Genomic DNA, 141,035 nt, shown 5'->3' on the forward strand with positions numbered 1-141,035 from the left:
ATGGGCGCTCCAGCCCCAGAGCACCCCAGGAGCCAGAGCCTCTAATTAAACCCTGCAAGTGCCCCACACTCCATGCTGCAGAGGAAGACGACCCCCTGCCAGGCTGGACTGAGGAAAATTCCTTCCTCCCCCCTAACTGTGGAGATCCGTGAGAGCCTGAGCGTGCGGGGCAGACCCACCCGCCAGAGCCCTGGGAAGGGGCGCCCTGCGGTAACACCAAGCCCTCCCATCCCAGAGATATTGCAGCTAGGACACCCCTGGGGCAGTTGCACCACCTGCCCTTGGGTTGGGTTTGTGGAGGCCTTGGAGCCCAGCAGACTCCATGCTACGGGTTTCCAATTCAGTGGGGGAGCCACCCCACACGCACCAGCGCCTGCCACTAGTTGCCAGTGGGGCGGGCTGGAGCCCAAGGAAGGGGCATCCATGGGCCAGATGAGAGCCCACTCAGGTCACTGCTGGGGGGCTGCAGCCAGGGGAGGGGCCCTATCCGGGAGGTCTGCTTCCACTGTTTCTCCTCGTCACTCCTGGCACGAGAGCATCCCCACGGCCCCGCTCGTTCCACAGCCAGCTGCCTTCTGTGACGCGAAAGAGGCAAACTTCCTTTGCACCGAGCGCTCTGTCCTGGGACACAACCGCTGGCGTGACCCACCCCGGGGGGGACCCTCTCCCTTCTGCGCGCTAAGCCCGGCCCACGGCACAGTGCTCCAGTGCCAGGGATGACTCTGCAGCCAGCCCAGGCTGTCTCCTTCCCTGTGAACCGCTCAGTGGGGCTGGCTGGCAAAAAAAGGCCTTTTTCCTGGAAGAGTGTGATGAGAAATCCTTTTCCTCTAAATCCCCCACCAAGCATTGATTTTCCTGGAAACCCTGAAAAATGTCAGCCAAACCCTGAACTGCTTCTGCTCAGACAGTCCGCCCTGGCTCCCTCAGGCTTCCCTTCCCCTCCCCAGGTTGAGGGGTTTGTTAATTACACCTCTCTTGATGCCCCACGCTTTCCCCTGCTGGAGGAGAGCTGCATTGCATGAGCCAACTCCCTGGCCCTGGTGCATCATGGGAGATGTAGTACAGATCCTAGGGTTAGGGCTGGCAGAGACCTCAGGAGGCCCCCTAGTCCAGCCCCCTGCCCAGCGCAGGCCCAACCCCAAGAAAAGCACCCCAGCCAGTTGGGGAGAGTGGCAAGGAGCAGGGCAAAGGGTTGCAGACCCAGCCCTCTGTCACACCCACTCCTCATTAGGGGAACAAATTAGAGGGGGCTGGAGATAACCTGGCCCTAATTGGAGAAGCAGAGACAGCTGCTACCTAATTAGCCTGGGGCTCCATAAAAGCCTCAGGGGAAGGGAGCCGCAGGGAAGTGGGAAGCAAGGGGGAGGGAGAGCAGTACAGTGGTGTGCCCATGCTGCCAGCCACTTCAGGGCTGCTTGTGCGGGTGGTGGAAACAGGCCTGTGCATTATCTGAGCTGAGGGTTACTCCGAGTGACTTTGTGGGCCTGGCAGAGGCAGGCGGCTGCTTCCTGGGAGCTTAGACCATGTCAGAGACCAAGGACATGATGCAACCAAACTTCCTCTCCTAAGCATCAGATCCCAAGATGTCAGGCGGGTTGGTTTTTTGGAGGGGAGGGGAGGGGGAACAGTGAGGCAGGGGAGAAAAGGCTCAATCTCCCGTGCAAAGCAGACTTCTCACAAAACTGTTCTAGCTAAACCCCACAACTGTCTGTTGAAAAACACAAACTTTCTGAGGACAGCCAGATGGACCCCACAGGTGCACACCTGCGCTGTGGTGGGCAGCGCTCACTTGGCTGCTCAACAGTGTTGTGTTTGTGAAGCGTGTGGGTGGGCAGCCTTCAAATCCAGCTAGAGTTCTGGAGGAGGGGAGGCTGCAGAGAGCAGGGCTGTTTGCTGGAGCAAGGGGATGACCAAAGCAGGATAAGATGAACGAATGTAAACTAACAAATGGGCCAGGCCCACGGGGCAGGTAGAACGGAGGTTCCCAGGCTTGTAATACGAGAGCCAAGGGACGGCCGGTGAGTCGGACAGGCAGAACACCCCGCGGGGCGAGGCCCCTCTATTCTTCCTCCCTGTTGTGGAACTTGTGGCCACAGAAAGTCAGAGGACAAAAACTTTTTGCTAAATTCCAAAAGAGACTGGGCGTGTCTGGCCGATGAAGAGCCGGAGTGTTTGTCAAAAGTAATGAAACATGCACACGGGTCGGGATCTTAAACCTCCTTCCGTGCGGCTTACGTCCCCCTCTGACAGTAGAGATGCTGGGGGGGGGGGGGCATGCCTCTTCTGGGGGGTCTTACACGTCTGTGTGAAGCAGCGGGTGCTGAGGAGCTCATGGGCTGGGTGAGCCTTCAGGCTGACTCAGCCTGGCAAAGCCCATGTTCTAGCAGTGCTAGAGTTACTATCCTGATCAGTCTGGGCTAACACATCCTGCCTCCCACGAGTCCACTGACTGTTTCAGCTCCAGGGGCTTTTCTCCTTCCTTTTCAGCCCCAAGCAGCGGCGTAGGGCTGCTAACCAGCTGCCGCCTTCCACTCCAAGGGGGCTGCAGTTCAGAGGTGGGCAAGGTGCTCTCTGGACAGGCGACTGGCCTATGGGACCCTTTGAAAGGCAAAGGGGCTGCTGATACACACTGAATGGGGATCGGAGCTGACTACAACCCCCCAAGCCTTGCGGAGGGTTGTGGATGTGATGGAGCAGTGTCGTAGAATCAGCCTTTGCAAGCTAGCTCCTCTTCCTCCGTACCAGCCAGAGCACCGGAGTCTCCGCCGTGCGGGTTTCCCCGTGGACACGGCCTGGATCCCAATGTTGGCAGGGGAGATCCAGTGCTCTGGATTGACCTCTCCTTGAGACACAGACCAAGACACAAGCCCTGTTAAGGGCTGGGAGCATTCACACCTGGCTAGGTGCTAGACACTCAGCAAAGCCCGCTATCTCTTGGGCCTGGGGCAAGCGAGGCAGGTGTGTACTTGTGAGCAGAAGGCCGACCCCACTGCAGCGTTCCTCTGTTCCTCCCTCGGCTGCTCGAATCGGACCTTGTTTGAGAGAGCCGGGTCTGCGCTGCTGCCTTCCCGGTGGCTGCCAGGGCAATTTCATAGCAAAGAGACCGTTGTTTGTGCCTGGGGCTTCCAACCGGAGCTTTCCCAGCTAGTATCACCCCTCGTCAATTGCAAAACTTGTCTTAAGTCAGGGGGCCAAGTGTCTCCCAGAGAGAGGCCTGCGGAGGGAGGGGGCATTTCATTTAGCAATTCAAGTTTTGGCATGGGGCGGGTCATGCTACCATGAGTCACCTCTCGGGCACACGGCTGATGTGGAAGTCGCATGGCCAGTGCCAAAGGGGATTGCAAGTGCGTTGCATGCTCTGGTCAGTTGCATGCTCTGGTCAGTTGCATGCTCTGGTGTAGGACTGCAGTCAGGAAACTGCCCCAGCTCCTGGCCTGTCTAAGGAATCCAGCAGTGCGTCCTTCCCAAGCTCCCACTCCCCTTCCAGCGCCTGGCCGCAGCGAGATTCCTCTTTGCCTCCCACCCCATGGCTCTAGTTCTGGGGGGCAGGTCTCCCCAGAGCAGCGGCACTCCACACCCGTGGGGTGGCTCCCGCTGGGGCGGGCGTGTGGAAAAGCCCCCTTCTGCCCGCCTGCCCTGGGATCGCTTCCCGGTGACAAGAAGTAAAGTTGACGAGTCCGTCCAGAGACAGCAAAGTGGTCGCCGCGCTGCTCCACATAATTAATAAATAAAGCACTGGGGGAGTTTTCGCCATGGCGGCTGCTATGACAGGGCTGTCTACGGTGCACTTAAGCATTAAATGACCAATTTCTGTCAGACTAACTTCCTGAGCCTCCCTCTCTCTCACTCACAGAGCCGGCTTCCTCGCTCCCTGCACTTGGAGTTTTTCAGCAACTGATGGCTCCTGGTTCATTTCTGTGGAATTAATTGGTCCCTGAATGAATTCTGTTGACAGGGCAATTTATCATGTGTTTGGGTTGACAGTGTCGGAGAGTGGCGGGGGGAGTGGGATGAGGGAGATGGACAGGGTGGGGGTGGACAGGAAGATGAGGAGGAGGAGGAGGAATGGAAGAAAGAGGAGGTGGCGAAAGGGGGAGGTTGTTTTGGGGGGGAAATAAAATTCTATTTATCTCCTGCTCCCTCCTCCAGCCCGGACTTGGGCTGTGACTGCAATGCGGAGGGGGGAGAGGGGGTTGCCTTCTGATGGCTCCTCGCCGCAAGTGACACCATTGGCCGGACAAATAACAAAAGACAAAGTAAGTGTCCTGGTGGCTCCAGGCTTAGCCCCAGACTTCAACGCCCGCCTAATGGAGTAGGATGGGAGGGCAGTTCAGATTAACCCTTCGAACGCCATCCCCACGGCGGCATCCCTCCAACACGGCACACCCGGCCCGTCCACACTGCAGGCGAACGTCAGAATACGCGACGGGACTTCAGCTGCGTCAGTTGCGTCGCTGAAGCCGAAGTAGCTTCGCTCTGCGTTTGGCGCTGTCCACGCAGCAGGGAGTGGAAGGGAGAGCGCTCTGTCCTTGCTCCTGGTGGAGGGAGGGTTGCAGGAGTCGGAGGAAGACGTCCCCCAGCTCGACATTATTTCGAAACAACGGCTTGCAGTGTAGACGCGCCCTCGGTTCTTTGGAAATAAGCATGCAGAGTAGCTGTAGCCCCCGAGCCACCCGAATGGCACGGTTAGCCTGGCCGGGACTGACACAGCTAGCCAAGGGATTTGGGTGCCTCTCGTTTTAATGGGCGTGGGCCTTTGACTAGCTCAACCCCGGGTCACCCAGGTTTTGGACAATATGGGAATTGTCCCTGTAATTGACATGGGGGAGCCCCTTTCTGTAGCTCAGGGACAGATGTACAGCTGGGTCCCAGTCTGGTCTGTGCTGTGCAGGTCTGGCGAGGTGACCACACGCGCCTCTTCGGGCTTTCCTTAGCAAGCGGGGAGACATGGGCGCAGGGTGCAAAGAAAAACTACGCAGCCAGAAAGCAGCAGGATCTGGCAGTCCCGCCGTGGGCAACGGTAACAGGCTGTCTCACAGGCCACTGATAAAACTTTGGCGGGCTGCCCCTCAGTGGTGCAGTACCTACGAGGGGAGCGGAAATGGGATAGCAGAGGGCTCTTCGGTCTGGCAGACCAAGGTATGGCAGGGTCTGGCTGCCGACCTAGACAAGGTCAAGCTGGAAATAGGCCCGAGTCCTGAGCAGGGAAGACTACGCATTGGAGAGTCCCCATCACGAGACTGGCTGTGGTTCAACTAGAACATCTCAGAGGAACCTCTCCGGGCCAGGCTGGGTAATTAATGCTGGGAAATCCCCAGGCGTGTTAGACTGGAGGGTCACTGTGGCTCCTTTTGGCCTTAAGATCAATGACCTTGAAGAGTTTCAGCGAGACTCCAGTCTCCGGTGCTCCCCTTCTAGGGGGTGTGACTCCACTCCCTACAGATCCCTGATTTGCATGGGGGTAGGGAAGGAGAATCGGCTTTGGGAGAGAGGCCTGGGCCCAGGGTAGGCAGCCAGCCAGGAGACCATTGGGTGTAAAAGGTCAGTTTCACTGAAGTCATTGGAAATGTAGCCATTTAAGCCACGTGAGGATTTGGCCCATCGGGTCACAAATGCTGTTTTTTGCGAGAGACATCAGAAGAGTCCCTGCAAGAAATCAACGGCGCTGGGCAGGCCCAGCTGGAGTGTTGCGTCCAGTTCTACGCCCCCGCTACAGAAAGGACGTGGCGCATTGGAGAGGGTCCAGCGGAGGACGACTGAAATGATCAGGGGACCAGGGCACATGACCTGTGAGGAGAGGCTGAGGGATTGGGGCTTGTTTAGCCTGCAGACGAGAAGAGTGAGGGGGGATTGGAGAGCAGCCTGCAACTATCCGCAGGGAGGGTCCAAAGAGGCTGGAGAGAGGCTGGTCTCAGTGGGGGCGGATGCAGAACCAGGAGCAATGGGCTCAAGTTGCAGAGGGGGAGGTCTAGGTGGGATAGTAGGACAAACTGTCTCTAGGAGGGTGGGGAAGTGCTGGGATGGGTCACCAGGGGAGGTGGTGGAATCTCCACCCTAGAAATTGGATAGCGGGGGGTTCTCAGTCTAGCAGACAATGTATAACAAGATCCAAGGTCTGGCTGCTGCCCCTTTGCCCGGCTAGGCTCCCCCCAGGACGTGGCCGTCCCCTGAGATTCTACTAACCTTCCTAACAAACACGTGCTGCGTGGTTAGGGCTGCACCCCCAGCTCAGACCCAGCAGAGCCCCATGCGTCGGGAGGCACAAGTCTCTCAGCTGTGCCCACTGAAACCAGGGGGAGCTGGGCCTGGATTCCTGGCTGCCATCCTCAGTGCAAACCAGCCGGGTGGCCTTCGCCTCGGTGCCGCGGTCTCCATCTGCAATGTCGGGGCAGCCACGTTCTCTCTCACCACAGTGCTTGTGCAAGCCTGGAAGAGCCCCGTGTAAATGGCACATCCGGCCACTCGTGACAGCCGGGTGTGAGCATGGGGCACCAGCCCTGGCATGTTCCTCCGTCTCAGAGCTGTCTCCTTCGCTGGTGCCATCACAGCCGTACTACCAGGGCCCTTTCTCAGCCCTTAGCAGTCGGAATCACATGGGGGTGGGGGCAGGAGCATGGGTCCAGCAGGAGGATGTTTGGGAAAGTTCGGAGCGGGTGGAAGTTTCCACTGCCCTCTGGCCTGGTCCAAAGCCCCACAGAAAGATTTCCAAGGCCTTCAAAAAGAGGATACAAATGATCTCCAGCTTGATTGCATCCTGTTCTGGGTGGCCGGGCAAGCCAGCACAAGGAGCCATATCTCTCCTGGGCCGTATCAGCGCCAGGGCTACACCCATCCAGCACCGTGGGTGATGTTTGACTCCTTAGGGGTAGCCGGTTCTACATCGGCCAGAACATCCCCCTCACCCATTTACTTTTGGCTGAAGCAGAAGCTGAGAAATCCCAGCCCTGCGTGCAAGCTGCCTCCTCCCCCCAGACACCCTGCATCTCCCTTTCCTCCAAACCGGGAGGACACACCCGATACCAGTCCCGGGGGCTCGACCCCAGTCCTACCGGCATTGGCTTTCCTATATCAGCCAAGCGAAACACGTAGCAAATAGGAAAGCATGAACAACCAACAGGCAAGCCATCCCCAGAGCGGAAAACCAGAGAGACCCTGGATGATTATGGAGACCACAGCGGCGCCTGCAGAGCTAAGTGTCCGCCTTGCTGCCAGGAACCCTTCTAAGGCTGTCATAAGAACGACCAGACGGGGTCAGACTAACCGGCCATCCAACCTGGTGCACTGTCCGCCCACAGTGGCCAGTGCCAGGTGCCCCAGAGGGAGTGAACGCAACAGGGAATCCTCTCCTGTCATCTCCTGTCATCCATTTCCAGACAAACAGAGGCCAGGGACCCCATTCCTACCCATCCTGGCTAACAGCCATTGATGGTCCTAACCTCCATGAATCTGTCTAGCTCTTTTTTTGAACCCCGTTAAAAGTCCTAGCCTTCACCACATCCTATGGCAAGGAGTTCCACAGGTTGACTGTGTGTTGAGTGAAGAAAAACTTCCTTTTGTTTGTCCCTATCCCCATCCCCTGCCCTGTAGGGCAGAAGTGTCTCAGGCCAGGAGAGCTGCCTTTCAGAAAGGGAGTCAAACCAGAAAAGCTGCTCTCAAGTGATAAAAGGGCATAGGACTTCCCTGGGGCTGTCTCGCCACGGGCTCAGGGCTCTTGGTTGGGGCTTTTCCACACAGTGAAAAGTTGTTAGCAATGCTCCAGTGTGGCTGAGGCCAGGTCCTAGGTGAGGCCTCACGATGGTCTGCACTGAGGGTCCCTGGCCCCAACAGTTGACAAGCAGAGTGACGGCCAAGGAGGGGGAAGGGGATACCTCTTGCGCAAAAGCACATGCCAGTGTAGACACGCTCTTGTGGAAGACTTTTTGCACAAGAACTCTTCCGCAAACCAGTTTTTGCACAAGAAGCTGCCAGTGTAGACGTAGCCCAAGAGAAGCACCAGACATCACTAGATTCTCCATCAGAGCTGGCAACACTGCTATGGGGGAAGGGGGCCAACTGCAGCTGCATGGGGGTGACACCGTGATCAAGGCTTCCCTGCTCCTGCTGCTGCTGGGGGGGTTCCCCACACCCGCAGGCCCTGAACTCTGTGGAGTGCTCATGAGGGCAGAAGAGGAGGCAGGGCCAAGAGTAAGGAGGAGGTGGGGCCAAGAATGAGGAGGCGGGTCCGAGAGTGGAGAGGAGGTGGGGCCAAGAATGGGGAGGCGGGTCCGAGAGTGGAGAGGAGGTGGGGCCAAGAATGGGGAGGAGGTGGGGCCTTGGCTGCCCATTTTGCTGTCATGGGGTGTGAGTTGCACATGGACCATAGCTGAGTCTGTCTGCCGTGCCAGGCAAACCCAAGCTCTGCCCAGCCTCACCGTGCTGGTTTGGATGCCCTGAAATCCCCTGGACACGGGCGACAGCTTCAATGGACAGAGTGTGAGGTCCCCGTGACTCAGAGCTGCACGAGGAGCGACCTCCGCCCCATGGCTCTGCCTTCCTTGGCGTGTGTGGAACAGACTCTGGCTGCTCGCTGCCCAACCTCAACTTCTTGTCGTCTTATCGTCCTCTTGTGTCCCCCTCACATCCCCTCCTCCTCTTCCATCTTATGGGACCTTGGCAGGACCTCCACCAGGTGCTCTGAGGAGTGTGGGGCAGGGCTTTGGGGGTGTCCCCTCCCACCCGGGCTCTGCTGTGGCTCATTCCCCAGAACCCTGATGGCTGAATCCGGCAGATCAAACTGCCGGGCACAGCCTTCCCTGCCGTCGCTGCATCGAACCGTGCCGAGGTGCTGCGGCTTTAAGTCATTCCCTGAGACTGATGCTGAGGGGGGCCCCATGCCTCTCCCAGGGCCGGGAGGAAAGGGACCAGCAGTGGGTTGTATTGAAACTGAAAAAGGCAACCCCCCCCTTCTTCCCAAGCCCCGGGTGCCAATAGGGAATCCTGGCTCCATGAAGAGCCTCTCTCAGCGCAGGCCTGAACTGCAGGAGTGACAGGTGCCTTCTGATATGCCTAAATGAGACGGGCCAATCGGAAGAGCCTGCTTGGCTTTTGTTGTCATCTGGCTTGGCTCGCCAAAGATGCATTTGATTGACAGATGCATCAAGGTTCACACTTTATTGGTTTTTGCAAAAGAGCCAGATATGCCAATTTAGACAGGGGAGTGACACAAAACTTTCCATCTAAATGGACTAATTTTACCATGGGGAATTCCCAGGCAGCATGGGCCAAGGCAGGCGCCGTCCTGTTTTATTTTTTAACAAGGACTGAATGACAAATATAAACGACAGTTCGAGGCTGACGGAACATCAGCGTTTGACACTTCACAGGGGAGCGGGCGAAACAAACAATAGGCAGCGAAATTGAATTAGAATCAGCTGAGAGTCAGGGGGGCTGGCGAGATGGGCTGATCCTTCCCCGTCATTTACATCAGGGCAAAGTGAGTGCAACGGGGGCGTAATGTTGCTTCGTTAGCCATTTTCACCCATTTGCACTGGGGTCTGTGGCCGCACAAGGGCGCATGGCAGCAGAGACCCACACCGGAGCGCGGCTGATCCCCCTCTCCTGGCTGGGACTGCAAAGTTCATTCAGATCCTATTGAGCCACATTATTGACAGAATCGTCGCCAATCAAGATGGGAAAGAACAACAGAGTGGTTTAATTTATCTCCTTGCCAACGCTGGTTTGTTCCTCACAGGGCATTGTCTAGGGATCTGTGCAGTCTCGTTTAATTCTGCCTTTTGCTAACTTTTGGGTGCGAGGGTTTGCAGCCTACTCTGCATTTCATGTTTTGTTATGGACCTTCATATACAGCACATGATGGGGATCGTTTATTCATTTCTGTAAATGGGATGGTCCTGCGCCTAGGTCATCAGCTGAGGCCTCTCAAGTTAACTGTAGCTCAGGTGGGACTGTTTGGGAAAAGATTGTTTGACTTGACACGAAATAACCATTTTCATGTTTTTTTCCTTACCAAAATAATAATAACCCTCTCTCTAAAAGGTGCCGTTTCTGGCAGAACAAACATTTTGTTTTGCATGAAGTCCAATGTTTTGCGTTCGATATTTGTCACTGCTTTCATGTGGTGTTGTGAGCTGAAAAGTCAGGCAATTAAATACATATTTTGACTTTCTCAGAATCCCCCCGCCCCTTCCTCTCTTCCCCCACCTGAAATTATTTGCCCAATGCAATCTGAATTCGGGAACAGTTTGGTCAAGCCCAAGCTGCATTCTTTAGTGAAAAGAAAACTCCTGTCCCACCGTTGTGTCTGCAGGGGAGGACGCTGGAGGGGCTGGCCGAGGATAGAAAATGAGAAATACAGGGGTGCAGAGTTGTGGAGGCCGGGGACGGACAATGGGAGCCGACCAAAGACTGGGTGAGGGAAGGGGGGGGGGGGTCGCAGAGGGCCTGCAGGATAGTGAGTAGAATGGGGGGTGGAGTGGGGCAAACTGGCAAATCCCTCCTCCCAGGAGTAAGGCGGCAGTAAGTGCAATGCCCTCTCCACAGCCAGGGAGGAGGCTGCATCCTGAAGTGAGAAACACACCATGGGGGGGGGGGGGGCTTCTCCTACTCACTCAAACATGAGCTGGCGGCAGGGGAACAAAGGTGGTTTTGTTTGTTTAAAATGCCCCCCCCCATCTCATGATTTTCCAGCTAGTCTTATTAATGCATATGCCTGGCGATGCTGCTTCTGCCCGCCCCCCCTGCCTTCCCCATGTTCCAGTCCCGGGAAGCTCGAAGGGCCAGGGAGCTAACTGATAGACCGGCTACCACCAGCTCCTGTACTGCCCCAGCTCCTGGGTCTGACGCCATGTCAGGGCTCAGGATATTATCCTGAGCATCATGAGATTTGGGGCCCTTCCGGAAGCACCAGTCCCTGTGAGCGGAGAGAGCGGCTAAGCTTTCATTAAAGCCAGAAACGTGTGGAGAAAAGCTTGGAAATGTGCCCCACGTGCTCCCAAAGCCTCCGAAACCAGCCGGCAAATAACTTTCGGCTTCCTCTTTAATATGTAGGTTTATAAAAAAAAACCTCATGATTTTACCCCAATCTTGTGAACTGTTGCGCCAGCTCATGATTTGCAATGGGCCAGACTCGTGAATTTTAAATGATTGGGGTTGGCAATCCTGAGTTTGGCAAACTTCCCATGATGCATAGGGGATCTGACGCTGTACCCCGTATTTTTATGGAAATCTATTTTTGGCTATGAATGTGCACAACTTGAATAAGCGTTATGCAAAGTGGGCCATGCAACTTACCATTGGAGAGCTTGTAGTCCCCTGGATGTGTTTATTCCATTTGTGTGCATGAATCATTCCTGTATTTGACGTTAGAAACATAAAGTATTAACCTGTTTTATTGATCTAGATGTGCTAGTGAAAACCATTAGTGGTATCTAAGGAACTTAATGGCCCGACGCTTGAGACAATGATCTATGAATGGTTTTGCTTTTCCTGTAAGGCTGGACTAGGGTTGGTCCATGCCATGTGGTGTTGGAATCCATCTCGAATTTTGCACTTTTCAACAGGGGGTGGGGAATTGAACAAAGGCTTTCACCCTGGGGAAATTCTACATAAGGAATAGGAAGCAAATAATTATTGTCTTTAGCTGGCTTCCCAGATGGCTCCCCACCCCCAAGGACACATGAAAACACCTGGAAACAAAAGAACACTAATGATGGGGGGAGATGAGTTGCTGGACCCATGTCAGCAAGAACAGCTCTGGCCGGAGAAGGACTTTGCCTAAAATAAGAACTAGGATGAGAAATGATGATTTGTAACAACCTTTCTTCAAGTGCCGTCTACACAGCAGGGCTTAACACGAAATAAGTGATGCAAATTGAGTTGTATCAATTGTGTAGCTTATTTCAAAATAGCTTATTTTGAAACTGGGAGCATCTACCCAGCACTTATTTCAAAATAGAGCACTCTTCCCCTGACTACCCTAACTCCTCATACTGGAGGGTTACAGGAGTCTGAGTAAGAAGTCTTCCAGCTTGACAGTATTTCAACATTATTTTGAAATAACTTCCTGCTGTGTAGACACGGACTAAGTTATTTTGGAATAGCGTTGCTGTGTAGACTGAGTGTATGAGGCTTTGCTGGCAGGTTTTGTTTTATTTTAGCTCAGTAACTTACTTTGACCTGTCTGTCATCACTTGCAACCACATAACTCTTACTTTTTATCCATAATCCAATTGCTTTTGTTTATTATTAAACCCAGTGTAAATAATTGTTCCCAGGGAGGGTGGGGACAACAGCTGTGCATAATCCTCTTTTATTGATAAAGGGGGCAAACCTACGCGCTTTGCTCCGTGTAAAACCTTTTTGCAGTGTAAGACGGGGTTCTGGTCCGATTGGGCTGTGCACCTGGGTGCTGAGTCAAGTCCTCGTGCATGAGCCTTCCCAGAGCTGGGCTGCTCTCAGGGTTGCTCTGCTGGGGGCGGTGACCCCAACTCTGTGCCTTTGCTGGGGGACTCCAGAGGCTCTGGCTCAGCGGGACTGGGGGTGCAGTAGCCCAGGGGACAGGTAGATCAATGGTGTGATCAGCCCACCAAGTGACATTCTCATGGGGATCTCTGTGACCCACCCCACCCCAGGAGAGTAGGGGCAGCTCCACTCTGCTCAGCCGTAGGAGGTTAATTGGCCAGACACTGCCATGCCAATGCAGACGCGTTTTTGTTCCTTACAAATCCATGCCGTTTATTGCCCATGTCTCCATTCATAGAAGAAACAAACTCATGGAGTCCCAGGGCGGGCAGAGCCCTCAGGAGGCATCGAGTCCGGCCCCCTGCCCATGGCAGGACCAACCCCAACTCAATCAGCCCAGCCAGGGCTTTGTCAAGCCGGGACTTCAACACCTCCAGGGATGGAGATTCCACCCCCTCCCTAGGGACCCCAGCCCAGCGCTTCCCCACCCGCCTAGGGAAAGAGTTTTTCCTAATATCTCACCTACAGCTCCCCCGCTGTAACTTGAGACCATTGCTCCTTGTTCTGCCACCTGCTACCACTGAGAACAGCTTCTTTGCACATCCCCCTCCCCTCGCAGGGAGTTGAAGGCTGCTATTAAATCCCCCCTCACTCTTCTCTTCTGCAGGCTAAACAAGCCCAAATCCCTCAGCCTCTCCTCGGAGGTCGTGTGCTCCAGCCCCCGCTGGACCCAATTTGTCCCCATCCTTCCTGTAGCAAAGGGCCCAGAACTGGACGCAATACTCCAGATGTGGCCTCACCAGAGCCGAACAGAGGGGGCTAATCACTTCCCCAGATCTGTTGGTGACGCTCCTCCTAATGCCATTATCCTCTAGCTTTCCACGTGTCTCCTCCCCCAACGTTCCCTCAGTATGTTACTCAGGACAGAAGGACCAATGTGCGGACATGGGAGCTGTTACTTAACAGGGTCACTCTGCTCCCCTGTAGAAGATGGGAACCACACTGGCATTTCTTCCATCCTCCCCCGTCCCCAGGCATTTTCAGAACAGATTGCCCGCAGGACAGAATTCATTAGGGAACTCAGTCTCCTCGGGTGCATGTCATCGGGGCAGACTGGCTGGGGCCGTACGGGCTCTGGAGATCTGTTCCCTGCTGTTCTTTTCATAGGGCCCTCATCATGTCAGAATGGTCCCAATGCCTCACTTCCTTGGCCAAGGAGCTAGGAAAGGAGTTCTTTGTCTTGGCCACTGTTGCCCCATCCCTTACGTAGGCCCCCTCCGTGTTGAGGCTGGAATCGGATGCCCTCAGCCGTACTGCGTAGTACCTTGCCCTTGAGCATGGTCGTGGGCTGCTGTGGGATCAGTAGGGGGACACAGCGAGTGGGGGAGGTGGCAGAATCTTATATTTCTTTGTTCCAGGCTGGAGCAGCTCCCCAGACTGTCTGCCTTTCTCACAGCCAGGCTGCAGCGCAACCAGGAACTCCAGGGCTGGAGGCAGGAATCAGAATGAAATTCTCTGGCCTGTGCCGTGAAGGGATCAGGCACTAAACGAACCGACTGGCCTTAAAAATCGATGCGTCTCTCATTAAAAGAGAATGAAACCTGAAAGTCCATTTTCCTTTCCACCGGTGGCCCTGGTGGTTGAGTCTTAGTTAGACGCTCCGCTCTGACAGTGAATGTACATCGGTCAATTTCCTTTGTGTGTGGTCAGGTTCACTTCCCAGTGCTCACACATTAGCTCACTGCTAACGGGGCGCAGGGGAACCAGGGCAATGCGTGGCGTGCAGGTGCTGAGTCATTGCACTAGACTGGGAACCCTGTATCTAGATGATGGAAACTACGTCAAGCCAAGGGGGTCTGTTGTACCCCCAGCACCCCACACTTGCTTATGTCTGGGCGGATTCCCAGCACCTGCCGCTGTGCGGAGAAAGGTGGTTTAATTTTATGGAGGATTTTTGATATTTCCAAATCTGGTCTCATTCCGCTGTGGAACAAACCCCCAACATTTCAAAAGTCGTGGAAGGGGCTGGAGGCACCGGTGTCTCTGGCTCTGAGGCAGGCTACTGTGCAACTTCGTCAATGGCAACAAATCAGCATTCTCCGAAAGGGGGAAAAAAACCGTTCTGGAGCAAACAAAATGTCAGTGGAACCCGCGCCTGCGGCCTGCATCACAAACTCCCACGCCAAAAGCATTTCCCCAATGCGTTTCTGCCCAGGGTTCCAGGACCCGGGCTGCTTCCCACGAGACTTGTGGGTACAAAACCATTTTGGCCAAATTGCAAGCACTTTGCTAGGATTTCCCTGGGCCTTTGCGCAGTCAAATTCCCTTGGACTTCCTGTTGAGTGGATGTCTGAGGAACCAGCTCAGGCCTGGCCCGTTGATGGGGCTCCTTACTATAATGGACAGCTGTTTCTTAGGCAGACCCTGGTGCTTGGGTTATTAGTGGTTTAGCATGAAGTCTGGCCTTGCAATGGACCAGGGTGGATTCAGAGCAGAGAGGAAAGCGTGAGAAAGCAGGGATTCCACTCATGGAAATAAAAATGTCGGTCTGTTAGCAGAGCAGAGTGTGTGTGTGTGTTAGGGGATTGGGGGGGGGGACTGACTCTGACAGCTGTCAATCATTCTCCCTTTTGGGGAGGCTTTGCTGATCACGTCCACTCAGCTCACTCACCGTGGTTGAGAATTGGCACTAACTCTGGAAGGTAAAATACACCCGGAAGACACAGTGAGCCAGTGGTGCTAATCCCTAAATGAGACGACAAGGAGGCGGGAGAGGATGACGTGGGACCAGTGCCCTAAGACACTGTGATGCGGTGGCTAACCCAGGCGCATCTGGCCTGTATGGGAGACGACAAAGTGGGAGTCCATGGAGAGAGCTCAGAGGAGGAGGGCGTTTTGCTGCCACTTCCCAGGGACGACGGAAGCTGGGCTAATAGACTCACAGAGGCGGGACGCATTGCTGACCTGTGTGTGTGTGTGTGGCACCTTCTCTGAAGCAGCGTGATGGTTAGTAGTGGGGATGTTTACAGGGTGCTTGGTGCATGGAGTGGGACGATAGGGCATCTGCTGGAGAGAGAGCGAGAGAAACAAGCCAGGAGCCACGGGGGTGACATACAAAAAAAATTGTTTTTATTTCTCATGTGCGCACACACACACACAAAAGGGAGGAGGGCAGGGAGGAAAGGAGGAAGAAGAAAAGATTCAAACAGAATTGCAGCAATGAGGGAAAGCCAAGAATGGCTGCAACAGCCTAGAACAGGTTTGACCCTACTCCTGACGATGTGCCCTCCTCTCCCTCCCTGTGCCCGCCACGGGCTCTGGTCCTGGTTCGATTGTGCGGCCAGTTCTCAAATGGCGGTTTGGTCCCTTTTTCCTGCCTTTCAAATCTTTGTCGCCTTCCCAGACCTGCGCGAGGAGCACGCTGCTGTAGCGTGGGTGGGTCTTACCGAAGCCTCATCCGCACAGTCCAAGCAGGACGGGTCTGGCTCTTGTTTCTTTCCCTTGGCGGCGGCGCATCCTTCGGGCACAAAACAGCCATTTTTTCCAACAGTTCAGTACAACAAGACTCCTTGAGGGGGAAATGGACCCAGAGCACCACGCACGAGGAGAGATAGGTGCGGGGTGGGTGGGGTTGTTTTCACTGATGTTTAATATCCTCACATTCATGTTGTGACTGGTTCTGAGGCTGGGCTCTGTAACACTCAGCACTGTGGATGGGCCAGAAAGCATGCACGCCGAGATAAAAAAAACCCTCACATTTACAGGTCAGGGGTCGCTTTAATGGGATTGTCCCTCCCCCATTGCCCCACATCCCAACGAGGCCACTAAACAGGTCAGTTAATGAGAGGACTCAGGAACTTCTGAGAACAGGCCTCAAGTATCGCCTGGCTCCACATGCCGAGTGTCTGGTCTCTTTCAGCAAAGCGCGTCCCTTGCGAGAGCCTGTGGGGTTCTTTTCCCCGAAAGAGAAAAAATTGGGCGGTGCCACCTTTCTGCTTGGCCCGTTGGAGAAAGTAAACCTGGCAACGGAGTGCAGGGTCACTGGAAAAGCCAGGGGAGTGAGGCAGAAGAGTAAAGAAGGGAATTACAATAAAGGGGAGTGAGGGCAGGAAAGGAGCAGAGATGCAGTGGAAACCATAGGGAATGTGATTGATACTTTACGCTTCTGCAGAACGTCCTAGCCAGGGGCCTCAAAGCACTCGGCCAATGTTAACAAATTCTGCCTCATCCCACCTCTGTAAAACAGGGAAGTAATATCGTGCCCTCGACAGGTGGGGAGCGAGGTGCAGGGAGAAGAGGTGATTTGACAGCATTTGCCAAGAGTCGAGTCGAAAACTCCGGCGTCCTAGCTCCATCATCTGCTCTGACCACTGGAAACGCCAGTCCTCTCTCTGGCAGTGACGGTGGGTTGGAAATGAAGGAGCAGCAGAGGAAGAAATAAAAGGTGGTGGGGAGGGAAATAAAGGGAGAAATGAAAGGCAGGAGAAGAAAATAAAGGGAGCAAGGGAAGGAAAAAGCAGACGTGAAACACAGCGACAGATTGAGCTGGATTTTGCATAGTGATTTTTTTTCCTTCCAAACTTTGTTTTTTTTTTTTTTTTTTTTTTGTTATATATTTTTTTTAAGAAAAATGAAAAAAATCCACCTAAAATAAACCAACTCCCAGGCTCCTGGGGAAGGAGCCTTCCACACTGTGGCTGTTCCCTCAGGTTCTGGGTTTGTGCTGTGCTTTATTGAACAGATAGTTTTGTTTTCAGTGAGCACAACAAGACTTGCACAGTACAGACAGCGCGTTCCTTATGTACAGGATGAGACGAGGCTGTTTTAATCACTACCATGATGAAGATGGAGATGAGCTTATATACAAGAGGAATTGCCTTCACATTACACACATTATCTTCCTACAAAGCAGCAATTGTTTTTGCAAATAACATAATATTAAATAATTGGTAGAATTTTTGTGTTTCCTGCATAGTCCAATCTAATGGAATCTATATGAATATTGATGGTTTTCGTCTGCATAATATCACCACATAAATCCCCGTGTCAGCTACTAGACTTTAGCTATAATACTGCTTTACAATGCATCCACCGACTGTAACTCAAAACAACCAACACAAGAAACTCTTTGGCAAATGTAATTCAGTACATTCGCATGGGGTTTTACGCGGGAGGTGGTGGAAGAGGAGAAGACTGCCTGGTCCTTTGCATATGACTCCGTCCTTCTGTTTTCCTGATCAACCCACTTGCTGTTCTTCTAATCTCTCCAGGCGAGCTCAGTGGAGGTGGGAAATTCTTATGCATCGGTAGTTAAACACTTAGGAATTTGCTCCTCTCAGCGTCACATCAAACCAGCCAAATCCTGCCTGCTCAGCCTCTCCCAGCTCTCTGCAAAACGCCATCGTAAGAGGGGTCGTTTCTCAGCAGCTAGCTGCTTTGGAACAGGGTTCCTGAATGGCAGATTGCCCAATGGGAGAGGTATTGGTCTCACGTGTTCCAGCCCCTGGGGTTATTTTAGTTGTCAGGGTTGGGATCAGAGACCTCTGGCCTTGACCGCATACTGGGTGAAGCTGGATTTCGGACAAGAGAGCAGAGGCATTATTGAGAGAACCAAATGTGGACTTCACTGCTTATGGCCCCGTCTTCATCTAGTAAGTGGGGACAAACCGAGGGGATGGTGGGGGGGGGGGGGCAGGCCTTTTAAAATGATTAATCGGTGTCTCCGCTTTTCATTTGAGAGAGCCTGAGGCAATAGGCAAAATTCTGGACCCAGTCCCATTGACATAAATCTGGATACATTCCATTGACTCCCATGAGTCCATCATGACTCCACTGATTTCATGGGCTCAGAGGAATGAGTCTGGAGCAACTCCATTGACTTAGCAGGGGCTGGAATAGCGGCTGACGTCACTGCAGTTGCTCAAGACTGACTTGCACCTGAGGAAGTGGTTTAGACCCATGGAAGCTTATGGGCAAATTGATCGGTTAGTCGCTAAGGCGCCACAGGACTCCCCGTTGTTTTAACAGACACCGACGAACAGGGCTCCCCCTCTGAGACATGCCAAGATTTGCCAGAACAGGTTTGAGGCCCTTATCGTCTGTGTAAACGGAAAGACGTAGCCGTCTGGGCCACCCCACGGCAGGAGACGCATCCGCGTGGCCTGCCGGAGCAGCGCAAGTGCTGACAGCAGCTCTGGGCGAGTGGGGTCTCTGGTGCCGCGACGGCCAGTTGCTGCCGATGGACGTTTCACACATTCAGGCTAAGCCTGGAAGCGGAAAGCTGAGTCCGGACGCACATGTCGGTCAGAGGCTGGGAGCCAGGGGCTACAGCCAAACGCTGGCTGCAGAAATTGCTCCATGGCTCACATTTCCCCCCTCGGTGAGTTGACTCTCCTGCCTTTGTTCATGGACAGTGGCCCCCTCGTCTTACCCCAACCCTCTCTAGACAACAACGAGCATCTGCCTCTTGCTGCCCCGGAGTCTCACGCTAGCTGCCTTCCTGGTTTCTTTGACTGCCTTTTGGGGAGCGCCAGTCCAAAGAACGGGAGCCTCTGAAGCTGCCAGCAATGCAGGAGTACTGAGCACTTCCACCGACACTCAGCCTTTTGCAAGCCAGTGCTTGGCAATGCCATGGGAGCCAAAGAGGGCAGAGAACCACTACAGGGTCATTGCAAGAGCATTCAGGATTCGGGGGGTGAATATTAGGGTGTGTAACATGGGGTTGGGTTCAAGGGTAGGGCGAAGGAGATAGATGTTAGGGTGCAGACACAGCTAACTAAGTGTAAGAATTGGGGGGGTAGGGCATAGATAGCACGGATGTAGGTTTGGGGGGTTGGGAATTCAGAGTAGAGCACGTAACAGGGCTGTGGGACTGGTGTAGGGCACAGATATTAAGGTGGGTCAGAAGCAGGTGTGGGTGAAGGGAGCTGGTACAAGGTTTGGCGCAGGGGATCTAAGGAGTAGGGAACCAAGGAACAATCCAACTAGTTCTGAATTTGTCCGTCTCAGCTGTGTTGGCTGAAGGGCGATGGACCTGCATGAAACCCCACATGTTCCTTTCAAACAGAGCCCGAGACGGGGCTTGTTTTCTTTGTTTGCTGACAGCCGACATGGAAAAAGGAGACTTTCCACGAGGTGCAGTTTCTTGGCTGGTTGGTTTGGTCATTTTTAAAAATTTGTATTTGTTGCCAGCTGTGACTTGTCTACACTGCTCCCCAGAGAATGGGATTGGGATTAGGAAAAGAGGAGGTAATGAACAGAGCAGGCCTCCGATCCTCTCCACCGTCCCATTCTAGTGCAAAACAGAAAGGAAACGAAACCCAAGAGTGAAAGGGGAGCGTCAGACATCAGAGGAACTTGTCTGCCATTCGGGCGTGGGGATTTGGGTTTATTTTTGTAGGGTTTTTTTTTTATTTCGGTTTTTTTTTGTTGATTTTTTTTTTTTTTTTTTAGAAAATTGGGGATTTGTTCATTTTTTTCCCTTTTTACAGACCTTCATGACAAAGCATAAAAACACAGTTATATTTATATATCTATTTATATATTTCTTCATTTCCTCAGTCGGTTGGGTGATGTGGCTCCATCCTCCTGTCTGAGCTGATTGTGTGTCACAGAAGTTGTGGTTGTGAGTGTTTCAACCCAACGCTGGCCTGCTGGGTCACAACAGGCCGGGGGCGGCCTTCAAACGGCGCCTGAAGGGAGCCGAGGCATGGGGAGAAGAGGGCGGATGCAGCACAGAGAGCGACCCGGGGGTTGGGGGGGGGGTGGAGAGTGTCACGCTGGGCCCTTCCGTGGCAAATGAGTTGGGGGCTGACACCCCCATGCTAGGCAGACCATTCCCTCGGGCCTCTGAGACAAGCTTGTCGATCAGCACGCTGAAGCATCCACCATGGAAGAAAGTTTCTCAAAGGGAACAATTGGTTGCGGGTGGCTCCTCCGCTGCCACTCCCTGGAGAGCAGGGTCCTGTATGAACAAGGGCTGCAGGCTGCATTGCTTGGACTCCCCTCAGGCTTCCCACGCGGGGGGCTTTGCGTGGCCGCGCGGTGCCGGGGATGGTCGGCAGGACGACAGCAGCCGGGGAGTCGCCACAGGCCCGTCCCATTGTCCACGGAAGCAGCCGGGCTGGGCGAGGGGAGGCGTATTTCTCAGTCCGGTCGGCCCGGCGCGTTCGGCGGGGAAGGAGGAGGAGAGCCGGGCGTGGAGGGGGGCGGAGACGTTCTCTTCACCCTTCCCGGGGCTGGAGAAAGTTGATCAGACAGGTACAATATGGAGGCCTAAGCTGTCGCCCTGCAGTTTCATGTGGTTTCCATGGTAACTAGTGGCGGTCATAGGCAGCGGCAGCAGTGGGAGGTGCAGCGCCTCGGGATGTGGCACTATAATAATAAGGGGAACCTGAAAGTTAACACAGGAGAAGAATGGACTGGTTGAAAGGACAAACAGGAACAAAAATAAATAAATGAAAAAGAAGACGAGAAGGAGGCAAAAGGAAAGAACAGGAGGAGCAGGGCTAAAGCAAGGGGCATGCGGGCCACCCCACCGCCCCACCGCCGCCGCGCCGCCACACATTGTGCGCTGGGAAACCCTCTTTCCAGTAGACCTGCGGCTGCTGAGCGAGGGGCCAGGCCGCTGCCACCAGCGAGCAGAGGAAGCCGCAACCAACGGGATAAGATGGCGTCCTCTGCGCAGGTTGAACTGCGTGCGCCTCGCGTGCACGCCTGTTCCTGCTGGGCCCGAGCGAGCCCCCAGCCCCGGACTCTTTGGGCGGCACTGGGGGAATCGGGGAGGGGAGATCGGAGTGTATCACCCGGGAGCACCCTGTCCTGGAGCTGCAGAACGCATCGGTGGGAGGCCTTGGCCCACGTGACTGGAGCCATCTCCAAACGCAGCTGGGGGAGAAGCGAAGCAATCGCCCTTTGTTTCATCCCTTGGGATCGTGGCCACACTGGGGAGGGGAGCCCCCGGATGGCTATTGGAGGGGAGTGAAAAGGTGACGGACTTTTAAGATCACATGTGCTCTTAACAACGCGGGGAGAAAGTGTGCACCTATTACCCGGGTGCTAAACCACAGTGACTACACAGTTAATAATCACCGTTGATTCATTTTACATACAACACATCTCTTCCTGCGCCCGCACAAGGAAATGCTGTGCGAGAAGACAGAGATTTAGGGCTTTTCTCCTCCTGCACCCCCCTCCCCCCTGATTTCATTTTTGTCTGTGAACATTAGGGGCATTGGACTGTCCAATCCCATGGCACAGACTCCACCAGCTGCCAACAAACATGGCCACATTGCCCCAAGGCCTGATCGCTCACCCATCTGAAATGGATTGTGGGCGTTGCTCCTGGATCAGAATTTGCTGACTATCCTTGGAATTGACTGTGGGTATAGGCCCAATGTTCCCTCTAAGCTGGGCACTTGGGCAGCCGCCCAGGAGAGATTCAAATGTTTCCCAGCAGATTAGTAGAGTGCCCACACCCAGCAGCATGTGTTTCTACTAGTGGTGCACATTTGCACATGCCTGGGTGCACCTAACAAAATTTATTCCACATACTGATGGAAAAATGAGAGGGAACATTGAGTACAGCTCATGGAGAAAGGAGAATCTGAAGTGGATTCCTGACCCCACCCAAAGTGGAGTCTTGGAGCAGCCTCAGGCTGGAAAAAAACAAATGCCATGAAAATACCCACGAGCGGGCATACTGGGCAGGGTAGGGAAGGACTTCTAGCTTGGCCAGATACTTGCAGGCCCATTTCAGAAATCAAAGAAAGAAAGAAAAGAAAACAAAGAGACGTACAGAAGGCGCGTGAAGCTGAGAGTCGGGGGTCGGACAGGCAGGTACTCACTTAGTAACGCGGGGTTGCTGAATCGCCAGGCCTCATTGTAGGTCGTGTACTGAGGGTGACTGTAAGGGTTCCCCGAGAACTCGCTCCCTGCAAGAAACAAAGAGGGGAGTGAAAACAGTGGCAAAGACGTGTCTCTCCACTTCCCCGGAGCTGGTGCATAAGCCTGTCTGAGCCAGGCTACCTGGCCATACCAGTGGCAGCTAACGAGGGCAACAGAAGAATTCTTCTGCCAACCTAGTGCTGTCTACAAGGCTCAGCTTAACATGCTGCTCTGCCAGGTGGATTTTTCACACGCTTGACCAATGTCATTAAACTGACTTTCTAGTGCAGGCCAGGCCTGAGCAGAGGGGACTAGTTCGGCACCTCGGATTCCAAACAAATGCCAACCCCTCCATGAGCTTCCAACCCAGACACAGGCAGCCTCGGAAGGCCCGGCAGATGGCCGGGAGATGGTCACAGCACCCATGCGCTAGAGAGGGTGGGTTACTGTGGCGGGCAGGCGGAGGGAGATGACACAGAGGCAGATTACCAAGCCCAGCCCCGCTGTAACCACTGAAATGAGCTACCCAGCAGAGAGATGCAGGGAGAAGTCGAACACAGAGGAGGAAAAGGCCCAGTAGGCAACATCTCTGCTCCGAGCTGGCTCATCTAGCATAGCCCAGGCCGCCGTGTGGCTGCGGAGGGAGCAAAAGTCTGAAATGTTAAAGCTTCTCTCTCTCTCCTGTGTTGTCATCCTGAACTGTTTACAGTGATCCCGAGCCACAGGTTAAGTAGAGGAGAAAGAGCCCCACTCTGGCGCAGCCATGGGGAGCCGGGAGGAGGGAGGGCAGCCCCTGGAAACGGTGTTTATTGACGAGGAGGGAAAGCATGCATGCAGCAGGATAATGAGCTTTGGAGCTCAACTGTGACCAAGAGGAACTGAGCTATTGCCTTCCCGATCGCTAATGAAACAAGTGTAATTTCCTCATCAGCATTGGATTCTGTGTAATGCTCCCCCCGTTGCTGCTACCAGCCCATTGCAGGCTCCACGCTGCTCCCTTTAAACCCCTTCCCCTTTTGCAAGGCCCTCCAGAGGGTTGGCTGGCAGAGCGACTCCAGCTGGCAGAGGGGTTGAGGCTGGTACTGATGGCTTCTCCAAGACGGGGAAGCGAGACAGGAGGCCTAGAGAAGCAAGCCTGGATCGTGCATAATAGTAGTCTAATGTCTGATTAATCCTCCTTTGAATGCCCTATCCCCCTTCGCAGGGAAGTGCACTGGCTTCCATCCATCTCTACAGCCTATGTGCTGAGCTGCAGCTGTGATGTGTGTGCAGACAGGTGACTGCAAATTCAGGACCCATCCCAAGGCAGCATCTGCAGGAGCCAAAGGGCGACACGCACCCCAGATGCCTGTGTGTCTTTAAGGGAGGCAAACACCAGCGCGACCCCACGGATGCCAGGGATCAGAGAGATGCATTTAGCTAGCGAGGGTCGGCATTGTGAGACGGAATCGCTCTCCCTCTCCAAATGCTACTTCCACTGCGTTGGAATATTGCATGGAATGTGCACATTCCAAGGGAATTTTCAACCCACACGATTCGAAACAATTCAGAACTGAGGATTTGGTTTAGACTTCCTTGGCTTTGGTTTCCGCTTTCTTGTTTTGTTCAACTTCCTTCTTTTGTTTCATTTTGTTCTGACATATTCTGTTACTGAATCGAAGCCTATTGCTCTTATCAAAATGTTTCGTTTCCATGTCGCGACGCCACCAAGTATTTCAAGATTTTGATGTTTGGTCCCAGTTTGAGACAAAAACCAAGTTTTTGAATCGTTGGAATTTCCTGCAGAACAGAAACTCCACGGGTGTCTCTTTTGGAGCCTGAATGCCATCCAGTGACTCAGAACCCTTTTTTTGGCAGAGGTCTGGGTTGCTCCTTATGAGTCAGTTCTTTCGGCCATCCACCTGCATCTGCTATCCAGCCAGAGTGTCACAGCTCTGCTCTGCCATCTGCATCCTGGCAGCTCACACGGGAACCAGGAAATGACGGAGTACCCCAAATGGCGATCACCTAGCTTCATAGTCCCCAAAGAGGAGTGGATGTTCAGAGCAACTGGGCAGTGCGGCTCTCTGGCATCTCGCACATCCCAGGACGGTGTTCTCTGATTAGTCAAATTGAACAGGTAGGAGAGACATGATGATCTAGACGGTGCTTGGTCCTGCTGGGAGGGCAGCGGCCTGGACGTGCTGGCCTCTCGAGGTTCCTTCAGTCCTAGGATTCCATGCTACTATAATTCGAACTCTCTCTTGCAGACTTCCTGCTTCGGACAGACTGAAAGGATTCCCTGCTATTTGCATCCAAGTCTCTAGATGTTTGCACTTCGCATTCCCCACTATCTTACATGCTACGGGACACAGTTTATGTTGGCTCCGGTTGACTGGACTATATGAGTTGGCAGAGCAGTAGCCCATCCATCTGGTCCAGTATGCTGTGCCGTCTTCTGGTACTTCATGGGGAGATGTCAGAGACACCACAGCATGTCCAAGCAGGCTACAGGAAAAACTTCCTCCTAACCCTCACGTCGGATTAAGCTGCAACATGGCCGGATTGTCATTATCAGAAGGGCGCCTATTTGGCTCGAATAACCTCTTTCATGATGCAGCCTTCCCCCCTTAATTTCCTGCTTCTGTTCTTTGTTGTTATGTCTGAATGCCCTCGGTGTGCCTGTTGTCAGGTGGCTAAGTAGCCTCCACTCTGAGGAGCTGAATTCCCTTCACTTTGACTCTCGGGCTTCCTCGTGGCTGTCAAATGCACCTTTTCTGAAGAGGGCTGTCCCAGGGCTAGTTTGTGCTATGATCCCTGCCACGAGGATGTTGAGTTTCATTGTCCAGTGGTCATTATGGAGAATTACTCCCTACACCCACTCCTGTGGGTTACTGAGGGTTTGTCTACGCTGCACAAAGAGACGCGTTCTTAGTTTGGGGTAAAATGGCAATGAAGGCCCGGCAATGCTGCTTTAAGCACACACTGGTTATACACTTGAAATATGCAGTGAGCTGAACTCATCCCTTATGACTGGGTTTTGACTGTTATCTGGCACCTTAGTGTTCCCCTCAGCCCCAAGCCAGCTGGACCAAGTCAGCCCCCGGCGCCGCGTAGAGCATACTTGGGGCTGCTCTAAATGACACCAGTGTTGTGCCACTTGGAGATTTCAACACACAGATTGTCAGTGAGGCAAGTTTTCAGCCTCTCTGCACTGCTGGAGTGGTGCAAAGGGGCCGGAGTGGGAGCTAGAATCTGGCCCTATTACTTTTCCTGAACCCATAACCCTACTGGTATATCCTTAGGTGGTTCGTTATCTTGGGGCTGTGGGTAGTTTGTGAGCCCTGGGCAGAGACCACTGCTACTAGCCAGTACCTCTAGGGATGTAAGCAGGGAGGAGTCTGTTCAAGATCTTAGAGCTCAAACTTGCAAACATTGATCATGAGTGGCAGTATTCACTAGCAATGCCCCCCTGCCATGTCTATTGGCCAAACCGGACAGTCTCTGTGCCAAGGGTAAGTTGTCCCAAGTCAGACACCAGGAATGGGAACACACACACACCTGGAGGAGAACACTTTAACCTGCCTGGGCACTCACTCCCGGATTTCAAAGTAGCTGTTCTCCAACAAAGGAATTTCACAAGCCAATTGCACAGAGAGGGTGCGGAATTGATCTTTGTCTGCAAATTTGACACTGTTTCCCTGGGCTTGAACAAAGACATGAACTGGCTGTCGCATTATAAAGCCAGCCTGCCCTGCATTTAGCACCTCGTTTTTACATCAAAAGCTGGGACACTTCCAGCTCGCTCAATTAGCCTCATTAGCACTGGTCCTACAGGTGACAGGTACTTTTCCCTTCCTGTTACAAAGTCTGCGTTTCTGTTATCCCTCTCATCTGAAGAAGTGGGCTTTGCCCTTGAAAGCTTGTGACATTGTGTATTTGTGTTAGTCTCGAAGGTGCCACGGGACAGCTCGTTGTTTCTAAGTGTTCACTATTGAGAGTAGCCCCATGGACTAGCAGTAAGATCAACAGTGTTTGCCAGATTGGACTCCGAACTAGCTATTCCTGGGGCCTTGGCCAAAGAGAAGGTGGGCAAAAGGTTCTTAGCAAGGCCAGGCTTTGGGTAGCACTGTGCCCACTCATGGCTGTAGATATTAAGTTACCCCTGGCATCTGCTCCTAAGCTGTCCTGGGCTTTGGAAAAACCTTGTTACCCTAGGCAGGGGGGTAGTTCATTATCCTGAGCTGTCAGCAGCGGATAATAATTTACATGGACAGTAGGGAGTTAATTGCCCTAGTGAATGAATAGGAAGGTTAATTAATTACCATAGGTTATAGATAGCTAGTTGCCCTGTGCTGTGATGAATCACATTCCGTGGGCAGTGGGTAGCAAGCGATGTTTGACTGTGAGCTGTGGGTAGCTAGTTACCATGGCCTGTAAGCACATGGCTGCTCCTCTATGGACAGGCAGGACCTGAGCGGCAGCAGGGACGGACGTACTGCTGGGAGGGACACGGAGCTTTAGGAGGGAACTCGAGCAGAACGACCAAGGCCTACATCTGGCTAAGCGAAGTACCGATGCTGCCGGCGCTGACTTACCGGGAACCATCCCTGCGAGAGTGGAGGTCGGGTAGCTGCCCTGGCCAGTCGGGGGCACATGGGGCGGGTAGCCGGGCAGGGTGGTGCTCGCCATGTCACGACCTGGGGAGAGAAGCAAGTGGGAGTGGAGGAGGAGCAGTGACCTGAGCAGAGCTCCGATAGCGCAGAGCTGGCATCTCCAGGAGCCGCTTGCTTCATTTCATCCCGCTGTTCGCACCGAGGCCAGCTGCGCAGTGTGACTCTATTTACCTGGTATAGCCCCCCCCCACAGTCACACCTGGGACTAGCCCCCCTCAGTCTAACTTGGGAATAGCCCCCCTCACATTCACACCTGGGTATAGGCCCCCCTCACATTCACACCTGGGTATAGCGCCCACCCCCCCACAGTCACACCTGGGACTAGCCCCCCTCAGTCTAACTTGGGTATAGCCCCCCGCACAGTCACAGCTGGGTATAGGCCCCCCTCACATTCACACTTGGGTATAGCGCCCACCCCCCCACAGTCACACCTGGGTATAGGCCCCCCTCACATTCACACCTGGGTATAGCGCCCACCCCCCCACAGTCACACCTGGGTATAGGCCCCCCTCACATTCACACTTGGGTATAGCGCCCACCCCCCCCACAGTCACACCTGGGTATAGGCCCCCCTCACATTCACACCTGGGTATAGGCCCCCCTCACATTCACACTTGGGTATAGCGCCCACCCCCCACAGTCACACCTGGGTATAGGCCCCCCTCACATTCACACTTGGGTATAGCGCCCACCCCCCACAGTCACACCTGGGTATAGGCCCCCTCACATTCACACTTGGGTATAGCGCCCACCCCCCACAGTCACACCTGGGTATAGGCCCCCCTTACATTCACACCTGGATATAGCCCCCCCACATTCACACCCATGTATAGGGCCCTCCCCCCCCCCCCCCCCGTAGTTCAGAGATCTAAATTGTGGCTACAGCCTAGCACCCATGGCTGCTTGTGCCCTCAAGAATGGTGGCCGGTGCCTGGATATCTGGAGAAGCCAGCGTGCTGGGGTCAGGCCCATCCACGTTCGACCTGCAGACCCCCTGCCCTCCCACGCGTGTGCATGGCGGGTGTTGCCACGGGCAGGTGAGTCAGCCTGCCTGAGCTTGGCTTGCGCAGAGCGTTAGGCACGTGATAGGCGGCAAAGTCTTTCAGACTCTCCCACCACTGGGATGGGCCTTGCCGACATCAAGCAGCCAAACCGATGCTCGGGGAGCAGGGGGGGGGCCTGTCTGGGAAAGGGCCGAGAGTCTGCCTGGGGGTGCTGCTTGTTCCGAGCGCACCATGACATCCCAAACCTGTCTGCCGCCGCCGCGCGTCTCTCTCAGGCCGGCCTGCTGGCTCCAAAGGCAAATGCACCATGGAGGGTCTGTCTCCCCCAGGGGACTGGAATTGGGATGGCCAGCAAAGAGCCCTGAGCATCAGGCCCCAGCCACTGTACCAAGTGCACGGGGATCTAGCGGGATCACTCCCTGCCTCCCTAGCCTGGCATTTGCACGGCTGCCCAGCAGCAGAGAAGCAGAGCGTCTCCCGCAGGCCTGGGGAAGAGCAGCCCTTCCAAACCGGGCTTCATTAGCCACCCCAGGACAGATGAGCGGCAGGCATCTGCAGGTCTCTCTGCCCCAGGATCGCACGGCAGGCGTGGCTGGCACCCAGGCAGAGAGAGGGGCAGGGAGCAGGCAGAGGGACTCGTGGGTGGGCAGGAGCGAGGGGCGTTGTGGGCAGAGGTTAATCCTGTTTGCACAGCCCCCGGGCACACGGGGTTTCTCCAGTCCCTGCTCTGCTTTATTTCTCTCTTAAAGCATTGCCTTTTCGGCTCTAATCCCTCTAAACCGCGACATTTTTCAGGCGCTCTGTGTAAGTGAAACCCTAATCTCTGGTAAAACAGCCTGCTTAAGCTGCCGCGGCGTTAGGCCAATCGGAGCCAGCCCCTGGATTTCCTCTCTGCCCAGCCGCCGCACTGAGGATTTCAGCTTGAAAGGCTGGCTAAAGCCCTCGCAACGGGAACAACAGCGCCAGGCCTTGCCCTGCAAAGCCGGGCGGGGTGAAGGGCCCCGCAGCTATTTGTCCCCGTGTTCGGAGGTGGGTCAAGCCCCCGCCAGACGAGCAATGGAGATGATCCTGGCCCCCGTCGCACTCATCGCGGCTTAGGAAGGAAAATTCCTCCCACCTCTCCAAGGGAGGAGGGCGCAGGGGTGGAGAGTGGCCCTGCCCGGGCGATGGGGACGCAGATTTACCAAAGACCTGCCTCCGGTGCGTGGAGGGAATGATCACAGAGCCCGGGCCAGCATCCGTCTGTCTGTCCGCACGAGGAAACTGCCTGGGTGTAACTCACTGGCGACGCAGCCCCAACCCGTCCGCACGCCCGTCGCCATGTGCTCTAACCCAGCGCTGAATAAGAGAACCCGTGTGTCTGCAACATAGGTCCTAGGAACCTCTCTCTCTCACGTGCACGCCCCCCTCCCCAGCACCCAGACTAGACGCCCGTTTTTCATGCCAACCCATCCCAAACGTTAGGGGCAGATTCAGCCTGCCTAGAACCACAGAGCCAGCAGGCTGGAAGAGACCCCAGGGGGTCATCGAGTCCAGCCCCCTGGCATTTCAGGTAAAAGGAGGCCGAGCTCTCCCTGCGTCTCCTCCTGCACACCCGCATCCTGGCAGCGAGCCGTGGGGCTGCATCGCGCTGGCTGGTGTCTCTCGTCGGGAGGGGCTGTCCCTCGGTACTACTGCATTGGGGACCCCGGCGGTATCTGTCAATGTCTTATTACTATGGAAATTGACCAGCGATCGAATCAGAAATGAAACAGCTTGTGCCCCCTCCCCAGAAGTGGAGCCAATCCTCTGCCAGGCCCCCTGCACCCGGTGAAGGACACTCCATGTCCTGATGCTGCCCAGAGTCATGGGGGGGGAATTTTGGGGGGTCAGGGGCGTGGAGAGGGGTACCTACAAGGATGCTTATTAGTGGCAGAGCAGCAGAGAACGAAATATCTTCCCCACGTCAGCTCCTCTCTCTGCCCCGCGCTGGCTGAGTCGTGGCTGGGTTCCTTCCCGTCGAACGCTGTCCTCCGTTATCCGGCAGGCAGACGGGACTGGTGATCTCCGGCCAAAATTCCCCCCACGAATTTGGCCAGACACCAGAAGAAGATTCACAGCTTTGGGCTCCTTCGGAGACTCGTCTCGACTTTTCTCGCCCTCTCTGCGGCTGCTGACGGTGGGCAAGGCAGGCATAAGCAGGAGGCATAAGCTGCCGGTTTTCCTGGGGGACAAGCTAGCTGCCTCGGGGGGTTCTTTTTGTCCCACCAGATGAGGAAGGCAGTTCCTGGATGGCACATCCCAGCTTAGGGGATCACATCCAGCCCAGGTTGGTAGAGCTCAAAAGTCCCTGTCATTTGATGATGGCCGTTGACTGACTCTGGTGTAAAATCGATCGGTGTGTCCGTGTCACAATCGCCATTGCAGGCGGCGTCTCTCGCGGGCAGCCTCTTAAGACAAGCCTCAGACCGACATAATCTTCCCCCTTTGAGGTGGCCGCTGGGGGTCGGGTGAGGTGCATTTTCAGGGTGTTCCCGGCGCTGAGGGCAAACTCCTCTAGGAGGTCGGTTCATGGCCCACTCCAGCCCCTTTAGCGGAAAGGTGGGATCGTCTCTTGCAGGTCCAGCTACCTTATCCCGGCCATCTGCCTTCCACGCCCGAGATTCACTGAGAGCTTCCTCTTCAAAAGACTTGCCTCCTTCCTCCTCAACACAATGATTCTCAAGCAACCTGTCCCAGGAAGCTTGGACCCAGCTCCTCCGATTCCTGTCCCCTCCCTGCCATTGCTAAGCTGTCTGACCAGCCCGTCCTTGGATCCTCCTTTTGCCTTCTCCCCTCGGCTCTTAGGTAAGAGAGAGCATCTCTGGCTGGGCTGGGAAGCAAGGCCTGCTGAGAGAGCTATTGCTAGCGGCCCGTCGCTGTTGGAGAAGGAGCCTGGGCTGGTTGTGGCTCCCCAAGGGCCAACCAGATATCTCAGATCTCAGGGCCGTTTTCTCTTGCGCCCTTGATCTGCTCTGGCTCTCGGCTCTTGACCTAAGTGGGCACATTCCCCGGCTGCAGGCTGGGCTCCTCTCAGCTCGGTCTCCCTGCAGCCGGAGGAGCAGCATTCCCAATCACGAGCCCTCTTCCCAGGACTTGCGGCAGCTCCAGGAGTCTCTGCCATATGCCTCTCGGTGACAGCCGTTCAGGGCGGGCACTGGCTGTGCAATTCTGAGCCGTCGGTGCCAGGAGCTGCAGCCGAGCGGGCGACCTCTTTCTGTCTCTTTCTCTGGCCTCTGCCATCTACGAAGCACCCTCCTATGGGCAGCAGCTAATTGCAGAGGGCGTTTAGGGCAGCTCACTCAGTCCCTGAGCAGAATTGTTCCCCAGAGCCAGCAGTGAGAGGAGACTGGGGACTCCTCACCTGCCCAAGCGCGGAGAAGGGGAGGTTACTCCAGGGAGCGCGCCGCCTCACTGCAACCCCTGCAGATTGCATTGTCTCAGGTGGCTCGCCCAGGCCACGGAAGCACAGACCCGGTCTCTCCCCACGCCCTTGGAGAGACTGCTTGTAACCCGAGCTCACTGTTTCACTCAGCTTGCTGGCGTGGCCAAGCCAGGAGCTGAAGGTGCGTGCTGCAGCCGGGAGACCCATTGCAACAGGTGGTGAGTTCTACTTCCTGAAACGTGGCTCATCACAAGCGCCGCGCTGGGCCTCCAGGAAGCAGCTCAGTGCATGTGGTTTTGCTCCAGATCGGGACAGGACCCTGGGTCTCTCTTATGCTTGTTCCATCCTCTCTCCCTCTTTGCCTTTCCGCTGATGCACAAGGCCTTGAGGAAGGTGAATGAGACTTTAGGGCACGGGCACGTTTCTGGGAGCACGTCCTGAGTTGGTCCTCAGGCCTGGCTGCTCTGGGTGCTATTTGTTCTTCTGAGGACAGGCCTTTCCCAGGGAGAGCAAAGGGTTTTCCAGGAGAGTCGCCGGCCCCAGGCTTGGTGGCTTGGCTGGTGGCAACCCAGGGATGCAAAGACACCTGCTTCCGTCCATACTCACTACCCGATCGCAGCAGTATCTTGGCATCCTCCGGGTCGGAAGACTAACAGGGGTGCTTCTCCGGTCCAGTGCGTGGCAAAGCATTTGAAACTAGCGGTTTGCCCCTTTGCCTGGGCCATCGCTTAGTCTAGTTTGCAGGTGGCTGCAGTCAAGGTTCATTTAACTGACACTGCTCTTTTCTAGGAGAAAACGAAGGGGAATTGTTTTCCTTTCTGTGACTGCAGACAAACATTAAAGGGCCATCTCCAGATACAGCCGCCTGTGAAACAGCATGTTCGCAAGGAAGCTTGCAAGCCCTCTGTAAGTGCCCACTGGGTTTTAATTCCCTCAAGAGGGGCCTTCTCCTACCTCTGATGTCTATCCTGTTGGCTAGCCCTCTCTGATTGACCTGGAGGACCTCCGTTGTGATATTGCGCTATTGCAGAAAGTGGCTTCAGAATGCCATCTCCATACACCCTGCTGTCCTCAGGTGCACATGTTGCAAAGGGGGGAGACTTTCCTCCATGTGATGGATGTTCAGGAGGGCCCTTAACTTTTGTTTTGGTGGCATTAAGGCCTTGGTAAGCACCCTGGCTTCACTGAATAGTTCCACCTCCCATTACCAGCACTCCCAGAAACATTCAGCTTTCCTCTGCTCCCGTCTTGATGATGATAACTCGTTAGTTTCCAAGAATGGGGATCTGGGGAAGCCACTGATGATGGATGAGAGCGAGCTGATGGACTTCTCTGGGGTTATGTTCCCGGTGCACACTCGTCTCTTCTACTGGCTTTCAGAGGTGCTGCGAACAAGGGAGACGGGCTGTCCCTGCACCCTTGGTTTCAACACTTCCGTGCACATGCACTGAGACCCCAAATTTGGGTTAGGCCCCAACTTTGTTAACAATCCCCTGGGTAGGGCACAACCCCATGGGGGGAACAACAGTCTCCCTGGTTGTCACCAGCATGTAAAGAACTTTCTGTCCCATTGTGCTCTGGCTGCTCCCGAGTTGGCCAAGGGACATGGTGGATTTTCCATCACTTGAAGTCTTTGACTCAGGACGGGAGCCCTTGCTAAAATCAACGCTCGAGCTCAGCCACGAGGTCTGGGCTGGATGCAGGGATCGCTGGGTGAGGTTCTCTGGCCTCCTAGGATGCAGGAGGTCGGACGATATGATCAGAAATGTCCCGTTTGGCCTTAAACTCTATGAAAATTGGCAGACCGGCATTAGCCACCTCACCTCCTAGTCAGAGGAGGGGCCGGACCCTCCCGCCATCTGATTCTTTCTGCAGGCCTCAGAGAGACCGTCCCCTGGTCTGAGCAGGCTGGCACCCGGGGCGAGCCGGCCCCTCCCAAACTGGCCAGAGCCGAACAGGAAGCAGCACTCTGCTCTGAGCGTAACGTGTTCGGTGTTCAGAGGCATCGCCCTTCCCACAAGAGGGATGGTGCATGCTGGGAGTCCCAGAGACGCCCAACAGTACAGGAGCAGAGGCTCCTTCAGGTCTGGGTGACCCCACAGTCCCTTTCACTCCCCTCCCAGCCTTATAAGCCTCCCAAGGCATAAGAACCAGGGGTCACCAAATGAAATGAACAGGCAGCAGGTTTAAAACAACCCAGAGGCAGCATTTCTTCACCCCACGCACAGTCAACCTGTGGAACTCCTCGCCAGAGGAGGCTGTGAAGACCAGGACTTGAACAGGGTTTAAAAAAGAACTAGCTAAATCCATGGAGGTTAGGTCCATCAATGGCTACGAACCAGGATGGGTTGGTGTCCCTAGCCTCTGTCAGAGGCTGAAAACGGGTGCCAGGGAAGGGATCTCTTGATGGTTCCCTCCCTCTGGGCACCTGGCATTGGCCACTTTCGGCAGACAGGACACTGGGCTGGACGGACCTTTGGTCTGGCCGTTCCTATGAGGCCTGGCCCTCATCCTAGTGGTCATCCCCATGTGGCAGACTGGGAAATGGAGACACTGGAACATCACATGACTTGCCCAACTTTGCATGCTCAGAGTGAAATTCTGGCTCCACCAAAAACAATGGCAAAACCCCGGCAGGGCCAGAACTGCCAGCCAGGCACATCCCAGCTGGGTGCAGAACCCAGCTCTCCTACCTCCCACGCAAGCACTGCACCCACTATGCCACACTGCCTCCTCCAATCACCCAGAGCAGCCACAGCCCCGGCCTTCCAGCAGGCCATGCACATGCTCCCCAGTGTCCCTTGGCATGGTCCTGCCCCCGCCCCAGCTCCCAGCCAGCGGATGATCAGGAAGTGCTGTGCAGTTCCTCGCCTTCACAGCCGCCCCAGAAAACTCTGCCTGTCCCCATAATAAACACGTCGTGAGCCATCCATCTTTAATGGCTTATGCAAATCGGGGGGAGGGGCGTCAAATCAATGAGGATCAATAACTGCAGCCGCTTAATTGCCAGCAAAACCATTTTAAGAATGAGCATTCTCTGTAGCCCTTTCTCGGGTAATGGCGCCATTAATCCAAACGCTGGATCCCGGCCTAAGTGCAGAGGAATAATCCTCCGCCTCATGTTCCCCGCCTCTCCCCGCGCCTCTCGGGTTGGGTGTTTTCCTCTTCTCATGCCAGTGTCTGCGTTTCCCTGTCATTACCGCCGGCAAACGGCTCCCCACGTTAATGGTTCTGCTTTTGTTCCGCGGCGCCTGATTGAAATGTCGCACCCAGATTGAGACGTTAGTGCTAAGCGGCCACCTGGGAACGTCACGCTGGGCCTGAAATGAACTTTCCCTGGCGCTCGGATCCAGATGGATCAGCCGGGAATGTTCCCAAGCTGAGCCGGGAGTCTTCCATGATGTGGGGGGAGAGGGGGGACCCAGAGCAGTTTCTGCAGCCGCTCAGCGCCTCTTTTGCGGCGCTTCTCCTCCAAGCCCTTCCCGAGGGGCAGATCCCACCCTGCACAGAGCCCCCGGGGGTTGGACCCGAGGCCCGCGCCCCATGTTGTCTGGCCTGGTCAGATTAAGGCACCTCATGGTCCCTTCTGGCCTGCTCAGCCGTGACTCTTTGCTCCTCTCCCTCAGCACACGCCTGGGGGGGATGGAAGGAGAGGGGGTGCTGTCTCGGTGTCAGAGAAGGGGGGCCTATCCTGGCGCTGCGAGACGGGCTCCTTCAGACCCAGGGCTCTTCTCCAGGAGAGGCCCCCCCCGCCAGCTGGAGGGGTGTCCAGCCCGCCTGCCGGGCTGTTCCCAGAGGCGCATCCCCAGCCGTTTCTGAGGAGGCGGGAGGGGAGGCACAGTTCTGCCAGCGGAGTAGCTCTGTGCTCGGCCGGGTCAGCCGTGTATGCACCCAGCCAGGTCGGGCACTGACGGTAGCCAAAGCAACGCCTGTGCTCCAGGGTCCCTCAGCCCCCGCCCCGGCCTTGCCCTGACACCCACTAACCCCTTGCAGGGTTACCCTAAGTAGCCTGGCTGTCTGCGGGGGGACACTCAGCTACGCTGCTGGGTCCTGCCTGGCAGTCAGTCTCCATCCTAACATGGTGTCCTGAAAACCCCCGTGCTCAGTGGCAGCTCCAGGGCAAGCGGACGACACTGGCTGCCTAGCACCATACCCAGCCCGGCCACCAGTCACGCTGCCCGGCAGCCTGCACGGCCCAGGTTCCCCCAGAACTGTCCCCTGACGGGCCACAGAGCACTCCCCCTTCCAGGGGCCTGCTCCCCAAGCAGAGCACCCCCACAAATGTAACCTGGAGATCGGGGGGCAGGCGCCGCCCCCTGCTGGCTAGGAAGCAGGGCCCTGCGCTCACAGAGGGACTGTGTCCCCCGGCCGAATGGCACCTCTCCTCTGAGGGAGCAGCACGGTGCCTGGGCCCGGCTGACATCCCAGCCAGCTGCCCCTCGTGAGGAAGGCGTCTCAGCTCCGCCTTGTTTCCCTCGTCATTCCCACCACGGGGCCTGAGGTCACTGCATCTCCCTGGGCCTCCCCTCTTCCTCACTCAGGCCCCGGGGCGCCCCGGCACCTCCTGCCCGTCTTAGTCCTCCTGCCTCCTCGGGAGCTGCTCCTTTCCCCGAGAGCCTCGAACGCTTTGCCCCCAGAGTCCCCCCCAGCTCCGAGCCTGCCCCCGGCGCCTGGCACAGCCGGCGCCAGCTCCCTCTCCTGCTCTGCGGCCAGGAGCCCGCTGCTGCTGTGGCCGATAGGACCAGTCGCGGACTCCGGGGGCGGAGCGCTACGGGCCAGAGACCTGCCCCTCAAGTAACACCGGGAGCGGCTCCGCTAGAAATGGCCCATCGTGCCTTGAGAACAGTCAGCGATGGGGGTCCCACAGGCCCCCGGGTCAGGGGTTCCCGCGCTGCCCCGCATGAGGCCGTACGGCGCCTGCCTCACTCTCCCTGCTTCTTCCTGCCGCTGGAGGGTGGTAGACTCTCTCCGCCAGCCTGAGGAGCCCAGATACTTACAGGCTCAGCGAGCCCCTCGGCTGCCCCTCTTCTGACCCTGCGACAGCTCTAGGCAGCCCTGGCACCAGCAACCCTGAGCCGCCCCCGGCAGGTGGGTACAGCAAGGACGGAGCTTGCTGGCTCAGAAATTGTCCGTGGCTCCTGCGTGCTCTGGCATCCCAGAGACCCCTGATTTTGATGGAGCGGGGACGCTGGGCCGGAGGGGATCGTCTGAGAGGAGAGTCCTGGCTTGCAAGGGTCCCTTCCAAATGCAGGGGCCAGACACAGCCCTGCACCCTGGGAAGTCCAGCTGCGAGCAATGAGCCTGTTACTCCAAACATGGAGAAACCTGGGACACGGCAAAACAGGTTTTCTTCTGGGCCTGCCTTTCCAAGCCCAATGCACAGCTGGGCAGGCCTGCCCCGGGTCCCACCTGTGTGTACCCGGGGCTGCCTGTGCTCTGGTTTTTCACCTTCTCTTTCCCTCTTCTACCCGCCAGGCTCCCTGGGGCGCTGTCTAGGGCGGTGCCGGCCACAGAGCTGTGTCTCGCCCAAGAGAAAAGGCAGCAGCGAATGGCGAGGGGATAACGGAAAGGCTTAGGAGCCGTTTCGGCAGGCAGCTTACCGGTCACCACGGGGTACGTCTGGGGTCCTGACACGTTGCTCCCCAGGTCTGGGTTAGCAGAGGCAGATAGACTTGACTTGACTTCATCAAGCCCAGGGGTCAGAGCTGGCAGGGAGTACTCGTTCCCCTGGGGGAGAGAGGAGAGACAGCTCGCTATTGATGGGCGAGGGGGGCGGGATGCAGCTGGGGAAGGAAGGGGAGTGAGGCCACGCCCTGCACAGATGGGAGAGGAGGAGGAAACGGAGCAGCCCGAAGGTGAAAGGTGGGGGGGGGGGCAGGGACCCTCGCTTCTGCTGTGAGCAGTGGCTCCTTCCCCATCTGGGTAGCTGTGGCGGAGAGGGACCAGCCAGGGGAGTTACTCTGCTGCAGCCCTGTTCTCCCTGGCGGGGCCATGCTTCGGCGGGCGAGGGGGGCAGGGAAGCACGAAGGGACGTGGAGGCTCGGGGCCTGCCCGGCACACTTGCCCCCATGGCTGGGGCAGGAGGTTGCAATGCAAACGCCAGGGACGTGGCGACATTTCTGCTGCCTGTCTGTGTCAGCCAGGGCCCTTTGTATCGCCGCTCTGTTTGCTGGGAGATCCCCCCCATCTCTTTCCTGGCTCCTGAAACACAAAGCAGCCTCATCCCCCACCTCTGTCACCCTGTGCATCGGGGTATGAAATTGGGGAGGGGGCGAGCCACATGGCTAACAGAAGGGTGGGAGGGGAGAGCCATTGACTCTGAATGGGGGTCCTGTCCGAGAGGCTCTGGTAATTGCCTTTCCATTGTGGCAGCCTCCACACCAGACATGGGAGCCAGAGAAAGGAGCGAGGCCACAAAACGGCAGGAAAAGTTGCTCTGATTAATATTACGTTAAATTAAAACTGATTTTCTGCTCTTTCGGCTCCGTTTTTTTCCATCCGCTCCTCCAGCCTACCTGCCCCCCTCCCCTCCAGACGCTGCCTGCAAGCTGCCCCCTCCCTGCCCCCGTCCGGCCACGATTGCCTAGTCATTTCCAATTCCTTCTCATATTGATCTTCCTGTAGAAATCAGTTTTGTAATTAGCTGCAAATTAGGCCTTCTACTGGGGGTGAGCCTGCCCCCTGATTTATCACCAGAGTAATTCGCTGTGATCGGAGAGAAATTAAAATGAACTCAATTAGGCTTTGGATTTGCTTTATGGGCCCTGCTCAGAGTTTCAGGGGGAAAAATGACTGTGTCGGTGTTTAATAGTCTAATGAAAGTAAATAAAGGTTATTCATTGTAATAAAGCCAGGGACTCGGGGATGAAGGGAGTCTACCGCCAGCTTCTCCTTCCCTTCCTTTGTTGGTTTATGGCTCGGGGCGGTTTAAAAAGACTTTTGATTTTCATTTTATTAAGACAAACAGCTTTGGGGATAAAAGGCAGAGTGTGGGGCAGGGGCAGCTGAGGCGGAGAGAGGCGTGAAGCCCGTGGGCGTTGGATCATGCTCCTAGCTCCCTGGGTATTGGTAGGGTCTGAAGCTGCCTGGTCCCAGGCACTGATGCCTGAAGGAGGAGGGCGTGCGTGCGTCCCTGCACATGCGTGTCTGTGCAGGGGACATGCATGCGCCCGCGTGTGTCCGTGAAGCGGTGCATACACAGAAGTGCCAAGGTAGGCGTGCATGCAGCCGGGCTGGGTGTGGCATGGGGAGCTCACTTCCGGCATGCAGACTTCCTGCCGTGCCCCGTCCCGGTGCCCGTTTGTGCCCCCGCTGCTGGGCCCGGCCCCCACCTGCTCAGATTTGATGTGCTCCGAGGTTTGGAAGACGTCCGGGTAAGAAGGACGTTCGAAGACTCGATCTAAAGCTTCCAGCTGCTGCTGGGTGAAGGTGTCAGCACGAAGGTGCTTCCGCAAACTGTCCACGCTGCTCTGGGAGTCTCCGTTGGGAACCGCGCCCTCCGACACATCTGTGGGGCACAGGCGGAGAGAAGAGGGGGTTAGCCCCAGCTGGTCCCTCAGGAGAGGCGGTGGCTGGCTCAGACCAGCAAGCAATGCAGTGCAGGCCCAACGGTGCCAGGAAAGGAGCTCCCGCTTCAGGGATCTGTGCCCTTGGGGGCGGAGGGCTAAGAGACCTCGGGGCGAGCCCGGGTACCCTGCCCGCGCCCCGGCTCCCGCCAGGAACGTCCCTGCGCCCCCGCCCAGCGCGCTGGAGGCCATGGAGAATGGCACTCGGCTCAGAGATGAGTTTCAGTTCCGCTGATTTCCAGTGTTCATAATCGCCCAATCTCCATGGCGGAGCGTAAAATGGGAGCAACGCGCAGAGATTAGCATCGCTGGGACCACCAGAGACGCAACCCCCAAGGCAAAGGGCTCCAGGGATGGGCCATGTCACCAAAGCATGGTGGGCCCAGCACTCCTGAGAGGACCCAAGGGTGGCACCACATCTGGGATAAACCCCTCGTCCCACTCCCGGCAAATCTCTCTGCTTGATCCCCTGCCCGGCCCGGGTCCAAATCCCATCCCACCCAAAGCTCATCCATCTCCGCCCCGTCTGTCTGAGGTGAGTCTGCCCACACCAGGTGAGTCCAGCCACACGGTAAGCTCCCGTCCCGCCTGAGGCGAGCCCCCCTCCACCGTACCCCCCGTCCTGCCTGGAGGGAGCCCCCTCCACCGTACCCCCCCATCCCGCCTGAGGGGAGCCCCCTCCACCGTACCCCCCGTCCTGCCTGGAGGGAGCCCCCTCCACCGTACCCCCCCATCCCGCCTGGAGGGAGCCCCCTCCACCGTACCCCCCCGTCCAGCCTGGAGGGAGCCCCCTCCACCGTAACCCCTGTCCCGCCTGGAGGGAGCCCCCTCCACCGTACCCCCCCCGTCCAGCCTGGAGGGAGCCCCCTCCACCGTACCCCCCCGTCCCGCCTGGAGGGAGCCCCCTCCACCGTAACCCCCGTCCTGCCTGGAGGGAGCCCCCTCCACCGTACCCCCCCGTCCCGCCTGGAGGGAGCCCCCTCCACCGTACCCCCCCCGTCCAGCCTGGAGGGAGCCCCCTCCACCGTACCCCCCCGTCCCGCCTGGAGGGAGCCCCCTCCACCGTAACCCCTGTCCCGCCTGGAGGGAGCCCCCTCCACCGTACCCCCCCATCCCGCCTGGAGGGAGCCCCCTCCACCGTACCCCCCCCGTCCAGCCTGGAGGGAGCCCCCTCCACCATAACCCCTGTCCCGCCTGAGGGAAGCCCCCCTCCACTGTAACCGCCATCCCGCCTGAGGGGAGCCTCCTCCACCGTACCCCCCCATCCCGTCCTGCCTGAGGGGAGCCCCCCTCCACCGTACCCCCCTGTCCTGCCTGAGGGGAGCCCCCCTCCACCGTAACCCCCGTCCCGCCTCAGGGGAGCCCCCCTCCACCGTACCCCCCTGTCCCGCCTGAGGGGAGCCCCCCTCCACCGTACCCCCCTGTCCCGCCTGAGGGGAGCCCCCCTCCACCGTAACCCCCGTCCCGCCTCAGGGGAGCCCCCCTCCAGCGTACCCCCCGTCCCACCTCAGGGGAGTCCCCCTCCACCGTACCCCCCGTCCTATCTCAGGGGAGCCCCCTCCACCGTAACCCCCGTCCCGCCTCAGGGGAGCCCCCCCACCGTACCCCCCGTCCTGCCTGAGGCGAGCCCCCTCCACCGTACCCCCCGTCCCGCCTCAGGGGAGCCCCCCTCCAGCGTACCCCCCCATCCCGCCTCAGGGGAGCCCCCCTCCACCGTACCCCCCGTCCTATCTCAGGGGAGCCCCCCTCCAGCGTACCCCCCTATCCCGCCTGGGGGGAGTCCCCCTCCACCATACTCCCCGTCCCACCTGAGACGAGCCTCCTCCACCGTAACCCCCCATCCCGCCTAGGCGAGTCCCCCTCCACTGTAACCCCCCACCCCCATCCCACCCAATGCGCGTCTATTGGAGTCGTACCCCCTGTTCCACCGCAGAGCAAGACCTCCCTCACGCCTCCCCTCCCCACGTTACTGTCCAGCTCTGCTGGATCCGCCTACCCTGGCCGGCCTGACTGCACGCACCACTGCGGGCCGGGCCACTTCCTGAGATGCCCGGCTCCTTCCTCCGGGTTTGGGGCAGGGTGCAACCCCCCACTTTCCTCCCCCTGCTGGGCCTCAGGGGCCTGTCCGTGGCAGGAGCAGCGCCCCGCCGGGCCCCGTGGGCCCCGACGCCCGCTGTGGGCAGAGCCCTGCGGTCGCTCGTCTCACCCTCCCACCCTGGAGCGCTGGCCTCCGGCACAGCGTCTGCCCGACCCGCGCCCAAACCGCAGCAGCCCAGCCCGCCCGGCGGTGCGCGAGATCCCTTTCCAGGTGATTATACGATATGATATAATCAATAGTACATTATATACAGTAACCTCGGACAGTGCCACTCGCACAACCATAGAAAATATTACCTATTGATTTGTCCCAGCTGGCAGCCTTCCCTTGCAACAGCCCCGCCGCGCCCGCCCCCCTCAGCTGGGGAGGGGGCAACATTTCCTGAGGCTGAGCCCATCCTCCCCCCGCCTCTCCCCCGCTCTTCCTCCAGGCGCCCGAGCCCTGAAATCTCAGTCGGGGCAAAGCAACGATTTCAGCGCACGGGGCTTGGCTGCCAAAGAGCCGAGCGGGCCGGGTGCGGGTGACCTGGCGGGTGATGCTCAAAAGTACCTCAGGCTTTGAGAGTGCTCGTCTCCGTGGCTTTCAGTGGGCTAGGAAACCATCTGTCCTGGAGTGAGGCGCTTGTGAAAACACAGCCCGAGAGCCCCAGGAAAGCCGGCGTGGTGCTCTGTCAGCCTGGAGCCAGACTGTCCAAAGAGGAACACGTGTGGCCTGTCTGCCTCACTAGAGACCCCCCTCTCTCTGGAGAGATGGGTGTGCGCCTGTCAGTGGGCACGTCTGTGCAAGTGGTATGTCACCAGCCACACCTCTCCGCCTGTTTGGGGGTACTGTATGTACAGGCGCAAATGTGAGATTCTAGGCCCATGGGGGCTTGCGTCTCCCCGTGTGCCTGTTATTTCAGTGATTGTGTGTTTTCATGCTGGTGTGTCAGCCCATCCATGGTGTATCAAAGTGGCAAAGCGCCCACTGATTTCCACAGGGCCAGATTTCACCCTCTCTGTTTATGTGCTTGGCTGTTGACAGGCGTCTGTGTGCAGGTGCATTTGCAGTGTGTACCCGTGCCTCTGTGGGGCTGCACTAGCTCTGTGCTTGTGTGTCTCCACTGTGTGTGTGTGTGTGTGTGTGTGTGTGTGTGTGTGTGTGTGTGTGTGTGTGTGTGTGTGTGTGTGTGTTCCCGGGCACTGGCCAGCCTGTGTGTGCAGGAGCTTTCGTAAGTTGCTGCAGGAGTCGCTTTTCCTTCATTTATTCCGGGGCCCTTCAGATCTTGACAAATCTGTCACTCTAAATTTGCGAGAGATTATGGTGCTCTCTCCCAGCCCGGAGAGAGGTGATATATGATATCTGCTGCCTCTATTGATTGCCTGATCTGGTGGCAGAGGGCTGGCGAAATGAACTTGAAATGAACATCATGCCTCAACTCATTGTGCGTATAATACACTACTTAATCCCACATTTTTCAGCCGCTATGGAATTCAATTGATCAATCATGTCCCACTGATAGTACTGGGTTTAGGGGTTATTGCTGCTCTGCTCACTGACCTTTTTATTTATTTATTTATTTAGGGGGGGTGTTGGTAAACTCAAGGCCCGGTGAGAAGCCCGGGCCTGCGCAGAGCCCGAGAGAGGAGGAGCATGAGCGAGGGAGGGCGGCAGGGAAGGGCGCAAAGCAGGAGAGAGGAGGAAGGAATGGACGGGGAAGGGATCAGTGTCAGGCGCGTGCCAGGCAGCTACGGGCTTGGTGTTACAGTTGCTGGCTGAGGGTTTCTGGCCTGGGCTAAGCAGGTCAGAGCAGCCGCTGAACGGCCCCTGCTGGTCTCCGAACGGGCGGGAGATGAGCAGCGCAGTCAAGAGAGGCTGGTCTGGTCTAGGGCCAGCTCCTAAACTCTCCCTGGGGGTAGGAAGGGAGCTTCTCTGGCCTAGAACAGGTTTACTTCCCTGCTCTGTGCAGCCTGGGGTAAGTTAACAAGCATCTCTGAGCCTCACTTCCCACCCAGGGGTCAGACCCCTCCCTGCGTCCCGGGGCGGATACATTCAAAACCCGCCCGGTGCTTTGGGACCGGTGGTACATTCTTCACAGGAGGAAGCAGGGCCCTGAATTCCCCCGAGAGGAGCTTGTGGGCAGGTCTGGCCAAAGGGAGGGGGCCCTAAAGGACGGGGGGTTCCATGGAATGTCGCCAGCTCACAAAGTGTCCCCCCCCCATATGAGTTTGGCCCCAAAGATCATGAGACTGTCTCAAAAATCAGATGAACAAAAATTCTCGGTGTTGGGCCCCGTCAAGTTTTCCTTTCAGCCGCTCCCCCGGGGGTGGACACTTCTGGGTTTACAAAAAGGAGAGCAGAGAGTCTCCTCTAATCACGGGACTCCGGGAGCTGGGGCCTGAGGGAAAGCGCCAACCAACCGCCACCGGAATTGTTACACGCTCCCCAGGCTGACAGCACCATGGGCGGGAGAGCAGCAGAGGAGGGGGGGCGCTGGGACTTCGGGGGGAAGAGGACGGGCTGGGCAAGGGAGCGAGACGTACGACGGGGTTCGGGGGGGCTCAGGGAGAGAGGGCGCTGGGGGAAGAGCCGCTGGCTGCTCAGATGGAGGAAGGGAAAGAGAAGAGCTCACGCGGCAAGAGAGCTGGGGTGGGAGGAAGGCTCAGGGAAGCTGGGAGGGTCTGGCCGGGGGGCACTGAGGGAATGGCAGAACAAGGGGTTATTAGGGTGAAGTGAGGCTGCGGGCAGCACTATTGGAGAATGCCCAGACAGGTAACTTGGCAACACCTGGGGGATTGGCAAGAGAACTCCCCCCATTACGGACTGGTCCAGGGCCCCCAGCATCCTGGCCACACACGGCTCAGTCACAACCTCTTTCAACCGCCTGTGACCAGAGTAAGTACAATCAGATCCAGCCCTGCAGACGTAATGGGAACCACCTCTGCTCCCGAGGGGCTGCCAGGAGGAAAAAGCCGCACAACCAGCGTAACCGCGTGACAGGAGACACATCAGCACCCTGGTGGGTGTGACAGAAACACAACAACTGGTAATATGGAAATGCTGCCGAGTGACACCCCCCCCCCCCCAGTGGGTGTTGCAGAAACATCTCTACAGGAAACACGGTGACAGATAACACAAAGACATCCCAGGATGTCACAGAAACAGCCCTACAGGTCAATGTGTTTCCATGGTGCAGGTGACAACGGACACGCCTGTATCCCCAAAACAGCCCTACAGGTGATACAAAAACACTTGTGTCTCTCATGAGACCATCCGTACCAATGCCACAACCCTCACACCCTGCTCACTCTCTCGCTGTGTGTTTGTACAGCCCCTCGCACAGCGGGGCACTGGCCTCGGGCAGGGCCTGCCGGCGTTACCGGTAACATTCCCGCTCCTAACGGAAAGGAATGCGTCTGGCCAGCCCACACCTGCCGGGTGACGCAGCAACAGTCGGCTCATCGTGGAATGCTCTGTGTAAGCCAAGCTGCGGCAGAAACGCGGCCCCCTCCCGTCGGTCTGTCCCAGCCCTGCTCTGGCCTAGGGTGACCAGACAGTCCCAATGTTTGGGGCTTTTATCCCCCATCCCGATTTTTCACACTCACGTTCTGGTCCCCAGCGTCTGTCTGAGGGCGGCTCTGCTCCAAGCACACCTCTTCCACCTGTTCCCTGCCTGCCTGCCCACACGGCTCTTTCCCCTTCTCTTTTTCCCCCTCTGATGTGTGCCCGGCCCCGGTGCAGCCCGGCCTGTCAGGGATCTTTCCTGGACATCCCCCGGGGGCTTTCACAGCACTGCCAGTTGTTGCCGCTTCAAACTCAATTGTTCTCCTGGTCCTGAGGCAAATGGAGTCATTAATTACCTTCCATCGGCTGGGCCGAGCTCCGAGCGCGATCGATACGCAGGGCTTGTCATTCACGGCAGCCGGCCTGCACCCCCCTCCCGTCCCCGTCCCTGCATGCAGCCCAGCCCCCCGGCACCGGGCTCGCTGGAGGACGGAGCAAGCCCCCCGCTCAGACCCTCTGGACGGGAGACTGAGCCTGCTGCTTCGGGGCTTGAGCCTGCCACCGAGCCGAGGCCAGGTCGCTGGAGCCCTGCGCGGAGACAGAACGGGCATCCGCGTCCGTATCTGCACACACGACACCCGCCTCCACCCCGCTGCGCTCTCTGACGCACCCGCTGCTGCCACTGACTGGGCACTGGGTGAAGGGGGTCGGGGCCTGACCCAGGCGTAGCTCCTGCAGCGTGGCCAGAACGCACGGGGTTTGGCTGAGCACACCGTCAGCGAAGGCGTTCCCTGGGCTGGCAGCGTGGGGTGAAGAGGGCCAGGAAGGTGGGGGGTCATAAGGCGGCGGAGGGGTGCGGTAAGGAGAGGGGGTGGCGCAGGGTAAGCAGCGTGGTAGAAGGCTAGTACTCGGTGTGCAAAGCTGCCATCAACGAAGCTGGCTCTGCCACCGTCCACACTGAACACATTCGGGTCCCAAAGCTCCGAGTGATGCGCATAAACAATCTGACCCCTGCACTGGGTGTTTAATACGGGAGGTGCACACTTACGCTGCGTGGTGGGGACTAAGTTGCCCTTGAACGTTGTGTGAGCGTGCAAACGTGCACTGGAGGAAGTCTGTGCATGCACATCGCATGCAGCTAATGCTCTGGTGAGGGTGCAAGTGTGCATTGGATTACTATGCAGCCGGCACGCGGGCGTGCGATGACGTGGGTGTGTGCATGCACAAATAATGTGCATGTCATGCTGCTTGCAAATCACACATTGAAATTCAGCCCAGGCGTGCGGGACACCGCCGGTGTGGAGCCCAGTCTGTGTCGGGCTGTATGCCTGAGGCAGCAGGCTCGGCAGCACCGAATACATCTGTCGCGAGCGTGAGGAAAGGCGCTTGTGTGCCAGCCCGCGCGCCGCTGCCAGAGCTGCACGTGCGCCGTGCCCGACCATGCTATGGGCTGCGAGTAGGGCGTGCGAGTGTGCCCATGCTGCTGGGCAGCGCTGCCCCCGTGCACAGCGGGCAGGGCTGGCGTCTCTGCATCCCGCCCAAGCACATGGCATTCCAGGCTGGACGGGAGCCGACTGGCCGCATTCTGCCCCGTACAACCCGCAGTGACTCCGCGTGGGGTGTATCCCAGTGTGCAGGGAACAGAATGGGGGCCCGTAAGTCCGGCTGACTCTGCTGGGCTCGACCCTGCCCCCTGCTTTGCTTGTATCAGCGGAGCAGCGGGGCCAGCCCCCCGACTGGCGTCAGGCAGTGTTGCTCCATTCATTCCCATGGCGTGAGGCTGATTTGGGCCAGGCCGCTCCCCGGCTGGCAGGGACACGGCTCTAGCAGGGCCAACGCTCAGCAAACAGGGCTACTGCCGCTCCGTCCGGCGCGGCGCTGTTAGGGGATCTGGCTCCCTCCCGGCAGCTCGTGAGCCACAGGGCCGGGCCGGCTGCGGATCCCGGGGGGGGCTTATAAAAATGGTGGCTTTTGTTAGCTCCGAAGGACACGAGCCAGGCAAAAAATTACATCCCATGCAGCCCTAAGTATGCTTGTTTAGAGAAACTGCTTGCATTTATGAAGCCTTTGGTGCGGAAAGCAGGGTTGCAAATGACTGCATCAGGCCGACAGTAAAGGCCATTAATTTCCTGTTATGTTTTCCTGTGTTGGGGGCTTTATTAATTTAATTTTACACTGTCGAACAACAGCGCGCGCTGACACCGCCACGCTCAGAGGGATTTTTTTTTCCCAAGCAGCGCTTTGCCTGACATGCAAATCAACGCCATTACCGGGACCAATAACGACGAGGAGGGGACGGCGCAGCCCGGCCCGGCCCCCTGCTCCGGGAGAGGCTCGCGTCCCCGGTCCGGGGGCTGCTTTCAGTGCCGACTGCCTGAGCTCAGCACACCCGACGCAAGCCCCAGGCAGCTCTACGCGCTTCCCAGGTTTTATTGGCCTCTCCCATCCTCTCCTCCCAATAAAATACTCCTCACTTCCGCTCGCCGGCCTGCTCCCGTCTGCTCCCGCCCCATCCCTGCGCCCTTCCCCCGACACCGCCCAGGGCTGGGCTGTCCCACACCCCACACCTGCCCCTCCTTGAGCCCTGTCCCCAGCGCTCGCCCCTTTCCCCACGCACACGCCCTCCGTCCCCAGCCAGGGGCCGGTGAATCATTTTATTGGACACTCTTCTGAGTCAGCAGTGAGCCGTGCCCCCGAGGGGGTGTTGTTAGGAGCTGCCATCTTTTTGATGGGCCATAAAACAAAGGCTCGGATCACTCTGAGTCATTAAAATTCCCATGGCACTTTTCGCAAGAGTGCCGACATTAACCCGGCTGGCCCGACAAATTCCAACCGGAGTGATTACACACGGCCTAGCTAAATCCACCCCCTGCAGCTTCAATTGGACACGGCAGTGTCCGTCCAAAACTGCTGGGTCACTCCCTGCGCTGTTCCATAGCAGTGGTGCTCCACCCCAGACGCAGCTGCATTCAACGGGGACCAAAGTGGTTCCTATGTAGTGAAACTCTCCAAACCAGCCTGGTTTTTCCTCTCACTAAGCAACTGGACGGTGGCAGGTCCCGGGAACACGGCCTGCGTGCAATGCTCTAATGCCCTGGGATAGGCAGCCTACGTCAGGATCACCTCAACAGCACCTGCCACCTCCTTCCCTCTAACTCCTGTAAACAGCTGGCAAAGCGCTTGGGGAGCATCCCGAATGAAAGGGAAGCCAGTTCCTTAGAGCACCGCCAGGCCTGCTCACCATTAGCCAAACGCACAAAAGGGAGCCAGGCAGAACCCCCCCCACACTCCCCGAAAGACCTTTCAGACCCCCTGGGGTTGTTTGGTTCTCCCACTGCACTCTCATCACAGAGGTGAAAACGGGAGGGAATCTACGAAATCCTTCCCGACTAGGGGAAAGGTCAAACTCTGAGCTTGGGGCCGGTCTCTGGAACTGCCTCCCCCACCCTGCGCAGAATTCTGGGCAGCCACACAAGCCTCCCCCCCCCCCCCGGGAGTTGTGCCGTGCAAGGGCATTGATTGCAGAGCAGCCCTCCAGCGCCCGGCGTGGGCTTCGTGCGCAATTGGTGTCACGTTAAAGTTTAATTAAGTGCCTGGTGAAGACGCTTCATTAGGAGCCTGTTCCAGGGAGACAGGCAGGCCAGACCCCTTCCCCGGCCGGCCGGCCTGCCAGCTGCGCCCGCGGAATTCCTCGGCCTCAGCAGCTGCACGACACCTGTGAGCTGCTGACAACCGCAGCCCGAGGGGCAACGAGGAAGCTTCTCCACCCGGCTCGGGCTGCCTCCCTGAACCAGACACCCCCTGCCCTCTGGGCCCCGGCAGGCTCTTTCCTTCCCGCCCCACGTGGGCCAGGGGGAGCCAGCCATTGACAGATTTCTGGGGACAGAGACCCACGGGCAGGTGCACAGAGGAAACACGGAGCCTTATTCTCCTTGCTCTTCCCCTGCTTTTCCAGCACTCTGGCAGCCTTAAAGTGGGCACAAATGACAGTGGGACCCACGGGAAGCTGCCAGAGCCGCACCGAGGGGTTTGAAAACGCAGGTCAGAGCATTAGAGGCACTAGAGGGGCCGGTAATTCATCCCCAGGGTCCTACAAGTACTGGAGACGTCTTCAGTGCACACCGGGTCTTCACCTCGGCAGGCGGACCCGTCTCTTCCAGGAGCCGCTTGGCAGCCAGGCCGGCACTTGGAGGGGTCCAATGTGAGGGGGATGAAAACTTCCTCCACGGTGCTTTCTGGTCGGCACGTTCCCATGGCAGAATTCCGCCGGAGGCCTCCTCTCTCCCGCGCCAGTCGCCTGCTCCCCGCGGCCCCCTCGGCTCCTCGCGGGCTAGCGTCTCGGGGAGCGCTCCCCGCCTCTCCCAGATCCAGTGAAATGCGGCTGGGGAACCCGAGACCATCCCCAGGCAGGCACGGAGCCCCTGCTGGCCTTTCGAAGGATGCCTGCCCTTCTGACGGCCCCACCTTCTCTGAAGCAGGGGTTCCTGGCCTCGGACAGACGGCAAGGTGCCCACTGCCTTCTCTCAGCAGACAAAGACCTGCCTCCGAAGGGCGGTTCCCATCCGCAGGCCACAAGATGCTGTGTTACGTCCTCTTCACCGTGGGCTTGGGAGCACGGAGACGTCCCACGCAAGAGTGAATCGGCGCCCGGGCCCCAGAGCCGCTTGGCTGTGGTCGAGGAGAGAGAACACGAGCCACCCTCCGCCAGCGCCTCCGCAAAGGTTGGGATTTCTGAGCCAGCCGCTGTCTCCTGCCGTCAAGGTCAGCAGGTTCGGGTTCACTGCACGGTCAGGACGGTTTGAATTACCGGCGCTGCCTGCCGATTCCCTCGCTGATTGCGAGCCGCCTCCCAGCGCCTGGCCGCGAGATGCCGCTCCCCACCCGGGTGCCATGCAGCGCGGAGGGCGCGGGCATGTGGGAGAGGCCCGAGCGCTCCGGAAAGGAGATGAGTTTTCCGACCTGTTTCAGGAGCGCGGGGCCCGCAGCAGGTTCCCTGTGCGCAGGGAGTGACGCAGCGCCCCTCCGGACACCCTGGCTGGAGATTACGCTCTCAATACTCACCTCCCTCTGGGAATGAACATCCCCCGCTTTCCCCAGCCTGGAACCTCTCAGCTCCTCCCATGTCCACCTCCCATGAAACCAACCAGAAGTAGAATTTATCAGGTGGCGCTGGTCGTCTGAGAGCATGGACAGATAGAAAGGCCCCTGCAGAAACCATATGGTGGGTGTGTTCTCCCCAAACACACCCAGGATATGTCTACACTGAAGGCTTCTTTCGGAAGAAACTTTTCCAGAAGAGATCTTCCGAAAAAACTTCTTCCAAAAGGGAGCGTCCACACTGGCAAAGCGCATTGAAAAAGCCATCTGCTTTTTCAAAAGAAAGCATCCAGCCTGACCGGACGCTCTCTCGCATGTAAGCTGTGATTGCTATGGCCGGAGTGGCCACCAAGGCACCTGTGCTTTTTCCTCTTCCCTCTTTTTTCAAAAAAACTCCCTCTTCCGTGTCCACACACGCCTTTTCCCGAAAGGGCTCTTTTGGAAAAGGCGTCTTCCTCGTAGAATGAGGTTTCCCAATGTCGGAAAAGCCCCAGTGTTCTTTCGATTTTCTTTCAGAAGAACGCAATAGCAGTGTGGATGCAAGTGAAGTTTCTTCTGAAAAAACCCTGCCGTCTAGACGCACCCTAGGCATGGGAACAGGCGAATAAAGGGCGGAGCTAACTCCTAGATTCAGGGACCTGACTGCTGGGCGGGGGTGCAACGTTTTTCAGTAGGGAGGAATGACGTGACTTGGAAAATGTAACCATCACCCCCATGGTTGTGCAAGAGAAGCAGCGTGGGAGCCGGAGAGCGTGAGCACACTCGTGTGCACTGCATGCATAACAGGTTTGAACATGCAAGGTGACAATGCGCACACAACTACTGATCTGTGCAACCAGCCTCTGCCATTGTATGTTACATGCAGGCGTGGAAGGGTTCCATTGCCACGGGCAAAGGTCTGGGAACACAGAACAAACTGCTGAAACGATATTTCCTCTGCTCGTTGAAACGTACAGTGAGGCACAGCAAGCACAACGCTGCTTGAGAACTCTGAGTTTAAGGCTATTTCCCTAGGACATGTGATCTTGGTGGCCATTAAATAATTCTTATATGCTCCAACCCCAATTTCTGCCAGTGTGGAAATTTAAATAGATAAAAAAAAGGTTCAAAATGCTTAAAAATGGACAGGGATGTTTCCCGTGGACATTATCAACACAGCCAAGCCGAATTCTGCCAGGCCTAGTTACATACATGTCTTGATGGGCCCAATTCACCCAGGGCAACCCTTCCCCCATTTCACTGGGCGGCGAGAGAGAGAAACGTGGCCGGATGCACGCACAGGTTTATAGTCACCCCGCACGCATGCCTGTGTCCGTGCCCCGCGGGTACAGCGGCACGCCTGTGTGTCCCTGTGCGTGTGCACAAACGAAGGCCTGTGCATTTACCTCCATACGTCCACATCGGGGTGGGCCTGTCCAAGAGACCAGAGCTAGGACGGGTGGACACTCCCAGAACAGCCTTCTGCGGGCCAGCAAAGCCAGCGGCCCAGACGCACCTTACCCGCTCCTCACCCCGGCCCTTCCCCCCGCACCGTCCTACCCCATCCCGCTGCAAAGGAGGAAGGGGGCAGTACCCTGCGTGGTGCTGGTTTCCATTAACCAGCTACACCCAGCATCAGCCGGCAAAGGGTTCAGCTCTACAAAGGGAGGTGGTAGCAGGCTGCCATGCACAGAGCAGCCCAGGTAATTGGTTTATCTGTCTAGAAGCAGGGGTAGCAATCTCTGCACAGACAGACTAGCTGTAAAGTCTCTTCCTTAAGGCTATTTCCTTTGTCTTTTCAATTGCTTGCACATCCATGTGAGATGGGGGGAGCGAGAGGGAGAAATGTTAATTTGTGAATTAATGGCTTTTCTCAGCGGAATTGTAAATTCGGATGTCACCTCGCGCGGTGACACTGCGGCTGGGCTGCTGAAGAAGCAGCCGTCAGAGACCACCCCCCCAAACACATACACACACGGCCGTGCCCCTGCGCCCCCCAAGAGGTGGCTGCAGCAGGGAACACGGTACTTTTAATTGGCAATCCCCCCACCCCAAGGGGACGTGACTCAGCGTGCTCGCCAGCCCTCCTGGCCACAACCCGCCTGGCCTGCCCACGGCACCTCGCCCCCCATTTCAGACCCGGCTAGCGCGCGCCCAGGACCGCGCATTATCCGCCCTCCCCCCCGGCACTCCTCAAAGGCTGGTTGTGTTCCAGGGGGGGCTTGTCCTCTCCGGCAATGCCCAGGTGCACGACTGGGCCTGGAGTTGCGGTGAGCACAGGTACCCGGGCGCTGGCGCCGCAGGGGAGAAAGCTCCATTGTGTGCGAGCAGGAGGCGGGCCGCGGGGAAGGAGATTCATGGATGGAGATTGAATATGCAATTTTCTTTCACCTTGCCAAGAGCTGCCCCTGGGCTGTGCCTGGCCTAAATTTCCCCCCCTTTTGCCATCTCTGCCGTCGCGGGCCCTCCCACCGCCCCTCCGTTCTTTCCAGAAAATTGCCTTCAGAATTGATTTCCACTTTTACAAACAAATATAATGGGAATGCGAGAAAAAAACTTGGGCTGTGATGAATTGGGGCTGTCAGGTGCTTCCAAGTCGCTTTGTTTTTGTGTTACTGCCGGCAGGTTCTTTGTTTTCCCAGCAGCTGGTCGGAGAGCCCCTACCTGCCCCAGCGCCATGGCGCACGACCTCTATCATGGAGATACCCCTGGGGTTACCGTGGCATTAACCCCCCACAATGGGATTATTGCTCCCCGTCACTGAGATGCTACCAGACCCTATGAAAGTGCTACCCCAGTGCTAAAGGCCATGAGACAACCGATCCCCGTCACTGTGATACAACCAATCAAGTCGCTAGGCTACCCTGCTCCTCTAACAGCACGCTACAACCGATCCCCATCACTGTGATACAGCTAGCCACATTGCTAGGCTACCCTGCTCCTTTAACAGCACGCTACAACCGATCCCCATCACTGTGATACAGCCAGCCACGTTGCTAGGCTACCCTGCTCCTTTAACAGCATGCTACAACCGATCCCTGTCACTGTGATACAGCCAGCCACGTTGCTAGGCTACCCTGCTCCTCTAACAGCATGCTACAACCGATCCCTGTCACTGTGATTTGGGCCTGCCACTACTCTAGCTTTGGCTCTTGTTGCCAGGTTACACAGATCCAGTTTTGCTATCCTGGAGCCCCACTGCTGTGTTACTCCTGTTCTCCTTTGCAACGTCAGACTGATCTCCGGTGCTCTGACCCCATCAGACTGGGGCGTCACCCCGCGTTACCCCATGCCCGTTACCATGTCACCCCGCACTCCACCGCAGCATCGCCCTGTTCCCAGCGTCATGCTACCAAAGACCCCATCACGTCACTCCTGTGCCCCCTCGTGTCAGCCTGCCCCTGCATTGCACCGTCACTCCGGCATCCCATCTGTCCCCCTGCGGCCTCTGCCCTGCGCCCCATTATCATGTTACCACCGACCCTTGTCACAGCACCCCCCAGCAGCCAGTAGCCAGGTAGCCCCAGGTCCCCAGGCGGCATCACCTCAAACGTCCACCTCTTCGCCCGCAGACAGCACCATGTATCCCGGGACCGCAGCAGCCAGAGCCGGAGATCCCGAGAGGCCGATGGGCGTCAAGAGAACGGGGGTGAAACCCACGGAGGTGGAGCAGGCGGGGCCATTGGCTGAAGCACTACAGAGAGTTTGAGCCGCGTGATTCCCATGGGAGGAGCACGTCTCCCAAGATCCTCCTCCATGGACCGTGTCCATATCTCCCGAACCCCACTCAACGCAGCTCCCAACCGCCAGCAGCTCCCCCTCCAGCTTTCTGTAGGGGGCTGGGAGCAATGGGAGAGACGGGGAGCATCGGGGAGCAGCCGCTGGGGTAAGAGGCTTAGAGTGAGGCCCCCAGCAAGCTGGCTCGATTCTTCCGTTTCTTATTTGTTGGGGCTGCAACCCCACATGGTCCCGTTGCCCCTTCCAGCACCGTGAGCGCCCGACAGCTGGCGGCAGCAAAGAACTCGTCCCTCTTCCAGGCAATCACTTCATGGGCACGAGGCCCTGGCAGTGACTCGCCAGCCTGGACGCACATCCACTGGTGTTAGCACACAAACCTCCAACACTCCCGCAAGCTATGCATGCAAATGCGAACACCTACACCTAATATACACACAGTGCCCCTAAAGACACCCAAGTACAGCGCACACCCTGCACGCATAGAAACAGACTCAAAGCACACTCCAGCCACAAACATCTATATTCGTACACAACACTAACAGAAATCCAGCTACACAAATACTATACACGACAATGCCCAGTACAAATCCACAAAACCGCAGCGCGCTCTCACAAATACACTCCACACACACACACACACACTGTTCACAGAAACACCCAGCATTTACAGAAATACGCAACACGCCTGAACTCCCAACACGCACAGGAACACGCACGCGGCTCGCACAACATGTCCCAAAATCCAAATACACATGGTGCAAGGACCAATGTCCAGGCAAGGGGAAACCAGTCACCCACACACACACAGAGACATAACAAACAACCCATGTGTGCTTCTGGAGCCACGAACTCCAACACGGAGTGAGACTCACAGTCACTCCTGCACAGACCTGCCTGCTCTCAGTATTACTGGCCACGGCAAACTCTGCAGCAACTCCAGTGTCCCATGTGCTCTGCCGTTTAACTAGCCTTCCAGGATGCTCGCTGGTGCCTTCCCTGGCGCACTGCTGAGGTGAGGCAACCCGTCCTGCACTTCCCACGACACCCTGGTGCACACGTCCTCCCGGGCTCGCTGTCCCTTGCTTACAGGCAGATATGTGCACTGCCTGCATTGCTGGGTCCTTTTCAGGGCCACGCTGGGTCCTTTTCATCAGCGCAGTGCTGCTTGTGTCTTGCCCTTGCTCTGCCTCCCTTCTTCCACGCACACTCGGCCCCCTCTGGCCATCCTGCTGCAGCTGGGCCGGCGAGGTGCCGGGGGGGACTGGCGGGTGTCACTCATCCTACAGTCTGATTCTGATCTCTTGCTGTTGGGAGTCTCACCAGAGTCAGGACCCGGGGGCTTCACCAACAACAAACTGCCTCTTCCAGCTGCAACTTCATCTGGTGCATGAAGGAGCCGTTACCTACGCCTGCCTGCATGGACACAGCCATGCTATGGGTTCAGCACAGACGCTGCTGCCTACACAGCCATGGGCAGGCACAGCCACGCTGCCTGAAACAACACAATCGCAGGGCAAGGGGGATAAAATCACAGCATGAAACGACACAGCCACACCTCGCCGCACACCCAGATCCACCAGAAGAGACACCTCCAACACCCAGGTGCGATGGAAGGATCCCATGGCTATGACATGGGGCAACACACGACACCCATCTGCAGTCACACAAACACAGCCCTTCTTCACCGGCGGCAAGGCAGCCATGCAGAATAATGCACACATGCCCCTGGGGTGACATCAAAGCATGGAGTGAAAACACAACCACACTACAGGCAATGCCATCTGGCTTCCCCGGCAGTGAGCTACACACACACTCGGTTGTCTAATAACACAACTGCGTTCATCCAGCTGCAGTCACACAAACACAAGTCAAAGACAACAGTACAACCCCGTGGTGTGACAGGGGCACACTGTTTGCAGCTACACAGAAGCAAGGCATTTAAAAGGACAAAGGCATGTCCTTGTAATGACACTAACACTCCTCTTTTTCCTGATGCAGCCACGCGACCGATAATGGGATAATCACACTACAGACACCAACACAAATACACCTCCTGTAATGACACAACCGTGCAAGATGGAGCAACACAGCCGGGCTACCCAAAAGCACTACACTGTCTACAATAAAACTTGGAACAACATGATCATGCTCCTGAAATGGCATTACCCCAGCACTGCAATGACACAGCCACACTGACTCCAGGCTCACAGCCCTGGGGAACAACCCTGCCACCTGCAATCCACAACCACACCTGTTGCAGTGACACAGCCACCCCAATGGAAGTGACACAACAGCACTGTCCGCAGTGATGTACTCACAACGTTTACAGTGGAACAGCCTCCTTGCCTGCAGTGACAAAGGCACGTACAGGATGATTCAGTAGTAGCTTTTCAAACAACACAATCGTCTCAGCTGCAACACTGCAACACTGCAAGCACTGCTACAGCTGTCACACCCACCAACAGTCCTGGTACAGTGCCCCCAGCATGCACACCACAGCCAAAGGCACAACCGTACCCCGGCTCGTGAGATCACAATGCTGCCTCAAACAACAGTCATACCATGCCTGCCACATCACAACCAGCTGCAGCAAGCTTGCTCAAGCACATCACACGCACTGGGCGGCTGCGTGCACGTCGCGCCTGTTCTCCACTCCGGTGCAAAATCTCCATCCTGACCTTACCAGCATGGGTCAGTTCTGAACTGAAGCCTGACCATCTGCCAGAGCTACCAGCCACTGTAGGTGACAGGACACACCTTGAACATCACAATCACACCACCTGCAGTGACAGCACACACCTTGAACATCACAATCACACCACCTGCAGTGACAGCACACACCTTGAACATCACAATCACACCACCCGCAGTGACAAGACACACCTTGAACATCACAATCACACCACTTGCAGGCACAGAGCCCCCCTCCTGAAACAGCCCAACTGCGTGTGCCACACCCACACATCTGACTCCAGGAGAGAAGGAAAACACAGACCCACGTGCCTCGGTCCCCCCCCCCGGGGGGTCCCATGCTGCAAGCTCTCTGGGTATCATTGCCACTTGCACGAGCGATCTGCCCGCCGCCTCTCCCGCCGAGCCCCGGCTGAGCGGAGCGCTGATCACGCTAACAGCCCTGTGGGTTTCGCTGCTGCTGATCCTAATGACACCAGACACATTATGGCTGCCCCTGCCAATAACACGCGGCGGAGATGAACCCCGCTAATGCCGCCAGGACTTGGGGATAATATCGCTGCCGCGGCCGGTCTGCACAGGTGCTGCCCTTCTCCCAGCTCGGGAATGACCGGCACTGGGCCAGGGATCCCCAGCGAGAATCCGGACCCATACACGACACCCGCCCAGTCCCTCTGCCGAGAGAGCGAGCTGCCTTTCTCCCCACGGCTCCCAGCGATCGCAGGGGGCTCGCCTGTGCTCTGGAGCACCAGACGTCCTGCACGGAGCCCGAAGAGGCCTGGGAGAGGCAGGGGGGCATTGGGGATGGCGTGTTGATTATCCATCCATCCTTCTCCCCATACAGGCACCCACCCTCCATCCCTGGCCATGCTCGGCCAGCTCCCCAGCATGCCCGCTATGCCCATCGCCCTGCATCGGGGCGGCTCCGCGTTCTTCATTAGCAGCAGTGGGGCTGAGCCGGGTCCCCTCATTCTCTCACAGGCCTATCAGGAGGAGGGGATCAGCCAACAGCTTTTACCCCCTTGTCCCTGGGGGCCTTCACGTCTCCTCTTCCCCAGCCTTGGCGCTAGACTCCGGGATCCGGCTGCATCTGGAATATGGGGACAGGGCTCTCTGGGGTCTGGGGCAGGCCCACTGCCCTCTCTGTGCCTGCTTCCTTGGGGGTACCAGCGGGTACAGCAGGCCCAGGTCAGCTGACCACGAGGGGGGTGAGTTTCAGGGCCAGGGCTCCCGCCTGAGCCCAAACGCCGACACTGCGATTGTATAGCCCGAGGCTGAGGCCTTTGGCCCGTGCTCTGAGGGTTGGGGGGGGAGGGGGGCTATTGCCGTGTAGACACCCCCCCCCACCCCCAACAGGGCTGAGTCCCTGGTGAATGGGCAGGCATGACAGGAAGTGCTAAGGACCAGGAGGGGGCCAGACCACGCAGTCCCTACACACAGCTCAAGGGCAGTCAGGCCTTTAGGAACTGGCTCCTTCCTGGCTCCGATTAGCGGGCCCACAGCCTCCTTCCCTGCGCACTCCCCCCACAGCCCGAAGCGACCCCTCCACTTACCCCCCCAGGAGACCTCCCCCGGGATACACTGCGGGCACACGGGGTCACCTCATCTCAGAAAAGATCTCTGAGCACGGGAATGGGTTCCGGAAAGGGCAGCAGAAGTGACGAGGGGTTTGGAAGGGCTGCCTGGGAGGAGAGGTAATGAGACAGGGACGTCTCAGCTTGGAAAAGAGACGACCGAGGGGAGATGTGACAGAGGCTATACAATCACGGCTGGTGTGCAGAAAGTGAACAAGGCAGTGCGATTTACTCCTTGTTACCAAACAAGAACCTGGGGTCACCCAATGAAATGAAGGGGCAGCAGGTTTAAAACGAACCAAGGGAAGTGTTTCTTCTCGCAGCGCACAGGCGACCTGTGGAACTCCTCGCCAGGGGAGGCTGGAAGGCCAGGACTTTAACAGGGTTCAAGAAGGAGCTAGATAAATTCCTGGAGGACAGGTCCATCAATGGTGATTAGCCAGGCTGGGCGGGGATGGTGTCCCTACCTCTGTTTGTCAGGGGCTGGGAATGGGCGACAGGGGAGAGATCATTGGATGGTTCCCTGTTCTGTTCACTCCCTCTGGGACACCTGGCCTAGCTGGGAGAACCCGCCGGGGAGCAAGAGCAAGGTGCTGGCTGCAGAGGTCCCGCCCGTTAGTTCTGCCGGTGGGGAGGGCTGAGAGAGGGAAGGCCGGGTCCCCACGGCACCGACACGCACTGCACAGAAAGCGGGTGGCGCTGAGTGCCAGGCAGGGAAGGGCCGACCCTCAGCCGGCTCCGGGCTGCAGTGCAGGGAATGGCTTTTCCTTCATAAATCAACTCGGGGAGGAATCAGAGCAGCCGGGAAGCCGCCCTGCGAGCGTCTGGGTTTCAGATACTCTGCACTAGTGTCTGATTGTTCAGCTCCGAGTCGGGCCGGATAAGCCACACTCTCTGCCAGGCGCCGGCAACCCCCTGGGGTCGAAGGCTGCAGGGAAGTCGGGTCCCTAGTGCTAGGAGGCACCATCCACACAACGGCCAAGAGGGGAGGCCACAGACTAAGGCAGCCGGGGGTGCCCATCCCCTGGGATACAGCGATCTGCCAGGGGACCCTCGGCTCATCTCGCTACACCTAGTCTGACAAGAGGCGCATGAAAAGCGCTAGCGAAGTGGGTACGCGCTGCAGCCCCGTGCCTACAGCTCCACAGGCTAGAGCAGGGTTTCTCCACCCGGGGGAGTCGTGGGACGAGTTTCAAGGAGTCACAAGCGCCAGGCTGGCATTTGGGGTGGCACGCAGGGCCCCGGGAAGCGACGGTACACGCTGAAACCCGCGCCCACCGCCTGGGGCTGAGACCAGACCCCCACAAGGGTACAGATCCACTCCGTTAAGACGTGATTGAGCGGGTCAAACCACCCGGGCCCCACGCTCTGCACGGTCCCTCCCCAGCTTTGGGCGCATCCAGAAACAAGAGCAGACTGAGGCAAAAAGGACGCAAGCGCCCTCACCCCCGCCCCCCAATGCAGACTCCCCTCCCACTCCTTACACTGCCCCCCGGAAACACACCAGGGCGTGGGCTTGGCTCTCCGCCTTCTTGCTCATTCCAAGGGCCACTGGGCCGTTAATTCACCCTCGAATGGGGAGAGGCAGGGGGTGACGGCCCAGTCTCACTGCCTAATTTCTGGGGCGGGGTTAGCTCGAACGCTGTGCGGAGCCGGGAAGGAACCGGGGCCTCGCGGCCGTGGTGGAGAGGTGGCTGGTGGCAGGCCAGAGGGAGCGCTGCTTGCCTGGGAAGGCCCGTGTCCTGCCGCCTGCCGCGGGGACTGAGGGGAGGAAGTGAGCGAGCCAGAACGGGCTGGTGTCCCCGCGGTTCAGCACACGGGCACCTGCCGGCCCCCGGGGACTCGGGTTCCAGCCCTTCCCAGCCGAGAACGGGCCTGGGCCCCGCTCCAGGAATGGGCCGCCGAGCAGATGTCTGGAGAATGTAGCCTGTCGCGAGGGGCCTGGAAGAGGAACGCTGCGAGCCGGCGGGCGGGGTGGGGAACGGGCCGCGGCCGCTACAACTGATCTAGCCCCGGAGCAGCTGCGAGGCCTGGCCTGAAATCGGAGCCTGCGCGCGGGGACAAAGCACGTAGCCGGGGAGGATGGGCCTCTCCCCTCCCCCTACCTTCATCACGTTTCCTCTTCTCGCCATTCGACCGCGGGATGCCCAGGATCCCGTTAATGGAGTAAGAGCCCACCGGATCATTGGAGGCACTGGAGACGGGAGGGGATGCCGTGCTGGGAACTGGAAAAGGGAAAAGGGCCGTGAGGAGAGCGGCACAGCCTCGGGGAGCCCCCGGAGCGGGAGGCCCCAAACCGCGAAGGAGCCCGGATCCGCACCGCGCCGCCTGCGGGCCAGCCTGGCCACAGGTCATCACGAGCCCCCACGCCCCCGCTCCACCCCCGCCCCAGCACATCAGGAGGGCCCGAGCCAGAGCAGCGACTGCCAGGGCCTGCCAGTGGCCTCCCGTCGTGGGCAAGCTCAGGAGCACCCCGTCTTTCCGGGCTCAGCCAAGCCTCCCAGAGAAGCCTAGTAGGACGCCCCCTTCGAGGGCGGCCTGTGGCACCACGTCCCGGACGTTGTCCCTGGACACCGCCCCTCCGGGCACTGCCTGGCACAGGGTCACAGCATGGCAGTGCCCCTCCGTGCCCGCCAGCGCCTTCTCCCAGCTCCCCGGGCAGAGCGAGCCCGCGGCACGCACCCCACTACAGGCCAGCCCCATTCCGGTGCATCTCAGGACGGGCCATCTCCCGCTAGGGGCTAGAAGCCTCCCCCTGCAGCCCGGTCGTGGCCCTCGCCGGCAGCGCCCCCGGCTGGTTCCGAAGGCGTGCAGGGGAGCACAGTGCATTCCAGCGGGCGGGCCGTCACATCCCAGCACAGCCCGGCACGCCTCCTGCAATGAGCCGCACAGCCCAGCTAGGCACCAGTGCTCCCTTGTGCAGCCTCCCCCGCCCGCCCCCACGCGCACTGCACTGACGTGAGCCGCATCTCTGTGCAACAGCAGCCTCCCCGTACAGCCCTAACTCTGCCAGCCGCCTCCAGCACAGCCCAGTACGGTGTCACCCCCCCAGAGCCAGCGCCCACAAACTCCCTTCCCCCCAGGCCGATGCATGCTCCCTCATTGCTGGCCCCAGCACAGAACCCGCCAGCCCTCTCCAGGGGACCAAATCTACCCAGGAAACCCCCAGCCAGTGCCTGAGTTCCAGGAACAACCGCCTACAATCGCCTCCCTAGACAGCCCATCACATTTCACAACTTCCCACCGACAGCGCTGCGCTTCCTGCACAGCCCATCAGCCCCACACGGCACCAGCAGGCGCAGAACCCACACGCGCCTGTAGCACCCACCCTAAAAAAGGCCTTAACGCCCGTCGCCCAGAGTCACGCTCTGCCGACGTGATTGCACACTCAGCCTCCCTCCTGCCCCACGGCCAAGCCCTCGCCTGCCCCACGGCTCCGTGAAATCCACCAGGCCCTGCTGCACTCAGTGGCCAAACGCCTTTTCCTGCTCCCCGCGTCTCTGGCTCCCGCGCAGGGAGAGGTGGCTGCACGGAGAGAGGAGCAAAAGCGGAGAGAGAGAGAAGGCGCCAGGACCAGGGAAGAGCCGGGGGATGCGCTAGGGCGATGAGATGATGGGCACGCTCTGTGTCGGGAGGGGGAGAGACGAGGCGGAAGAAGGAGGTGAGGTTCCAGCCCCCGTCTCCATGCCGAGTAGCGTTCTGACGCTGACAGAACCCGCCGGCCCCACCGGGGTGGAGAATTCGTCCCTCTGCCCACAGCTGTGCTGGCTCCTTGGTGCCTCTCGGCCTCATGTCGGTCTCTCTTCACCTCCCCCTTGTCCTTCTGCCCTTGTGTCTACACCAGCCCGCCCGCGCTGCCTCCTTACCGATGGTGTGCCCAGGGGCCGTCACTCCCGGGCCAGTGCCGTCGGGGGTCGGGTGGAAAGGCTGCTGAACTTTGGTTCTGATAATCCTGGAAAAGAGAGAAACCGGGTCAGAACGCAGCGCCTCGGAGCCCCTCGAAGCCTGGCCCTGCCCTCGCCAGCCCCCCAGCCAAAGCAGGAGCCGGCGCAGATCCCAAGCCACCCACAGCAGGAAATAGCCCCGGGCAATGGGTTCTTCTGACCCGGCTAGGCCACACCACGGTCCCAGGGGTTTCCCCGGCCATGTCACCGAGAGCCGGATGGGCGTTTTCCCGGTTGGGCGAGCGCAGCTCCGAGCAGTCGCGGCGACAGTCTCGCTCAGGTACCGACTGTTGGGGTGAGGCTGCGAGAGGCCGGACAAACCCCTCGGTGGCCAGACCCCGGCAGCCTTAGCAACCGGCAGCACCAGAATTTAACACGGGAGCGGTGCACATCGGCCCTGCAGCGAGGGCCCCAGGTCGTAGATTCGACCCATCTGGTCTGTGCTCCTGGGTGCCAGACCAGAGAATTTCACCCACTCTCCCCGGGACGGAGCCCTCCAGCGGGTGCACCCAGGACCCCTTGGCTGTCGGCACCTCGCTGCAGGATGGAAACGCTCTCGCCCCGAAGGCAAGGCCTAGCAGTGCAAAGCGGGACTGTGTTCTGAACCACGCAAGGCGCCGCCAAGCCGAGAGTGCTCCCAGGGAGGCGGGGGAGCCGGGGCGCGGGGCGGAGGACGGAACGGGCAGGGGGATACCGATGGCAGGCAGTGACGAGGCTCCCGCCGCGGTGGCGGCGTTTCCCGGGCGGCGGATGAAAGCTCAGAGGTGCAGAGAAGCCGGCGAGGGGGATGTGACCGGGCCGCGGCGCCAGCCCGGCGTAAAGAGGGAGCATCAAAGCTCCGGTCCTTGTTCCGTGGAGACTCTGGCCGCTAGGTCAGCGGTTCAAAGGCAGCTGCGGTGGCGATGAAAGGAAATCATTGCCGCCTGACAGCTGCCTGTGGAAAGGGCTGGCGGGGCCCAGTGCTAATGGGCAAGCGTTTGCCACCCAAGCACCACCCTGTGCGGGCAAGCTCAGCAGAGAGCTGGAGAGGCCAGAAAGGCCAGATCCCCCCCAGAGCTTAGAGGTGGTCCCTCCAAGTCGGGGGGGGGGGGGGGCTGCCCATGCTGTTCAGGGACTGGTTTCCAGGACTGTCAATCCTGTATGAAATTTAAGCCCCTCCCGCAGGTCTCTCCTAAAAGTGAAAGCAAGTAACTGGAGGTGCCTGACACCCCGGCTAAGGTGGGAGGCACCGACAGGCGATGCTTCTCCTCCAGAGCAGGCTGGCCAGACTTCAAAGGGAAGCGGCTGGCTCCGCGGCCCAGCCTGGCAGGGCGAGACAGCATGAGGGGGAGGCAGGGGGCTGGGGGCTGCGGGCAGGCCAGGGAACGGGCTTGTAGGGTGGCGTCAGGATGCTCAGGCGATGGAGCCTGAAGTGTGGGGAAGGACACAGAGGCGGCGGCGTGAAGGGGAAGCAGGTCGGGAAAAGCCTGGTATCAGAAGAGACCCAGCTGGAGTAGCACTGCTGATGTCAGTGGAGCTGTGCGGATTGACCCAGACTGGGGGGCTGGGCAGGCGCTATTGGGGGGCCTTGTACGTCCGGGGCTAGATCCAGGAGCGAGACTGATTCACACCAGCTGAGGGGCTCACCTAGGGCAGGTCTTGTCATGTCTTCCTCTCCCCTCATTCCCTTGGAGCACCCTGAAGTGCCACTGTGTGTGTGTGAGTGTGTGTGTATTGATTGTGCCCCGCCCAGAGAGAACAGAGAGTGGGGCGGGGGGGCGGGCCCAGGGATGGGAATAGAAAGCTATAAATTATTTGTGACAGGAAAGCAATAGTGCCAGAGAGCTGCGCACAAGTCCCGTGTCACTATTAGATTCCTTTTAGCCTGATGACACTGTAAAAGAGGTTAAGTGTCTGATGGAACCGTACACCTAGGGGGCAGGGGCCGGCTGGGAGCAGAACAAGCCACACACAGCGGGTATATCAATTCTCCAGGCCAATAATATTCCTCTCATTGATCGCAACACAAAGTTCAAAAAATCTCATTACAGCCAGGCAGGCCGGGAACTTTTTAAAAATCAATAGAGTGTTCTAATGTATGTATGCTTAGTATAAATGTATCTAGTCATCTATCCATCCATCCACATTCTGCCCACGGGGGTCTGAGTTCACCGACATGTTAGCCTGTGTTATGTTGTACTGTACGATATCGAAACCAACGAGCTAGAAGCATTCCCCTGCAGCCGTCGATGACATATTGGAAAACGTCCTTTGAGCAGGGAGATGACATCAGACGCCTCCCTTCATACTTTGAGATGACATCACACGGTTCCATTTATACGGCGGTGACATCATCCTATGGGAAGTTATTCTGTACCGAAAGGAATCGGTGAAGACAATTCCTTTTGAGTCTGACCCGCAGTAAAGTCAGAAGAGCTATTAGCACTGAAGTGACATCAGAGAGCCTGACTTGTACGGAGGTGACCTGAGCTGTTTCCATTCACCCTGATGATGTCACTGGGATGCCGGCAGGACTTTTTTTGAAGTGAGAAATGCAAACACACACAGCCTGCTGCTACAAGACCTAGCCGCTCTGCTACGAGGGCAGCCTCTCCCCCGGGCTCCGCTCGCACGGCTCCCCACGTCCCCCGGACCTCTCAGTGCTACACGGGTGGCTCCAAGTCACTTTGATCCCCAAGATTGTCACCTTGCCCCCCAGAGTCGTAAAGGCCGGGTGGAGGGAAAGCATGGCTGAGGTAAGGGGGCATGTAGGACATCAGGGAAGCGGTTCTGATTCCACAGGGTGGGAAGCTGTTCCGCGGGGACACCTAATTCCCTCCCTTTCCATCATATTCCCTGGGCCCCTCACTGCATTAGCATATTTAACCTCACAGCACCCCTGGACGGCAAGGAACCTATAGCTCCATTCCCCTAGGGGGAACTGCGGGCCAGAGGCGGCCCTAGACTAGCTGGCAGCAACTGGCACCCTAGGCAAACCATGCAATCAGCGCCCCCACCTCCAAACCCCTCAATGATATTGCACCACCATTTGGCGCCCCATTTAACTTGGCACCCTGGGCGACTGCTTAGTTTGCCTATATGGACGGGCCGTCCTTGACTGCGGCACCTACTGTCTGTGTGATTTACCCACAATCACAAATTCTGGTGGAATCTACGGCAGAATATTAAAAATTCTCCAGCAAAACGTTTAAAATTTTGCACACAATATTTTAAAATTCTGCATATTTTATTGGTCAACATAATGCAGTATCGTCACTCTGGTTTCAATTATTTCAGTAACTTGTTTAAATTACAATACAGTGGTTGGCGAATGGGAATGCGGAGCATTGGAGGAAATCCCCCACGTCCCTTGCTTAACAGTAATGTTGCTCGGTTTGATCCTTTATTTCTAGTTATTAGTCAACAAATGCATGCAGGCATATGCTCAGCGACAAGCAAGCGAAGGCTGGGGAATGAAACTCACAATTTCGATTGGGTACTGCCCATCTCCAGAAAGGTCAGTAGCAAGTGGTTCATGGAGCACGTTTGGATAGGAAATGATTTAGTCTGAAAGATCAGACCAGTTCTAATCACTAAAGCACCATTAGGCCGTACGGTCCTTTACACCACTTTGGCAATGGAAAGACACCTTACAGCTTTTGCATCTGTTTTACACTCTTGGAGGGAATTCACAGCGACAATGGGAACAACACACTAAGCAGGCAAACCTTTTGCACTCAGCTCTGCCTGAGGAGACAGAGCCTGCCCACACCTAGATATTTAAAACAGCCCCAAAGCCGTGCCCCTCCATGCTGCAATAGGAAATATGAGGACAGAGTATCTCTCTCTCTCTCTCTCTCAAACATGCACAACTGCAAAGCCCCGGTGACTGACACTTCTACTGGCTGCTCCAGACACCTGAACCAACCTGCTGGGGAGGGACACCCACAGCTTCTTTTTGCTTTCCCCCCAGAAATTATTTTTCTGTGAGAAAGCAAAAAAAAAAAAAAAATCTGCAGGGGATATGAATTCTGCGCAGGCACAGTGGTGCGAAATTCCCCCAGGAGTAAATCATGTGGAGAGCCAATGGCAGAGCTGGGAACTGAGCCCAGGTCTCCTGAGAGCGATGCCAGTGCCCGCCCTACTATACCAGCCTTCATAACGTGGGTGGATATCCAACAGAAATTGGTCCAATAGAAGATATCACTTAACCCACCTGTGTCTCTAATCTCTGGGACCAATATGACCACATGACACATTTATTGGCATGCAGGCGATGCAGCCAGTGGAATCTCAGGATGCAAGATGTTTCCTATGGCTGACAGCCGGGCAACCTAAAAGGGCCCTCGTGTTGCAATCAGGAATGATGCTATTGGAAAAGAAAGAATGGGAAGGAACTCAATGGGGTTGAGCGTGACGCTTACTTGGAATACACAATGTGGCCATTCCATTGCCTCATGGTTGACTTGTGAATGGAGCTAAACAATCGCACTAACATCAAGAACTGCATGAATAACTGATTCTTTTCAGTTGTCTGGCCATTCTGAAAAATCAGGGGGAAAATACATTGGGTTGAATGATTTTTTTCATAATTTGCAGTGAATTAGGAAAGGGTGAACAAAAATTGGACCCAACAAAATGTTTTGGTTTTGATTTGCAGCATTTTTTAACATTTTGGACTGTACCTTTGATAACACTGAAATACATTTGAAAAAGTTTCTTGAACCCACCCATTGAAGTGCCCCAGTTAGAAAACATCGCAAAGAAATGTTTCTGTGGTTTCACTTGTTTTAACAGGACACAAATTCGCCAGATTTGCTCTGTAGCAGTCTGTGCTGTCAAATCAGCACGTTTTGCTGAAGAAGAAAGGTTGGTATGAAAAATGTTGCCCAGCTCTACTAGTAACGACCTCTGCCACTTTCAGAGGGAACATGAGCCCAGTGTGAACAGGAACTACCTGACGCATGGTCCCTAGAGCTATGAGGGATACAACAGATGAATGGATCCAATCCTGGCCACTCTAGCAACACGCACAGCATAACAATGCAATCCTCAAGCACCACGGTTTCCCTGACCTTTGAAACTTCTTCCACATGCAATCCCTATGTGGCCCTGAAACCTGAGCCTTCAGCATTACTGCTACGGGAACTCAGAAGCCCAATTCTCGGCTTGCTGCTACGCTGACTCATGGACATTCGCTAGCCAAGAAGCTGGAAACAGTCATGCTTTTGACCTTCTTGCAGAACTATTTGCACAATGCTCAACACGGTTCATCCAGACAGGGCTGTACACTTCCTTGCAGTACAAGGGAACATCTTCAAAGGTTTTGGGTTTTTTTTGACTGCATCTCACTGAGCTAGATCCACCTCTGGTTTCACCCCCTCATAGTCAACATTTGTGGTTAACTTGGGTTAACCCGGCTTCCGGTGCATAGGCAAATTGTCATTTTCATTGTCCACCGTGAGACTTTTACACAAGCAGTGAGAGAGCAAATGGCACAAGCGCAACTTTGACACTGATAGTTGCAAACAAGGCTCTGTTGAGTTTAGTAGAATGTGCCTAAGATTTAATATATGAACTTGGGAAGTTTCAAATGATGGGACATTAACAGACATTTGATAGCGATAAAAAAAAACCCCGACATTCAGTTTGCCAGCTGAGTTTAAGGTGCAATATTATGTTAAGCAACGGTATGTGACATCATCACAGGACATGACATCACAGTGAAATAATGTCTCTTTCCGGAAGCCGGGTGAGTTACTTGCAGTTGGTTCCTGGTCTCGCCCCTCTATGGTTAATATTGCAAAAGAGTTTTGACTGAAACCAACCCCCTATTTTTAAATGTTCATAACTTCCAGAAACATTCATCATAGGGACTGAAATTTTCCATGCCTGGCCTCTGGTGCGGAGGATTAGTTTTGGAAAGTTTTAAGTTGAACATTACATTTATTTCTGGCAAGTCCCTTCAGCTGATTTTGAGCCCAGGGAGTTACAAAAATTCACCTTTCGTGCTATTAAAAATAACTCTGCTAAGCACACTTATCTGATCGCGGCTACAACAACAAAAATGAAGTATAAAATGCGCCGCTTAGCAGCATGGACGTAATCCTCACTCCCGATAAACACGCAATTGGAAAATTCCCTCTGTCCGTCAGAATCCAAGACTGTGATCCGGTAAGAAAGGTCCCTCCCTCCCCCCATTGTGACTTTGTTACCTGGTCTCACTTCCCAGTCTGATAGACTGCCGCTTGGGACCGTTTACCGAACGGAAATGGAAAGTGCTTCAGTGGCAAACGCACACAGGGTCACCTCTCACCAGAAACTGACACAGCGCGGCCAGAGGAGAAACCTGTGGAGTCGGGGAGCTCAGGGTTTCTGCTGCTTGCACCTCATTCTGCAGCCTTTGCTTTCCTGACAAAGCGGAAGGTCGGCGCTTTCAGAGCTGGGTGTCAAAAGCTGGTCAATTACTTCCATGTAGCCCATCAAAGAAATGCTGCCTTACAGGAAGGGGAAGCACCTGTCACTCCTATTTACCTGCGGGGAAGGGGCTCAGCCGCTCATTGATGAGCTGATTTAGGGCCTCGCCTATGGATTTAGTATTATTTATTTTAAACCGGGGCTGGCGAGGCCAGTGCTCTGCACCCTGAGTAAATGGAGAGCTAAAGAAATGGATTCGGCTATTTAGACTCTAAAATCTGCATGCCAGGCAGTTACGTCACGGCAGCTCTCACACATCCTGCCTGTAGGTGATTTAAAATCAATGAACCAAACACATTCCCCTCCGCCATTTATTAGCACGGTGGGTGTAGCAGGACGGCATGCAGGACCGACACAGCACACAGCAGCCCTACTCATCACTCAGGGACACTGCTCTATGGAAGGAGACCGGAAGGACTTTTCCTTCCCAGAAGAACTCAAATGGTTTTCACTTTTCTACGGATAATGGCAACATACACAGTTATGTGAGACAGGGCAAGATGACAGAAAGGAGAGAGCCACATGCGTCTGTGATTAACGCAACCACGAGATGACGGGGGCTAGGGGAGAACTTTCCCAATGGACGTATTTTCTGGTCCTGGCCACTTTCACAGACTAGATGCTGGGTTAGATGGTTCCCTGTTTTGATCCAGCCTGGCAATTCCCATTGTCCTAGAAGAACCAAGTGTCCTCCGAGGACAGCAGAGGCGTGAAATTCCTGGCCACCCAAGGAATGGTCTCTACAGAGCTGCTGACTGCAAAAGGTTCCCACTAGAGGTTGAACCTCTCTAATCCGGCAACATCTGTGGTCCGGCATGATTTGAGTTAGCTGGGTGTCCACTTATCAAGGGGGTGGCCAAATTTCCCGCAACCCCATAAAGTTGGTTTACAGCCCCTAGGGCACCCCAAGGAGGCGCTGATGGCTCAGGAGCGTGCCCCGCACCACATCTGCCTGCTCCTAGGCAATGCAGAAGAGCGCTTAGACTGTAGCGGGGCCACGGAAGAGCAGCCACCCCCAAAGACCAGGGTGGAACCAGAGGCTGGTGCCCATCCTGGGGACAGCGCCCCCCCCCCAACGGCGGGTGTCTGAAACAGACGCAGGGTCCAGAGGGACGTATAACTCCTCTTGCAAAGCAAGGGCCAGACTCAGACTGCTTAGCCCCTTTGCAGAGCCTCTTGCTCTGTGATAGCCACAGGGAAGCCGGGGGCGGGTGTAGGGAGGCAGGGGCTTCTCCGGGGCCACATCTGGCCCCAACCTGAAAAAGGAGGAAGTCCCTTCTTTTCTACGCATGAGTCCAGCTTCCGTTTGAATTACAGCATGTACCATGGATTTACAGGGCTGGAGGGAACTCCGAGAGCTCATGGAGCCCAGTTCCCTGTGGCAGGACCAAGCATTGTCTCGAGTCTAGACCACCCCGAAGGGCGTTTCTCCAACCTGCTCTTCAATAGCTGCGCTTCGCTGAGTGGAAACGCGCAGTCTCCTTTCAATCCACGGCCACGCCTGCCCTGTGGATTTCTCTCGCTCTCCCACTTTATTCCACGTTGCCCTGGCTCTTTGGCCTGCATCTCCCGGTCCCCATCTCCTGAGTCCACCCCTCCCGCATGGAGCAGAGGGGCAGCGAAGCGGCGGGTGAGCACAAGGTTTTTGAAGGGTTGGGGCTGGGTTTCGAGGTGATACGCCTGGAGGGCAGGGGAGTTCACGCTTCCCAGACTAAGCTAGCCAGTGCTTAGGTTACACGCAGGTGATATTTGAGAGGTTTCCTTTGCAGGCATGAGGGCTAAAAACTTATTTTTTTAAAAGAAGGAAGTGGACATATGCACCACACCCAGAATGGCAGGCAAGCCACAACCACGCCGTCATGAGACAGGAGGGCAGGGGGCAGGGGATCAGCAGGCCAACTATAAAGGAAACTGAGGAAATTCTTAAGAATGACCTGAGCTCGCCTGGCTCCTGATTTGTCCTTGAGGGATGCAGAGTCTGGAAGGGCCAGAGAGCATCTGTGGCAGCAGGTGAGTTTCGAGGGCCTCCCACTGTCCTGAGGCCTCCCAAGGTCAAATGCCTGGAGATGGGGCCATGGGACAGAAACTGAATATTTTTGCTCCCAGCCCATTTCCAGTGCAACGGCTCCCAGTGGCAGGGCTGAGTTCCTCACCGGCCTTTCGTTTGGATTCACAACAGGTACATGGGTGATAGGACGAGTCCAGAACTGGGAAGAAGCAGGTGAAAGCTGCCAACCCCCTACTCACCCTGCTGAGTCCTACGCTCTGCTGTTTTACATAAAGCCCCAACCGCTGCAGGCTACTGATTACCGGAATCTCAGTTTCCATTCAAAAAAAAGAAGAAGAATTTCCAGCCTTCGTGGCTATAAAGAAAAACATGGAAATCTGACCTAAATGTACCCTACTGGCTCAAAGCAGACGGCAAAGCTAGAGAATCCCAAAATAATTAGTCTGTTTCAGCAAAAACAATCAGGACTTTAAAGACTAACAGGATTATTAGAGCATTAGGACATAAGCTAATAAAACTAACATAATTTTTATTATTCAAAATCTCCTGGTTTTTAAGCCTGTCTCATGACTTTTGAATGCTTGGAGTTTGCAGCACGGCAGGTTATAAACAGGTGGCAGTGGGTACAAAAGGAATGTTTCTGTCCTTTTGAATGTGTTGGTTTTATAAGCTCCCTCTGGGTATGTCTACGCTACATGGCTCCGTCGACAGAGCCATGTAGATTACCTTTGTAGACATAGGAAAATGAAGCGGCAATTTAAATAATCGCCGCTTCATTTAAATTAAAATGGCTGCCGTGCTGTGCCAATCAGCTGTTTGTCGGCACAGCGCTGTAGTCTGGACGCTCCACGGTCGACATCAAAGGCCTTTGTCGACTTCCCCATTATGCCTCGTGGGATGAGGTTTACCAGGGAGGTTGACAAATGCCTTCGATGTTGACCGCGGAGCGTCCAGACTACAGCGCTGTGCCGCCAACCAGCTGATCAGCTCAGCACGGCAGCCATTTTAATTTAAATGAAGCGGCAATTATTTAAATCACTGCTTCATTTTCCTATGTCTACAAAGGTAATCTACATGGCTCCGTCGACGTATGTGGTCGTATCTCTAGGTGTACATAGGGGAGCATGTCTGAGTATTGATAGATTTATTTGTTTCCTTTCCCTGCCTCCTTCCTCTAAAACGTGGGATTTCTCCCCCAAAATGACATTGGTCCGAGATGCACAACAGGGTGTGAGATCTCACAAGCCGTCAGGGCTAGAAATAATGGGTCCGCTACTCGAAGTTTTCACAGGTGTAAACCCTAACTACAGTGGCCCCATGGTAAAAATTTGTTTTGTAAACTTCTCACTGTTAGAGATTTGAAAATGTCCCACTGCGTGTGATCCAGCACTCATTTGTGAGTCCCAAGAAGTTGTTTCTTAAAATCATAACACTGTAGGGGACCTGGATTAGGTCATTTCCCCCAGTGTAGTTATTTCCAAATATGAGTTAGCTCACAGTTGAAATTGAAATAACTACCCATGTGAATGAGAACTGATTTAGTTATTTTGCTAGTTAGTCTACCAGGTAGACGAGGCCTGAGAGGACGGTTTTGTGGGGAAAGAGACAGGGCCAAAAGCATTTCTACACCCACTTTAAGCTATTTCTACATTTGCTTTTTTTTTCCTGGAAAAATGTGTCGTTTAATAAGGATACTTGGTGGCGTGGGGGTGGCATGAGAATTTTACCAGCACTTTTTAAAGATTGGCACAATCAACCGTGAGCAGAGCAGGTTGGGAAATATAAAGAAAAACTTAGGGGGGGGGGGGATTCACTTTTTTATATATTTTTCCATCAAAGTTTTGACATTTTTCATAAGATTTTTTGGAATTAAAAAAACAACAACTCTGCATCTGGTCTAAACCCACCCCGTTGTGAATTTTTTTAATCAAACTGTGAGTGGGTTTTTGTTTTGTGGGGAGGGGAAGTCATCAAAAATTCAAAATTGTGATGAAAAACATAATTTAAAAAAAGCTGGACAATTTCTAGCTGTATTATACATGAGTAACTCCCCCATCCTGAACTCTGGCCGAAAAAACCCCTCCAGAAACCTTTGCTCTCTATTTCTATGGCTATGAACCTTTGTGCATGTCTGTTATGCTTCTATGGGCATAGGTGCTTATGAATTGATACCAGTGTGTGTTGTGCACGCTCTGTATTATGGTCACCTCTTGAGTAGTGTAAACTGTCACAGCTCTGCTGAAACCAGCAGAACCACTCCGATTTCTGCCAGCCTTGTGTTCATATGTATGTGTACAATACATCTCTCTCTAGATATGCATTAGATGAACGGATATCACAACAAATAAAATACTGGATTGAATCATTTCACATGTTTGCAGACACTCCTGGGTGTGTTTGTATATATGTACATCTGTATGGGCATGCATTTAATTTGTCTCTGTACATGCATTTGTATGCTCATTCATTTGTGTGCATGTTTCTCCCCCCCCGATGGAATCTGCCTCTGTGTTTTATGAATAGGGATACTATCAGTGTATGTGCATATTTGCATATTTATGTACATCTCTCACGGTGTGTGCATCTACATCTGAAAATGTGTGCTTGTGTTATGCATCTGGATGTGCTTATTTTTGCTGGGTAGAGCAGGGTGTGTGTTTGTGTCTCTATGGTGAGGGGGAATCTTTGGTTGCATTAATCTGGGTGCCTTTGTGTCGCCTTCATGCCTCTGAGAGGTAGCCTGGCCTAGTGGGCAGGGCTTGAAACTGAGAATTTGGAGACACCGCTCTGCCAGTGATCCACGGGGTGACCTTGAGTAACTCACTTCGCCTCTGCTTCCCCTCCCACCTTTCGTCTATTTCAACTGATGTCTTCGGGGCACCATCTGAAACTCACTGCATGTGTGCGGCACCGCGCACAGTGGAACCCTGACCCTGATGGGCCCTCTGGGTGCTAATGTAATTGCATTAGAATCGTCGTCTGTGTGCACACCTGCCCGCAGACCAGTGAATGTGTACACGTGTGTGTGTGCGTGTGTGTGTTCCCGTGACTGAGAGTGCATAGCTTTGGGGGGTGTTTCTCTCCCTAGGTGCGTGTGCCAGGCAAGGGGAGAGGGCCATGAACGAGCATTAAATGGGAGCATTAAATCCCATTGATTTACACACTCCAACTTGTCTTCAATCTCCTTCCATTCCTTCTCCTGGGGGCACTGTGCCCCAGCCCTGTTTTAAATACCTCTGCTTCCTCTTCCCCCCCTCCCCGAAAGTGTCAATATTTTATTTGGATTTTCAACTTCGCTCCATAACAGTTGTTTGACCTCCTGACTCGGGCGAGTCCCATAAATTCTGGGACTTTATTCAGAAGCCGCGGTCCTGCTATTGAATAAGCAATTTGGGAAGGTGAATTAATGACTTGTGCTGCTGCTGGAAAGTCCCTGAAGAAATATTAAAATTGCTTGCAGACTGGATCAATACCCACTGAAGCCCCTACCCGCCGTGCCGGGCTTTGCAACGGCTCTGAGGAGCGTTCAGTGGAGGAAGGGGAATTCCCCCGCACACGCACGTGCCCAAAGCCCCCCTCCTCCCCTGCCCTGGCTGTCATCTCCAGCACCAGTCACATCCGTATGATGCACGAAAGCTGGTGGAAGCTGCCGTGCCAGCTGCCGGAAAAGCAGCTTGCGGCTGGTCCCCTTCTCTCGCACTCACTAAGACCCCAGGGGGCTTGCGAAGCCTGGACATACTAGCTCTGTCTCGTGGGGTGCTTTGGGGTGTGCTGGCTGGAGCACCGCAGTGGCTGGGTGAGCATGGGGGGCCTGTGATGTGCTTGAGCGACTGTGGCCGTGTTCTGCGCGGGGGCATCCCAGCGTGGTGCACGGAGGAGACCGCGGCACGTGGTCACACACTTGGGGCTTCCCTTGGACGAGGCGGCCCACCTGGCGGGGCAGCGTGTGTGTGTCTGAACGGCAGTGCGTGCCGTGCTGGTGTATTTGAATCCCTGGGGGGCGCTTTGTACGACTGCCTGGCGGTGCCATTGATTTGATCGGGATGATTTTGTAATTGTGTGTCTCCGTGATTGAGCTAGTGCGCATCTCGGCGCGCCGCTGTCTTGAATAATGACAGCAGGGCTTGTGTTGTTGTGTGACTGAGTAATGGCCTCGTTTCAGTGTGCTGAGTTAATGTGTCCTTCTCCGGTTTCCATGTCTCTGCTGGGGTTGGCTAGCTCGCTCTGGCTGGCTCTTAAGGTACGCGCTGGCAGTAGAAACGTCTCCTCTGCCCCCAGGTTGGCCTCTCGACTGGGCTGTGCGCAGGCTGTGCTGTGTACAAACAGGCCTGTGTGCGAGAGAGGACGTGGCTCGCAGCTGCTTGCTTCAGTGAATTTTGTGAAGTCACTTAGCTGCGCGCATCTGCATGAGCGTGTGTATGTGAGTCTGTGGGCCTGGCTGTATGTTACGCGGCAGATGTCTCTAGGCCCGGCGTGTGTGTGTCTCTGTGCGTGCAGATATGTCTGTGTGTGTCTGTGGCAGCAAGCCGGGCTGAGGGTATGCACGTGTGCTAGTATGTTTTAAAAGGTGCAGGAGAGGTGAATTTAGCTATATGCCTGTGTATGTCTTTCCTGCGTTCTCCCGTGCGTAGCTATATTAGGATCCACTGTCCCACGACACTTTGGCCGTACACGGGGCTGAAATGTAGGCCCTGTGAAATCCCTGGCAGGGCTCCCTTGCTGGTTTTTATGCCGGCTGAGTGGTCCTATTTGGTTTGTCAGTTTGCTACCGGCTGCCAGTACATTTGACACTGAGGTTTCCCATTAATTGTGGTGCCGTCAGGGTTTGGCCTGCTGGCACAGTCGTCGCGGGGGCACGAGAGGACAGGAGCCTTTTGGAGGGAGCTCTTAGATTTGTTCCTTCACGGAGACAACCTCCGGCCTGGTCTGATTACCCCCGGAGCATCGGCGCTGCTGGCGCTCAGCACGCCAGTGAGTTCGGCTGCCATTGCCCTGTTTTCACAGGGCAACTCTCCTCACAGTAGCTAAGTGCTTGTCTCTGCTCCCTCCGGGTCTCCTCTCCACTCTCCCTGCCTCCCTTCTGTATTTGCCCTTGAACGTGCAAATCTGCCCTTAGTTAACACCGCCCGCCCCACGCCAGGGGAGAAGCATGGGGTGGGGGGGAGAGACCACTTTGAAAAGAACGGGAGGCTGTTCCACAGAGGGAACGCCGAATATCACTCGGTTAATGGAAATAAATTCCATTGTATTTGCATTTTAATTTTCCACATAAACAAAGGCTCAGTGTGTGCCAGCTTCACCAGAGTCACCGTCCGGAATTTAATTAGAAATGAAAAGTTTATAGGGCCCTCTCTAATGCGATTAATGCACAGTTAACATTTATCACAGACATATGCTGGAATCGCCTTTTTAAAGCAACCACCGGCCATGAAATGAATTTCTTTTCAACTTTTGGAGTGCGTGTGAGGAAGGCTGTCTCTGGGGAGGCGGTCCAGTGAGCACACTTCTGACAGCCTGGTAAGCCACAGCCTGCAGAGACTCAGCACCCCTAGACACCAACACAAGCACAAGGTGGCTTGGAGGGAGCATGGTCTAGTGGTTAAAGTGCAGCGCAGATTGTCGGGGGACCTGGGTTGTATTCCCAGCTCTGCTGCACACTAGCTGTGTCACTGAGCTGCTTTCAGAGCCTGTTTCCCCAGATGCTTTTTTTTAAAGGGAAATGCGCCAAAACAAGGAATCTCTTCTCCAAAGACCTTTCAGGGTGTCTTGGATCCGGATCTCTGGACCCGCATCTCACTCGGCAGTTTGGGGCCTGGCTGGCGCCCAGACCGTCAGAGGCCTATGTTCTGGCTCTGGCGCCGGCCGGAGCAGCTCCTCCCATGAGGTTTCTGCCATTTCGGAGGAGACCAGCTTGTGAGATTTCACCACCACATCCCTTTCCAGCTCTGACCAGCTGGTTCAGCCTCTCGCCTGAACCTCAAACCCTCACCAAAACCTACCCCAGGCTGGAGCCCGCTTACTTCCTCCTCGGCCCATCTCTATGGAGCAGTGGAGAGCGGCGCTGTGAGGTGAAATTCACGACTGTTTGTCAAGCGCTTTGAGACCCCCGATGGGAGGCATTTGGGGGAGAATGATCCTAAACACCAGGGTGATGGGCTCATTGGAAACCCAGATGTAGACAACTGAGTATTTGCCCTCGCTCTGTGCCGTCCCCTGGCAGTCAGACACAGTGTGAAGGATGGAGGGTTTTCACCTGTCCTGTCTCATGTTCCCTGCCTCACTTGTCACCTGCCCTCACCTTGTCTCCTCCCACACACACGCTTGGTGGTTCCCTCCTGCTGGCTCTTTACCTGCCCCAGTTCTGCAATGGAGGCTTTGCCGTCACCCCCCCCCCCCCCCCCCCCGCCAGGTCTCCCTCTCTGACCCGCAGCCCAGCGCCTGTACGGCAGTGCTGGACCTCGGGACCCAGCAGCGGAAGGGGGAATCTGAAACCTCTCTGGGTCCCTGGAGGAAGAGTGGCCTTTCCTTATCTTATCGCCTCTCTGGCTCTTCAATTAGAGTCTATTGGGACTGGCCTCTTCACCCAGACAAGACAAGCCGGGGAGTGAGGAGGGTGCGAGCGGCATCGGGCTCTGTATCCGGCCCCACACTGCAAGCACCACTCCCCGTCGGGACAGACACACAGCATCCAACACCCGGATTCCGTGCCCCACACACACGCCTGGCACCCCTCTGCCACAGGCATGGCCGCACACGTACACGGCCTCACGCGCAATCTGCCACACACACACACCTGCTGGGCTCCTCGCACGTACCCATCTCCTCATCTCAGCAGGCCCACACTCCCTCGTGCACAGACTGCACACACAGACACTTGCCCGTGCAATCTCCACACACACACATGCACACACTCTAGCAGGCTCCCTGCTGCATCCATGCACACTCCTCCTGCAATCTCAGAGCGCACACACACACTCCCCATCTCCCTCGCACGCACACACCCCCATGCAATCCCTACATACACTCCCTGCTGGGCACACCCTGTCACACATACACACTTGCCTTATGCCTGCTACCCCCGCACACGCACGTGTTCTCCCTGACACGGAGGTGTGATGGTTTCCATGTGGCAACATTCAGAGACTACCCCAGACCTACCTACAGGCCTATTTGTGCACTGCTGGGCACACGCTGTCACCCAACACACGTTTGTGGTGGCACGTACACAAACTCCTCAGATACATTCACACTGTTGCCCAGACGACAGGCCCTCACACCCGGACTCAGACACACAGATCCCCACCAAACTGCCCTCCTTGTGCGTGGCTATGGATTCCACACAAAGCCGTGCCGGCTCACTGTACCTCTCAGGCCCCTCCATAGCCACCCAGGAGGTCGGCAAGCCCACACCGCTCTACGCCCTCCCCATACCTCAGGGGCCCAAGGCTCGGTGTGCACACACCCCACAGATTTCTCTGCTGTGACAGTGATCAGGCCAAATCTCGCCCAGTCTCTCACTCCGTCCTAGCCCCCTCGACGACACGAGACGCGTCTTTCTTCCCTCTGCCCCCCGCCCCCGGCAGCCATCTTTGCTTCCCCCACCTGCTCCAGAGCCGTCAGACCCCGACCCGCATGGAGCGGCTGTTCAAGGGACCACACCCCACACGCCTTGTCTCTGTCAGACTTTCTGTTTCCTGAAACAAAAGACAGGACTGTGCAGCGCTTTACAGACTAACAAGATGGTTTATTAGGCGAGGAGCTTTCGTGGGCCAGACCCACTTCCTCAGAGCAAATTCCACAAGGAAGTGGGTCTGGGCCATGAAAGCTCATCAGCTTGTTAGTCTTGAAAGTGCTGCCCGGCCCTGTCTTTTGTTCCAGCTGCACCAGACTGACACGGCTGCATCTCTGTTACTTCCCCATTTGCTGGTTGAGCGGGGGAGGAGGGCAGCCTTCATCACAGTGTTCCTGTTCCACGCTCCCTGGTCCGCCTCAGGCCGGGGCCCTGTGTGGGCAGTGCATGCACAAACACCCTCCCCTCCTCTGCCCACCAAAATAATCCCCTCCGCAGCCCTCCCATATCGTCGGCCTCCCGTTCATTTTGCACAGAAAGGTCAACCCTTCCAGCCCTGCAAAATGCGAGCTGCCCTTCCTCTGCCAGGGCCAAACGGAAGCACCCGCCTTCAGGCTCCAGGCTTTGGAAACGTCAGCCGCCAACCAGCCCAGGCCGCGCCATTGGGCTGCAGACTAGCCTGAAACCATCCTTAGAAGCATTGTCAGAGGGGCGGTGGCTCTTTATAAGGCGGTGGCCCCTTTAAGAGGCGCCCCAATGTCCGTGTCTGAAGGGTCCCTGGAAAGTTAAAGCAAGAGTCTGGGAATGGACAAAGTCATCGCTCCCAGTCATCTCGAGTCTAGTCTGACTCTCACGGCTCACAGGCTAAGCCCGACCACTACCAGAGCCTGTAAGTGAGAGACACCCAGATAGCCCTGGTAGATAATTCAGGCTGCAAAAGGTGACATCCCCCCCCCCATCACCAAGGTCTCTGTCTTGCTGACTTGGGGGAACATTCATCCCCACCCCCATGTAGGACAATCAGTTAGACCCTGCGTGAGCGAGCTCACCCCACCTTGTCCCTCCACCCCACCAAAGGAAAGAGTAGACCTGGTAATTGTTTGTTCGTCAGGCAAATGAGAGCAAACAAAGGGTTGGAGAGTTAATGGAACCAGTAAGAAAATGGGTTTCCTGTTCTACAAAAAAAAGTTGAGATTTTAAAGTTTGGGGTTTGTTTTTTCATCTCAGATTGGGACAAAAAGCCAAAAGTTTGAATTATTTTACAAAACAACATTCTGTAAAAACATGATTTTGGGGTCAATCAAAATGTTTCATTTTGAGTTCAGTCGGGTTTTTTTTCAGTATAAAATTAAATAAATTTCAACTAGAAAAGTGGTTTCAAAACAAACAAAATCCTGAACTTTTCATTCTGTAAATCTTAAAAAAATTCCCTTTTTTTTTCTCAAAGAAATTTCTTCCAATCAGTACCATTTTGGGAGAAAAAAACAGCTGCATAAAATGGCATTTTCTGATGAAAATCGGTTTCAATAAATGTTTCTGACCAGCTCTAGTTGCTATGCTACTGCTAATGCTAATTAAAGGGGGGATATTGTTATTGTGGCTAAACTAAACTAAACAAACCACGGTGAAATCAGTGTGGTTTGAGTCGGACGATCTTGCTACAGAATAAGAGAGAACACATTTTGTGCCTCGCTTGTTTTTGTCCCGCCTTCCCCTTTTTCCGCTACATGAGTCACTTTTCCTTCTAGTTCCTGATTAGAAATGAGCCTCATCAACAAAATGTAGCAGACTCCTTCCTGCTTAGCTAAAGTGAGAGGCTGCCTGGCTCTGGCAGGTTGGCCTGGGCCTGGACCTAATCTAGGTGCGATTCGCTCCCCTGCCAGAGACAGAAGTTTTACCGGGTGCGGAGAGGGACGGGGATTTGCCACGGGGTGAGTGCAGCTGGCAATATTAAATGTCTGGTCTCCGGAGAAGGGTTACACGAAAGGAGAACGTCCTTTCCCGGGTTTCCCCCAGTTTCACGTAGCGCTTTGAGTAACGATTTCTCATCACCGCTTCTGAAAGGCAGGGTGGGTGTAACCGTCAGTGCGCTCAGCGCGGGGTACAGCTTCCCGCCGGCTCTGCACACGCATACCCTACCTTCAACCTCAGCGGCACCGTCTCCGCCCTCACACACACAAAGCCCCGAGGAATAACCTCAATAACCTGCGCTCCCCGCAGGCCTGCACCACCCCGTACATCATCTCTCAATCTGCTCCCCACAAGCACGTATATTCCTCCAAGGGTCCCTGCGCACAGACACCTGGATACACACACAGCCCAGCCAAAACACACACACCCCATAGTCATCCCCCATGCACAGGTCCAGTACACCCGCCACAACTCTCACTGAACCGATCTACACCCGCCAAACCCGCCTACACTTACACAAAGGTACACAACCGCATGTGCCCACATACACACGCTCCTTTGCTCTTCCTCACCCATGTGCATGGGGACACCTTCACACGGGCTGGCCACACACCACACAGGGTCCTTCTCTTCTCTCCCCCGCCCCCAACAGCAGCTAATTCCCTCCGCAGGCCTGGTATCGAGCTCCTGCGCTGTCCATTTCCCTGCGACAAGGGGGCTAGTTACAGGGTTATTGATTGGTGTTCACGCAGACAGATGGAGCTGTCCTGGTCATCCATCGACGCCCACCGCTCCGTGGGCTGCGAGCTGTGGCTCTGGGAAGAGGGTTGCACAAGGAGACCACCCTCTGCACCAGCACCCTTCCCCCGGGCCATGGAGAGTAAGAGATGGAGCCGGGCCAGGGCGCAGTCAAGCCGTCGCGTGGGTTACCCCTGCAGGCGTGAGATTCATACCGCCTCGTGGGGAGGGGGGTAGTTTCAGTGAGTTCTCAGCACCGTTTGGAGCCCACTTCTTTATTTCTTTTGTACAGCACCGGCGCCCACCTCTGATCACTCTCTGAGATGTGCCCCCGGGGGACAGGAGTGTCCGGACCCCTCCAGCCTTGCTCTTCCTTGTAGGCTGATGCTCATGATGCTTTGGTGGGAGAGCCCTAGCCAAGAACAGCTCCCCTACTCTGCCAGACTGATCCCACGCGAGCCCTGTCTGTTTGTGTAACCCATAAAATGCCGGCTTGTCTCCGGACCACCAGAGAGAGAACTGGAGAGCTCTTCCTACTGATTTCCCAAAGAGCCTCTGCTCAGAGTGTTTGCACAGGGGCTAGCATGATGGGCACGACACAACTTACACATCACAGCAGCAACTCGGCCTCTTATGTGGTGCCCACAAATAATTACACATTAAATTCCCCGGGTGTGAGTATTTCCCAGCACAATCTGCAGCGCTTGGGTGCCCCATGATTTGCTCTGCTGGTTGTGATCAGGTCCGTGCTGCCTTTGAAACCTGCTCTCAGTTATTTGCATTGGTGGTGCACATTTACACATGTCTCAGCGCACAAAACATTATTCCGCACAAGGATAGAAAAAATTAGCAAGAACATGGGTCTAGACTAAAAACTTACATTGGATAACGACACAGCGCAGGAAGACCTCACTCCCTCTCCGCAACACAGTTCTACCAAGCTCACCCAGAAGGAGGGCTTCTTCTGCCAACATAGCCACTGCCTCCTGCAGAGGCGGGTTAACTACGCCGACAGGAGCAGCTGTCCCACTGGCATGGCAGCGCCATCGCTGGAGTGCCACCGAGGTGTGACTGCCGGGTTGGAAGTGTGGGCTGCCCAGGGAGAAGCCGGAGCAAGTGATCTGCGTGAGACCCGCTGGCTTGGAAACCAGCCGGCAAAGAAAACAGCCCCCAACGCACTATGGTTTTAAAAACTCCTGGGTTTTCAGCCACTCTCCCGACTTTGGGGCCCCGACTCATGATTTTTGGGCACTCGGGCTTAGCAAACCTGCCTGCAGACTGACAAAATATGACAATCGAATAGGAGATGGGGGAGACTCCCCCATTGTAATCAGTGTTTTCAATGTCAAGGTTGAGGGGCTGACAAAGCCAAAGAGAACTCTTGTGACTGGCCAGGATCACAATCCGGCCACCTCTGGAATTCAGCTAACTCAGTTCCTCTGGACGTCACCCCACCATGGACCTCAGTAGGGGCAGAGTTAAGGTGACGCTGAGCGTGTATGTTTCAGTGGCCCCTCGCACCAAAGAGGATCCCCATGTACTTTGTAGACTGTGCCCCACCTGTCAGACTCTGAGAGCACTGGAGCACGGATCCGTCTCCCTTGAAGTTAATGCCAATTTAATCCGGGCCAAACTCTAGCCTAGTTGAATTGTTTTCAAAGTCAAAATCTTGGATTTTTTGGCTCTTGGGAGGGGCGGGGGCCTTCCCCATGTGCTTGCCACATGACTTCCTTCTGCAGCAAGCGTTTCACCCTATCGCAGAGGTGACAAGTAGACAATGTGATCACCCGGTCCGGGTCTCCAGCCACGGCAGGCATGTCCCCTCCATTTCCTTGTGCTTTTATCCCGACTAGTTTTAAATATTCCTAAGATGGGAGGAATTCCTCTTAGAGACAATTCCACGGCCTGGTAGATTTGGCTCCCAGGCAATTCCTTCAGCGACTCAGTTCAAATGTTTCCCTGCTTAATTGATTCCCTTTACTCCTCGGAAAGCCCTGCACTTTGTACAGCCCTGAATAATTCCTTTTCTCCCCAGCAGGATCTGAACCCTTCAGATATCCTAGATCATTATCTCATCCACCTATTTATTCACCTCTTAGTCAAGCTGCTTGTTTGGCTTTTTTTACTCATTCCCCCAAAGTCAAACGAGTTTTTCAGGTAACAGAGGCTCTGATAAATGAGGTTGGACTGCACAAGGGTCATTCCTCCAATGCTGAAATGCAGCTACCTCTAGGGTGTAGCACAGCAGCCATTCACTACATGCAAAGACGTGCACAAGCTTAACTGGCAGCAGCAATGCATCTTCTGGGACAGCCCCACTAGACGACAGGGGTTGAGATTTTTAAAAAGCACGAGAGACAGGCAGTCTCTGAACAGGAAAGATGGTTGTCAGGAGGTAAGATCTCTCCTTTCCAGCCCCATTCCTTAGGCCAGATAGGAAAATCAGACAGGCCACGGTTACCTCAATCCATGCCAATGGGCAGATGTGAGGAATACGACAAGTAATAGCACCCCAAGCACAAACGTCCTCCTTTAACATCGTCCGTGAGCTCGTTGCAATGGGCCTGGCTTTGATTTGCAGGGGCGGGAAGGAGGTAGCACTGGGTTTGCGGGTGACCCGGGAAGCTGGGTGCAAAAGGAGGACGGGCCTTGTAATGGATCCTTTGCAACCCAATCACCTTCTCTGCTCAGGTGGACGGGCTGGGAATAGGAGCTGCTCTGCTTCGAAAGCTCCACCGGGGGCCGGAAATGGAATAAAACCCCGGTGCCCGGCACCAGCTCAGTGGGCCGAGCGTAAAAGCTGAGCCCCAAAGAGTTTCTTCGTGGGGTCGAGCACGCCTCACCCCTGCCGGCCTCACTGGATTATGGGCGCCTGCTTCCAGCCAGAGGCTAGTTCACGCTACCCGGCTGGGTTAATCCCGAGGAAGGGGCTGATTAGCCCCGACTCCAGGGCTATGTTCTTGTGACGGGGACACTTGCAGATTGGGAACTGGCTGGAGAGGCACCAACTCCTTTAGTATAAAGACCACCCAGCAGCTGTCGCTTTTGGTCTCTATTGACCTGGCTCTCACCGCTGGTGCTCGGAGCTCCCCCGAGGACGAATCGTTAGCCGTCCACAGAGAGTTCTGGATTTCCCCACGACTCAGCGGGACGAGGAAGCCGGTGGAGACTTCAGGGCTCAGGCACAAATGACAGGGATGGGGATGGAGGCCTTTTGGGAAAGCGCCTCACAGACTGATTGACTAACGCTGTGTCCGACAGTGAAACGGGGAGATGCGTGGGGTGGAGATTAGAGAGCCGGATTAGATAAATAAGATGTCAGGTGTCTGTGGGAATGGATCCTTGGCTGATGTAAATCAGCAGTGCTCCGGGATTAGATCTGTAATCATTCTACGTTGAGCTCTACAGGATCTTTTAGGCAAAGGTCTCCCCGCGATGGCTTACAAAGGCAGCTAAGTATCTCATTTCCATTGTACAGAAGGTGAAACTACCACACAAAGAAAGGAAGTGAATTTCCCCAAACCATATGTCAAGTCAGTGGCAGCACTGGCAAGAGAACCACAGTCTCCCGACATGAAATCCCCAGCTCCGACTGCTAGACAAGACTGCCGGTGGACTCTGATGGTTTATAGCCACATGCTCAAAATTTCACAGTACAACACGCAGGGTTCCCGGGATGATATAACATGAATCAATGTCTGTCTCTTTCCATTTGTATGTAGAAAAGAGCATCATAAAAGGAGGCCGTGCGGAGAGCACTGATAACAAGGAATCATGGGCCAATTATTACATACTGTAACAGAAAACATTGTCCAAAAGCAATCCCATAATGCAAGAAGCACACGTATCCTAGACACTTCTTGGGAGGGGACTGAAAAAGCCTTATCCTGCCACTTCGCATGCAACAGCACAGCTGAGGTTTGTTATGTCCAGCAAACTGCCCACACAAGTCCAGAGACACACAGTCCAAATAGTAGCCAGTAGCCATGCAAACGGACTATACCAGTATGTCACAAGCCCGTGACTCCGGCATTCCTCAGGTAGGGATCGTGCCTGTTTCTCACTGATTGCAAATCTAATAGCACTGGAAGCCACCTCAGCACTGGCACGGAGGGGCTGGTCTGCGGGGTCCCACACTCGGGGGACGGGATGCTATATGGAGCATTAGAAGGAGGTAAAAAATAAGGTTTTCACTAGGGACTGTGAACACGGTTCCATGGCCCTACAGATCTCAGTGGGTTATCATTCCATGCATCTCTCGGCTTCCAAGAGTTCTCCGAAAACAGCAAAGCCAAGCCCGCAGCCCCTTTGATCTCAGATTACTGCATCCCTGTGGGAAGTGAGAGCCGACACCCCACACTCAGACTAGAAAAGCCACAGTGCGGCTAACGCCAATGTGAATGCAAACCCAGTTTCAATAGTCCACAGAAAAGTGCTTCCATGTGATCATGGAAACTCATTCTAGTCACTTGAGATCAACCGTCATTGCTTGCAATGGTGATGGAATTAGAACTTTTATGTCACTCGATTCTTCTCAACGGAATGTCCAATATCTGTCCTATAGGGATTCAATATATTACACCTGCCCTCAGGTACATTATATAACATATGAAAAGTGAACTAGAAATGGCCCTGATCAGACAACTGCCTGTCTTGAGACTGCCCATTGAATTCTATTTTGTCCATTGACTATCGCATTGCACATATCTCTTCTCCAGCATTAGCAGAAGACCACCAATTGGTAGGCAAATGATTTTTGCAGATGGCCTAGAGGGGTAAGGTAATTTTTTTCATGGTACAATACATGTATAGCTAAAACACAATGTTGGTGCATGCAGGTCACCCCGGCATACATGTGGGATAATCGTGTTATCACAAGTGGCCCAGCCGAGAGTGAGTTATGCCGTCCCACATGCACGCGGATTAAACTTTTACAGTCCGATCTGTATTTCATTGGCCTCACAAATGGAACACAAAATCTATTTAAACCAGGTTTAAGGGCGATTGTAAAAATTTCATATTGACTATTTTTTGTATCCTCGCCCCCGGCAAGCCACAGACCTTAGTTAGTCTGAGTCCCGCTGAACACAATTCAGAAAGCGCAAAACCAAAATGTCACTAACACATTTTCACAGCCTCTTCAAATGCCCTACCACAACTTTTTTGTTTTGTTTTTTACAATACAGGACAAATGTCACATGTCGCTTTCAAGGGTCTTTCTAGGGACAAAGGCGAGTTCTCGTTTCCTGCTAGAAAACTGGGATTCCGCCGTTTCTGAAAGATCTTGTTTCCAGAGCCACTAGACACTGGACTTTACACCAGTCAGTAGTGCATGTCTGAAAACCACCCACTGTGGACTTTGGCCCAATACCCTTTGGGGGTACATTCCATAGTGCAGGGGAAACGAAACGTTTTTGAGGCAGGTCGGTTTTCAGAAATGGCGTCCGTCGGAAGAGCTGGAATGTTAGGGCAAATCCAGGAACAACCAGACTGGAGTTTAAAGGGCAGCTGAGGCAGGCACAGGTGCCTGATAATGCCACTTGTCACATCACGCAGCGATGTATCATGCACAAGCAATGCCTGCACGATCAGCTTATTTCAGAAAGTTGGCTTCGCCAATGGAAGAGACTGAAAATTTGTATTTTAATTCTAAACACTGGCCTGTCTCCTTCTGCCTTCTTCCCACGGTTGTGGCCACTGATGTGAATGGTTAAACTTGCATTGCTAGTGGCCGCAGCCCCGGCCCCTTGTATTGTACTTCCTGGTCTGCTGTGCTTCACTCACAAAACATGGCTCTGTCCTCCCCGGCACACTTCCTAACATGGTGCTTTTTTCTCCCACTGGCCACGGCCATTAAAGGAATAATTTCCTTGTGAATCTGGAATTCTGGGAGCCTCACACAAAGTTAATGAGTGACTGGCAAGGATGTTGGCCCTGCATTTTGAAAGTGACTGAAAGGAGCCTTATCACCAATAACAGCAAAGACCCCGTTCTTCCTTGGTAACCGCGCACTGACATATCGTAGTCGTGCGAACTGGGGCACCGTACTTGGGCCTGTCTGATATAATATTTACTAGTTATAAAACAATTTACATCCCCAACGAATTTTAGGAATGTTCGCAAAGTACAGTACCCCGGCCCCTCCGAGATAGCCCCTATTACGATCTTCATTTCAGACGCAGGGAAACTGAGGCACGGCACGATCAAAGCTGGCCAATAATTCATCGGCCAAGGTATGATTTGAGCTGGAAAGCATGCAGCTCTGGGCTCGAGCACAATCACAGCACTCAGCGGCCTGCTGTAGTTTGCTACTCTTCCTAAAGAGGTTACCAGTCCCCGCCTCCAGCGGCTACTAGATACCCTTTTGCCTTGGGCTACCTAACACAGCATGCATGTTCCGGCAAGGCAGACAGCTTCCTTGCTCCTCTCCCAAAGACTGTACTGCTCCTTCACAAAACCTAAAACCCTGCACCGGCTTAATTCCTTCCAGGGCTGTCTGGCTGTCCTGCCACAGCTGCCTCCTAAGGTGTCTGAATGTCAAACGGTTATTATTCCAGAACCTGACTCAGAGTAACAAGGACCTGGAGGATTTTTCGGAGGGTGTATAATTACCCGATCAGTATTATGTTACCCTGTTCATAACTTAATAACCATTTTAATACAGATGACACACACAGGGATAATTTCCTGGGGTAGCCTAGCAGTATATTACAGCGCCGTGTGTCTGAGGGAATCTTCTAGCTAACTCTACCTGCTGTTTTCAAGATGATTCAGGACAATTCTGTATCATTTGCAAAATACGTAAAGCTATTTGTGTAGGAGGCCAGTTTGGAGCATACCTGCTGTCTGGGCTATTACACTTATTTTCATCCTCTCCCAGGGATAGCCCAAGACAGAAAATACTGATCTGATTCCCCAGGGTTTGTTTTCCCTTCCCTTGGTGGGAACATACATGGCTTTCCACAGCCTGGCTACACCCGCCACACATGCGTGTAAATGTACAGGTGTGTGGGTGTACACATGTACTAGACAGGTGTACTAGACACAGTGTGTGCGTGTGTGTTTTGAAGGTATGTGCATGTGTACTTTATGCAGCGTGTGTATTTGTGAGTGATAGTCTCTGCCTGTGTCTTTGTGCCTGTCTTCATATGTTATTCGGTTGGGGTGTTATTTGTATCAGAGTGTAAATGTGTGTATATGTGTGTGTAAGTACCCGGCTATACGTGTTCCAGTGTGTATAAGGGTGCGGTGTATGTTTGTTCTCAGCTTGTGTTACTCTCCCTGGGTCGGTGATATGTTTGTTCTGGCTGCCCTGTGTTGTGCCCGTGCCTCACACGCAGGTGTGTCTAGTTCGCACACGATCCTACCCACCACAACATCCGGCCCTTTGCCATGTCTGAGCGAACCGGGACCCTCAGCCCCCCGGTAAGTTCTGTCCCCAGGCTGGCCGAGTGGCTGCTCTGAAAGCCGTCGCGCTGCGACCCAGCCTCTGCCGGGGGCGGGCGGGCTAGGAAGGGGCCGCGGAAGAGGCGTCCGGCCGGCTCGGCCGCTGCCCCAGGGCTGCGGAAGGACTCTGGCTTTGGGCCGCTCAGGCTGTTTGTTTAAGAGAAACAAACACTGGCGGGGGGAGGGGTTAATGGCCCCGGAGCCGCGCTGCGATTGCCCTTAGATCCGGCGCGTCCCCTCCTACAGCCAAAGCGAACCCGGGCCCCGTTCACACGGCGCGTTCGGGGAGCCGGAGCCGGAGCGAAGGAAGCGAGTCCCCGGCAGGTGCCCAGCCTGGCACCCCCGCAGCGCGTCCCGGCACCCCGCCCGAGCGCAGCCCCCCGTTCCAACACCGAACCCCGAGGGGGGCTGCCCCAGGGACTAGCCGGGCCGGGGGGGCTGTAGCGGGGAGAGTTCGACCCCCCCCCACGCTGGCCGAGCTTTGTGGGGCCATAGCAGGGAGGCGGGGGAGGGTCGGGACGGCGCAGGGAGGGGGTCGCGCAGGACTGGCCGGGCAGGGCCGCCCCTACCTGTTGATGGAGGAGACGCTGGGCACCGTGTCGTTGTCGCAGATGCCCTCGGCCAGCAGGCGGTCCCGGATCTCCCAGGCGAACATGGTCGGGTTTTGCCTCTTGTACTCGGCGATTTTATCCACCACTTTGGGGGTGGCCACCTTGGGCTTGGAGCCGCCGATCACGCCGGGTTTGATGCTGCCCGTCTCGTAATACCTGCGCCGAACGGAGCGGTCAGGGCCCGGGCCTGCCTCCCCCGGTTCCGCCGCGCCGCCCCGCGCCCGCAAACCCTCTGCCCCCGCTGCTCCCCTCGGGGCTGGGCCCGCTCCTCGGCCGCGGCTGGGGGGGACGGGCAGCGGGGGGCTGCCCCCAGGCCGGGAGGGTGCAAAAGCCAGGCCCAGCCAGCCCGGGGAACAAAACCCCCACCGGGCCTGGAGGGGCGCCCGGGGCAGGGGAAAAGCAGCCGGGCCGGGGAGGGTGTGAGGCTGCCGAATCGCTGAGCTCGCCCCCTTCGCAGGGGATGTTTTCTCCGCCTTCCCTGCCCCCCTCTTTTCTCCCAGCTGGCCTGGCTGTGGCGCAGGGCAGCGGTTTGCGGGGCCTGGGTGCACGGGGGGGCATAGGGGCTCCCTGCTCATCTCTGCACCCCCCGATTAGCTCTGCGCGGCTCGGACCCCGCTTGGCACAGGGCCGGTCGGAGATGGCCCGGCGGTTCCTACCCGGGCAGCCTGTTCCCTTAAGGCCCGGGAGCCTGGAGCCGGGCGCAGGCCGAGTTCCCCTCCCCCCTTCTGCCTCCCGGGAGATTTCGCACCAAATTTGGTTGCGACGGTTTCTAAGGCTGCTGGGGGGGGGGTCCCTTTTCTTTCCCGCTCACAATCTGCCCTTGCTCCAGGGTGTCCCCGAGAGGGGGGCTGCGTCCCTGCCCTGTGGCCCTTCTCCCCTTTCGGGCCGCGGGAGGGGGACCCCGGAGGGGCCGGAGCGAGGCGCGCGCTGCCCCCGGCCTTACCTGCCCAGGATCTTGCTGACACACCCGTGGCTGACCCGCAGCTGCCGGGAGATGTCGCAGGGTCGCACTCCCTGGTGGGCCAGCTCCACTATCCTTTGTCTCACCACGTCGGGCAGGGGCCTGCCGTTCACAAACACCCCCCCGAGCTGGTTCACTCCCCCGTGCCCTGCTGGGGAGAGAGAATAAAACACACAACAACCCGCACCCCACAACCAGAGCGTTAGTCGGGGAGAGTCAACGGCCCGCGGCGGAGGCAAGCCGGCCCCACGCGCACCCACACCCCAGGAGTGACTCTTCCCCATGTCCCCGGGCCCCGGCACACACCCAGACACCCTCCCGCGGTAATTGTGTTGCCTCTACACAGGCCCGGGGGAGCAGCAGCATCCCGGGGGCTGTATCCTGGGGACGGGCAGGGGCACAAAGCCGATCGCCAGGCCCTGCCTGCTGCAGGAACGAAGCAGAGATTTTCTCCCGAATTCCCGAGTTTCGCTTCTAGCGGCTCCCGGCAGAGCCCGAGCGGAATTCCCCGCTTTCTGCCGCTGCCCCTTCCCCTCGCCCGCTTGAGTCCCACGCCACGGCTCCCTGTCACATTGTCGGCTGCATTTATTTCTGCGCTCCTGGCCTCGGAGAAATTCTACCTTGGATAGCTCGTTTGCTCCGTTTATTTTCGGGTGGATCTGAGTTGAAGGGGAAAGGAAGAAAAGAAAAAGAAGGGAAAAAACAGAAAGAGAAAGAAAGAAAGAAAGAAAGAAAGAAAGAAAGAAAGAAAGAAAGAAAGAGCAAAACCCTATTTTTGTGTCTCCCAATTATAGTTTATAACACAGGACCGCTCGCTCGCTCTTTAGCTTTCAATCTTTTAGGGGGGAAAATCCGTCAAACTCGCTTGATTTTTTTAAACGAGGATTTTGTTCAAGGGGAAATAAAAATCCCCTGTTCAGCCTCTGCGGGCAACCCCCTCGCTCTGCTTTCCTCGGGGCTCCGGAGGTGCCTTTCCCCCGCGATACGGGTGCGGGGAAGACGGCGCTGCGCACCTGCCCAGGGCTGGGTATCAGGATCAGGGGAATCTCGCCATTCGGGTTGTAGCCGAATCTGGCCTGGGCGGGTGAGGGCTGCTCCCAAGATGCGCGCTGGTGGGGGCCCGCGTCTAGATCTGCCTGCCCGGGAATCTTTACCGGGGGAATCTCTTTTCGTTGGCCGCTGTGTGTGGACAGGTCTGCGGGGCGGGTGTGCCGGGTGCGAGGAGCCTGCCTTCCCCACTCGGCTAACCGGCCGCCGCCGCGGGGGAGCGGGCAGCTGAGGAATGAGCTGTTTATATTTTTGCTGGTTTTTTCCTCTCCTGCTTTTGACACTGACTTATTGGCTCTGAACTTAGTGGGAACTCGTAATGCCCTGCGATCGATCCGAGACCTTCTTCGCAAATAGAGTTTTTCCATCTCCCACAAGCGCACCCCCCGGCCCCGAAGAAGCGCCCTCCAAGGCGCCTGCAGCGGAGTCCCCGCGTGGGCGCCTTCGCCTTTTGGTTCGCTTTTGTTTTTGGCCCGATTCGATTTTTAACCCCTTTGTGAGGAAAAAAACCCCGCGTGGGTTGATTGGGTGAGGGTCAGGGGCATTTCCCCTGGCATCCCGGGACCGGGGCGTTTGGGTTTTCTGGGACAGGGCGTGTGTGTTTTTTCTTCGTTTGTCCGGACCACCTTTTGCACATGTTGCCTCTAAAGTTACAAGCCAGCAGTTTCTTCAGCACCTCTCCGATAAATAATTCAAGGCCCTTTGATAACTCGCATTACAGAGCATTACAAGGCAGCAGATGCAAAAAAGATTAAAAAATTAATAATTCAGATTATTGCACCCAATGTTTCCGCTCCCTGGGCTTGTTTTCATTTAGATCGGCCCCTTTCGAAGCTTGTTTGTTCCTCTCTCTCGCTCCCTGTCTCTCTGACCCTGCCAACAGAAGAACGCGTTCTGAGATCGGTGTGTCTGTGAGCCCGAAGGAAATCAGCGCCTATGTAGCTTATCATTGCCGGCTAAAACATGTATTATCGGGTACGCCTATGGCCCAGACTCAATCGTGCCTTTTTTTTTCTTCTTCAAAATTCAGCATAAAAAATAAAACATTCCCAAACCTCGCTGGGTTTAAACCTCGCTTTAATTCACCCGCTGCGCTGTGGAAATATTTCTGTCCAGCAAATATATTTCCAAATGAAATTAAATGCAAAAGGCTTGCGCTCAATTAAAACGAAAATCGCCGGGGTGTAAACAATTTTTTTTCCCAAAACGCGGGGAGCATTTGCAGGGAATCTCTTTGGGAAATAACATTTTTCCCTAAGCAAAATCGCTCCGAAAGCAGCAGTTTTGAACACGAAAAAACGCTGCGGCCAAGCCGTCCGTGGAGTTTAAACTCCTGCCCTTTTTTTTCCTTCTTGCCCATCGCTTTAAAAAAAACTAAAATATTTTACTGAGTATCATTTAAAATATTGGGTTATTTTGATGTCGCTGACAGAGCAGCGTCTTGAAAAGTTTCGCCGTCGAAAGTTACAGTGTTCTTAATTATTCATGTAGGGACTTGGTTTGGTTTCTCTCTCAGATTTGTATTTTTCTTTCTTTCTTTCTTTCTTTCTTTCTTTCTTTCTTTCTTTCTTTCTTTCTTTCTTTCTTTCTTTCTTTCTTTCTTTCTTTCTTTCTTTCTTTCTTTCTTTCTTTCTTTCTTTCTTTCTCTGAATTATTTTCCCTGCCTGCGGTTGGCTCAAATGAATTGCAAATTAATTATGACAATAATTGTCATGTTTTTTTCCCCTTCGATGGAAATCGGATTCTAGACTGAACACATAACAAGAGTCCACTCTCTTGTGTGGCACTAGTGCATTTAAAACGCATCTCCTGGATGTGGCAAATAAATACATTTAAAGGAAAAAAGGGGGTTGTGATTTTTAATAACCCCGAAAATGCCAGATTTCCCCACAATATAATTGTCCTCGTTCTTCCCCTAATTCATCCTTCAAACAATCCCTTTCCCTTTCATTTTAAAATGACATTTACCCCTGGAAGAAAAATCCAGGAGCCTTTTGGTTCCCGCATATCTATGTATTGGCATTTAAAACACTAAAGCGTTGGTCCCCATTTCAGATGAAACGATAAACGACCAACGTTACAATTAGACCCACGCCTCGGAATGAAGGACCCCCCCCCCAAGAGGCACAATTTGCCAAGTGGATTTGGAGCGAGACCTGATGTTGTTGTTGTTGTTGTTCCCGGTCTCTCCCTCACACACAGACACACACACACATTCCCTCCAGGAAGTTTGGGGTCCCCAGACTCCGGGATCCCCTTTCCTGGGGGTTTCAGCCCCGAAGGAGGTGGGGGCGGCCGCGGCCAAGCAAGGCGAGGGCTGGGAGCCCCCCTAGGCGGCAGCCGGCCTGGAAAGCGGGCCAGGTGAGGCAGGAGGCTGGGAGAAGGCGGCGTGAGGGATGCCGCAGCCCGAGCCGGGTTCCGGTACTCACGGTGCATCGCTGAGAAGGGGTCTGCCTTGCAGTGCATATCCATGGGGAGGCAAAGGAAGGGGAAGAAATCGGCTGACGCCGCCGTGTCGCCTCTCCAACTCAACTTCAAGACTTAGGGGAGAAAACCAGCGAGCCGCAGGCGGCAGGGCGAAGGGAGGCGGGCGCCGGGCGCGCGGCCCTGCCCGGAGATCGGAGAACTTTCCGGGGGCCGGGCAGGGGGAGCTGGCTGGAGCCGGGGGCAGAGCGAGCGGCGCCCGAAGGGACTGGTCAGCAGCGTCCCAGCGGGCAGCGGGCGGCAGCGGCCGGGGGGCAGGCGGCTGTCATGGCCGGAGCGCTCGGGTCAGCTCATCCCAGGCCGGCGGGTCAGCGCGGGGCTGGCGGCGAGGGCGCGTCGCAAGCAAGGTGAGGATGACGCTGGTGGCGGAGGGATGCGGCGTCCTTCCTCCTCCTCCTCCTCCGCCAAGTCCGGGGCTAGTTCGGGTGAGTTCAAAGCGGAGTAGAAATCCCCGGGATCGCCGCGCCCGACAGCCCCCTCCCCGCGCCTTGCGCTGCTCCCCCGGCGGAGGGTCCCGCTTCGAGCCAGGCGGGATGTGCTTGCCAGGAGCGGTGGCTGGAGAATGGAGCCTCCGCTCCCCGCGTGTGTCTCTCTAAAAGCTGCAAAGCCCCCTCCAGATCTCTCCCCCACCCCCACGCCCAGCCCGGCTCCCCTCCCCTCGCCGGGAGATGGATGACTTGTCACACAAAGGCACCAGATTCCAACACTCGCTGATTCGCCAGCGCGCGGAGCCGGGGCCCGGGCGAGGAGGTCCGAGCCGCTGTCACTCGGACAGAGCCGGGCAGGGCGGGGGAGCGAGCTGGGGATTAGAACTACAGAGAAAAACCAAACTCGCCGATAAGATCAACTCCAGATAAGGGCTGGAGCGGGGCCGGGCTCCGGCTGTTCAGGGGCGCTCGAGGCGAGCTCAGGGGAGCGGCCCGGTCCTCTGCGGCGCCCCCGCTCCCCCGTTTTCTGCCCCCCACGCACACGGCGCTGGTCAGTGGCACCGGCCTTTCCTCCCAGTTCTTGTTCGCCCCCTCCCCCGTCTTCCCCCGCCAGGATCCGGGGGAATCTCTCGCGCCCGAGCGGCCGGGATTTGATCCACCCCGAAGCTTTCTCGGCGTTTCACCTCCAAAACAAAACCCAGCCCCGACCGCCTCACTCGGCGGCTTTGAAGTGGCCCAGGCGGGACCGGGAGGCCATTCCGGGGGTGGCAAAGTTTCTCGGATTCGCCGCGCTCGCGCGTGTGTAACAAAATAAAGGAAATAAAACCCGCCCGGTTCGCCCCGTTTGTGTCTCTGTTCCCGGCAGAGGATTTAGAAAACGTTTCGGAAACGGCCCGAAAAATGCGACTTTGACCTAACGAGGCTACAAACGGCAGACGAGGAACTCCTGCCTGGCGGTAATAAATACCCCCGTGTGAAAAGGGAGCAATTCGCCGTGAGCTCCGGGTTTGTTTCGCCGCGTGTTTATCAGCATCTGAAACCCTGGTCGCTTCTCCTCTTCCTTCCTTGGTCCCTCCATCCCCACCTCTCTGCTGATCTGTCACCACGCAGCCCCTTTGTTTTCTGACGGGTTAAGTAAAGAATCTCCGAGAGATCTTTATGAAATATTTTCCACCGTCTCATAAATCATGTTGGCACTTCAGCTGATGTTTTCTCTCTCGCTCGCTTTCCCCTGAGTTTGCAAAGTCGGATTTTAAAATCGTTCCGACAATATGCGTGGGGAAATGCAGAGAAAGGCAACAATACCTGCTTCCAATGGGCACGTTAAGAAAAAAAATTAGAAAAAAATTGCCAAGCCAATGAAACCCCAAACGCCCCGGCCTTCCCTCCCCATTTGCCCGCTGCTTTTCAGAGAGGTTTGGGGGGATTTGGTGTCGGATCAGTCACACAATAATGGTCGCGGCTGTGGCAATTCCTGCTAACTGTATTAATGCTCATGATTGTTGTGACCAAGCCCGGCCTGGCTGTGATTTTCCTCGCTGCTTTTTGGAGGGAACCCGCAGGAGCGAATTCCCAGCAGGTGCAAAGTTGGGAGGAGGCGGCGGTTCTGGCTCGGCGCCCCTGCGAGTGCCTAGGACTGCACATTCCGCCTGGGGTTTTTGGGGGGGCTGTGCCTTTCCCGAGAATTCATTGCTCCCCTCTGCAGCCCGCAGAGGCCTGGCCGGCCACAGGCAAACTCACTAGTCCCCACGTTCTCCCCACTCTCCCTTAACCCCGCCGCCTGCCGCTTCCCATTGCCCGCTTCCAGCTGCCGCCCGGCTGCGGTGGCAGAGCCAAGGGGGCGCCCCCGCCCAGGCCGCGCGGAGCAGGTGGGGGAGGCGGGCCGGGAGCAGGCAGGGCCGGCCGCAGGACTCCCACTCAGTGCCCAGACAGCCCCAGGAAGGAAGGTGCGCGGGGAGGGGGCGGGCGCTCAGTTCCCTCCGCAGCCTGCAGATGGCGCTCCCGGGTCTGGTTTGGTTTCCTCGCTGAATTACAGCAACTTCTGGCGCAGGGGGAAAGTTTCCGAGTAACCGGATTTGAACTTACTCTGCTCCCAGGAGCCGCGGCTATTAGCGAGCGGCCGGCAAGCCTCTGGCAGGCACTGGCCAGCGCTGGGCGAGAGGAAAGGGCAGGGCTGCGGGAGACGGGCTGATACCCCCCCCCCCATTACAAAGACACTTGCCATCAGCTCTCCCGTCTCCAGTGACTTCGGTTTGCGCCGGGGCTGGGAAAGTCAGTCGCTGCCTAAGCGGAGCCCGCTGTTTGGGGAGAACTTCCTGGGGGCTGCGTGTTCAGGAGACAGCCCTCCCCCCCCCCCCCCCCGCTCCTCTCCTAGAGTTCCCGCCGCGGGAGAGGAGGCAGGGACCCAGCGTGACTTGGAGCCGCGTCGGCGCCAGCGGCTCGCCCCGCTTAACGAAATCAGCGTCTGATCCAGTGACATCGGGATAATTGTCCCGTGTGGACAAGGGAACCTTTTGCTTCCCCAAGAGGGGAGGAGGTAATGAGCCCCCCTCCCATACCGCCCGTCACCTGGAGCCCCCTTCGGCTTCCTGGAAGAATTGCTTGGTCAGCATTCAAACCCACAGAACAATTGCTGGGGGGGGGGGGGGGAGAACAGACACAAGGCTCTATGACAACATCCTCCCCCCCCCCCCCATTTAAATAATTCCAGGTCGGAAACCCTGCGGCATTGTAGGGTTTTTGGAGAACTCGCGCACTTCTTTACAGGGAACCCCCAAACTCTGCTCCCTTTCGGTCGGGGTGGGTGATTTCCCCCGGCCTTTCTTTCTTTCTTTCTTTCTTTCTTTCTTTCTTTCTTTCTTTCTTTCTTTCTTTCTTTCTTTCTTTCTTTCTTTCTTTCTTTCTTTCCCCTAAGCCTCTCCCCGCTTCCCCCATTCCTCCTCCCAACTAGGAACATTTACACTTCAAAAGAGGCGACCGCCTCTCTGCGGAAATTTCAAGAAAAATAAACTTTCGGGGGAGTTCAGGTGATACCGATCTTTGGATTCGCTTCATTAGCTGCCTTTCGCCCACTGGCCAAGCCAAAATCTTTGCCGTCGACCCCCTCCCCCTACAGTGTCCTGCTTAGCGCCCCTCGAATGCCCGCGGTCTGCTCCGGATCGCTGTTCGCACCTGGCAGGTTTGCGTGGGCTGTCGGAAGTGGGTGAACGAAATGTTTGTTAGCTGCAACAGCCGCCTCTTCCCGGCCCCGCCGAAGTGGGGAACGGATGCGACTTGGGAGCCGGGAGGCAAGGCCGGGAGCGATGTCCCGAGCCCCGCTCTTCGCTCCTTTTTAGGATTCGGGCCCGTTGAAAACAATTGTTCTGGCTTGGGTCCGTAGGCCCCGACGCGCAGCCCGCCCCCGGGTGGCTTGGCCGTTTTACACACAGGGCTGTAGGGCCGGAGCGGCGCCGAATTGATTGCTCCGGAGCAAAGCTCGGGTCTAGCTGGTCTATAAATGTAACTCCGAGCGTCACAAAAGCAACTTTTATTTTTACAGGCTGGTGGAACGAGTCGTTCTCAAAAACCTTCGCTCGGAGGTGGCTCGTTTCAGCTCCCCCATTCGCCGCTCAAAATGTCTGAATTTCCATTCAAATCCACCTTGACTCTCCCCGCGAGCCCCTCTGCAAACTCCTTTCACCCCAGGGGGGAAACGAGGGGCAAGAACCTTATTCCCGAGGAAAAAGAAACCCCCGAGACCGTTGGCTGCTTTTGGGGAGCGAGTCGATGGGGAGGCAGGGAGTGAGCTCAAGGTGAGGTGTTTGGGGGTGTTTGGAACCATCGCGTGACTGCCTGGGCTTGACACCCCCCCCCGTTACAGTCTGAGTAGAGGCGGTGAGGACGGGGCTACCCCCTAGATCTGTGCTTCCTCGGCTCGGCTCGGCCCGGCCCGAAGTCCCCTCACACATGGCGCTTGGGAAAGCCCCAGACTTTTTGTTTGATTTCTCCTCTTTCGCCCCAACAACCCAGCTAGGGAGCTGAGCTGAGCGCGCGCGCGCGCGTGTGTGTGTGTGTGTGTGTGTGTGTGTGTTACTGGGGTTGGAGGGGTGCAGTCAAGAAATCCGAAGTTTAAGGGCGACTCAAAGGCGGGGCTCCGGGTCGGGATTTCAGGAGAGCTGGCGGAGACCGGGCGCTGGGCGAGGAATTAGGGGGTGCTGGCAAGATTTCCTGGCGCTCCCTCACACCCCGAAATCTGCGCATCGGGAGGCACTAGGCCGTTGCTTTCCCCTGCCCTTGTGGAATAAAGTTCGCTTCAAAGGAACAATTAAAAAGGCCCGATGTTTGTCTCGGCCCCTCCCCCCGCCTCCGCGCCCCCCTCCCCTAAGCACCTCTGGTCACGTTGGAGGATGAGTTTTTTGGAGAGCTTCTGGTACAATATGGAGCACCATGGGCTGCAATTTCACACTCCACAGCACATTCCCCCTAAAGCTACTTGCTTTCTCCCCCCCCCCCCGCCCGTCTAAGACCCCTCGTGCCTCCCCTCCCCTCCTCCCCCTCTGCTGTGACTCCGGGGTGGGTTCCGCGTCTGGGGGACAGGCTGCCCGAGCGCCCCGGCGCTGGGCGGAAGAGAAGGGCGGGGGCTTTGCTGTGCTCCTTCGCCCCCCCCCCCCGTTTGTTTGCCTTGCCCGGCGAGGGCCCACGCGCGCGGCTCTTTATTCAGCCCCGACACTTTAACCTCCCCCTGACAAGAGCGCGCTCGCGCAGCAGCAGGACGAGCCGGGACCTTTTCCAGCCTCCTGGAGAGGCCGAAAGAAGAGCCCGCGTCGGGGGGAGGCATTTCGGCAACAAAGGCGCCCGCTCAGCGCGCCCGGCCGGCCCGAGCCGTAGGCAGCTTCTGGCCAGGGCGGAAAACACCGCAACGGCCTTCCGGGCCACGGGCCTACGGACCGCCCCAGTGCAAACGTGCGTGTGTGCGCCCCTGCCACGCTAGCCGTGTATGTATACACCCCTGCCACGCTAGCCGTGTATGTATACACCCCTGCCACGCTAGCCGTGTATGTATACACCCCTGCCCACGCTAGCCGTGTATGTATACACCCCTGCCACGCTAGCCGTGTATGTATACACCCCTGCCACGCTGGCCGTGTATGTATACACCCCTGCCACGCTAGCCGTGTATGTATACACCCCTGCCCACGCTAGCCGTGTATGTATACACCCCTGCCACGCTAGCCGTGTATGTATACACCCCTGCCACGCTAGCCGTGTATGTATACACCCCTGCCCACGCTAGGCATGTGTATATACACCCCCTGTCCACTCTAGCCGTGCCTCCAGAGGGCAGGTAAATGCATGTATGTATACACCCCTGCCCACGTCAGCCGTGCCTCCAGAGGGCAGATACACCTGCATGCATATACCCCCTCATGCACTAGCCGTGCATCCAGAGAACCCATAAATCCATGCATGCATATAACCCCTCACACGCTAGGCATGCATCCAGAGAGCAGAGAGGCCTGCATGTATACACCCCCCCCCCCACACACACACACACACGCTAGGCATTTATCCAAAGAGCAGACAGAGCTGCATGTATACACCCCCTGCCCACGCTAAGCGTACATCCAGAGAGCAGATAAATGCTCGCATGTATACCTCCCTCACACACTAGCTGTGCATCCAGAGAGCAACACACCACCAACATGCAGGCATACAGACTGCACCCCTGCACCAGCATATAGTCTGCACATAGCAATAACATGGCCATACACCAACAGAGGTATATACACACTGTAAACATTCATGCATGTTCCCACCTGGCCACGGGCCATACATGTAAATGGGCTGCAAACATGCATGCAGACACACCACCCATAGGCGCCTGTGGGAAGGGAGAGCAAACACGCATGCAAACCTCACATGCATGAAAGAGGCGTGTTGGCTGTGGTCACTTGGATACTTATCATGACTGGGCCGACATGTTTACAGATAACAGACATACGTGCAAAGAGATTGTGAACTTTGCCTGTGCCTACGCAGCCCCCGGCCCTGCCTGCACACACACGCCGCGAACACGCGTGTAGAGGCAGCCAGCATACCGCGTCCCAGCGCTGTGGGGTAAGGCCCTGTCTGGTCCCTCCTGTTCCCTCTGAACACGTGAAATCCTGGTTCGTTTCTTCTTCCGCTGGGCAGCGAGGGGGAGTGGGAGGACGCAGCTTCTTATAGGTATTTGGGGAGGGGGTCACGGCTCGGCTGTCCCAGACAAGCTGGGTCCAAATGTGCCTTCACTTTGGTGTGGGGCTCTGGGTGCCACCAAGCCGGCCTATGCTGGGCTTCCCTTCGCTCCGGGCAGGAGTAGGGCCTGGATTTTCCCCCTGCTGGAGAATGTTTTTGTCCTCCTCTAATTTCTCCATAAAACTCCCGAGGAGTGAATTAGACGCTTATTAAAGTCTCCTTTTAGCCAGCGCGGAGGGGAGACCCTCCCTCGCTCCCCGCCGCCTCGCCTCTCCCTGCCCATCCGAGGCGAGTTTGCCTCCGGGCCAAGTGTAAATGTTCGGATTTACGGCAACACGCATTTCGATCCCCCTGCTAGAATGCACCCATAAAACCGCGAGCGAGAGGCGGAAACTGCTGCGGCTCAGCGAAAAGCTCTTCGCGCTCCCATTACAGCCCCTGCAAAGGGCAGCTCCAGCAGCCATGGGCCCAAGTGCCCACAAGTCACTTTCCCCAAAATATCCACCCAGAGGCCTGCGTCCTTCGGCACAGCCAGCTCTCGCCGGACAAGGCGCGGAGGGGAAGTTTGGATACTTCGCCACACTCGTAAGAAAGTGAAATGTTCCCAGTTTCTTTCTTTCTTTCTTTCTTTCTTTCTTTCTTTCTTTCTTTCTTTCTTTCTTTCTTTCTTTCTTTCTTTCTTTCTTTCTTTCTTTCTTTCTTTCTTTCTTTCTTTCTATGAACCCATCAGACAGAAAGTTGCCGAATGTGGCATTTCTAGGAGCTCTCTTTGTAACCCTGCCTCCCCCCTTCACACTTTTTCTCTCCCCTCCCCCAGGCCCCTTTCGGAGCGGTCTGGGTTTATAACCAGAGGGGATCGGATGGGGAGTTGCTTTGGGGACGGAAGGCCCCTTTTCGCCACTGAACAAAGAATGGAATCGTACCAACACTGGCCACGGAGAGAAGGGGGGGTGGGGAAATTTGCCAGCAGCAGGCAGGGCCCCCACTTTAGGAGTTTCTTTGCCGGGGGGTATTTTCAGGGACCCGTCAGGAACTGGCCGTAGCTTTCTAGGGGAGCCTCCGCTTCCCGGCTGGGAAAGTAGCGATTTCCGACTGTTGTTCGGGTGAAGGGGCGGTGTCCCAGCCCGGCCCGAGCAAAGCCCGAGTCTGACGCCGAATCCCAAAGAGCGGCAGCGGGTCATGCATCCGCCGCTCGCGGGCTCGGAGCTCTAGCGAGCCCGGGGACAGGACACCGAGCGCAGCAGGCCGCATGGATTCACCCGAGCCGCTGGCCCCGGGCCGGCGCACTGGCCGAGCGGGCGGGGGTAGGCAGGAGGGAGCAGGGGAGAAGAACTGAAGCTAAACAATGAAGGAGCGGCTGGGCGAAGCGGGGAGGGCAGGGGCAGCCTCGGCTCCCCGGACCTTAGTGGTAAGCAAGCGCCAGCCGGTTCCCTCTCCCCTTTGCCTCGCAGGCTCGGCGGAGCGAGAGAGACACCGGGAAAAGTCCCCGTGGAGAGAGCCGGGCAGAGAAGAAAGGTTCGAGCTCCCCGGAGCTGGGGTGACCCCCCTCGTCTGCCTCTCTTCGCCCCGCCCGCGGCCTCCCTCCCTTCGCCTCTCCCTGCGGGATGCACCCCGGCCGAGCAGGGTGTGTAGTCCGGACTCGCAAATCTGCCGCGCCCGGCTCGCTCGCTGCCTGTAAGTCCCGAATTGCAACCTACTTCTGTGCAAACTTCGCCGTGAGCGAGCCCGGCCGGGGGAGGGGGGGAGCCAGCGGCGGGGGGTCGGCTGTTCCCGACGCCCCAACGCGGGCGGACAAACCGGCCCCCGTGGATTGGGCTAGCCAGGTGCAGGGTCAACTCTTCACACATGGTCTCAGGTGTGGGTGATCGAGGGAGCTCCCCGTTCGCCAGGCGGGGCGGCAAGGCGGGGCGGTCATTCTGCGGGCGCGGGGGTACGCGGGACGCGCAGGCCTGGCTTCTAACTCAGTTCGCCCCACTCGCAGTGTGGGCTTGCGCGCCTGCTTCAAAGGTACCGACTCTGGGAAGCCGACGCCGGGGTCGCTTCCCAGGACAATCTGCCTCTTTCCTCCAGGCCCGCTGAGCCGGGGGCGCCGCGGCCGGCGGGAAACCCCAGCCCGGTTTTCACGAGGAAACGGCAATTCCTGCTCCTGTTCAATGTGGCCGTGAATGGATCCGCGCGGGTGCGTGGAGAGCCCTTCCCCGGGGCCAAGCCAGGCGCTAGCCGAGGGGCAGGAAGGAAGGAAGCCGAGGGAGGTGCCTGGTGCCTGAGGCTGAGCGCTCCTGAGCGCCTAGCCAGGGCGCAGGGTCTAAACTTGCGCTGCGCGGTGCCCTTCGTGCCGCCGGTGGCTGGCTCGGGGTGCGCGGACCCACGCGAGGAGCACAGGGCCTGTAAGCCCCCCCGTCCCGCTGTGTGATTTACATGGAGCCCGCGCTAAATTTCACCGGCAGCCCCGCTTTCCACGCCGCCCGAACCCGGGGGATCAACGCCCCCGGCTTGGTTCGGCTCCCGTCCAACCGCGCCCCCGAGGTTTCATTTTTCCTCATTAAAAAGGGGCCCGGGAGCCGCACAGCTCCCCCGCGCTGGGGAGGCACCCGGGCGGCTGGCCCTGCGCGGTGGCCACGCGCCGCACAGGTCCAAATCGGGGGCGGAGGGGGGCGGGTTATTTTGAAAAGAAGCGGGTCAGGGGAGCGCACAGCGGCTGGTGTGGTCGGAGCGCGAGGCTCGCTCGGAAACGCAGCCCCGGCCCCGGGTCTCCTGCTTCCCGCGATGCCAAGCACAGCTCGTGTGGAGAACCCCAGACCGGCGCGGGCCCGAGGGCTGCGGATGGCGGAGAGCGGCCAGGCGCGGGTCTGTGCAGGTAGGCGAGGGCGGCGTACGGGGCAGTTCCGGCTGGAGAAGGCTAGCCCATATGGCCAGGACCAACTAAAACAACAGCTTCTGCAGCGATACCCCTCTACCCCCGCCAGCCTGCGCCTCCCTCCGCGGAAACTCACACGCCAGGGCAGGGCGAACGGGGCCGATCGCTTTTCCCAGGCCTGAGCGAGTCACACGGAGCCTTAGAGGAGCGAGCGAGGTTCCGGAGGAGCCTGGCTAATAATCTCGAACCCCGCCAATAATCGTGAATGCGCGTGGCCCGGCCGCCTGTCCCCAGAAAGGGGCGCGCAGCAGGGAATTCGCTCTGTGGCGCGGGGGGTCTGGCCTCAGCCTTTTCCACTCTGGGAACGGGGACTCAGGCGCGGGGGCGGCTGCTGCTGGGTTTGGTGGCGGGGCGCGACCCGCGTTCGCGGGGCTCTGAGATGCGGGGCGGGGCGGGAAACACGGAACCGGGGGCAGGGCGCGTGTTCAGAGTGGCACCGCAGAAAGAAGGGGAGTCAAAAGGAAGAGAGAGAGAGAGAGAGAAAGTCTCCCAGGCAGCCGGATCCCATTAGCTCTGTCCTTGGGCTGCATATTTATACGGTCTAGGAGGTGAACAGATGGACTATCAATTTAATTCCATCTTCAACACCATCAGAGATTGATTTTCTACTCGCTTTTAATTTTGCCATAATTAATTAGATCATTACAACTGTTTGCTATTGATCTCCCTACTTAAACCTCAGATGCAAAGGGACTTCTCCAGACCCTTTACAAACACAGCCGGGGAGAGGAACAGAGAGGACTAGATTCACAACCCAGTGCGCCCTGGACATGCCGTGAAGGCACCGTTGTGATGGATGGATAGAACCTTACTGGTGTACATGTACCACCGTGCCGCCGTGTGTGTGTGTGTGTGTGTGTATCTGCACACACACACACACCCCTTGCTAGCCTGTGCATGTAGCATGTTCTGTCTGGCTCCGAAAGGGCACAAGGAAAGCAGCGCAGCAAACAGTAGTTACCAAACGGAACATGGGATTCCCCTCGCCCCCATCAGAGCTCTTAGCAAACGGGCACGCGGCGAGGCGTGTCACATGCCACGTCGGGGCGCGGGGTCTCACCCTGCAATTGCCAGTCCCCAGCTCCGGGTGGAATCGGAAAGAACCAAACGGCCCAAGTGGGAGCCTCGCCCGGGCGCAGCCGGCCAGAGCCCCGAGGAAGCTCTCCTGCACAGAAGGGCTTGTTTGGAGCTTTGTTTGCAAATCGGACGCGGAGAAGCCAGCCCACGGGGACGGGAGATGGCCCGGGTCGGGGCAGGAAGCGGGTGTGAAGCCGCTAACTGGCGCCAGCTCATTAGCGCTGGGATAAACCCGCAGTCCCTGGTCCGAGCTGGGACCTGGCCTCCCCGAATCAATGCACTGCCTCACACCCCGGAGAGAGCTGCTCGCTCCCCGTACCGCGCACCCCACGGGCCCGCACGGCGCAGCCCACGGGACACGCGCGGGCTGGAGTGGAGGACAAAACTCGCGCTAGGGAAAGCAGAAGTTTCGAAAGTAAAATCGTGTCCGGGCCGAGTGGGAAGCCAGTTCGCAGTAGACGCAGCCAGCTACACCGGGAGGGGCAGAGAGAGGGAGAGTAAATACCCGGAGCCCAGACGGTTCGCTGAGCACACAACACACACACACAACGCATGTCACAGACTCTCACACACACAGAGCGTGCATGCATGCCAGCCACACACCCACACACACACACGCTGCAAGTCAGGGACTCGCACACAGTGCATGCGTGTCGCACACCCCGGGCACGCATGCCAGCCACACGCAATCCGTGCATTTCACACACACAGTGAGTGAGTGTGTGTCTCACGCCCCTCGGGACGTTCTGTGGCGGGGTTGCCTGCGAAGCCCTCCCTATGCACAAGGTGAGGCGTGGGTCCCCAGCGCGGATGCTGAGGGAAGTGGGGGGAGAGGAAGCGTTGGAGGACCTGGGGGAGGAAAGGGTGCCCATGCGGGGAGGCAGCTACTTCCTGCCACTGGGGGGGAGGGAGTTGGGGTTACAGGCTCATCCCCTCCTTCCTGAATATTCAGGGCTCCCCCTCACTGCGCCCGCCCCCCCCCCCCCTTACCTGCTCTCCCTGCGCTCTGAGCCATGGCGCCTTAGCCTAATGGGCCGTCTCCGGGCTCCTGCGCCCGCCTGGGTGTCGCGCGTTCCCCGCCGGCTCGAGGCGCAGCCACCCCAAACTAAACGGTTTGGATCCGAGCAGGCAGCGCGCAGAACCGGCCGGCCCGGGAGGGAGCCGCCGCTCCACTGAGCCGGGACAGGCGCGGAGCCTGGGAGAAGTAACCCGGAGCCAGTGCAGCGCTGTCCTTCCCAGAGCCCAGCGGGGCCCCAGCGCCCAGCGCCGGGCTGGGCAGGGACCGGGCGCGGGGAGGCAGGGCAGCGGCGGAACTTCCTGGAAGTTTGCAGGGAGACTTGGGGGGGGGGGGGCGGGGGGGGGAAGAGAACTGGGTGCAAGCGAAGGGAAGGCGTGTTGGTGCCAGGCAGGTTTTCCAGCCAGACAGAAGGGGCTGGACTGGGAGGGGGGACGAGGTTCAGTGCAGCCCATCTAAACAGATGGCCAAGTCTGTGTGTGTGTGTGAGGGGGGGGGGGGTCCTAACCCTTCAGTCTCCAGGGCTCGCTGGGTTAGTAAGCTGGGGGTGGATACGTATGAAGGCGGTTTTGTAAATCTCTGTCTGCTATGAGGGAGCTTTGGCTGAGTGTTTCAGTGAGTCGTTTGGAATCGAATCGAATCGAATCGAAACGAAACTCTCAATATATTCCCATTTATCTATCTCCCCGCACCCTCTTTCTTTTTTTTCTCTATCTATCTATCTATCTATCTATCTATCTATCTATCTATCTATCTATCTATCTATCTATCTATCTATCTATCTATCTATCTATCCTCACACTCCCACACCCCCATCTATCTATCTATCTATCTATCTATCTATCTATCTATCTATCTATCTATCTATCTATCCCCCACACCCCCTCTATCTATCTATCTATCTATCTATCTATCTATCTATCTATCTATCTATCCCCACACACCCCTCGATCTATCTATCTATCTATCTATCTATCTATCTATCTATCTATCTATCTATCTATCTATCCCCACACACCCCTCGATCTATCTATCTATCTATCTATCTATCTATCTATCTATCTATCCCCACACACCCCTCGATCTATCTATCTATCTATCTATCTATCTATCTATCCCCACACACCCCTCGATCTATCTATCTATCTATCTATCTATCTATCTATCTATCTATCCTCACACTCCCCTCTGTCCATCTATCTCATCTTCGATTGTCACATCTTGGGAGCCCTGCTAAAGACCTTTCCAAACATAAGCACTGCAAAGAAAAACCTTTCCTGGTCAAGACACTCCTGAGCGAATTATTTTTCTTTCTCCCTTTCTCTCCCTGCTTCCATCTCTCCATTGATTGCGAGTCTCTCTCGGCTCCAACGAGGAGTCCCAGGAAAAATGAACCATTCTCCTATCGATTCCTCATTAAAATTGCATTTCTGCATTTGCTAAATTGGTTTTAAGGCGCTTCCCCTGTTGTTATTGTCTTGTCAGGGCCGATAGTGCGGGGCAAACGGTACTTAAAAGCTGGGGATTTTTTTCCAAAACGAGGCTGAGTTGCCCCCCCACCCTCACGCTCCCCAAAAGAGGCAAGTCTTTCGGGAAACGTTAAGACCAGTTCGAGGGGGGACGGTGCGGCCGGGAGTTGAGTGTCTAGAATGCAGCAGTGGAAGGAGACGTTGATTCCAACCCACTTAAAACCCATCGATTGTAGCTTCGAGCAGAGAGAAAAGTTTCCTTTTACTATTGAAGCCGCGGGCAATAAAGCGGCGGGGGCCGAAGGGCTGGGTGTCCTCCGAGCCCCTCCGCCCAAAGACCGCGTCCGAGCCAGCAGAGCCTTTGTCTGCTGACTGCCCCAGCTCCTGCACCCGCTCAGCCGCCGGCTCCCAGCATTGAAACTTGCCTCGGCAGGGAGAGATTTAAACCCCTCCAAATGCCTCCCCCCGCCGCCCGGCTCCCTCCCATCCTGCCCCCGGAGGAGACCCCTCCCCAGCTCGTGAAGCACAGCAGAAGGGGACGCGAGAGGGGAAACGTCCCTCCGCGAAGCCCAGGGAAGCGGAAAGGTCCCAGCGACGAGTTTACCCCCTAGCCAGCCCAGTGGGTCCAAACAACGGGGCGGCCGAAGTTTGGAGGCGGCTGATATTAATTTTTATTTAACTAGTTGATGTTTAATCCGTCCCGCTTGGTTGCCTCGGAGTGAGAAGGGCGGCGTGACACGAACCAGCTAGAACTTCCTGCGTCGCGGTCATTGTCCGGGCCCCCGGACGCATTTGGGGGGGGCGGCAAAGTAGGGGGGGCCCAGACCGCGCAGGGAGCTGGGGGACGGGCCCCGCGGGGAAGGCGGAAGAGCAGCCGGCAGGGGAGAAGCCAGGGCCAGGGCGGAGAGAAAGGGAAAACCGGGCGGTGGAAGAGAGAAACCAAAGGGAGCAAAGGAGAGCGAAGGGCGCAGGGGCTGGGCCAGGAACTGGAGGGAGGGAAGGAAGGAGCAATGGAGAGAGGCAGGCCGAGGGGAACGCCTTGTGTCCAGCGTGGCTGCGGGAGGGAGCCCTGGGCGGTGTCCGCAGGGCCCGTGGGTCCGTGCTGGGAACCGGGGCAGCCCCCGCGCCCTGCGGGGCAGGTGCAGGCTGCTCGGGTCTGGGCACTTCGCCTCGTGTGCGAACCTTTCTTCCCCTTCCCGCACACAGGCACCGTCCCATTAGCGCGGATTGGCGGGGGAGGGGGCACCTGGGAGGGGCCTATTCCTGTAGCTCGGGAGGTAACGTTCCTCGCTGGAGTCAGGCAAGGGGGCGCGCACCCCCTGTTCTTCCGCGCAGAGCCAGAGAGCTACCGAAACGATTTCGGTAAGTCCCGAAGAGCGGGACACTTCTGTGCACGTGGGCACCTCGGTACAGGCGCGCCCCCGCCCGCCCGCAGGTACAGCAGCTACCTTCGCGCGCCGCAGCTACAGCTACTTAGACTCGAGAGTCAGAGACACCTGCGCTAGCCTCCATTTCCACCCCAGCCATGAACACAGGCACCAGCGCAGACACACAAGCGTCCTGCGCACTCACACCGATGTACTCTGGCTGTCTAGTTAGACTGTCCACACACCCCTCCATGCCGCTCCTTACAGCTGACAAGTGGCTTTGACTCCAAAAGCTTATGGCCAGATAAATCGGTTACTCTTTAAGGTTCCACAGGACTTCCTGTTGTTTTTACATGTGTATATTTATACAGACTGTGCACACGCGCACACAGTGTGGATATATACGGAGTGTATATATTTATACAGTGTGCATATATTTAGACATAGTATGTATGTATATATTATCTGTACATTCAAATCGATATGCATGTAAATATCTAACGTGTGTGCCCAGATTTCAAGCATCTAGCTATATATAGTCTCTATATTCTATCCCTAAATAAGCTAGATATAGGACACACACATATTCGATATAAATGTATACATCGTCTTTCTTTAAGATGTATTATAAACACCGATTTATTTATCTATTCTCTATATTCTACCCCTATATAGGCGGATACAGGACACACACATATTCGATATAAATTTATACATCGTCTTTCTTTAAGATGTATTATAAACACCGATTTATTTATCTATTCTCTATATTCTACCCCTATATAGGCGGATATAGGACACACACATTTTCGATCTAAATGTATACATCGTCTTTCTTTAAGATGTATTATAAACAGCTATTTATCCAAGCGTGTATTGTTTTCACTAGAAAGCGGATGTTGGCATTGTCCAATACACCGGTAAAGGACAAAGCGAGCACACGTCAGTGTATGGCGCTTAAGTGATCCCAAAGTACAAAGTTTCGTTTAAAAGTCACACAATACACGCACCAGGTAATTTCGTAGAGTACGTGGGTCCATTAGTAATTGCACTGCTAAGCCGTGAAGATACCGCCCTGCAACCAAAAAGAAAAGAGAGAATCGCTTTGAGTACGCGAATTAATGTCTTCTCCTGCCCCGATCTCTAGGTGCGTGTCTCGCCGAGCCCCCATCTTCGCCCCGCTTTAGTGCGTTTGCAGCGGAATCGGTCCCCCCAGCTCGGGCCCGTGGGAAGGAAATAGCTGACATTCCGCAGAAAATTGCCGGCTGGCTGCGGTTAATAGTTAACTCTGGCAGAGAAAGTTCCCAGGGCAGTGCAAGCGGGAGAAGCGAGTCCGCCGGCGAAGTGCCAGCACCTGGCGCCCGTTCCTCCCCCCGTGCTAATAATTCAGTCCCTGAGCCCCCTCTCGGGACAGCCCGCTGTCGGGAACGAACCACGGCCACTTGGGGGGGGGGGGGGGGGCGCAAGAGAGGTTTCATTGCGCCGCCGCAAACACGAGCCAGGGGCTGCCTGCGACCTGTGAGTGTAGACGGACAATGCCGGTGTGGAGACACGGCGGGGCGGGCTGGGGCAGCAGGGTGCTGGCGTTGCCATGGGCACGGACAGCCCTGGGGGAGGGGGAGGTGGAGAGAGAGGGGCGGGGGCTGCTCCTGGGTTTCCATCCTGACCAGGGTGACAGTTGGGGTCAGTCCCTCCCCCCCCCACACACCTCGCGGCGGCAGCCCCGCGCTGAGGGGAGCCTGACTTTGGAAGAAGGTCGCTGATCCGGAGTGGTTTGGGATTCGCTCTGGTTCCAGGGCTGAGTGCGAATCGGGCGCGGGGAGGGGTGTTTGGACCAGAGGGGCAAAGCCGGGTGGGGGTGCTCCTGGTTGGTGAGGCCGGCCTGGCACGTCCCCCCAGGGCGCATGGGTGGGAGCGGGCCGGGTTGGCACTAGGTGCCCAGCGGGATATGGGGGACTGGGATGAGAAGCCGGGCCCCACCTGTAGCTGGTTTGCCGTGGGGCTGGCGCTGGGCCGGAGCCAGGGGCTCTGGGCTGCGGTAGGGCAGGGCGGGGAGGCCGGGAGCTGGGGGGAGGGGCGCTAAAGGAGGGCCTGTGGGCGAGGCGAGCCGGATGAGGAGTTGGGCTCAGCCACCAGACCCCCTGGGCTGCACCACGTGGGGGATTGTTCTGGGCTTGGCCCGGGACAGCATTGGAGTCTTGGCGCGCGGGGGGCAGGCAGGCGCCAGAGGGGCGAACGGGCGGAGCCAGCCCACGTCAGGATCACGGGTGCGTGAGTCTGGGGGGGGGGGATATTTTGGGGCTCCAGGAAATGATTTAACCCAACGGCTCAGAGCGCCCGCAATGAAACCCCTGCCCGGGAAAAGGGAAATTTCCAGCCCCCCCACACACACCCACGCATCACACCCACGCATATGTGCGTGTGCGGACCGGCCACTCCCTCCCCTGGCTTTCCGGCGCGGGGCGCTGCACGGGGAGCGGACCCCGTCACCCGAGGGGACACAGCCGGCCTGCCAGGGAACTTCTGCGGGTCCCCCAGGCCGGTCCCTAGAGCAAGGCGAGGAGGCTGTTTCCGGAAACCAAGGTCCCTTCCAGGCCGCTCCCCGCCCCGCCCCGCCCAATTCCCGCGAAGTTGCCCTGAGGTGCAACCCAGCTCTCGGGGCGGCTGCTCCGTGCAACCCAGCGAGGCGGGTGGCAAGCGCCTGGGCCGCTGAGTGATTCTTTTTCTGGGGGGAGGGGGGATCTGACTAGCTCCCTGCAGGGCTGCCAGGGGAGGGTTTGTCCGCTGGGGTGAGCCGGACGGCCTGGGATGGGGGGCGGGAAACACCTGCTGTGGAGCGCGTGGCTGGGTTGTCGGTGAGTCCGGCCCGGGCCCGCGCCGAAGGGGGGCGGAGAAAGCCCTGAGCAGAGAGGGAGGAAGGAGGGACACAGCGTCCGCGGGGGAGGGAGGGAGCGAGGCGGAGAGCGGCAGCAGTGTGCCAGCCAGGGAAAGGGAGCGGAAATCCAGCGGGGGAGAGGATTGAAAAGGGGGGGGGCTGGAGGAGCTCATGGGGGGGGCTGGAGGAGCTCATGGGGGGGGGGCTGGAGGAGCGCATGGGGGGGGCTGGAGGAGCTCATGGGGGGGGGGGCTGGAGGAGCGCATGGGGGGGGCTGGCAGACTCTAGACAGACCAAGAGAAGGGGGCGAAAGAGGAGGGAGGCAGAGACTGGTCAGGTTTGGTCAGGGCGAGGACAGGGAAAAGCAGCTGCGTTTACACACCAGGCGGCGAGGCGGGTTTCACACCCGGATTCTCGGGAGGCTCCGGATCGCTCTTTCCAAGTGTTTCCCAAGTCCAGGAATTTCTTGCCACGCCTGATTTTAGAGAATTGTTTTTCTTTGAGTGCGCGCGCGCTCGTATGAGACTCCCGCGCCCCCCTCCCCCCAACGCCAGTCCTTAGCGGAAGTGGGGAATCGATGAGGGAATCGGCGATGATGATACTCTCTGTGTCTCCCCACAGGGCTATGCCTGTCCCGGGGGCCAGCGGGGGTGCGGGGAGCTAGCACAGAGATCCCCGCATCTGTTGTTACTACAAGTTCCGTTGGGGACTTCCACCCAGGAGGAAAAAGCAGCTTGGTAGAAGTAGCAGTGTGAACCAAATCAAACCAGTCCCCCCTCCGCCCATGAGCAGTCCCCTTCCCTAGGCTATGTCTAGACTGCAAGCCTCTTTTGAAAGAGGCTTTTTCGAAAGTATCTTTCGAAAAAGCCTCTTTCGAAAAAGAGCATCTAGACTGCAAGCGGAAATTTCGAAAAAGCAAGCCGCTTTTTCGAAAGAAAGCAGCGAGTGAGTCTGGATGCTCTCTTTCTAAAAAGCCCTGTTGGCATTCAAGAATGCCTTTTTTTGAAAGAGCACTTTAGAAAAAAAGGCGTTCTTCCTCGTGAAATGAGGTTTACCGCCGTCAAAAGAAAAGCCGCGTTCTTTCGATTTAATTTCGAAAGAACGCAGCTGTCGTCTAGACACAGGTGAAGTTTTTTCGAAAAAAGGCTACTTTTTTTGAAAAAACCCCTGAGTCTGGACACAGCCTGGTTTCAGTTATTCCGAAATAGCTTATTTTGAAATAACACATCTACACTGCAGGGAAGCCTCAACATGAGTTGGAGACAGGCTTCCCTGATATAAAGGTGCTATCTCCATTGAGAGCCCGAGGGGGGATAACATAGGCTACCTCTAAACTACACCCTTCTGTGGGCAGAGGGATGTAAATTAGACACATCAGAAGTGCAAATGAAGCGAGGATTTAAATATCCTGCGCTTCATTTACATAATCATGTTCTGGCGCTGTTTCGAACAAGTGCCATTTTGAACCTGATACCCCGGTTTAGAGGTGTTTTTTCCCACAGCGGGGCGATTTTTCGAAAGATCCTGTACTCCTCGTTTTTGGATGTTTACTGAAGTCTGTTATTTTGAAATTATTTTGAAATAATGGAATGGCCGTGCTCACATAGTTATTTTGGAATAACAGCTGTTATTCCGAAATAACTTTGATGTGTAGACGCACCCTAAAAGAGCAGGGGTGGGACCCAGACTGCTCCGGTGTCTGTGTGAATTGACCGGATAGGGCACACACCCTCACTAGTTGGGATAACCACACATGAAGTTGCAGGGGCTTGGAACCCTTGGAACCCTAGGGACAGAACAGCCAGGAGAGGTGGAGAAGGGTAAATGTTCCACTAAACACACTCCCTGGCCCTGAAGAGAGAGAGAAATGCTCTACAGAAGCAGAAATAATTGTAACCCAAGACTCACACCCTGGCTTTGAGCCCTGTGGGGCTGACCGCTGCTAGGCAGACCCCCCCCCATGAGAGATTCAGAGAGGAGGGGGGTCAGTCTGTTAACACATCAAAACAGCTCATTGATCTGCAGCACCCCTGCCTGTGTCTACACTGCAAAGCCAGTATCCCGGAAAAGTTCTGCTGCATTCAAGGAACCTGTCTGGTTTTTTTTTTTTGGGGGGGGGGGGGAATGGAAAAGCAGACGTGTTTTTTCTGCATCCCTGTAAACCTCCTTCTACTCTAGTCAGGTCAAATGTCGGAAAAGCCTCTGTTGGAAGAGAAGTGGGAAAAGATGCCTGACTTGTGGTTTGAGTAGCTTTTACCCGCTTTTCTTTGTAGTGTAGACAAAAGCCTCGGAGACTAACAGCAAATGCAGATGGTGTCGTGAGCTTTCCTGGGCACAGCTGCTTCCTCCGAGGAATGGAGTAAAGCGGCCCAGGCTGCGAATAAACAGCAGCGAAAGGAGGCGAGGGGAAGAGAAGGGGGAATGGAGAAGAGCTCGTCAGTCAGTGTGTCCCTGCTAAAGGAGGCTACTGGAGAGCGACCCACATTTGGGAGGTTGGAAGGACCCTGTGGGGCGGAGGGGAAAGGGGGGGGGGCTAACTCCGGTGCCTGCCACTTTAACCCAGCAACAGCATCGGGGCCCCTCGGACTAGAGTCCCTCTAGGCCGGGCAGGGGGCTGCAGAGAACAGGACAGCCCGAAGTCTGTCTCCTAACTCTGCCTCTCCCCCAGGCTTTCAACCAGCTGCTCTGGGGGGGGGGGGGTGCAGTGTCTCTCTTGGGGGTAGGGGGGCTGCTGGGGCCGGAGCAGGCTGATTTCCAGCCGATGTCTCATTATTTTCGTTAACGCCTGCCCGGCAGAGAGACTCAGTCCCCCAGCCCATGCCAAGCGCAGGTCCGGGACATGACGGGAAATGCGCCCTGCAGCCCGTGATTCCCGGGAGCTGGCAGCCGGCCTCTCTCCTGCGCCATAAGCCGAGACATGCCCTGGAGCTCTCGAGGGCCCGTTAATAGCAGGGAAACTGAGGCAAGCCCTCCCCGCCGTGCAGCAGGAAGGAAACCAGCCCTACTTTGGTGCAGCCCATCAGCGGGGAAGCTCCCTCGGCCCCGACGCGATTGCTGGGCCCCCAGCTCAGACAAGCGGCGGGGCCAGCTCGCGAGGGCGGCTCTAGGGGAAGAACCCCCCGCCCAGAGCCCGAAGCCCGTTTGCTCGGGGATCACACTGGGGCCGGGGAAGCTGGCGGGGGGTGACGCAGAGGACTTTGCAGAGTCGGGGGGGGGGGGTCCCTCTGACGTCAGAGAGAAGTTTAAGGAAACTTGAAGGAAGCTGCCCCGCTGGCCCGGAACGTGTCCCAGAGACGGGGGCGGGCCAGCGAGCCCGGGAGGGGGCAATAGAGACCCGCGCGCGCTCCAGCCCGCGGGGAGGAGAAAGGCGCGCGGCTTTCTCACCCAGTGCACGGAGCCCCGCCGCCGAGTAACCGCTCCGCAAGCGCCCCGCTTTCGCGGATTAACCCGCAGTCGGGAGCAGAAGCAGTTCCGGGGGCACCTCGCTCGCCCGCTGCTTCGGCTTTGCTGGACTCGGTTCTGTGCGTTTCTTGGCAATCATTAGAACCCCCCCCCGCCCCCCAGGGTATCCCCACGTCCCTCAGCGCGACCCGCTCGGATTGCCCGGAGTGCAGATCCGAGGGGGTGAGGGTGAGGGGCAGACAGCGGGACCTTTCTGGGACCTGCATCGATTGCACAGCAGTGAAAAACGGACAGCTGCTCTATTTCGGAGTGTGCGAACTGACACACAACGTCCTATGCTTCCTATAAAGAGTGGAGGATATACACATCGATATACATCGTGTCGGTCTCTGTGTATGTATATGGTTCTGCATATTCACACAAAGAACTGAAAATATATAGACTACATCATGTATCGCCAATTTTCTTCCATGACTATCATGTCTGTTCTTTATACAACTATGTATGTTCCCAATTCTAACTTCCTATTTTTCCATCTCTCTAATTCTCTGTATATTTCACGTGTCCCGTGTAATATGTAAATAATTCTCTATAAAATACATCACATTTAATAATAACGCGTTGTTGCAGATAACCAATTATTTTGGAGACACCACGTTAATATGTCACATGCACACACACAAACACTCAGAAGGGTCACACATGGATATAGACACATGGCTCCGGGTGTTTACACGGAGCTCTATTTCTCTGGGCGTGGGCATGTGAAATCGTAACTCCATGTCACTTATACAGAATTGGTCCATCTGCACAATTGTTTCCTCTTTCGTCAGATTATTTGTGGTTGTTAAAACAACACTCCTGTTTCGGCGGTGTGCTACTCGAAATGCTAATGCACAATCCTGAATTATTTCTCCAGCTCTCGCCCTGTACCTTACGACTTCGATGTAACCACAAGCGCTACATTTCCACCTCTGATGGATGTAAAATATTATCTGTACATGTCATGCGTGTGCGGGCGTAATAGCCACGCAAACGACCCTCACATCGGGGTCCATTCGGTGGCTACCTCGCAGGGCTCTTGAGTGGAGCTGATTCTTGTTTTGTGGTGTAAACGGATTCCTTGTTTACCCCACAGCCCCACACACCGCCGCGCGGGATTCCCCCTCGCACACTCGGGCTCAGAGAGAGCGAAAGACATTTTTGGTCGCAAACTTATTTCGAAGGGATGCGCAGCGGTTTGGGCTCCCCAAAACCAAACCAAAAATCTTGGTGGTGTTTGCCTCCCTTGCCCCGGCTCAGCGCTGCCTCCCAGGAGGCGCTAATTGGAGTGTAACTGCTAGGTCATTGATTTCATGTTCCTGGAGTTGTGCTGGTTTTGGTTGTTTGGTTGTTTGGTTGACGTGAAATATCAGCCCAGAGGAGAGGCGCTGGGAGCCGGGTGCAAAGCGGTAACGCGGACCAAAATAATTCTGTCCGGGCGATCTCCCAATTAGCGCCATCCACACAAGCTGCCCCGGAGAAAAATCTACCCGCACAGCGATCCTTATACACTGCATTTCCCCTTTGCTGGAAATCGGCTTGTGACACGCTGCGTGCAGGAGAATTATCCGTGGCTTTTAAATAACAACGAAGGGGGGGGGGGGATAAAAATAATTAGCCCCACCCTCTTTGGGTTTCAGTGGCTCTAATTAAAAACCCGAAAGGCAATTCCTAGGTAATATCTAATAATAGAATTAGCAATTGGCTTCCTCATTTCACAGAGGGATTTACTTTGGGGGTAGCGCGCGAGCTCTATTAATAATCATAAAACCCTGCTAACCCTCTTTTTAAAATTAATAACTCTGTAATTATAATAATTTTATGTGCCTTTTTATAAGAAGAGGTTAATGTTGCCAGTCTGCGGAAGGGAAGGGGGAAGCGAAGCGAGATACTGCTGCTTAAACTGACACCTTCCTGTTTTATTAGGAGACATTATTATTATCAGACATCTGCAGGTAGAGAATTAAAATTAAAATCGCTTTCAACAATTCAATACACTTTTTATCAGCCATCTATCTGAAAATCAGGCACATTCATCATCAGAGGCATTCTCCCTGAAAACAAGAACCCATTCAAATTTTATACAAATTATCATATTTATCATAGTCTGAAACTCCGGAGTAACATCTCCGCAAAGTGTCTGCTCGCTCCCCAGGGAACTGGATTTCACTCCAGAGTAGCTCAGAGCGATTCCCGCTCCCCCCCCCCCCCCCCCGGCTTTCTTCTGGCCCTTTCACACTCCCTGCTTTTTGCATCTCAACAGCCTTGGGACGCGAGAGACAGCAGAAAGGGAGGGAGGCCGCGACCAGCAACATTCAAACTACGCGCCGCCGGGAAATGCCCCCAAGAGAAGGGCCTTCGGAAGCAGCCTGGGTCCCGCGCACTTGGGGTGTCGGGGCCAGAACGGGCCCTCTGAATCCTCAACTCGCGGTTACTCAAGCGCCGTCCCGGGAGAGGGAGAGAAGAACCCGGTTCGCCGCCGGGCAGCACGGAACACACCTTCGACTGACACAACCGGCGCAAAGCCGAGCGGCTGCCGTTTACACGGGTCCCTCGGGCCGGTGACAAATCGAAAGAATCGATGCTCTGGGCTTGCTGCTCTGGATCAGACAAATCCCCGCCCGAGCCACAAGCCGGGTGTGTGTGTGTGTGTGTGTGTGTGTGTGTGTGTGTACAGAGATGGGGGGGGCGGGCGATAGGGCAGCTCCGGTTAGAATAATCAAGTGACTTTCCCCCTGTGTAAAGGGGAGCCAAAGGACACAGGGCAGGGCTCGGGCGGGGCAGCTCACACACACGGGTCACTTGTGAGCAGAGAATGCACAAGTACCGCCCCCCCCCCCGCGCTTATTTCACCTTCCTTCCTTGGCTGCGCATTTGCATTGAATTTCTCTCCCCCCCCCCCTTTTACAGGCCCATTTCCCTCTGCGGCCAGACCCAACCCCCGACTAGCGCTGCTCCCCGACCCCGGCGGCCCGTCCTGCCCGGCGGACCCGGAGCCGGCGTGTGCATGTGTGGAGCGGACAGGCCGCAGTCCCATTTCGGGGGGGGGGTGACATATGGGCCGGGGACCCCCTGGGGAGATCCCACGCCACCGTCCTGCCCCCTGGCGCGCTCGGTTCCTCTCCCCGCCCCGCCAGCTCCCCAGCTCTTGCTGCATCTCCGGCTCCCGGCCCCCAGACGTGTTCTCTCTGCCCCCCCTTCTGAGGGGTGCTGCCCCCCGGGGAAAGAGCCCCCCGGTGGAAGACAAGCCCATGGCAAAAGGAGCGGACCCCCGCTCTCCTCAGCACAAGCGAACTGTCCGCCTGGGCCGCAGCTTAAGGGGGGGGGGGAGTTCCACACCCCTGAAATTAGCTCCAGGGCCAGGGAATAGGCTGCATGAGACCCTGAGCCGGGGGGGGGGCGTAGGGACCCCGGAAGCGATGGGGGGTCTGAGGTTCAGCTGGGGCAGTGTCTGCCCCCCCATCGTGCTGTGGGGGAAGCCCCGGGCCAAGTGGGATCCCTAGATCTGCCCCCTCCCATGCAGGCTACAAACCCCGACCCCCCCCCCAGGCACCCCGGCCGCACCCACCCCCCAGCTCCCTCCTCTGCCTGCTGGCCCCAGCACGCCAGCCTGGGCCAAGCGTATCCCTCAGCGCGCAGAAAAGTAGTTCCAATACAATGTTTGTTAACTAGGTTATCTAGGCTGTAGAAGATTTTAATGTTGAATTTTATGGCTTTACCACGCTCTACCGTCCTTGTGAATATTGTAATATTGCATTTTTTACAAGTTACTCTTCTGTTAATGTTCCAGCTAGTAACTTTTATAATCCTCCTCAATGAAATTTTTTTGTATTCTTCCGCACCGTTAACCTCAATGGTGGCACCTCAGCCCCTGGCAGGAGGCAGAGCTGAAATGAATTCCTCTTTAATCAGAAATAATAATAATAAAAACACACACAAGGCTCCCTCTGCCTTTTATTTCAGCCTCCCTGGGGGGAGGGGCTTTCAGAAGTCTCCATTCTCCCACTCTCTGGGGCTGCCTCTGCTCCCCCCCAGGGACGAGGGGGGGTTCAGTAGAGTCCTAGTTCCTTCCCCAGCCAAGCCCTGGGCAGCGTCCCCTGGAGCGCTGGTGACAGAGCAGCCAACCCTGCAGTGTCGGGTGCGTGGGTCCGCAGGTCTCACAACAACCTCTTCCAGGGTTTGGGGTTTTTGGGGGGGGAGGGGGGAGAGGCCTTTTTTTGCCCCTGGCTGGGGCTGTTCTGCTGCGCCTCGCTCTCCCCCTCCTCTGGACATTGTCCTGCTTTGATTACATAATGAACTGTTCAGGAGAGAACTAGATCCATTCCTGGACGACCGGTCCATCAATGCCTGTGAGCCAGGCTGGGCGGGGAGGGGGGCCCTGGCCCCTGTTTGCCAGAGGCTGGGAGTGGGCGACAGGGGAGGGATCCCGTGATGATTCCCGGTTCTATTCACTCCCTCTGGGGCACTTGGCTTTGGCCACCGTGATATTGGGACCCACTGTAGACATCCCACCTCCACCATCCTACCCCCAGCACCCTCAGTCTGTCCCCCCAGGCCCATTTCCCTACTCTCCCCACATCTCTGGCTCTGGACCCTCCTTGGGCACATGGCCCCCCGACATGTTCTCCCTGACTGGAGAGCTGTCCACCCTAGCGGCCTGGGCCATTGCATTGCCCAGGGGGGCAATGGGGCTCCCCGTCCCTTGAAGCGCTGCTCTCATCCTTCTACAGGATGCTGGCATCCCCCCGAGGAAAGATTCTTTGGTCTGACCGGTCTGGCTGATCTGATGTTCACTGGGCCAGAGAAAGCGGTAGGAGGAGTCTGTAACCCAGCGCTGGAGAAGTGGGGAATCCCTGGTCCTCCTCAGGCGGACTGGAATTGGAGCTGCCCACAAGTAGGGCCCCACAACTGGATTGCGTGTGACTGTGTGTGAGTGGGGGGAGGGGTTGGCTAGGTGGGCTTTGAGCACCCCCCCCCCCGATTCAGCCCTGTGCCCATCACCCTGGGTTTGTGGCTTGCTGTGAAGTACCCCTGGGAGAAGGGCACCTGGACACTGGAGCTAGGCTGGAGTGCAGCCCAGAGGCAGAGAGGCACATGCCTCGGGACCTTGGACCCCACACGCTTAGGCAATGAGCAAGTTTAGGTGCTTACGGGGGGAGGTGGCAGCCAAATGGGAGTTTTGAGGGTTGCAGGGGTGCCTAAAATCAGGGCCTTTGAGGAGCCCCCCAGTAACCCCCAAACCCTGGACACCAGCAGAGCAGGATAGTACAGGATCTAAAACCAAACCAGCCTAGCACAGGTGGCTATTCAGATAACAACCTGCTGAAACTTATTATATGAACTGCCCCTCCCCTATACTTCCTTAGTTCTAAATGGGAATAAAACTCCACCCAGAGAAAAAGCTGCCTGGGCCCTGATGGTGAATTAGACTTGCAAGGGGCAATGTTCACCCAAGAGGGACAGGAATCCCATCCCAATAACGTTCTGCATGCCCTCTCCCCAGCGACTATCTGATTGTATTTCCAACCTTGGTGCTACGGTTTGTGCTTGGTTGGCCTTTGAGAACTTTGTTCTGATGCTCAGCCTAACTCTTGGCTGAGTGTAGGCTCTAGGCACGGCTCAGTATTCACGACAGCGGCGTGAATGGGGGTCAGAGGCTGGCTCGGGTGATATCTTGGGCTGCCATCCCCAAGGGCAGCTAAATCGCAAGTCCCAGAATATTTGGTGCTTTTCTTAAAGCATTTGATGCCAAGTGATTTGGCAAGAATCCCAGCTCTCATGTATATTAAAAAATGTGTCTCTTAGCATCGTAGTTAAAGGCAAAATGCTTTCAAATGGAACCTAAAATCTCAAAAACAAGAAGGGGGATAAGCAAATCCAAATGTGGTTGTTATTCTTTTAACATTTCATAATCAATAAGCACATTTATGATTTTGGGGAGGCCTGACTTGTGATTTCTGAATGCTTGGGGTTTGCCATTCTTCTACAGTGTGTTTAGTTAAGTCAGCTGCTACCTTCCTTGCAAATCCAAAACAGGTCATTTCACTAGTCTGAATGGCATAGATCATTTCCCTAATTTAGAATTTTATAAGTTGATTCAGATGCATAATTGGCCTTAAGTTCAGAAACCAAAGAATTGCTGAAAATGAAAGTAAAAGAAAAGCAGTTGAATCATATATATACTTTTCCCGATTCCTCATTTTTATTTTTGTTATTTTCATTTAGTGTTATTTTATAACAAGGCTTGCCAGAATGTGATTTTTATTGCATTATCATTTTGAGAGATAATACTGATGTCTACTTTTAAGCCTTTTTTATCAGTTTACAGTTGGGGACATTATTGGGGTCATCAGACAATAAACATTTAATGACAGTTGACATAGATTTCACAAAATTTAAGCTCTGAAACTGTACAAAAACAAATTGGCAACATCCCATGTTAAAATACAGAGAGTAACGAGCTTTACTTCAAACTCTGCTGAGGTCTTAAAAGGCATTTATTTGTACTTCAGCTGTAAACTTCTGTTATTATCAATGGAAATATGTTTTTCATTGATTTGCGTGCGTGCAGTGAAATCGACATTTACCGATACAAATCTAATCGTGCTGAGTCCAGTTAGAACATTGTTGGTGTTTATTTCATGCTCTTAGTGTAGAGCAATTGAGTTGCACAGCTGCAGATTTCTCTTAAAAGTGTTAGAGGGTTTAGAATCTTTAAGTGGGACCAAATTATTTTGAGGGCAGTAGCAGCTTTGTCTGAGATGGAGACCCCGCGGTGCTAGGTACCACACAAACGCCTAATAAGAGGCAGTCCCTGCTCTGCAGAGCTTTCAGCTTAAGACCCTTATTGAAGAAACCATCCGCATGCAGGAAAGCACTTAAGCATGTGATTAACTTGGAGACCATTTGCTTTGCTTTACTTAACTCTAAGCACCATTGCAGTCAATAGGACTTAGCACAGGCTTAAAGTTAAGTGTGTGCTTAAGAGCTTTTCCGAATCGGGGTGCAAGCCGTATCCAAGTGGGTATTGCTTGGGGTACAGTCTGGTTTGCTGCTTGGCGAATTGGTGGTTCGGGAGCAGGAGCAGACGCTGCGGAGCCGATCTTGTCCGAATGCAATTTGAAGGCGGATAGACATATTGTAAGGCAGCAAGGCATCGCTGTGGCCAGCCAGTCTGACCCCCTGCAGGAGACAGGCTAGAAAACCCCTCCCCCGCAATAATTCCTGTTGGAACTCGAACACAGCTTTTGTAAAGAACCAATCTTGATTTAATATTTGCCCCAGGACAGAGCCACCAAGCCGGTGCAATGGCTAATTCCCCTCGCCGTTACAAATTACCCTGAGTTATTGGCACTAGCGATTCAAACCCGGACTGGAGACGTTTGTGAAGACAGGTTGGCCCATCAGCGGCTATTAGCCAAGCCGGTCAGAGACACGGCCATGCTTGGGGCACCCTAACCCTCCCGATGCCCGACGCTGGGGTGGAAGATGGGGGGCAGGGAGCGGGTGGATCACTCCGTAATTGACTTGTCCTGTACGCGCCCCCGAAGCTCTGTTCAGACCATGGTCAGAGACAGGGTACTGGCCAAAATGGGCCATGGTCTGACCCAGTCCGGCAGCTCTGCTGAAATAAATCCAGCCCCGCCACGGCTCAGTTAAAGCCCGGCCAATAATCAACTGCAGATGCCCTTGAGCCCAGGGAATCTGCGCACTTAGAGGACCAGGCTGAGTGTGGTGGAGGGATGGGGTTATCCTGGAGCTGCACAGTAGGAGGTGGCAAGAGGGCTTGGCTGCCATCGAGGGCAGGCTTCTATTTTAGAGAGTGGAAGGTTCGTATTAAGGCTGGTGGTTCCCAGGGCCATGGAGGGAGGAGCAGCGATATCTGTTGCTGCCTGATGCGCATCCGTTCTTATGTGTATTGTGGTAGAACCTAGGAGGGCGCTGGGCCAGGTGCTGTACAAACACACAGAACAAAGGCAGTTCTGCCCAATACCTCCTGCAAGGCCTGGAGAAATAGCAGGGAGTGTAGCTCCAGGGCGCAGCAGAGCAATAGCCGGTGGGCAGTGGAAGGAGAGCAGGCTGGTACAGTGTGCATTGGGATCTTCCCAAGGGGATGTGGCTGTCAGCTGGCGAGGGAGCAGATCTCTCCAAGGACAGCCACAGAGGCCCCCAGAAGGGGCAAGACTGGCAGAGATGGCCGCGATGGAGGCGAAGGTGTGGAAATAGGACACTCCTGTTATCTCAGAAAGGGACCAGTACAGGGTCACCTCCTGGGGCAAGGTGGACACACTGCAGGACGGGATCGCTGATACACGTTGTCATTAGTGGGAATCTATCCGTTCACCCGTTTCCAGCGGGCTTTGGAGCATTCAACTCGGACGCTAATAACCGATGCACTGAGCTCGGAACCTTGCTTGGGTTCTTCCAGCTCCATGTGGAGTTTGCTTGGGCACAGAGCTGACGTTCCAAGTGTGCCTGCTGGCTGGTTGGGATATGATTACACACAATTACGCGGCTATATTGGCATTCAGGAGTAGCACAGTGCCAAGGCAGGGGCATGCTTTTCATTTATGCACAGGCAGAAACAATGCAACATTTCCCGTGCTGTCCCTGCCAAGGCCCTGAGGTCTGGTCTGGGAGGACCAGCCAGAAGGGTGGCCCAGGAAACCCTTGTAGAGGCCATGGCAGGGGAGTTGGTTTGTGTGGTGGGGGCACCTGTCCATCCCTTTCCCACAGAGATGGTGACACACAGCTGTGGGGTGCTAATGTTTTTCACTCTGTGTAGCTCTGGTGACCATGGGATCAGGCCAGGCTCTCTGGGCTGGTATCCTAGTCCCCACCAAACCAGCCAACCTGCTTTTCCTGCTGTTTCAAAGACAACAAGGAGTCGGCTGGGTATCAAGTTGTGGTGGCGCGTCAGGGTTCCCCCGCCTCCTGCACCCCCGTAGTGGCAGGGACAGACCCCACCGGCCAGTAGAACAGGGGAGTTTATTGCTCCTCCAGGATACAGCCCAGCACAGATGGAATCTAGATACAGGGCAGGCCTAGGATGCCTCAGCCCCCTTGAGATGGGGGAGACTGGGCCCCTAAATCCCAGCCCCTTTCCCTAGGCTGCCTCCTCCATGATACCAGCCAGAAACTAAAACTCTCTCCCAGCCCTGCCCCCCAGCCAGGTGCTGGTCCCCGCCTCCTCCCTCTGTCTCTCCCTGGGAGGCTGAGCCTGGGTGTCTGGGTTAATCCACATTCAGGAGAGTCAGTGAGAATCTCCCATCCCAGCGCAGGGGACCCGGGTCACAGAACAGATGCCCCACACTACGCCACACAAGGGAAGGCAGAAGCTGTGAAGAATGGGGTCAGCTGAAGGGAAAACCCCAAAAGCCTCGGCTGGACTCCATGGGCAGGACTAGCCTCAGTTTCCCTCTGATCGTGGAGCCACAGTGAAAGTGGCAAGAGCTGTTCCATTTTAGACTCTGCTATTTTGCCGCCAGCCCACTGCTCCCGTCCCGAGAAGGTTGGTGCCAAGCAGGTGAATGCTCACCATGGCCACTGAGACACTGGGGTGCCTAAGGGCGGCAGGGAAAAGGCAGCCTGCTTTTGACTTTTGCTCCCATTTTCTTAGGTGTCCCGATTCCAGGCCAGATCCGTTTCATACATTCAGGCTCTCGGCACACGTGGGCGTTCCAAGCAGCTGGTACGTTGGCTGCTTTGGAAGGAAATTGTTACCCACGGTTATTCCAGCTACTGGGGGGAAGCAGCCACTTCGGAGAGGAACAGCGTTTGTACCAGGGACGGAAAACGCAGCCGATACGGCAGCGGCAGAGTAAACACGCGGGGACACATGGTGAACTGAGTGCGCACCAGAGAGTTTGCAGAGGACCCCATGTGCAAGGGGGCATCGGCGGAGGGGAGCGGAGCCCGCAGGAGGGCGCTGGTTTGTGGAGCTGAGCCGGGCTGCGGGACATTGGTCAGCAAGATAACTTGAACTTGCCATCTTGGGCCGCTTGGCCTGGCAGCCCCATGCTTTTGTCTAGACGAGGGACACATGCAGGGACTGTTTCCACAGTTACACCAGGGCTGCCGCCAGTCTTTTACTCTGATGCGGCGCCAGGCCTGGAAGTGCAGGGTGGCGCGCTGACCCAGGCCCAGCCGAGAGGCAAGGGCAGAGGGAGCACGTACCAGAGACAGGGCGTCAGGTCTGTCTTTTTCCAGAGGCTGGAGTGGGAGGGCACGCGTTGGACACGCCTAGTCAATGGGTGCTGCCTCGTACGGCGACAGTCCCCTGGCTCCGAAGGGCGCCTGTGCACAAAGGAGCAGATTCCCAGCCCGGGGAGTTCTGCTCCCTCTCACGGGATTGGAGTCACTTCACGTCCCGGCAGCGCAGCCTGGTTCAGACGTGCGCACGAGCACCAGCACCCGTCTGAAAACGCCAGTCTCCCGGGGGTGGGCAGGGGCTCCGTGGGCCTGTGCGGGCCTGTCTGAGGTGTGTGCCTCCCTGCCTGTGGGTGTGTGGGTGTATCTTGGCTGTCTGCAGTCAGGTGTCTTCAGTGTTTGTGGTGTGAGTGCGCATGCATGGGCAGGTTTGTACGTCAGCGTGAGTGGGAATGTGTAGCTTTAACTGTGTGCGTCTTTGGCACGTGCGTGTGACAGTGTGTGAATACCCATTGCTTGTGCATTGATGTGTGGGTGTCAGAGTGAGAACAGAACGGCCAGATGGGGTGAGGCCAAAGGTTCATCCGGCCCAGGGTCCTGTCTGCCGACAGTGGCCAATACCAGGTGCCCCAGAGGAGTGAACAGAACCGGGAATCATCCAGTGATCCCTCCCCTGTCGCCCATTCCTAGCGTCTGACAAGCAGAGTCCAGGGACACCATCCCCCCCAGCCTGGCTAATAAGCATGAATTTATCTAGCTTGATAACCTCCCTGAATTTATCTAGCTTTTTCTTAAAACCCTGTTAAAGTCCTAGCCTTCACCACATCCTCTGGCGAGGAGTTCTACAGATTGACTGTGCGCCACATGAAGAAAAACGTCCTTTTGTTTGTTTAAACCTGCTACCTATTCATTTCATTTGGTGACCCCTAGTTCTTATGCCATGGGAACAAATAAATAACTTTTCTTTATTTACTTTCTCCACACCAGTCATGAGTTTATATACCTCTACCATATCCCCCCTTAGTCTCCTCTTTTCTAAGCTGAAAAGTCCCCGTCTTTTTAATCTCTCTTCATATGGGACCTGTTCCAAACCCCTGATGATTTTTGTTGCCCTTTTCTGGACCTTTTCCAGTGCCAGGATATCTTTTTGGAGATGAGGTGACTCCATCTGTAAGCCTAAGTGTGCCCCATTGCATGTCTGGGAATGTGCAAGCGTGTGCATGGGGGATTGGATTTGAATGTGTAGGATCCATGTGGCTTTGAATGTGTGTTGGCATGTGAGTGCGCACAGGCATGTTGTGTGTCAGGCTGCACTTACATGCAAACGTGTGTGGGTCCCTCCCTCTTTGCATGGGTGCACGCCTGTTTATTGTGGGTGGGGGAGGCGTCGTGCAGGGAGTGTGGGAGCTCAGGGGGGTGGCTGTGTGCGGGGGTGTCCCTGCGGTGATAGGAGTGTAGCACAGCCGGGGCTGACAGCCCCGCCGCGGGGGACGTGCTTGCAAGCCACGAAGCAGCGTCAGTGTCACAAAAGTTATTTTTGTCGATCAACTGAAGCGTTAGAGAGACATCAACAAGCTCTTGTCTCATGCCAGCTTAATTCCCAGTTCATCAGCGGGCTGCTTGGGCAGAGGGAGGAAGCGCAGCACGGGCTGACGAGCCAAACTTCTCAGAAGGATGGGGGCCTTGGCAGGCCCTCAGCGCTAGTTTGGTTCTCGCGTGGCTGCACCCCCCGCGGGAAAACCGCCTGCCTGGTAGGTCGGCCCAGCTGTCTCCTCATCCGCCAGTGGGACGGCACAGACCCGGGGGGTCCTCTCTCCCTCCCTGGCCCATGGGCCACCACTGGCTTGCGCTTTGCCGCCCCTGTCCAGCCCAGTTGTAAATGACTCAACCCCAGAGGCTGCCTCTGCGTCCCTGGGCCTCAGAGATTTCGCCCTCAGGAGTCTCCCGACACTGCCCTTTGCTGCTTGCCCTTTGCCCCATCGCGCTTAGCACGACCCCCTAAACAACGCCTCTGGCCCCGCACCGTGTGGGATGCCAGGCTGACGCCCCCTTGGCCAGCCACCCCCCCCCCCGGATTGGGCCCCATTCCTTCTTGTAACGCCACTGACCCTACAAGGCCCGCTGGTGGGCAAAGCCCCTCCCCTTCCGGCTCCGCGTCTGTCCCGGCTCTGCAGCCTCGCTCGGTCCGTTGGCCACTCACTCGACACCTGCTTCTGGGGGACTGCTGACCCCGGGCCTGGTTTCCCGAGGGTCCCTGGACAGCAAATAACCCTGGGATAGGAGCAGGCCAGGCTGGCAGCCTGCCTCCCTCAGCAGCGTCTCATGAACAGGCAGAGGGGAGAGGACCCGGGGGCGCCGTGGCACGTAGCTCCGGCAAGGCAGGCTGAGCAGCGGTGAAAGCCGGTGGGGAGCGAGTGCAAGAGCCGGCAGGGCCGGGGTTGTGATAGGACAGGACTGCAAGACACGTTCAGTTCCCTCCCCCCATGAACAGGGCTCTGCCCCGATCTGACACCTCCTCTCCTTTCCTGTTCGTGCTTCTCACCCCTGCTTGCTCGGGGCTCCTGGGCCCAGTGGTGCAGTGGCCCTTGTCTCCCCTGGGCCTTAGAGCAAGCTTGCTCTTTGTCGGCCTCCTCCTGAGTGTCATCTGCTCATTTGTCCCCCTTTTCACTCCCCTTCGCAGGGCATCCGTCCAGCCCCCAAATTGCCCCAACAGGCATCTCCCTCAGCTGGGCACCCCCCTCCATGCCTTCCCCATGAGCCGGAGGGAGCTGCTGCGCGGTGTCATCGCCTAGAGGTGACCCCCTGGGGACAGCACTGGCCCTGCGGTGCCAGGCGCCTCTGGAGTCGTTCCCAGCCTCTGTCGACAGCACGAGGCGCTGCGAGGCGGGCAGCAGACTCCGTCAGCGCGAGCCCCGTGTGCGCCTGGAGCGGCGTTTCCCAGGCCCGGGCCCAGGGCCCTGTGACGCGCCCGCAGCCGTTTGTTTCTCGCTTCCATCCCATGGCCAGGCCGTAGGGTGAGCAAAAGGGGTGCGGGCCCCCAGAAATGCACATCCTGGTGAATGACTGACAGGGCTGGTGGGGGACAGGGCGGGCCGCTGTCTGTCCCACCTCCTGACGCAGCAGCGAAACTGGAAAGGCCACTTCCCGCATAGTAAACAAGGCCCCGGGGCTGAGCCCAGAGCCGCTGGGATGGAAGCAGAGCCGCTCTCAGCGTGTTTACACGACGCATTTGGCCTGACACAGAGACGGGCCAGAGCAGGCTCCCGGGGGTGCTCTCAACGGGCGCCTCTCCCCTCGGGGCTGCGCCGCTCCCCGGCTCACTTACAATGTGGCTGAGTGGCCATGGTGCTTTCACCCTGGGGGGCTCCTAGGGACTTAGACTGCGAGAGGCAAAGGGCAGAGCCTGCACCTTTCCCGGCTCTGCTGAGAGAAGGCAACTCAGAACTGCAGCCAGGTTTCGCATTAGGCTCAGCACTTTCTCAGCCTTTGCTTGCCCCCGTGGCTGGCTGGGATCCAAATGGCATCTATGGCATTCTTGGCAGAGCAGGGAGCAAGTTTAAAACAAACCAAAGGCAGGATTTCTTCACAGCGCAGTCAATCTGTGGAACTCCTCGCCAGAGGATGCGGTGAAGACCAGGACTTTAACAAGGTTCAAGGAAGAGCTAGATATATTCAAGGAGCTTAGGTCCATCAATGGCTATTAGCCAGGATGGGCAGGGATGGTTCCCTGGCCTCTGTTTGTCAGAGCTGGGAATGGGTGAAAGGAGAAGGATCACTGGATGATTCCCGATTCCGTTCACGCCCTCTGGGACACCTGGCACTGGCCATAGTGGGCAGCCAGGACACTGGGCTAGAGTGACCCTTGGTCTGACCCAGCCTGGCCGTTCTTCTGTTCTTATTATGTTCCTTCTCTTCACGCCAGGTGCTGCCCCTGCAAGGCGGGTGTGCTGCCCAGGAGAGGGCAGGGGCCATAAATCCAGGCTACCACGCCGAGCCCAGCCCGATGCTCGCTGGTTCAGTAAAAGACAAACCTCCAGGAGACCAGCCCGCCCCGTCTTTCTAGTCTCTTCAGCGCCTCCATCCAGGACACGAGTCTCACTTCTAAGGGCACAGCTCTGCTCCTGGCTGCCCGCTCTGGCTGGTCCTGGCGTGACACGGAGCGAGGGGGACCCATCCCTGTTCCTGCAGCACGTGGGTTTTCCACAGTGCTCTCCCAGTGACGCAGCCGGAGAGCCGGTCAGTCTTAGCCCAGCTCAAGGGGGCAGCCGGGCAGCTTGGAACAGCTGGAAACGTGCCCCCTAGTGGGTCAATGGCTGGAAGAGGGCCTGTCTGCCCAGGGGAGTTAGGAACACCACCCTGCATAGGTGCACAGCCATTTTACACATCCACATTGGCTGACACTGGGGTTTGAACCAGGACCCTCTGCACCTGCCAGCAGCGTCCTGACAGCTTGAGCAGGGGCAGGGGCGTGGGGCAGCTGCAGGCTCACAGCCTCCGTGCTCCAGCTCAGAGCAGCTGCAGATCACTCGCCAGCAGGGGCCACAGCTCCTCTGCAGCTTGCTGGGGACTCCTTCATACGGGCCTTGCCCCCAGGCCCAGCAGCAGGATGGGCTGTTGTCCAAGGCGCCTGTGCTGGTCGGAGGCGCTACACATGCAGCCAGAGACACATGCGGAGGCGAGCAGGCAGCTGGGAGTGAGGGCCCATGGCCCGGCCAAGGACGAGCGAGTTCAGTCACCAGGCTGACTTATGGGCTTCCGCCGAACCGCCTGATGGCTGGCAGGGAGCCAGCTGGCCTGCCATCCAGATGAATGGTACCAGCCGGTTCCTGCTCAGTGCTTCGGTTCACAGCTGCCTTTGCTCCTGGTCCCCAGACCTGCCTGGCTCCTGACTCTTGGTCCTGACCCTCTGCCCTGTTCCTGGCCATTGACCACTAGGTCTGACTGCCCATGCCCCTGGTCCTGAGGGGGCACCCCGAGACCATCACCCCCTAGCTATGTCTACACTACATGCTTCTCGCGCAAAAAGCCTTTTGCACAAGAGTTTTTGCACAAAAACGTCTTGTGCAAGAGCACGTCCACACCTCCAATGTGCTTTTGTCCAAGAGCGTGTCCATACTGCATGGACGCTCTTGTGCAAGAAAGCTCTGATGGCCATTCACAGAACGGCCACCAGAACACCTGTGCTTTTTCCCATCCGGGTTTATTGCGCAAGAAACCCCTCTGGAGCGTCCACACTTGCCTTCTTGTGCAAGAGCTGCAGCGCTAAAAGCAGTGAGGCCTCAGAAAAGGAGGTTTACCTACAGCAGAAAAGCCCTCTGTTCTGCCTTTTAACTGCCCATTTAATTGCGCAAGAGCTCACTTGAGTGTGGACGCTGGGCAGGTTTTTGCGCAAAAACCTTGTAGTGTAGACCCAGTGCTGGGACGAACCAACATAGCTGGGGTTTCAACCGCCTGGCCGCTGCTCTGCTCCCTGCCAGCCAGCAGGCAAAGCAGCTCAGGCAAGGGTTAAGTGCGGCTCCCCTCGCCAGCTTTGCGTATTTAAAGTGAGTAAAGGTTTAATTACCAAATGATGACAGTGTCATATGGTTTTGGCGATGGCGCGTGGCATCCGATGCATGCAGAAGAGGGGAGGATGCGGGAGAGCCTCGGAGTGGCAGTGGGGAAGCTAAAAATGCCAAAGACAGTAAAACATCTGTAATTTGCAATTCGCTAGTGTTCGCTGATTGCTCATGGATTAAAGATTAAAATCTACTCTCTGGCAGATGGGGGAGAGAGCGAGGAAATTCTTACGAGCATGTTTTGCATCTGCATTTCATTCTGCTCCTCTTTACAATAATCACGGATGAGGAAATAAACTCAGATCTGGGCTGGCAGGGAGGCGGGGAAAGCACATAATATGGGCAGGAAAACGCACAGCCTGGCACCGCCCGGGAGACCCTGCCGTGAGAATCCCGTGCCGATGCCCAGCTCTTTGCTCCGGCCGTGCTGGGCTGGACCTCGCGAGGAGGCTCCGAGCTGTCGCAGCCTTTCTCCTGGGCACCCCGACTCTGCGTGTGGGGTTTCTCCGAGGCCAAGGGGAAGTTCGCCATCTGTCCCGTCTCCAGGGCCAGCCAGGCCTGGCTGCAGTGTCCGTGATGCGATGCGAACGCTCGCAGGCAAACAATGCGAGTAGAAATAATGTTTGCCAGTATCAATCATTTTTATAACTTCAGCTAATCAGAATCTGTCCCTTTTATGGGCGTGATGGGCTCCCTCTCCCTCTCCCGCTCCCGCTCCCTCTCCTCCTGGTCCCGTCGCTCTTGTAGGGAGTTTCTCAAGTGTGCAGGACATTACAAGAAACATGGACAATAAAACTGCAAAAGCGGGGCCCGATCCCCAGGGCGCGCCAGTCCACCACTCCCGTAGACTTCAGCGGGGGCAGAGCTCAGGACCAGGCCCATGGTTAGGAAGGTCGAGAGCGGCTCAGGCATCTGTTAAGGGCAAGCAGCGGAGCCCGCGCCCCCCTCCAGCGGCTTGTCAGCCATTGGAGTGCGTCCCAGAGCGATGAAATCAGCCTCCACTTCTCCCGGCCCAGGCTAGGTGTGGGCAGCGGGGCTATGAGTTCTCAGGATAAGCTCTCCCGGAGGCTACACATGGTTATCCAGCAGCTGGGGGCCCGACTTCCCGCCTCCGTGTGGCTCCCACTAACTCTCGGGGTGACTGTGGCTAAGAGCTCCGTGCCTCAGTTTACCCAGGTGCCCACGGGGCTATTCCTCCTTCTCGCGGCTCACAGCGAATCTGCTCTCACGTGGGGCCAGCTCCAGGCAAACCCGCTGGGCATCGAAGCGGCAGGCAGCGGTGGAAGGGACTGAAGGTTTCTTACAGTCCTATCCTATGGCCACCGGGCCCTGCCGGCTCTTCCCCTCGCTCCCCGCCGTAGCACGGCGCCCCAGTGTCTCTCCCCTCCGGCGACAGGCAGAGCAGAGCCAAGCGCGGGGCGTGTGGCGCGCCTGGAAGTGCCACGTCGTATTGACATGACCCCCCCAGGCGCCCCTCGCCCCCCCGCTCAGAGGAATAACAACCAAGCGGTGGGAGGCGGCACACGGGGTCCCCCCCGGGACGTGATGACGCTGGCAAGAGGGTATCCCGGGGACCCCCTGACACTGCCGTGGGGCTCCCCAGCCAGATTCTCTTCCGGGGGGGGGGGGGACTCAGAGCAGCCGCCGGCCCATGCGCCTCCACCGCCGGGCTCTGCCCAGCGAGCCCCCGGCTGGTATTGCAGACAAGGCTGTGGGGTCGGGCGTCCCACTGCTGCGGGGCCGGGGCGCGGAGATGGCGAGGCCTCCGGGAAGGACGCTGGGTCTAGGCCGCTACCGCCCGGAGCGACAGCACATCCCCCGCCTCCGGGCCGGGCAGAGCTCTCGCCCCGCCCCGCTGAAGCCGGGGGGGCGCTGGGCTGTGGATGTGGCCTAGGGCCGGCCAGGCCCAGCGCTGGAGTAATGTAGGGTGGGGGAAGGGGCCAAGCGCCAGGCAGTTGAGTAGCCTCCCCACTGGCCCCTGCTCTGTAGCTCCCCATTGGTCACTCCCCTGCCCGACGGCCTGGAGGGGTCTCATCTGCTCTGAGCCCCGGCCACAGGCTCCCTTGGGAGCAGCCCCTGGGCCCGGCAGCAGCGGGCGGGTGCACAGTGGGGGGGCGGGCTCCACACTGGCCCCGGGGCTCTCTCCTCCTCTGGCGGTGGACCAGGGCTGGCCCTGCAGAGAGAGGACAGCAGGTGACCAGAAAGAGGGGGCCTCCTTTCTCTGCCTTCCCCCCACTCCAGTGCTGCCCCTGGGATGCCCTGCCCACCTCTATGTTTAGTAGTCACATCCCATGTGCACCCATGGGCTTAGCTGTGCGCATGCGGGTGTGTGAGTGTGTGCACACAAACAGGGATATTTTACAAATGATGTGCATTTCGGTTTTTGTGGCTGTGTATTGTGGGTGTGTATTGTGGGTGCTGTGCATTGTGGTGCTGTGTATTGTGGGTGTGTAATGTGGGTGCGAGCATGTTGGTGAATCTATTTGTAAACATTTGTGAAGTGTGGGATCTCTGTCTGTTTGTGCATGAGCCAGTCCCTGCCTAAGGGTGGGAGCGTGTGCATTTGTGTGGGTGTGTCAGTTCCTGGGCAGTCATTCACGTGCGTGTGCATTTGTGCAAGTGTAAGTGTGTGTGTGTGTGTGTGTGTGAGCACACACGAGTGTGAGCGGGGATCTCCCATGCAGAAGGATCGCCCCTTTGCTGCCAGGTGCGGTAGTTCTGTGCTGGAGGAAGAGCCCGTCCCACAAAGCTTTTTGCAGCTATTTCTTGTAACGCTGGAGACTGGCTGGGCCAGCCACGGGTCCAGGCGGGCTGGCAATGGCTGTCCTGGCCTGAGCATTGCATGGAACCCCATTTACTGGGGCAGGGGCTCAGAGATGGGGCCATTGCTCCCACATTTCCATCCTCCCATTAAAAGAGCTGCCAGGCACTTGGCTTCAGGTCTCCCCAGGCACTAGCTGGCCCAGCAGGGCCCCAGAGGAGACGGGAGCTCGAGGGGGAAGCCAGAGGGCCTCTTGGAATGACCCTCAGGGACAAGCTCCCTGGCCCCCTGCTGTTAAATCAAACTCTTCCCAGAAAAAAGGCTCCACCCTGGGCTGAGCCCAGGCCACATGGAAATTCGCCGGCCATGCACAGCCCCGGGGGGCCTTTTGGGATGGGCAGGAGGGCGGCTCCCTCACACCCTTAGCCCAGCCGGTGGGTTGCTGGAGAGGGGGGCTACCCCCCGCCCCGCCGCTGGGCCGCAGGCCCATGTGTTTTGCAAAGCAGCCCTTAGGGCTAAGGTGCATGCGCCACTCGTGTACAGTGGGGGGCCCCGGCAAGCCAGAGGAGTCGGTAAGTGGCATGTAACCACCTGCCCCAGGCCCGCCCTGCCCGTGGGGAGGAGGCGCGGAGTGTGTGTGGGTCTCTCTGCAACTTACCGCGCCGGGCACGCTGCATGGGAGTGCCACCGAGCTCTGGAATGTGGGGTCCCTCTAGATCCCACACCTCCTCTCCGCCCAAGGCCTCGCCCCAAGGGGCTGGTGTGTAGTGGGTTTGCCAGCCCCCCCGAACCTTGGGGTCAGACCTCACAGCCTGCACAGGTGCCCGGGCAGAGGGACACGGAGGCCATGGGGCCAGGGAGGGGGCAGATACAAGGGGGGGGGACCTGGGCCAGCCATAGAAAGCACCAGGGCACGGTTTGATTCAGACGAGTACAAGCACCTCCTCTGAAGCAGGCCGTAATTGGCAGGCTAATGGGAGCACAGCGTCTCCTGTGTGATCTGTTTTACCAAGCGAAAAGAGATGAGGCAGCACTGAAGAAAACTGAAGAAAGATCAATGGGAGGAGGGGGACAGCCTGGCAGATATAATTAATTACTGCATATTAAAATGTTTGTTTACAGAAATGAACAGCTACAAGGGGTCTGATGTTAATTAATTTACAGCATTTTTCACCGGTCCCTGTGCCGTGCTGGCAGGCGTGGAGGTAGCTCCGTGGCAGGTACGCCCGCGTCTCCCTGGATTTGCAGCAGCCTGGTGGAGGTGCGCTGGTGAGCCGGCCGAGTTTCGACAGGCAGCCTCATCCTGGAGGAGGACTTGGCATCTGGATCCAGGGGACTGGCTTGGAGCTAGGAAAGGGAGGGCGGCCGATGGTCACACAGGCCTGTGCGGGATGCCCGTGGCTCAGACGTGGTGCTACCAGGGTCAGAACTGGGAGGGGAGCTCTTGAGAAAAGCAGGTGGCACTGGGGAATTGGTGTGCCAGGAGGCACCAGTCCCTCCCTCAGCACCCGCCTAGGGGTTCTCTACGGCCTCTCACTGCTAATGTCTGGATCAGTGGCACTGTGCCTCATGCGTGGCTGCTCTCGTGGAGTCCTGGCTACTCTGGCTTCTGGGTAATCGCCCTTTTCCCAAGAGCTGCCGAGGCATTCGATGACCATTTCTCTTTGATTAGCGCTGTCAGAGGCTGCCATGGGCTTCACCCCAGAGCTGGGCGCAAGTGCAATATTGCCAGAACACCCAACACTCGGAAACGCATCTGGGGCCACTGGGGAAGAGCTATTTTTCTGAGGGGGCGGGTGCTTGCCAGGGTCTCACGTGCGGCACTCTGGGCAGGAGCCTGGAAGGAGCTTCTTACGAGATGATTCACCGCGGCTTATCAATGTCAGGCCTCATCCCAGGCCCAGCTGGTGATGTTGACTCTAAGGGTACGTCTCGATTACATGACTCTGCGGCCACAGCATGTAAAACAGGCTACCCGACATAGTCAATGCAGCGGGGATTTAAATATCTCCGGCTTCATTAAAATAAACATGGCCGCCGCGCAGTGCCGGCTCCGCTGATCGTCGGCACAGCGCGCGAGTCCGGACGCGGATCGGTCGACAAGGGAAGCCTCTGTCGACTGCTGCCTAATGGCTCGTGGAATTGTTTCTTCATCTGAACTTGTGAGTTAGTGGGACGTGGGGCTCGGGGCCTCCAGCAGGTCCCTGGATGCTCCCTGGGGCAGGGACCTTCGCTTCTGTGGCTGGCCCCCCGTGGGTTTCAAGCGCCGCTGGCGAGGGGCAGAGTCTGTGCTGAAGGATGATTGCTCACACCATGAACGGTCTGGCAGGAGCTGAACATCTGGGAAGAGCCGGAACAGCTGTGGCTGCTCTTTAACTTCCCTTCTGCTTTGCCTTTACGCAGGACGGTGCTGGAGACAGCAGTGGGGAAAGAGAGGAGGCAGTTTCCTCGGTGGCCAACACTCCCAGTGCTCCCCAGCAGCCCCGGCCTTGTGCGTGTTGGTGCAGCACCCCGCAGCATGCGGCACCCCGCCTGAGCGAGATGGGAAAAAGCCATCGGACAGTAGCCACTGCGGCTGCCATTTCCACTGCTCTTCACTGGAGAGTCTCTGATCCTCTACTAAGGGGCAAAGCCGCTGAGCGTGGGCCTGGGGCATAGACCAGAGCCAGCTGGCTGGGCACAGGTGGGACTGATTCTGAGCTTATGTCCATTGGCATCAATCAGGAGTAATCCCAAGTGAAGTCAGTGTGCTTGATCCTCTGCTAGGGCAAATCAGTGGCTCCCACTGATTTTGACAGCGTCACATTGGTGTACGCCGAGAATCAGGACCACGCCATGGACATACACTGGGAATCAGGCCCACGCCGAGGGCAGACGCTGAGAATCAGGCCCACGCCGAAGGCAGACGCTGAGAATCAGGCCCACGCCGAGGGCATACGCTGAGAATCGGGCCCACGCCGAGGGCAGACGCTGAGAATCATGCCCACGCCGAGGGCAGACACTGAGAATCAGGCCCACGCCGAAGGCATACGCTGAGAATCAGGCCCACGCCGAGGGAAGACGCTGAGAATCAGGCCCACGCCGAGGGCAGATGCTGAGAATCAGGCCCACGCCGAGGGCATACGCTGAGAATCAGGCCCACGCCGAGGGCATACGCTGAGAATCAGACCCACGCCGAGGGCAGACGCTGAGAATCAGGCCCACGCCGAGGGCATACGCTGAGAATCAGGCCCACGCTGAGGGCAGATGCTGAGAATCAGGCCCACGCCGAGGGCAGATGCTGAGGATCAGGCCCACGCCGAGGGGATACGCTGAGAATCGGGCCCACGCCGAGGGCAGACGCTGAGAATTGGGCCCACGCCGAGGGCAGATGCTGAGAATCTGTTGAGCACGATTATTATTCTGTTATTACTGTAACTTATTTATTTGTACAACAACCCTGCCTAGAGACCCCAACCACAAGCTGGGATCCAGTGTATTCTGCGCTTACCAGACAAGGAATAAGAACACTCACATCCCTGCTTACAGTCTGAACAAGCCAGACCCACACCAGGGACGTGCGGCCAGCTGTCAGGGTTTGCTTGCAAGGCTTGTGATGGTTGGTGGGTTTTTTAAAGCCCCAGCTTCTGGAGTCACGTTGCTTTGCAAAAACAGCTTTTAAGGAAGCGTGGTGGTCTCCCAGCTGGCGGGAGGGCCCAAACCCGAGGGCCGCTCATGAGAGCATCACACCCACTCCTGGCTTCAGAAGAGACGGCGGGACACTGCACAGGCTTGTCGTCAATGCCCAGTGCAACTCTGCTGCCTTTGTGCGCCTTCCTGCATCAGCCCAGGTCTGCATGGCCCCCAACCTTGGAGGAGCCACAGGAAGCTAGACAGCGGGAAGGGTGCTGTTGGCATCTCCAGGAGCTGGCACGGCTGTGGAACGTCCAGCTGCCGTTCCCGCTGCCTCTGACCACGCGTGAGAATTCAGACACGTGGGTGTTACTTCTTTGCCAGGCAGGTCTCAGAGTGCCCTTTGCCTTTGGCAGGAGAACTGGCACCCCCAAATGCCTGGGGGAGGAGGTGGCAAATGAGCAATACACCACTGAGCCAGGGGCCAGGTGATGGAGGGCCATCCTGGGGCCAGGTACAGCTTGGGACCCTGCACCCCACTCACTCCCCTTGGCCCTGGTGGCACCCTGCTGCTGGCTCACTGTAATCAGCAGGAGCAGCCTGTGACTGCTAATGGGGGGCGTTTGCCTGAATCGTGCACCCTTATTCACGAGGGCCCACGGGGGAGCCTCTGGCGCTAGGAGTCACAACCCAGCGCTGGTTGCATGCCAGCTGGGTACCCTCGTGCTATGGGGCGTGCAGCGCTCCCGGGGGTGTGCCTGCTACACCAGCCTCCCTGGAATGTGCTGCTTGCAACCCACTAACAACCCCGGGCTCTTGCTGTGAGCACCATGCCCAGTGTGCGACCTATAGTGCGGCCTGCCGGGGGCTCCTCGCATGGAGCCTGCCCTGGAGAAGACTCCTGTGAGTTGGCTTAATGCCCCGAGCCCTCTTACCTGGCTCCCGAGAGCCAGGATATCCCTGGGATGCTAGGGGCGGCCTGGGGTCAATGTGCATTCCCTCACCCCACTGTGAAACCCCTGGGGCGAGTTACTGCACCATTATCACATGCCTGCCAGTGCCACCTTCATGTACGTGGGGTTGCCAGATGGTTTCAACAAAAATACCAGACACACTTGATATGACATCACAATCAACATCACATCTGAGTTAGAAACACCGGCCGGGTCTATTGGCTCAGTGTGTTTCCTGGGCAGAAAGCTCCAATGCTGGACTGTCCAGTTCAAAAACTGGACCCCTGGCCACCCTCCATACGGTTATCACAGTAGAGCCCACAGACACCAGCAGAGACCAGGCCCCTGTGATGGGGCCTCTGACCAGCACTGGCCCTTTAAGGGGTGGGGGAGCTGCAGCTGTGGCAGGTAGCAGCCAATCAGGGCCCAGTTGGGGCTGTATAAATAAAGACTCCTGGCGGGGCAGAAGCTTTTGCTTTAGCTAGGGGAGCAGGAGGGACCTAGCTACCAGGGACGCTTGAGGCTTCCTGAGACGAGATGAGACTAGACGAGACAGGGAGGGCGGGGCGAGGCGGCTCGGCTCGGCTCGGCTCTGCTCCAGCCAGGCAAATTTCCAGGCTGAGGCCTAAGGCTACTAGGATTTCAGGGGGGCAGCGTATCCCCCCAAACCACTGTACTGTGGGTATGTTTGAAACAAGGGCTCTGCCCCTGCCCCCCACTGATCCAATGTGGACTGGAAGAAGCTGCAGGGACTGTCAGGCCTTGGTGTCTGGGTTGGTGGTGGTGACAAACCAGCTGCCTAGAGCCTAAGAGAAGGGCCTGAGTCCACCTCCCTGCAGCCTGGCACTAGCTGAGCAGGAGCTGTGGAGTTCAGGATAAATGGCCCAGCCCCTGCATGGTGGGCGGCAGAGCAGGCAGGGTAACACTGCCCATCAGGAACCAGTTAGCCAGGGGCTGGGAAGGGGAGGAAGCCATTCTGCCCAACAGCCTGGCTGCTCCGCCTGCCCCAAGGATCATGCTTCATTTCAGGGGCTCACCCCGGTGGCTTCAGTGCCCTGGGATCAGGGTCTTTATTTTCCTTTGGTTTAAAGATGAAGTCCCAGCTGCGCCACTGCCGTGCTGTGCAGCCTTGGCAGAGTCACCCCGAGGCTGATTTTCAGAACTGAGCCCAGACGGCAGCCGCTGAGGGCAGCTAGTTACGGACCTCCAGCTACTTGCCCTGCCTCAGTCTCCCCATGTGTACAATAGGAACAGGGGTAGCAGGGACCTTCCTCCCGGGGCGCTGTGAGGATTAATTAGCGGGCGTTAATAAAACCCACAAACCAAAACAGCTCAGCTGCGAAGGGCGCACTGCCACTGGGCTCGGTGCAGCCCGTTTGCAGCAGGAGAAGCGGGCCGGGGCTAAGAATCTGTCTAGGCCTCGCTGTCGGTGCCAAAGGCCAGTGGCTCGCTCCTGACTTGGTGGAAGTTGCCCTAATGCCGCTGGCTTCAGAGCTGCGTATGCTGTAACCCCAGCGAGGATCGGGCCCTCTGCGGCTGATCTGTACGGCGTGTCTGCAGGCCAGTGGCCAGCCCTCTAACCGTATACTCCCTGCTTCCGCCCGCCCTTGCTCCTGCGCTGCGCACCCAGGGCGCCTTCCCGTCTCGCCACCGCGGCAGCGCGGTGCAATGAGCGGTGGCAAAGCCGCCGCGTCCACTGTGTTCTGAAGAGCCAGCGAATGCGACTGAGCGGCCCCCTCCACGTCCCGCATTAACCGACGAAGCTCCCTGCACCGCCACAGTAAGATTGAGCGCTCCGCCGGCGCGCCAGACTCGCTACCCTGCGTGGGGAGGGAGGGTGAGATCCCTGGAGCCGCCGACCTGCCTCTCTCCCCTGGTCCCCGGAGAGCTGCCGAAAATGCCACTGCGGGGCCCCTGCCTCTTCCAACTTCATCAGCCTCGAGTCTCGTTGCAGAGCGGGGCAGCTGGAATCTGACTTCCACGCGCAGTGGAGCCTCCCTCCGCCTCCTCCTCTCCCCCAGAAGGGCGCTGAAATTGTTCTCCAAATTCATAAAGCCAGGCCCGTTTTCGCCGACTTAAGAACCGGGGAAGGGGGGAGCCAGAACCAACCCACAGCCGCTTCCTTTCCAGTTTGCTGTCAGGAGGAGCAGGGTGCTGGCAAACAACAAGACAATTTCCCATTGCCTTTCCCTCCGGCTCCTTCGCTCTCCACGACGTTGGGGAGTGGCGGGGTGTGTGGGGGGAGCAATTGCAACAGGCACCGTGTCTAGCTTGTAGATGCAGAGAAGTAAGACTAGCGGGTGTGCATGGCTGAGCTCAGCGGACCTAGGCCGATTTATTCCCGCTGAGGTTTATCTCACAGCAGCTATTTAAACCTTAGCAGACCCCGGGTGTCTCCTCAAATCCCTGCTTGTGATACCTCGGGCTCACCCCATGGTAACAAAACACAGGACTGTGTAGCACTTTAAAGATTAACAAGATGGTTTATTAGGTGATGAGCTTTCGTGGGCCAGACCCACTTCCTCAGATCAAATAGTGGAAGAAAATAGTCACAGCCATATATACCAAAGGATACAATTAAAAAATGAACATATGAAAAGGACAAATCACATTTCAGAACAGAAGAGGGATGGAGGGGGGGAAGAGGGGCAGGTAAAAATGTCTGTGAGCTAATGATATTAGAGGTGATAATTGGGGAAGCTATCTTTGTAATGGGGAAGATCATTAGCGTCTTTATTCAAATTTGAGTGTAACAGGTCTCGTTCCCTGCCCTGGCGTACTGCTGCCGTGTCTCACCAAACGCAGCCACATTGCATCACAGCTTGTCGACTCGCCCCGTCGTACCCCAACACCAGAGCCTCTGGGACCCGCCCCGTACCCCAACACCAGAGCCTCTGGGACCCGCCCCGTACCCCAACACCAGAGCCTCTGGGACCCGCCCCCTTCCCACACTCCCCCTACAGCTCATCCGCGCGAGCCTCCATTGGGAATTTTTCGACACAAAGTTTGTTTCAAGACCAAATGTTTCTTGGCCAAACCAAAAGGTTCCTGGGCAAGGTGCAGTTCTGACGAATTTCTCACTTGAAGAAACGTGAACAAATAAAACGACTAACCCGTTGAAATGTCTTGTTCGGGTCTTTTGGAACTGAGAAATCTCTGTTCTCTGGGTCAGAAGGACGTGAAATGTGGCTAAGTGGGGTGTTGCTGGAAAATTGTTTTTCGCAGTTGAAATCAGAATGAGACATTTTGAAACCATTGACATGACGGATTTCAGATGGGGAGAAACTTTTTTTTGGTGGATGAAAAATTTTGGCTTTTTGTTCCAATTGAGCAGAGGGAAAAGCTCCCCAAATCTCTTTTTTTGTGCGTTTCCACAAAACCCCTAAGTTTCCGACCCTCTCTGGGGTAAACTGGGTGGCAGCAGGACTCGAGAACGGGCTTTGCAAAGGCCGCCGCCGTGTTCCCGAGTTAGCGGAGAAGAGCAGTGTGTCGGGCCTGACTCTCGCCATTGCGCCCTACGGTCTCCAGGGGACAGGTCCTGGGTCACACCTGTGGAAGTGATGGGGGCTTGTGAGCCACACGGGTTTGCCACAGACGCTCTCTGCCTGTGGGCTGCGTTTGAGGGGTGCGCGCTGCGGGCTGGGGGCGAAGGGGAGAGTTTCCTACAAGGTTATTTGAGGCGCGGGGCCCACACAGGGCAGGGGCGGTACAAATGCCTGGGGAGAGGCATTTACCGTCTAAAGGACAAGGCCAGCCCTGGACATGCAGCCCCCTCCAGTCTACAGCGGGGAAATCGAGGCACGCAGAGAACGAATGAGTCTCCGAAGGGGTCACTGGCTGATCTGAGAACAGAGTCCAGATCTCTTAGCTCCAGGCCAGGGCTGTGACTGACCCGCCCTGCACTGCGCGGAGAGCTAGCGACTCTGGCTGAAGGGTCTGGGCAGGGCGGGGCAGGGGGGGGCAAAGTGCTCCCGAGCCAGACAGAGGCTGCAGCCCTTAACTCTGCTGTGCTGCAGCAGCTCCAGCCCTCGCCGGCGCTCACCTGGTGCCCTGCAATGAGAGTAACTGAAGCTGTCAGTTCTGTTGACATGAATTAAAAGCAACACGGCAAGTGGCATTTCCTAGCTGCCGTAATTACCTCCCGAGGAGGAAGCCAGCAGCTGCCTCTGGCGTTGCTCTGATCAGCTGCCTCCGGCAGGGAGCTTCTTCCAACGTCACCTGTTGGGTGCCTGCGCACGCCGCGCCCTGTGACACTCAGAGCCAGGGGCCCCGCAGCGCCCGGGGCCCAGGCACCACCAGGCACGGGGCAGTCTGCAGCCGGGCTCCCGCTGCCCCCACACAGGCAGCATGCAATCCACTTGCACCTTTGGGCTACGATCCAAACCTGGTG

At 56.6% G+C, this 141,035-nt stretch overlaps 1 protein-coding gene and 1 long non-coding RNA gene across 13 annotated transcripts; one reads left to right on the forward strand and one right to left on the reverse strand.

Annotated features, from left to right (window-relative positions):
• Positions 1 to 17,105: 17,105 nt before the first annotated feature.
• PAX2 (paired box 2) lies at positions 17,106 to 104,749 on the reverse strand. 11 transcript variants are annotated; one of them, XM_075934576.1, is made up of 10 exons: positions 104,433 to 104,749; positions 89,259 to 89,424; positions 88,274 to 88,471; positions 61,498 to 61,583; positions 59,737 to 59,856; positions 38,738 to 38,913; positions 37,007 to 37,133; positions 26,922 to 27,023; positions 22,305 to 22,391; positions 17,106 to 20,832 (listed from the first exon to the last, which is right to left on the reverse strand). In XM_075934576.1, the coding sequence occupies exons 1-10, from the start codon at positions 104,455 to 104,457 to the stop codon at positions 20,711 to 20,713; spliced, it is 1,209 nt and encodes a 402-aa protein (XP_075790691.1). In that variant the 5' UTR covers positions 104,458 to 104,749; the 3' UTR covers positions 17,106 to 20,710. The 11 variants fall into 11 exon arrangements, with proteins under 11 accessions (XP_075790691.1, XP_075790690.1, XP_075790689.1 ...); XM_075934575.1 differs by having other exon boundaries at positions 89,259 to 89,427; XM_075934574.1 differs by lacking the exon at positions 104,433 to 104,749 and adding an exon at positions 92,753 to 94,592.
• LOC142830350 (uncharacterized) lies at positions 100,040 to 117,556 on the forward strand. 2 transcript variants are annotated; one of them, XR_012905512.1, is made up of 3 exons: positions 100,040 to 101,122; positions 101,519 to 102,305; positions 115,876 to 117,556. It is a non-coding gene; the product is annotated as an uncharacterized LOC142830350 (long non-coding RNA). The 2 variants fall into 2 exon arrangements; XR_012905511.1 differs by lacking the exon at positions 101,519 to 102,305.
• Positions 117,557 to 141,035: the final 23,479 nt, after the last annotated feature.

Source organism: Pelodiscus sinensis, chromosome 8, assembly GCF_049634645.1.
Source record: "Pelodiscus sinensis isolate JC-2024 chromosome 8, ASM4963464v1, whole genome shotgun sequence".
NCBI classification, from domain to species: domain Eukaryota; kingdom Metazoa; phylum Chordata; order Testudines; family Trionychidae; genus Pelodiscus; species Pelodiscus sinensis.

Excerpts from the sequence above, each read along its gene's own strand:
- PAX2 (XM_075934571.1), bottom strand. The coding sequence starts at position 89,560 with ATGGGGAAGAGTCACTCCTGGGGTGTGGGTGCGCGTGGGGCCGGCTTG. Across the intron at positions 27,024-37,006 it reads GACGTACCCCGTGGTGACCG|GTCGTGACATGGCGAGCACC; the intron begins GTAAGCTGCCTG and ends TTCTCTCCCCAG. Across the intron at positions 20,833-22,304 it reads CAGCAACCCCGCGTTACTAA|TGCCACATCCCGAGGCGCTG; the intron begins GTGAGTACCTGC and ends TTATTATTATAG.